Source organism: Heterodontus francisci, chromosome 4, assembly GCF_036365525.1.
Source record: "Heterodontus francisci isolate sHetFra1 chromosome 4, sHetFra1.hap1, whole genome shotgun sequence".
Classification (NCBI taxonomy): Eukaryota; Metazoa; Chordata; class Chondrichthyes; order Heterodontiformes; family Heterodontidae; genus Heterodontus; species Heterodontus francisci.
In genome coordinates, this window is record NC_090374.1 from 39,697,791 (window position 1) to 39,841,969 (window position 144,179).

The window sequence follows — 144,179 nt, forward strand, 5'->3', positions numbered from 1 at the left end:
TTCCAACATAATTGCATCCATTGTCATTCTAACTGTTGGGTTTCCGCAGGCTGTTAGAGATCTCATTAATATAGAAATATCAGTGTCTGATTTGGACCCTGATGATTTCAGTTGCTGAACACTGCTGTGACATCCATGCTGAAGCTTCCAGTTAAAACTGGTGGCAAGGAGAATAATGGCCAGAAGGGGCCAGCTACGTCTAATTTGATTTTGAATTTTCTTGAGAACCATGAGGAGAAGTAGTGTTTCTCCAAGAGCTACAAGGAAACCTTGGGCTTTTCCTCTCCATGTTACCTCAGGTCACCAGCAGCAGTCTCTTGCTGTCCGTCAACCTGCTCCTGCTCATTGGCCTCCTTGTCATTCCCACCAGGTTCGGGCAGGAGCCTGAATTAGATCAGACAGTTGAGGATATGAGTTAATATCTCCATGGCGTCACACTGCAGTGCTGATTGGGGTGGGGGTGGGGGGGGGGGGCGGTGAGGGGGGTGCATACTCAGCACCTGCACACTGTACTTATGCCTCAAGTTAAACTTGGGCTTTTTCTTCCTTTCAATCGTGACCCTGATCAGCTGTCAACTTAGGACCAATATCAGGAAATTTTAATTCTCACAGAGTGATCAACACTTGGAATGGACTGCGAGATACAACAGTGGATACAAGAACCCTGGGCCTGGGATCATTTAAGAAACAATTTGATGCTGTAAAGGGTAACTTTAGGATCTCTCCCAATGGAGATGAGTCAAATGACCTTCCTTATCCATATCGCAGCTCCAAAATTGGTTGTTAGCTTCATTATATATACTAATGCATAGCCATGAAATGGAAATGAGTGCAAAATAATGATTTTCTCACGGGAAATATGCTGTTCGCCTACATAAACCAGCTGATCATGGTCAGCAGAATCTTGGCTTACAGAGGTCAGTGTTTTTAAGGGGAGTATTCAGTATGTTCCCTTTGGCAGTTTGTTTTTTTTCTATGGTGTTTGTTTCAGATTTTTGGCAGGAAAATGTTTTATTGCTATAATTAAATATGTGTACATGAGAATTCCAGTGGTTATTACCCTCTCCTTGTGAGAGTTGAACAAGACATTGACGATAACCCAATGGAAGCATTTGGGGCGTAGTTTCCCAGGCCCTTGGAAGCGGGTTAAGAGGTTGAGGGAGGGGGTGCAGGAAAATCGGGAAAAAAGGCAGCGGGTTGGTTCTCCGACGCGTTCCTGCCTCATCCCGTTTTTCCCCCAGAAGAGGCTTGTGTGTGATGTTGGCAACTCACCCAGCAGCAGTGGGAAGCCAATTAAACAATTTTTTTTTTTACTCATTCATGGGATGTGGGCGTCACTGGCTGGGCCAGCATTTATTACCCACCCCTAATTGCCCTTGAGAAGGTGGTGGTGAGCTGCCTTCTTGAACCGCTGCAGTCCATTTGGGGTAGGTAGACCCACAGTGCTGTTTGGAAGGGAGTTCCAGGATTTTGACCCAGCGACAGTGAAGGCACGGCGATATAGTTCCAAATCAGCGGGTAGGCGGTGGCGTAGTGGTATTATCACTGGAGTAGTAACCCAGAGACCCAGGGTATTCTTCTGGGGACATGGGTTCGAATCCCACCACAGCAGAGGTGGAATTTGAATTTAATTAATAAATCTGGAATTAAAAGCTAGTCTAATGATGGCCATGAAACCATTGTCAATTGTTGTAAAAACCCATCTGGTTCACTAATGTCCTTTAGGGAAGGAAATCTGCTGTCCTTACCTGGTCTGGCCTACATGTGACTCCAGACCCACAGCAATGTGGTTAACTCTTACATGCCCTCTGAAATGGCCTAGCAAGCCACTCAGTTGTACCTAACCGCTACAAAGTCTATAAAAAGGAATGAAACCGGACGGACCACCCGGCATCGACCTAGGCACCGGAAACGACAACGGCAAACCCAGCCCTGTCGACCCTGCAAAGTCCTCCTTACTAACATCTGGGGGCTTGTGCCAAAGTTGGGAGAGCTGTCCCACAGACTAGTCAAGCAACAGCCTGACATAGTCATACTCATGGAATCATACCTTACAGACAATGTCCCAGACACTGCCATCACCATCCCCGGGTACGTCCTATCCCACCGGCAGGACAGACCCAGCAGAGGTGGTGGCACAGTGGTATACAGTAGGGAGGGAGTTGCCCTGGGAGTCCTCAACATCGATTCCGGACCCCATGAAGTCTCATGGCATCAGGTCAAACATGAGAAAGGTAACCTCCTACTGATTACCACCTACCGCCCTCCCTCAGCTGATGACTCAGTACTCCTCCATGTTGAACACTACTTGGAGGAAGCTCTGAGGGTGGCAAGGGCACAAAATGTACCTTGGGTGGGGGACTTCAATGTCCAGCACCAAGAGTGGCTCGGTAGCACCATTACTGACCGAGCTGGCCGAGTCCTAAAGGACATGGCTGCTAGACTGGGTCTCTGGCAGGTGGTGTGAGAACCAACACGAGGGAAGAACATACTTGACCGCGTCCTCACCAATCTGCCTGCCGCAGATGCAAGTGTCCATGACAGTATTGGTAGGAGTGACCACCGCACAGTCTGTGTGGAGACGATGTCCTGCCTTCACATTGAGGATACCGTCCATCATGTTGTGTGGCACTATCACCGTGCTGAATGGGATAGATTTCGAACAGATCTAGCAATGCAAAACTGGGCATCCATGAGACGCTGTGGGCCATCAGCAGCAGCAGAATTGTACTCAACCACAATCTGTAACCTCATGGCCCGGCATATCCCCCACTCTACCATTACCATCAAGCCAGGAGATCAACCCTCTTTCAATGAAGAGTGCAGGAGGGCATGCCAGGAGCAGCACCAGGCATACCTCAAAATGAGGTGTCAACCTGGTGAAGCTACAACCCAGGACTACTTGCATGCCAAACTGCATAACCAGCATGCGATAGAGCTAAGTGATCCCATAACCAATGGATCAGGTCTAAACTCTGCAGTCCTGCCACATCCAGCCATGAATGGTGGTGGACAATTAAACAACTAACTGGAGGAGGTGGCTCCACAAACATCCCCATCCTCAATGATGGGGGAGCCCAGCACATCAGTGCGAAAGATAAGGCTGAAGCATTTGCAACAAACTTCATCCAGAAGTGCCGAGTTGATGATCCATCTCGGCCTCCTCCTGAAGTCCCCAGCATCACAGATGCCAGACTTCAGCCAATTCGATTCACTCCACGTGATATCAAGAAACGACTGAAGCCACTGGATACTGCAAAAGCTATGGGCACTGACAATATTCCGGCAATAGTACTGAAGACCTGTGCTCCAGAACTTGCCACGCCCCTAGCCAAGCTGTTCCAGTACAGCTACAACACTGGCATCTACCCTGCAATGTGGAAAATTGCCCAGGTATGTCCTGTACACAAAAAGCAGGACAAATCCAACCTGGCCAACTACCGCCCCCATTAGCCTACTCTCAATCATCAGTAAAGTGATGGAAGGTGTCATCAACAGTGCCATCAAACGGCACTTGCTTAGCAACAACCTGCTCAGTGACGCTCAGTTTGGGTTCCGCCAGGGCCATTCAGCTCCTGACCTCATTACAGCCTTGGTTCAAACATGGACAAAAGAGCTGAACTCAAGAGGTGAGGTGAGAGTGACTGCCCTTGACATCAAGGCAGCATTTGACCAAGTATGGCATCAAGGAGCCCGAGCAAAACTGAGGTCAATGGGAATCAGGGGGAAAACCTTCTGCTGGCTGGAGTCATACCTAGTGTAAAGGTTGATGGTTGTGGTTGTTGGAGGTCATTCATCTGAGCTCCAGGATATCACTGCAGGAGTTCCTCAGGGTAGTGTCCTCGGCCCAACCATCTTCAGCTGCTTCATCAATGACCTTCCTTCAATCATAAGGTCAGAAGTGGGGATGTTCGCTGATGATTGCACAATGTTCAGCACCATTCGTGACTCCTCAGATACTGAAGCAGTCCGTGTAGAAATGCAGCAAGACCTGGACAATATCCAGGCTTGGGCTGATAAGTGGCAAGTAACATTTGCGCCACACAAGTGCCAGGCAATGACCATCTCCTACAAGCCAGAATCTAACCACCTCCCCTTGACATTCAACGGCATTACCATCGCTGAATCCCCCACTATCAACATCCTAGGGGCTACAAACATTCACTCCCTCCACCACCGACGCACAGTGGCAGCAGTGTGTACCATCTACAAGATGCACTGCAGCAATGCACCAAGGCTCCTTAGACAGCACCTTCCAAACCCGCGACCTCTACCAACTGGAAGGACAAGGGCAGCAAATGCATGGGAACACCACCACCTGCAAGTTCCCCTCCAAGTCACACACCATCCTGACTTGGAACTATATCGCCGTTCCTTCACTGTCGCTGGGTCAAAGTCCTGGAACTCCCTTCCTAACAGCACTGTGGGTGTACCTACCCCACATGGACTGCAGCAGTTCAAGAAGGCAGCTCACCACCACCTTCTCAAGGTCAATTAGGCCTGGCCAGCGACGCCCACATCCCATGAATGAATAAAAAAATTTTTTTAAATCTGCTGCCCTTGTCCTTCTAGTTGGTAAGGGTCACAGGTTTGAAAGGTGCTGTCAAAGGAGCCTTGGTGCATTGCTGCAGTGCATCTTGTAGATGGTACACACTGCTGCCACTGTGCATCGGTGGTGGAAGGAGTGAATGTTTGTAGATGGGATGCCAATCAAATGGGTCGCTTTGTCCTGGTTGGTGTCAAGCTTCTTGAGTGTTGTTGGAGCTGCACCCATCCAGGCAAGTGGACAGCATTCCATCACACTCCTGACTTGTGCCTTGTAGATGGTGGACAGGCTTTGGGGAGTTAGAGGTGAATTACACGCCGTATAATTCCTAGCATCTGACCTGCTCCTGTAGCCACGGTATTTATATGGCTACTCCAGTTCAGTTTCTGGTCAATGGTAGCCCCTAGGGTGTTGATAGTGGGAGATTCAGCGATGATAATGTCATTGAATGTCAAGGGGAGATGGTTAGATTCTCTCTTGTTGCAGATGGTCATTGTCTGGCACTTGTGTGGCGCGAATGTTACTTGCCACTTATCAGCCCATGCCTGGATATTGTCCAGGTCTTGCTGCATTTCTGCAAGGACTGCTTCAGTATCAGAGGAGTGGCGAATGGTGCTGAACATTGTGCAATCATCAGCGAACATCCCCACTTCTGACCTTATGATTGAAGGAAGGTCATTGATGAAGCAGCTGAAGATAGTTGGACCTAAGACACTACCCTGAGGAAGTCCTGCACTCATGTCCTGGAGCTCAGGTGATTTACCTCCAACAACTGCAACCATCCTCCTTTGCGTTAGGTATAACTCCAACCAGTGGAGAATTTTCCCCTTGATTCCCATTCATATTTTGCTATGGCTCCTTGATGTCAAGGGCAGTCACTCTCGCCTCACCTCTTGAGTTCAGTTCTTTTTTCATATTTGAACCAAGGCTGTAATGAGATCAGGAGCTGAGTGGCCCTGGCGGAACCTAAACTGAGCGTCACTGAGCAGATTATTGCCAAGCAAGTGCCGCTTGATAGCACTGTCGATGACACCTTCCCTCACTTTACTGATGATTGAGAGTAGACTGATGGGGCGGTAATTGGCCGGCTTGGACTTGTCCTGCTTTTTGTGTATAGGATATACCTGGGCAATTTTCCACATTGCCGGATAGATGCCAGTGTTGTAGCTGTACCGGAACAGCTTGGCTAGGGGCGTGGCAACGGCTGGAGTCTGGAGTCAATTAACATACAAACATACGAATTAGGAGCAGGAGTAGGCCACTCACCCCCTCGAGCCTGCTCCGCCATACAACATCAGGGCTGATCTGATTGTAACCTGAACACCACATTTCCACCTACCTTTCCCCGATATCTTTTCACCCCTTGCTTGTCAAAAATCGATCTACCTCTGCCAATTACCAGCCATTTTCCCAGTACAGTAGCATTTTATGAGCATCACACAGGACTCGCACTGCCTGTAACTGGTCAACTCACCGGAGGCAAGTGCAAAGCAGGAGGTCAGGGCATGCAATCTGAACTTTAAGTAAACAAGCCTGAGGTCATCTGTCGGCAGAGGCTTCCCATTGCAGTATCATCTCATTGGTTGTTGCTCAAGATATAGTGTGGCTGTGCCTTCAGCTGCCTAGGTCCTAAGTGCTGGAATAGCCTCCCTAAATCTTTCTGTGTCTCTACCTCGCTCTTATAGATAGAGCACAAGCTGGGTTCACTTCTGATCCAACAGGCCTGAAAATGATCTATTTGTATGGAAGCTGGAAAGACTGGTTCAGTATGCTGCACATCAACTAATTTCATTGGAGGAAGTGAACTTCCGACTGCCCTACCTCATCAATGGTTTGGGTTTAGTGGTAACCAACAATTGAAAGGCTCTGTGTGTTTTGGGCTCAGTCAGCGGGGAAGCTAGGCCAGATTGATGCTACAGCAAGTAAATTTCAATTTAAACCCCTGAGGGATGAAATTCAACTCACTACCATCTGTCTTGGTTCTAAAAAGCCAGCAGTGGGGAGCAGGCGGGGGAGGGGAGGTGGGGGGGGGAGAGGTCAGGGGTGCATCTCAGCTGCCCCATTGATGCCCAAAGCCTGCCTGATGCTATATTCAAGCAGGCCTGTGAATGGGTGAGCTGCTCGTAGACAATGCAAATCAGAGTCAGACTCTGATGCAGAATTCAAGGACAAATTGAATACCTGAATTACTCTATTTGTACCAGCTTTTGGGTGGCCCAACTAGCAGTCCTTAAAGAGGCTATTCAAGAAACGGCCATAAAACTTTTAGAAGGAAGATTTTTGTGCAGACGGAAGGGACGGGAATGCTCCTCTTAAAGGCATAAAATTGCTCGGGGCTGCTGCCGGACCCCCACTTGCCTTCTTGTTTCCACCTCCTCCTGGGACCTGCAGGCTTAAATGCATCTGGGCCCAGTCAACAAGCTGCATCAGGGAGCCCCCTCGGCACCCGCAGCTTGCTACTTCCATCCCAATGAGGCCCACTGCTGAATCTGGCTCAGGACTCAGGCAGGCTCAGACCAGTGCATTCACTCCAGCAACTTGTCCACCTGTTTTGGGAGCAAGTTAAGTTTCTCCCCGTCTGTTTAAAAAGCAAAGTGCTGATAGTATTATTTTATGTATCGAGGAAGGTAGTGGCTGTTTGTTTCACTGTTATATATCAGATGCTCTTCATTCAACTGCTTCATTTAAATAAAACCATTTGTTGGTTCAGATTTAACGTCTAAATTTTGTAAGAGTGCATATTTAATGCAAATTTTTGAAAAGAGGAAACTCACGTGACAACACAAGATACATCAAGTACATCAGGTACGTAGTAAGAGTTTTCTGTTACAATCCCTGGGTCTCTATATCACTTTCCTATATATTGGGAAGAAAAAAAAGTGTAAACCAGATCTTCGGGGACATGGGGGGGTTGGAGAAGGGGGGAGCGAGAAATTTGTTTGCATAGCGTTGCTAGATTCCTTGGGGGCAGGCAGCACCATGGGCCACTACCTGCACAGCCCTTACACCTTTCTTCACGACATAATTGAAGAATGCAGCATACGCCACGAAGGTAGTGGCCCAAGGTGCCATCTGTCCCTGGGGAATCGACATAGTCTGCATAGCGCCGCTGGAAGCCAAGCTACACAATCGAATATCTTCCCCACCTATTCCACTTACAGGAGTGGCCAATGAGGCTGCATTTGTGGCTGAAATTCAACATGGGCGGGCGTAAAAAATGGACAATATCGCATTGGCTGCCCATTGTACTCCCCGCCCAATATTCAGTTCCATTGACTTCAATAAAACCGGATATCAGACTGGGTGTAGAGTAGGTGGCCAATGCAATACTGCCGGTTTTGTGGTCTCACCCAAAATGAATTTCTACCCCCATACGCATAAAAAAATCCAAAAAATATGTCAATGTCCCCAAGTGCCAAAGAAGGCAATCCTCCTTGCACCCACCTCCATTAAACTGGGAGGTTTGGGTGCTGGGATAGTCCATTATTTGCCCAAAGAGCCCAAAGAACCCCTCTATTCAAAAAGTGGGGGAGGCAGAAAACAGGTAGCTAGAGGCCAGATAGCTTGACGTCTGTCGTGGGGAAGGTGTTAGAATCGATCATTCGGGACGCTATAGCTGGGCAATTAGAAAAATTCAAGGTAATCGGGAATAGTCAGCATGGCTTTGTGAAAGGGAAATCATGTTTAACCAATTTATTGGAGTTCTTTGATGGAGTATCAGGCGCTGTGGATAAAGGGGAAACATAGAATCACAGAAAATAGGAGCAGGAGTAGGCCATTCGGCCCTTCGAGCCTGCTCCGCCATTCATTATGATCAGGGCTGATCATCCAACTCAGTAACCTATTCCCGCTTTCACCCCATACCCTTTGATCCCTTTAGACCCAAGAGCTATATCTAACTCCTTCTTGAAAACATACAATGTTTTGGCCTCATCTGCTTTCTGTGGTAGCGAATTCCACAGGCTCACCACTCTCTGGGTGAAGAAATTTCTCCTCATCTCAGTCCTGAAAGGTTTACCCCGTATCTTTAGACTATGACCCCTGGTTCTGGACTTCCCCACCATCGGGAACATCCTTCCTGCATCTACCCTGTCAAGTCCTCTTAGAATTTTATAGGTTTCTATGAGATTCCCCCTCACTCTTCTGAACTCCAGCGAATATAATCCTAACTGACTCAATCTCTCCTCATACGTCAGTCCCGCCATCCCAGGAATCAGTCTGGTAAACCTTCGCTGCACTCCCTCTATAGCAAGAACATCCTTCCTCAGATAAGGAGACCAAAACTGCACACAATATTCCAGGTGTGGCCTCACCAAGGCCCTGTATAATTGCAGCAGAACATCCCTGCTCCTGTACTCGAATCCTCTCGCTATGAAGGCCAACAGACCATTTGCCTTTTTTACCGCCTATTGCACCTGCATGCTTTCCTTCAGCGACTGGTGTACGAGAACACCCCGGTCTCGCTGCATATTCCCCTCTCTCAGTTTATAGCCGTTCAGATAATAATCTACCTTCCTGTTTTTGCTACCAAAGTGGATAACCTCACATTTATCCACATTATACTGCATCTGCCATGCATTAGCCCACTCACTCAACTTGTCCAAATCACCCTGAAACCTCTCTGCATCCTCCTCACAACTCACCCTCCCACCCAGTTTTGTGTAATCTGCAAATTTGGAGATATTACTTCCCTCATCTAAATCATTAATGGGTATTGTGGATAGTTGGAGTCTTAGCACAAATCCCTGCGGTACCCCACTAGTCACTTCCTGACATTTGGAAAAAGACCCATTTATCCCTACTCTTTGTTTCCTGTTCGCCAACCAATTTTCTATCCATCACAATACACTACCCCCAATCCCCTGCGCTTTTAATTTTACATGCTAATCTCTTATGTGGGACTCTGTCGAAAGCCTTCTGAAAGTCCAAATAAACCATATCCACTGACTCCCCCTCATCAACTCTACTAGTTACATCCTCGAAGAATTCTAGTAGATTTGTCAAGCATGACTTCCCTTTCGTAAATCCATGCTGACTCTGCCCGATTCTACCACTGTTCTCTAAGTGCTGTGCTATAAAATCTTTGATAATGGACTATAGAATTTTCTCCCCTACTGATGTCAGGCTGACTGGTCTATAAATCCCTGTTTTCTCTCTACCTCCCTTTTCAAATAGTGGGAGCCTGTTGACGTACTGTACTTGGATTTCCAGAAGGCATTTGACAAGGTGCCACAAAGAAGGTTATTGCGCAAAGTAGGAACTCATAGTGCAGGGGGTAACGTATTAGCATGGATAGAAGATTGGTTGGCTGGCGGAAAACAGAGATGTGACAAGTGGAGTCCCACAGGGGTCTGTGCTGGGGCCTCAACTTTTTACAATTTATATCAATGACTTAGATGAGGGGATTGATGAGATGGTAGCAAAATTTGTAGATGACACAAAGATAGGTAGGAAAATAAGTTGTGAAGAGGACATAAGGAGGTTGCAGAACACTATCAATAGGTTGAGTAAGTGGGTAAAAATCTGTCAGATGGGGTATAATGTGGGAAAATGTGAAGTTGTTCACTTCGGAAGGAAGAATAAAAAAGCAGAGTATTACTTAAATGGGGAACGACTGCAGAATTCCAGGGTGCAGAGGGATCTAGGTGTTCCAGTGCATGAGTCACAACAAGTTAGTCTGCAGGTACAGCAAGTAATACAGAAGGCTAATGGAATGCTATCTTTTATTATGAGAAGAATTGAAAATAGAAGTAAGGATGTTATGCTTCAATTATACAGGGCATTGGTGAGATCACATCTCGAATACTGTGTGCAGTTTTGATCTCCTTATTTATGGCAGGATGTAAATGCGTTGGAGATGGTTCAGAGGAGGTTTACTAGATTGATACCCGGAATGAGCAGGTTGTCTTATGAGGAAAGGTTGGATAGACTGGGCTTGTTTTCACTGGAGTTTAACAGAGTGAGGGGAGACTAGATTGAAGTATATAAGATCCGAGTACACGTAGGTGGGTTGCTGGGATCTTTTCTGAAGCAATTCCTTTCAGGTGGCATGAAGAATTAATCTGGCAGGCTTTCCAGGAACCTCTCAGGAGAAATGCAGCATCAGGGGTTTTAGCTCTCACATACTGGATTTGCAGGGGTTTTTCAAAGAGGTAGAGAAAGAGGAGCTGGATATTTTTCAGTAGGCTACAAATCCAACTGCTTTCAACACTGTGCACATCCCAGCTGAACCAAAACAATATCCCAAAAGCAAAACCTTCTGAGCAACATAAATCATGACATGTCACTTCTCTGTAAACATCTCCCCCAAATCACCATGGTTTCTGTTGTTTATTGAGTTTAAGGTATGTGACATCTGGTAAAGGTTTGTGTTCAAACAAGGCCTCTCAGTAACACTTGGAAAAAAAACACATCCATGGAATCGTTTCATTTTCCCAAAGGAACCTATGTCTATAATTCTAAGATACGAGTCCTCAAACAAAAAAATTTTAATGGAAGCACTTTCATAACAACGCAAACTTAAATTCCTTTCAACTTGCATCTCCATATGTGGCTGTTTACTTTTAAGCAGTTGCATTCCTTTAATGGCTAAGGAAATGCTGAATCTTTCCTCGTATGTTGAGCTCCCAGCTGCTCGCCCAATCTAGGCTGGAGCTTGATCTGCGTACATACTGAGGAGGCCCCCAGAAGATCTCGACATGGTCAGTCCTTTGTGACTTGAAAGCTTGCTAGTGTTCCTTTCCCATCAATCTCAGCATCAAAAATAGATAATCTAACCTCGAGTCACGATGAATGATTTCACAATCCCATGCTCCAGCTTTCTGACCTGGATTTTCATCAAGCCCAGCTCTCCTTTGGTAGAACAGGGTTATGGAATTGCCCGTTGGAGGAATTCTCACCCCATGGCTCCTGTGACAAAGAAATGCTGCTTGTGGAAAGCAGACGGGGTTAAATCGTGGAGACATGAGATGGATGGGTAGAATGGAATTTCGGCTGATAGCCTTTGGGCTAACAGAATAAATAGGTGGAGTATAATCCATGATAGAATACAACATGCTTTTTAAAAGATGCGGCCATTATTGGCTTTATATATTCTGTTCTTTCTTATATTGATAAGAATTGATAAGAAGTGGGAAAAAGAAAATCAAGTCACCAACATAAGCTCGTTGTTACAAATGTAACAGAATGCAACTACCTCTTGTAAAATGAAACAAACATTTTGCAATAAATTTCATGGCAAGTGATCCATTCTTTTCAGTGGCATTTTTTAATTAAGACAAACATTTTTTCAAGATGCTAATCATTACAAAGCAACTGCTTATAAGTTTAAACAGTAAAATTGACAAACTTTTAACAATTAACAATCCAGTTATCAACTTTATTTCACATTTTTCCCTGAAAGAAAAAAGTTGTTTTTCACCTTGATATAGTAGACCTATATATTCATGATAATTCTATATGTTGAACAGTAGATTAACCCACTTCAAATCCAGTGTGGACATTAGATGGGAGTTGGACAAGGTGCACAGGGCCTATTCCACCTATCCTTGGGATGTATTTCCAAATTTAGGCAGAATCTATCCATTGGCCCAGAGAAGGGATGGGGCTCACCGCTGACCTTGAGAAACGCTGCCCACAAAGATTTGGTGGGTTCCAGAGCACTAGTTTTCCCTATTACAAAGTGACTTTGAATCTGGCACCATCAATAGGTAATCTTTGGCGTTCAGCAACAGTGAATTCATCAAGCAAGCTGATCAGCCAATCAGATTAAATAATTCTCATAAACAGCAAACCAAGAGTTAAAAATCACGGATTGCAATTCGCTTTTTAATTATTTTACAGGAAGTGAAATAATGGTTGGGACATACACATCAGATTAAGACAGAAACTGAAATACCACAAATAAACTTCAAAAAATAAAATAAAAATAACCTGAACGGAACAGGACCAACATCTTGAGAGGTTTGCTGGTCCTGTTGGAGGGGGAGGAGGTTAAACTAAGTTGGCAGGAGGATGGGATGAAAGCATGGCTACCCGACCTCATAACCCCATACCCTCGAGTGGGGCAAGGAAGCCCATAGTGATTCTCAGGTACACAGGGGCCACTAGATCCCTTTTACTGGAAAAATGCCTGACCTTTCCCCCAGAGAGTGCAGTGAACACCAGAATGGTGGTGAATGGTATTGGAGGGCAGTGTATGCCTGTACCTGTACACCGGGTGCACCTGGAGTGCGACCTAGGTTTGGGACCAGTGACTGTAGGGATTGTCCCTAGTTAGCCTGTGAATGGGGTTGACCTGCTCCTAGGTAATGATCTGGCAGGGGTGAAGGTAGTAACCCCTCTAGTAGTGTAAGAAAGACCGCAAGAGGTCAGAGAGACAGGCCAGTGGCAGGAGACGACTCCCTGCAGAGTCCCTGAATGTGTAGTGAATCAGGCCATGATCAAACCAGCTCTCCCAGAGGAGACTGAATTAGCACTGCAGGCAGATGACCATGAGGTCTGCTTGTTCGAGACTTTCTTTGGAAAGTTAGGAGACCCAAGGAATGAATTAAATGGATTTTCCCTAGCTAAGGCTCAGCGAGCCGACACAGTATTGCATGAGTTAGCACAGGCTGCCCAATCTGAAAGTGAAGCAGAGGGAGTCCCTGCGTGCTACTATTTAAAGAATGAGGTACTGATGAGGAAATTGAGTTCTCCTCACAGACCTGAGGGCACGGAGTGGACAGTAGTTCACCAGTTAGTGGTGCCACAGAGGTACCAGGGAGAAATATTAAGAAGGGCCCATGAGACTACAGTAGCTGTACATGCCGGTATACAAAAGACCAAAGGCCGCAAAAGACAGCAGTTGGACAGGCCAAAACTCCACAAAGATGTGGTGGAGTACTGCAGGCGTTGCCACATGTGCCAGATTGAGGAGAAACCCCAGCCTACAGTGAAACCCCCACCCCTAAGTCTTGTACCGATGTTAGGAGGGCCCTCCAGCAGAGGTGAACTGTAAGGGACCCCCGCGAGAACAAAAGGGCAGGCATATGGCTGGAAAAAGTTTAGAAAGATAAGGGGAAAATGTGACCAAGAGGGCAGATTAAAGGAAGTCCGGGAGGAATCCTGGATGAAAACCCCTACTGTCTGGTCAGCCAACCCTGAAAAATGTGAAAATTTAGACCCCACATCCTCCTATGTAAATGCAGACACTAGAAGCATCTCACCAGAGTTGCTAACAGCATTTACAGGAACATGCAGAGGCAAAAAGAGACCTCTAGGGGGCACAGAAACCATGAGGGTAATGCCTCACCTAGTCAAAGTGTCACAGGAGAGTGCAGTCACGTCTGCACATATGCAGGTAGGAGTGTCCCAGGGAACAAATGGGAGATTAACAAAGAATCCTCATCTACAGTCAGAGAATAAGGGAACCACCCATCCCCTGAAGTCAAAAGTCTTTGCATGACTCAGACAGTTCAGGATAGACCTGCCTAATACTCCTGGGGGGAAAAAATGACCTCAACAGGAACAAAACCCTAAGCAGTCATGGCAATGGGCAAACTGAAGAAAAGCTTCTCCAAAGAACCACATGGCTACTGGGATGCCAGAAAAAGGGGATATTAAAGCAACACTGGCACCCAGAAAAGACAATTTTAATAAGCTTTAAGATTGATGAATGAATGGAAATGAAAGAGAGAAATACATGTTTTTTTCCTTCTGTATCTTACATTTCTCTTAAACCTTTTAATGAAATGCACCGTTTTTTTTTTCAAATTGCATTTCATTCCCCTGGGTGTGGAGGCATCATGTAGGCCCCCATCTGCCAAGAATGGGGCACAGATATTTCGCCACATGGATATTAAATTTTAAAATTGTTGCTGGGAAGAAAAGAAGGCCTATTACAAGGGGTTGCCAAGCCCCTGACTGGAAAGACATTTGCATAGTAACAGACAGTGCCTGGAAAGGACAAAGGGGCAAACCCTGATCCAATTAAACCCACAATGGATTTTTGATTACCAGACATTGAAGGTGGAGAGGTTAGCATTCCAGGTTAACTGCTAAAATGGCTGAATACACAAATAGACGTGATCAGACCAGTTTAGTCCCATGACTAACTGGCTGTTGGAGTTTTTTGAATTTGAACTTGCCACAGAGAATTTGAACTCAGAAAACTGTTTGCTCCTGGACTGAAAAGACTTCTCTCCTGTCTGCTCCCATCTCTTTCTCACGGAACTGAAGACCCATTGAAGACACATGAACCCCAAGAGAGAAAAGTCTCCTACAGTGAACAAGGTTTAAGAAGAATACTGGGCCCCAACGAAAAGCAAGACTACCTACAAAAGGACTACAATGAGCTCAAAGCACAGTAACAAGAAACTCTTCTGATATTGCCTCAAACCTCTCTACTTTTTCTTCTGCTCTTTTCTGTCTCTGTTTGCATGTGCGTATCGCCTATGCATGCTAAAGTGGGGCATGGTGTGTATTCGTAGGCGTTAACCGACTTAGCGTTTAAATTTAAGTTTTAATAAATTTCACTTTTCTTCTTTAAACCTAAGAAGGTCTATTTGTGCTCATTTTTTTGCCTTATAATTGGAAAGCGGTGAAAAAGGATTCACCAAGGGAGAGCTCAAAACACAGTGTGTTTAAAAATTAAATCATGTTATAATAAGACCAGGTGAAAGATGAAAGAGACCCCTAGACACCTTTCTCACCTGGCTGTAACAATATCCAACTAAGTGAGTTTTGCCATTTATTCCTAAAAGGACAGGATGTTATTTTTGTGAAGAGTCTGGCTTTCCCACACCAGGACCTTTGTTATACCAGATTGTGGAGCAGGCTGGCAGACTAACTGGAATCTTTAGTTGTATGCAGACCTCCTTCCAGATTGATAGCATTATTATAACCACAGATATTGTATGAGGGGCAGGTTAAATGGGGTGGGCTTGGAGAGTATAGGTTGGGAAACTTCAGCAGCATACCAATATGGGTTTAGTGATACGTTGCATTCCAGGCCATAATAGCCAAGAGTTGAGCCACTCAGAAGTAGCATTTAAGGTCTGCTAGGCCCAGTCCACCTTCAATGTAGGCTTCTTCATGGTCATCTGGAATAATTAGATGACCTGAAGAAGTACATTCATCTTTAGTATTCTTCCCCCCCTGAGAAGTGATTCTGGTAAACTGTGCTCCCTGTATTTGTGAATATGATTGCTATGTGTGGAGCACATTTTCATTTCTTCAAGGTTGAAAATGTCAGGGGTTACTGTTAGACTCAGGATCTAACCATGGAAAGACATAGGATTCCCATATTTATTCCAGAGCACCTTGTGTTGGGGACATGCCATTCATTTTGGCATAATTAGGTTGCTAACTTGGAAGTTGGTCAAGCCCCTGGACTTGGAAGATGATACTTCGCACTGGTTAGCACCGCAGCCTCACAGCTCCAGCAGCCCGGGTTCGGTTCTGGGTACTGCCTGTGCGGAGTTTGCAAGTTTTCCCTGTGACCTGTGTGGGTTTCCTCCGGGTGCTCCAGTTTCCTCTCACATGCCAAAGACTTGCGGGTTGATAGGTAAATTGGCCATTATAAATTGCCCCTAGGTGCAGGTAGGTGGTAGGAGAATTGAGGGAAGGTGGGGATGTGAGAGGGAAATGGGATTAATGTGGTATTAGTATAAATGGGTGGTTGATGGTCAGCACAGACTCGGTGGGCTGAAGGGCCTGTTTCAGTGCTGTATCTCTCTATGACGGGTAGTGAGGAAATGGCAATGTAATGTAATGGTAAAGTAATATGCCATCAAGGTGCAGCATTATTCTATGTCGAATCCCACCAGCATGAATGTCTAAATTCTTGCATATGTTTCGAATGACTCTATTAAAAAAAAGAGGATGAGCATCCCTAGCTGGTGACTCATCAGAGAGAGAATGTAGGGGAGGTTCATCAGTTAGTATGTAGTCTGGAAGTGCAGTGTGAATAGAGGGTCCTGATCTAGACTCTGAATCCCTTGCTAAATAGTATTCTCTCAAATAGAGAGAAGGAAGATCCAACTGAATGTCTTCTCTACATTTCAGAAGAAAGTTGCTGTCCTCTGATCTGTTTATTCTGGGTGAGCTACATTAGGAGCTATTGTGTCCACTCAGGAGACCAGTACATTGCTTAGTATTTAAAAGTCAACATTACACAGGGATATGAACTTGTAGAGTAATGAGACCAACAACTTGCATTTATATAGTGGCTTTAACATCCAAGGTGCTTCACAGGAGCCTAATCAGACAAAAATGAAAACCAAGTTAAAGAAAGAGAAATTAGGGGGAGTGACCGAGAGCTTGTTAAAAGAGTTGTGTTTCAAGGAGGATCTTAAAGGAGGGGAGGGAGGTGATGAGGCAAAGGAATTTAGGAAGGTATTTCCAGAGCTTGGGAACCAGATGGCTGAAGGCAATCCTGCCAAAGTGAGAGGGAAAGGGTTAGAGTTAGATTAGCAGCATGATTGTCATTTCTGAGTGTGCTTGGGAGGATGCTCAAGTATTGTGTATAGTGGAACATAACATTGACATTAAACTCGGAATCAGTTTATAGCATTCAGCAGGGAGCTCATCAGGCCCTGATATTTTGACAGTGTGATTAAATGTAATTAGCACATTTAGAAATAATCAACTACAATAATCTTGCCAAAAATCATACATTTTAATTGAAACAAAAAAAATGGAACGGCAGGGCTAATGGTGCATTAGAAAAATACCCATGCCAGTGTTAATGTTAATGTGGTAACACTAACTTTTGCACTATGAGCCAAGATGGCATTGTTATTCAGCATCACCTCCACGTGAGACCAGGTACCATTGTTTGGCAATGGGTTTATTCCAACAAGATGGCACATGACGTTATATACATCAACCACCTTAATTGGAGCTGCCTTGTAGTTTGTTCTGAAATCTAAACAGTACAAAAACAGAATTAGTTGTGAAATTGTCTTACATATTTGAAAATTTTGACCAGTTACAATATCTTACAATAACGATTTTTAAAAAAATTCATTCATGGGATGTGGGCATCACCGGCTAGGTCAGCATTTATTGCCCATCCCTAATTGCCCTTGAGAAGGTGGTAGTGAGCTGCCTTCTTGAACCGCTGAGGTCCATGTGGGGCAGGTACACCCACAGTGCTGTTAGGGAGTTCCAGGATTTTGACCCAGTGACAGTGAAGGAATGGCAATATAGTTCCAAGTCAGGATGGCGTGTGGCTTGGACTGGAACTTGCTGGTAGTGGTGTTGCCATGCATCTGCTGCCCTTATCCTTCGAGGTGGTAGAGGTCGCAGGTTTGGAAGGTGCTGTCTAAGGAGCCTTGGTGCGTTGCTGCAGTGCATCTTGTAGATGGTACACACTGCTACCACTGTGCATCGGTTGTGGAGGGAGTGAATGTTTGTAGATGGGGTGCCAATCAAGTGGGCTGCTTTGTCCTGGATGGTGTTGAGCTTTTTGAGTGCTTTTGGAGCTGCACCCATCCACACAAGTGGACAATACTTCATCACACTCCCTACTTGTGCCTACTTGGACAGGCTTTGGGGAGGCAGGAGGTGAGTATACGATATGTTCTGGTGAAAAGTTAATTCATATACACATGCAAGGAATTGCTTTGGCAGACTTTGATGTGTGTGATATTTACAAAGGCCTTTATTTAGTTTGCTTTCATATTAGTTGTAAACATGCTGTTCTATTGAATGAGCAGTGATGAAGAAATGGCGATTTATTTCCAAGTTAGGATAATTTGTGATTTAGAGGGGAACTTGGAGGTTAAGGTGTTCCCATTGCATTCTGCTCATTCTTCTTGATGGCAAAGGTCTCAGGAAAGGATGTGCTGTAACAAGATGTTTGGTGAGTTGCTGCATTGTATCCTGTATGTTAATTGGACATTAGTTGTATTTAATTGGATGTAGGTGGTGGACATTTACTGGGGATTCACTTGTATTGCTACAAATAGGAACAGATTGAAAGTGTGGTGGTTGGGTTAGGAGGTACATGTTTGCCATGTATATCTCTGTAAATAAATTTCTATAGAAGTGTGTAAAGACTGGCTCCAGTTCTATCCTACACCACCTAGCTTTCTGGATTAGAACACTAGATCTTATGTACTGCAGCGTGAAGTGAATCAATATTGATTCAATAACAGGGACACCAATTAACCAAACTGCTCTGTCCTGAATGGAATCAAGCATCTTGAGCATTGTTGCAGCTGCACCAGATGGGCAAAGGGTAAATATTCCATCACGCTCCCAATGAGCCTTGTACATGGTGGAGAGGCTCTGTGGCATCAGGGAGTGAGCCACTCATCGCAGACTACCCAGCCTCTGCCCTGCCTTTGGAGCCACGGTTTGGATATAGCTTTTCCAGATAGGTTTCTGGTCAATGTTGACCAGAGGAATTTCCAGAATGTACAGCCTAGAGTTCTTAATACATAGCTGCCAATGGTTTGGTGAGGAAGTGGAGGATGCCCAAGAGGTCATAGTTGGAGGATTGCAAAGTTCTTGCAGGATTATTGGACTAAAAGGGGATTAGAATTTTAAAATTGTTGGTGGGCCAGGGGTGATGGGCGAATGGGACTCGATGTAGGTTAGAATACAGGCACCAGAGTTTTGGATGAGTTCAAGTTTATGGAGAGTGGCAGATCAACCAGGAGATCATTAGAATAGTTGAGTCTGGAGATTAAAAAAGGACATGGATGCAGTTTCCAGCAGCAGATGGACCGAGGCATGATGGAGACAGGTGATATTATGGTGGGAGAGGGAAGGTAGGCAGAGAGGATACGGGGTCAGAAACTCAGCTTAGTGTCAAATAGCACACCAAGGCTGTGAATGAGTCTAGTGCAGCCTGAGACAATGACAGAGAAGTGGATGGAATTGGTAGCAAGGGAACAGTGTGGTGATGGCTGAAGATAATGGCTTCAGTCTTCACAATGTTTAATTGGAAGTTATTTTCACTGATCCAGGACAGAATGTCGGATAAGCCCTCAACAACACAGAGGCAGTGTAGGATTAGGAGAAGTGGTGGTGAGTGTCATTATTGTGCATGGGAATCTCATGTTTTGTGCTCAGATGATGTCACCAAGGGCAGCATGTAGATGAGAAACAGGAGGGGTCCAAGGATCGATCCTTGGGCAATTCCAGAGTTAACAATGCAGTGGTGGGAAGAGAAGCCATTGCAGGAGATTCTCTGGCTACGACTGGATATGTAAGATTGGAATCAGGCAAGGGCAATAACACTCAGCTGGATAATGGAGGAGAGGCACAGGAGGAGGATGATATCAGAAGGCATTCGATAAGGTGCCACACAATAGATTGTTTCACAAGATCAGGGCTCATGGGCTTGGGGTTAATATATTAGCATGTCATTGAGTAGGAATAAATGGGTCAGTTTCAGGATGGCAAGATGTAACTAATGGAGTGTCACAAGGATCAGTACTTGGGCCTCAGTGACTTAGACGAGGGAACCAAGTTTGCTGATGCTAAAAAGCGAGGTGAGAAAGTAGGCTGCAAAGGGATATAGACTAGCTGACTGATTGGTCAAGAAGGTGGCAGATACAGTATAATATGGGGAAGTGTGAAATTGCCACTTTGGTAGGAAAAATGGAAAAGCAAAATATTTTTCAAAAGGTGAGGGATTAGTAAATGTTGGGATTCAGGGGGATTTGAGTGCCCTTGCACAGGAATCACAGAAAGTTAACATGCAGGCAGAGCAAATAATTAGGAAGACAAATGGCATGTTAACCTTTATTGCAAGGGAGTCTTGTTACAATCACATAATACAATTGTAATCTCCTAACTAAGGAAGTATGGAAGGAATTTGTTTGTGTAGTGGTGCTATGTAGACTTACATTGATTTCCTACGGAAAGGCAGCACGTAGACGCTGTCTGTGCAGCCTGCGTGGCATTCCTTACTGATATAATTAAAGAAAGCCGTGTGGGTAGTGGCTTGTGACACTGCCTGCCCCTGGGGAATCGACACGAGTCTACATAGCGCCACTAGAAAAAAAGTTACATGAACAAATTTCTCCCCCTATATATTTGCTTTAGAGGGGGTGCAACAAAGATTCACTAGATTGATTCCTGGGATGGGAGGGTTGTCCTATGAGGAGAGATTGAGAAGAATTGGTCTATACTCACTCTATATACGCTAGAGTTTAGAAAAATGAGAGGTGATCTCATTGAAATGTAGAAAATTCTTAGAGGGCTTACCAGGTGGATGCTTTAGAAGCTGTTTCCCCTGGCTGGAGTGTCTAGAATTAGGGGTCACAGTTGCAGGATAAGGGGTCATCCACTTAGGACTAAGATGAGAAGAGAGTTCTTCACCCTAGAGGGCTGTGGAAGCAGGCTCAAGGGGCCATATGACCTATTCCTCCACCTACTTCGTATCTTCTGAACAGTGTTAAAGGCTACAGACAGGTCAAGTAGGATGAGGAGGAATTGTGCACCATGGTCACAGTCATAGGATGTGATTTGTGACATTGATTAGGGCTGTTTCAATGCTGTGGCAGGGCAATAAACTGGAGAGTTGTGGGAAAGATGGGCAAAGATTTGGGAGGTGAGAATATGTTCAAGGGCTTTGGAGATGGGGTGGTAATTTGTAAGGACAGAGGGGTCAATGATGAGTTTTTTGAGGAGCAGGGTGTTGGCGACCGATGTGAATGGGCGGGGGGGAACAGTACCTCAGGAGAGGAAAACGCTTACAATTTCAGCTATCGGGGGGCCAGACTGGGAAATTGTGATGCCAGCAGTTTGGCAGGAATAGCACCAAGAGAGCAGGAAGTGGGTCTCATGTTCAAAATGGGAAGTAGAGAGGGCTTTAAACTAAACAAGGAGGTGAGGGATCAAGCTTGAGTAGATGTAACAAATCAAGGGATAGAGTCAAGGCAGGAGAGCAGAATAGTAACATGGGAAGTGAAGGTCAGAGAATGGCAGGAAAGGACAGAGAGAAAAAACCTAATAACGCACCAACAGTCGAGACTATATGTTACAAAGATAACAAAAAGACAAAACTAAAGGCTCTGTATCTGAATGCACATAGCATTCATAACAAAGTAGACAAACTGATAGCGCATATTGAAGTAAATAAATATGATCTGATAGACATTACGGAGATGTGGCTGCAGAATGGCAAGGATTGGGCCCTGAATATTGAGGGGTATGTGACATTCAAGAAAAATAGGAAGCTAGGTAAATGTGGAGGGGTAACACTGTTAATCAAGGATGGCATTGGTGCAATAGTTAGAGATGACCTTAGTTCAGGAGATCAGGATGTAGGATTGGTTTCGATGGAGATGAGGAATAGTAGGGGAAAGAAGTCACTAGTGGGAGTGGTCTACAGGCCCTCGAACAGTAATCACAGTTGGGAGGAAGTATACAAGAAATATTAGGCGCTTGTGATAAAGCAATAATCATGGCTGATTTTAATCTACATATAGACTGGAAAAATCAGATTGGCAATAGTGTGCTGGATGAGGAGTTCATAGAATGCTTTCGAGATAGTTTCTTAGAGCAGCACGTTCTGGAACCAACCAGAGAGCAGGTTATATTAGGCTTGGCATTAGAATCATAGAAAAATTACAGCACAGAAGGAGGCCATTCAGCCTGTTGTGTCTGTGCTGGTTGAAAAATCTAGCTATCCAATCTAATTCCACCTTCCAGCACCTGGTCAATAGGTTACAGCACTTCAGATACATGAAAAGTTACCTTTAAAAGAATTGAGGGTTTCTGCCTCCACCACCATTCCTGGCAGTGAATGCCAAACACCCACCACCCTCTGGGTGAAAAAGTTTTTCCTCTAATCTTTCTACCAATGACCTTAAATCTTTGCCCCGGTAATTGACCTCTCCGCTGGGGGAAACAGGTCCTTCCTGTCTACTCTGTCTTGGCCCCTCATAATTTTGTACACCTCAATTAAGTCACCCCTCAGCCTCCTCAGTTCTAAGGAAAACAACCCTAGCCTATCCAATCTTTCAAGCCCTGGCAACATTCTTGTAAATCTCTTCCATATTCTCTCCAGAGCAATTATGTCCTTCCTGTAAAGTGGTGACCAGAACTGTATGCAATACTCCTAGGGAAGTGAGTGCAGATAGTCTCAGTCATCCCATTATCAAAAAGGAAGAGGTGTTGGGTGTCTTGCAAAACATTAAGGTAGATAAGTCCCCAGGGCCTGATGGGATCTACCCCAGAATACTGAGGGAGGCAAGGGAAGAAATTGCTGGGGCCTTGACAGAAATCTTTGCATCCTCATTGGCTACAGGTGAGGTCCCAGAGGACTGGAGAATAGCCAATGTTGTTCCTTTGTTTAAGAAGGGTAGCAAGGATAATCCAGGTAATTATAGGCTGGTGAGCCTTACGTCAGTGGTAGGGAAATTATTAGAGAGGATTCTTCGGGACAGGATTTACTCCCATTTGGAAACAAACAAACGTATTAGCGAGAGACAGCATGGTTTTGTGAAGGGGAGGTCGTGTCTTACTAATTTGATTGAGTTTTTTGAGGAAGTGGCGAAGATGATTGATGAAGGAAGGGCAGTGGATGTTATCTATATGGACTTTAGTAAAGCCTTTGACAAGGTCCCGCATGGCAGACTGGTACAAAAGGTGAAGTCACACGGGATCAGAGGTGAGCTGGCAAGATGGATACAGAACTGGCTCGGTCATAGAAGACAGAGGGTATCAGTGGATGGGTGTTTTTCTGAATGGAGGGATGTGACTAGTGGTGTTCCGTAGGGATCAGTGCTGGGACCTTTGCTGTTTGTAGTATATATAAATGATTTAGAGGAAAATGTAGCTGGTCTGATTAGTAAGTTTGCGGACAACACAAAGGTTGGTGGAGTTGCGGATAATGATGAGGATTGTCAAAGGATACAGCAGGAGATAGATCGGTTGGAGACTTGGGCGGAGAAATGAACATTAATCCGGACAAATGTGAGGTAATGCATCTTGGAAGATCTAATGCAGGTGGGAGGTATACAGTAAATGGCAGAACCCTTAGGAGTATTGACAGGCAGAGAGATCTGGGCGTACAGGTCCACAGGTCACTGAAAGTGGCAACGCAGGTGGATAAGGTAGTCAAGAAGGCATACAGCATGCTTGCCTTCATCGGTCGGGGCACAGAGTATAAAAATTGGCAAGTCATGTTGCAGCTGTACAGAACCTTAGTTAGGTCACACTTAGAATATTGCGTGCAATTCTGGTCTCCACACTACCAGAAGGACGTGGAGGCTTTGGAGAGGGTACAGAGGAGGTTTACCAGGATGTTGCCTGGTCTGGAGGGCATTAGCTATGAGTAGGGGTTGTAAAAACTCGGATTGTTTTCACTGGAACGACGGAGGTGGAGGGGCGACATGATAGAGGTTTACAAAGTTATGAGCGGCATGGACAGAGTGGATAGTCAGAAGCTTTTTCCCAGGGTGGAAGAGTCAGTTACTAGGGGACATAGGTTTAAGGTGCGAGGGGCAAAGTTTAGAGGGGATGTGCGAGGCAAGTTTTTTACATAGAGGGTGGTGAGTGCATGGAACTTGCTGCCAGGGGAGGTGGTGGAAGCATCTTGACAAATACATGAATAGGAAAGGAATAGAGGGATATGGGCCCCGGAAGTGCAGAAGGTGTTAGTTTAGGCAGGCATCAAGATCGGCGCAGGCTTGGAGGGCCGAATGGCCTGTTCCTGTACTGTACTGTTCTTTGTTCCAGCTGTGGCCTAACCAGTGTTTTATACAGTTCCAGCATTACATCCCTGCTTTTGCATTCTATACCTCAGCCAATAAAGGAAAGCATTCCATATGCCTTCTTCACCATTTTACATACCTGTCCTGCCACCTTCAGGGTCCTGTGGACATGCACTCCAAGGTTTCTCACTTCTTCTACCCCTCTCAATATCCTCCTGTTTATTGTGTATTCCCTTGCTTTCTTTGCCCTCTCCAAATGCATTACCTCACACTTGTCTGGATTGAATTCCATTTGCCACTTTTTCGCCCACTCAACCAAACCATTGATATCACTCTGGAGTCTACAACTATCCTCTTCACTATCAACTACACAGCCAATTTTTGTGTTGAAGTGGGACCAGTAGGGTAATATTCGTAGATTATTTAGCATTAGGATACGTTAACAGTCTTAGAAAGAAGATGGAAGCACTGTAGTTGTGGGAAACCAGGGCATGATGGGATGTGTGACAATGGTTATGGGAAGATGTACAACTAAGAAGTCTACATCTGCGTAAACATGTTGTCCTTGAGATAAGACGATGATTGCAGGAGGCACAGGATATTATGTGAAAACACCAAGCCTCAGGAATGGGGAGGAGATGATATGGGGGGATGATTAGTAAGAGACAATACACTGCAGTTTATTGATCAAGCTGCAGCTTTGGAATGTGTCGGGTGGGGGGGTGGGTAGGGTTAGTGTGGACAAATGAGTAATGGTTATTGTATTCTATAAATTTGCATTACAGACTGTTTCATTGAGAAGCCTCTGGATGTTTCACCAGACACCTCTCCCTTACACCGGTGTTTGAATAAACCTTTATTTATTTTAATCCCATCGACTTGAGACAAGTTATTTTTTCCACAACAATTTGACGTAGTCGGCAGGATCCTCAAGGCTCAGTCGCGGTGCCCGGTCGAATGTTGGCCTCAGAGAGTGGGTGAGTACATTTACGTTACCACCCATTAGATAGGGAGGTCAGCATTCGGGATGGGAAGCTGGCGGGCCAATTTGAGGATCTGAACCAAAAGGACAGGCCCATGGGTGGAGTAACTAAGGACAGCGCAGCGCCAGATAAACGAGGAGGTAATATAGTTCTCAGGGTTAATCAGGCGAAGGGTAGCGAGAGGTTCGCATCCACACAAAGAGTAAGAACGATCGGCGAGGAAACGAGAGGTATGTTTCCCATGTAGGAACGATTGTCGGGTAGTGAGAGGTCCGTACCCATACAAGTAGTAACGATAGTCAGATTATAAAACATCAGCCATGGCAAGTCAGAGTGGGGACCTGAAGGGTCACTCACCAAATTGATGGCAGCCAAAAACAAGTAGAACTTTTAGATAAAATAATCAGGAAGGTTGGGATCCTGGATATGTATAAAGAATGGTGGAAAGAATAGACAAAAGGAAATAATTATATTATGCAAATGCTATCTTACCATGTGTCAGTCTGAAAAGTCTGACTTAGCCAGGCTAACTCAGGAAAAGAGGCAGGTTACAAGTGTTAGAAGGGTGAAAGCCGGGGCAGGAAAGTGAGAAGTATCAGGTTGTGGTAGGAGGGACAATTTGAACAGGATGTTTTAGTGAAATTTAAAAGTGAGTAAAAACAAGTTACTGTGTCTTTGTTCGAGTCTGCATGAATGCTGGAAGCTTCCAATTGTCTGTGTAGTTGTGTGATGTGGAGCTGACAGTCATTAACTCTTTGTTGTCTGGTTTAATGGTGAAAGTATGAGTCTGTTACTTGTTCTCTTGTTCTATTCTTGCACATGTAGATTTCTGTGGGAATCCTGAGTCATGTTTTGGGTGTGAACTAGTTGAACCTGTGTGTTTTCCTTGGGCTGGGGACTGGGAACTTAAAGCAGGTTTTTGGTACTTTGAATTCATAACCCATTGCAGGAATCAATTTTTCTAAGTTGTTTGGAATTGAAATAAGTGTGAAGGTGATTGTTGAGTGTGTTCATTTCAATGTAAGATTGTGCACCCAGAAATGGAATATAAAAATTGAATTATATTTTAAATTAAAGCTTTTATTTTTATTTTAAAAGTTGGTTTTGCAACTGTGAAAAGGCAATGAACAATTTTCTAAGAGATAAGCCTCAGGCTTGGACATCTGAAGATGTCTGGTAGAAATCCAATTTGAAGTTTAAAACACTATTTTAATTGGACTAGTAGCAAACATCAGGAATTGGATATTGGTTTAAGGGAGAGAAGGAAAAACAAAAGAGTTGTGGGAAAGATTCTGTCTGTTTTAGGTTTGTTTAAGAAGCTGGTGTTAAATCTTTGTTTTAAGAATGTTAAATTTTAAAAGAGCACGTATTATTCTGTTCTAGGTGTTGTTAATGAGCATTGGTTTGAATTAAATTTAAATTTATTAAGGTTAACTGACATGTTAAGTTGGGAAGACTGGTATTTCATTAGTGACCTTCCAGATATAAGGCTCGCTCGTATATAACATTGGCAGTTTTGACTTTAAAATGTTTAGTGCTGTGATTGGAATTTGGGGTCATCTTTGTTGTATTAAAAAATTCCTTGAGGTAGGAACCTCTTACAAAATGTTAAAAGTTGGGAAACAATTGGAGTTTAATCTAAAATGCTGTCTTCCCTGATAGAGGTGTATTGAAGTTTAAGGGGGAAATCAAATTTAGACAAACGTAAAAAAAAACATTCTAGATGGTTTCTATGAATACAGAGAAATGTTGCTTTTGGGAAGAAATCAATGGAACATTAACAAAACCTGTCACCCCAGTAACACTGTTATTTGAATTTAGGATAACTTTGAGATGCAAAAAGTCCAGTGTAATTTAGCAAGTTACTTTTAAGAAATTAAAATGTCATCTCATATAAAGAACAAACAAATGGATGAAGGATAAAAGGAAATTGTAGCTCTGTGTCATGGGCACATAAGGCCAAGAAAGTGGGTGCATGGTGTGCAGCAGTCATTAGGAAAGATAAATGATCTAAGAAGGTCGGCAGTAAATAATTTGGGGTTGTTTTATCATTTTAGGGAACTGTTTTCTGAAGCAGCGATAGTGGGAGCGAGGTGTCAGCTGGGAAGGTGAGTTTCAGTTTTAAGTAACTTACCTTTTCTTCTAGCAGCTTTTTCTGAAGCAGCGATAGTGCGAGTGAGGTGTCAGCTGGGAAGGTGAGTTTCAGTTTTAAGTAACTTACCTTTTGTTTTGGCGGACACGGGGACTGCTGGGTAAATAAACCTATATATTCGGGCGGTGGCTAAACCCGAAACACTACACGTGTAGTGTCTCCCACCCATCCTCCTCCTTTAACCAAAAAAAAAAGGACTCTTGTGTGGAGGGTTTGGTAAGGTAAGGTTTTCCTTTTTTTTTAAATCTCTGTTGTCAATTTAGTGCAAAGGGGATGGAAGCTAGGGCAGTTGCATGCTCCTCTTGCAGGATGTGGGAGGTGAGGGTCACCACTGGTGTCCCTGCTGACTTCACCCGTGAGAAGTGCACCCAACTCCAGCTCCTCGCAGACCGCGTTAGGGAACTGGAGCTGGATGAACTTCGGATCATTCAGGATGCTGAGGGGGTGATAGAGAGCAGTTATAGGGAAGTAGTGACACCTAAGTTACAGGATAAAGGTAGCTGGGTCACCGTCAGGGGAGGGAAAGGGAATAGGCGCACAGTGCAGGGATCCCCTGTGGCCGTCCCCCTCAATAATAAGTATACCGTTTTGGATACAGTTGAGGGGGACGACCTACCAGGGGAAAGCCACATTGGCCAGATCTCTGGCACTGAGCCTGGCCCAGTGGCTCAGAAGGGGGGAGAATAGGAGAGCGATAGTGATAGGAGATTCAATGGTTAGAGGAACAGACAGGAGATTCTGTGGTTGCAAACGAGACTCCTGGATGGTATGTTGCCTCCCGGGTGCCAGGGTCAGGGATTTCTCGGACCGAGTCGACAGGATTCTTAAGGGGGAGGGGGAGCAGCCAGAGGTCGTGGTACATATCGGTACCAATGACATAGCTAGGAAAAGGGATGAGGACCTGAAAAGCGAATATAGGGAGTTAGGTTGGAAGCTGAAAGGCAGGACGAGCAGAGTAGTATTCTCAGGATTGTTACCGGTGCCACGTGCTAGTGAGGCTAGAAACAGAGAGCGAGTGCAGCTGAACAAGTGGCTACAGAACCGGTGTAGGAGGGAGGGATTCAGATATGTGGATCATTGGGATACCTTCTGGGGAAGGTGGGACCTGTACAAGAAGGACGGGTTGCATCTGAACTGGAGGGGCACCAATATCCTGGGCGGGAGGTTTGCTAGAGCTCTTCGGGAGGGTTTAAACTAGTTTGGCAGGGGGATGGGAACCAGAGCTACGGATCTGTGGATGGGGTAGCTGTTGAACAGGCAGATACCGAGTGCAGAGAGTCTGTGAGGAAGGTTAGACAGTTGACAGGGCAAAGTTGCAGCCAGTATGATGGGTTGAAGTGTGTCTATTTTAACGCAAGAAGTGTCAGGAATAAGGGTGATGAACTTAGAGCATGGATCAGTACTTGGAGCTACGATGTTGTGGCCATTACGGAGACGTGGATATCACAGGGGCAGGAATGGATGTTGGATGTTCCGGGGTTTAGATGTTTCAAAAGGAACAGGGAGGGAGGTAAAAGAGATGGGGGAGTGGCATTGCTAATCAGGGATAGTATCACAGCTGCAGAAAGGGAGGTCGTCGAGAAGGGTTTGTCTACTGTGTCATTATGGGTGGAAATCAGAAACAGGAAAGGAGCAGTCACTTTGTTGGGAGTTTTCTATAGACCCCCCAATAGCAACAGAGACATGGAGGAACAGATTGGGAGGCAGATTTTGGAAAGGTGCAGAAGTAACAGGGTTGTTGTCATGGGTGACTTCAACTTCCCTAATATTGATTGGAACCTCCTTAGTGCAAATAGTTTGGATGGAGCAGTTTTTGTCAGGTGTGTCCAGGAAGGTTTCCTGACTCAATATGCAGATAGGCTGGCTAGAGGGGAGACTATGTTGGACTTGGTGCTTGGCAACGAACCAGGCCAGGTGGCAGATCTATCGGTGGGACAGCATTTCGGTGATAGTGATCACAACTCCCTGACCTTTATTATAGTCATGGAGAGGGACAGGAGCAGACGGGATGGGAAAATATTTAATTGGGGGAGGGGAATTACAATGCTATTAGGCAGGAACTGGGGAGCATAAATTGGGAACAGATGTTCTCAGGGAAATGCACAACAGAAATGTGGAGGTTGTTTAGGGAGCACTTGCTGCGACTGCTGGATAGGTTTGTCCCGATGAGGCAGGGAAGGGATGGTAGGGTGAAGGAACCTTGGATGACAAGAGATGTGGAACAGCTAGTCAAGAGGAAGAAGGAAGCTTACTTAAGGTTGAGGAAGCAAGGATCAGACAGGGCTCTAGAGGGTTACATGGTAGCCATGAAGGAACAGAAGAATGGACTTAGGAGAGCTCGAAGGGGACATGAAAAAGTCTTGGCGGGTAGGATTAAGGAAAATCCCAAGGCGTTTTACACTTATGTGAGGAACAAGAGGATGGCCAGAGTAAGGGTAGGGCCGATCAGGGATAGTGGAGGGAACTTGTGCCTGGAGTCGGAGGAGGTAGGGGAGGTCCTAAATGAATACTTTGCTTCAGTATTCAATAGTGAGAGGGACCTGGTCATTTGTGAGGACAGCGTGGAACAGGCTGATATGCTCGAACAGGTTGAGGTTAAGAGGGAGGATGTGCTGGAAATTTTGAATGATATGAGGACAGATAAGTCCCCGGGGCCAGACAGGATATACCCAAGGATATTACAGGAAGCGCGGGAAGAGATTGCTGTGCCTTTGGCGATGATCTTTGCGTCTTCACTGTCCACTGGAGTAGTGCCGGATGATTGGAGGGTGGCAAATGTTGTTCCCTTGTTCAAGAAAGGGAATAGGGATAACCCTGGGAATTATAGACCAGTCAGTCTTACGTCGGTAGTGGGCAAATTATTGGAGAAGATTCTGAGAGACAGGATTTATGATTATTTGGAAAAGCATAGTTTGATTAGAGACAGTCAGCATGGCTTTGTGAGGGGCAGGTCATGACTCACAAGCCTTATTGAATTCTTTGAAGATGTGACAAAACACGTTGATGAAGGAAGAGCAGTGGATGTGGTGTATATGGATTTTAGCAAGGCATTTGATAAGGTTCCCCATGGTAGGCTCATTCAGAAAGTAAAGAGGCATGGGATACAGGGAAAGTTGGCTGTCTGGATACAGAATTGGCTGGCCCATAGAAGACAGAGGGTGGTAGTAGATGGAAAGTATTCAGCTTGGAGCTCGGTGACCAGTGGTGTTCCGCAGGGATCTGTTCTGGGACCTCTGCTCTTTGTGATTTTTATAAATGACTTGGATGAGGAAGTGGAAGGCTGGGTTAGCAAGTTTGCCGATGACACAAAGGTTGCTGGAGTTGTGGATAGTGTGGAAGGCTGTTGTAGGTTGCAAAGGTACATTGACAGGATGCAGTGCTGGGCTGAGAAGTGGCAGATGGAGTTCAACCTGGAAAAGTGTGAAGTGATTCATTTTGGAAGGTCGAATTTGAATGCGGAATACAGGCTTAAAGACAGGATTCTTGGTAGTGTGGAGGAACAGAGGGATCTTGGGGTCCATGTCCATAGATCGCTCAAAGTTGCCACCCAAGTTGATAGGGTTGTTAAGAAGGCGAATGGTGTGTTGGCTTTCATTAACAGGGGGATTGAGTTTAAGAGCCGCGAGGTTATGCTGCAGCTCTATAAGGCCCTGGTTCGACCACACTTGGAATATTGTGTTCAGTTCTGGTCGCCTCATTATAGGAAGGATGTGGAAGCTTTAGAGAGGGTACAGAGGAGATTTACCAGGATGCTGCCTGGACTGGAGGGCATGTCCTACGAAGAAAGATTGAGGGAGCTGGGGCTTTTCTCATTGGAGCGAAGAAGGATGAGAGATGACTTGATAGAGGGGTACAAGATGATGAGAGGCATAGATAGAGTGGATAGTCAGAGACTTTTTCCCAGGGTGGAAAGGGCTATCACCAGGGGGCATAATTTTAAGGTGATTGGAGGAAGGTTTCGGGGAGATGTCAGAGGTAGGTTCTTTACACAGAGAGTGGTGGGTGCGTGGAATGCGCTGCCAGCGGTGGTAGTAGAAGCAGATACATTAGGGGCATTTAAGCAACTCTTGGATAGGTACATGGATGATAGTAGAATGAAGGGTAGGTAGTTAGTTTGATCTTCGAGTAGGTTAAAGGTTCGGCACAACATCGTGGGCCGAAGGGCCTGTACTGTGCTGTACTGTTCTATATGTTCTATGTTTTGAGCAGACATAGACAGGAGTCAGAGAAGGGTTAGGAGAAGTTAAGTTGGAAGCACCACAGTAAATTAAAATGCTGTCGGAAAAGATAAAAAGAGAGAAAACTTGTGTGTGCATAAGTTTCTGTTTGTGTATTATATTAGTGTACTGTGATTTCCTTGTCTGTCTGTGTTAGCTCTGTCTGCGTCATTGGCCTAATGTCTTATTAACCTTCAGTGGCCTGGTCCTGCATGATGTTCTAAAGTTTTGATAGCTGTATAAAATGGATGAGAAGCTGTTAAAGTACATGCTTTGTTTTGGCAAGGGGAATGAGAGAAGGGTTCCTTTGTGGGGGGCGGGGGGGGTTGGCGGTGAGAAACAACAGTAAATGATGCTTGGCACTGTCAATTTGATTGTTCCTGTGGGTGAAAAACTCGAAGACCACCCTTTCCTTCCCCCGTGCCCGTGAAAGGCCGCTGTTTGAAGTTTGGCAGATTTACATGAAGGACCAAGACCACTGATGCACTCTATTTCCTGTCTTTTCTTTCTTTCATCTTAAGTTGTTAAGGTGAATGAGTGTTGCAGAAATTGTGTGGATAATGTATGTGTGTAAGTTTTAATATGCTTTCTTCCCTAAAGGGTAGTTGTGCAAAAGGGGTACCAGCACAAAAAAAAGAATTTCACAATGAGGAATATGAGTTGGATCAAGAGGAAGGTGTCAACAAACTAAATGTTTAAGTTATAACATTCGAATTGAGATTTCTGGCCAAGAATCACAACCCGACTGTATTTTGATAAACGTGGGGATTTTAATCCCGATGTAAATTCATGCATGTGAGAACAGGGTAATTTTTAATGTTTGGATACTGCTAATTGGGAAATTGCTTATTTGTCTGAAAAGTATGCATTTAGATTATTCCATAGCTCATCGTTTGTTCTGTCTTGGTAGCTAAACGGGTGGTGACATCATCACTAGTCCATCTGAGAATGTTCGCCCCACCCCCTTTCTGACGAACAGAAAGTTAACCCTTTCCGCTAGCAGTTTAAACTGACCATACAACTTTCAAAATTTATTGGAACAAGATTGCTGACGGCTTCAGGAATTTGATCAGATAGCTGCAATGAATTGAAGCTGATGAATTAAATTAAATTAATTTGAGTTGGTATTATAACCTGAAATTTAAAGAGATTCTAGGAAAACTATAAAACCACACGCACTGACTCGGTGGTTTCTGGTTGGCCAACAGTAAATATTGGACTAAATATGAAAACAACATCACAGTGTATCAGCTCAGAGGTTTGGTACAGGTATATCCTGAACAGACAGATTGAAAAGGAAAAATCTTAAAGTGATGGGATTGGTACTTTATTTTCCAGGAATGCCGCACGGGGTGACACCACTCCCAATGGTCTCAGGTCAAATTACATGACTCAGATTCTGTTTCTGCCAACAGGAGGGCCAGCAGCAGATCTCTTAATTATTTTGTTTCAGGTAAACCACAAGAGCAATGGCAGCCCAGTGGGTAGCAGCAAAGGTGATTGCCCTCCTGGTAATTGTGGCAACATGGGAGGCATCCACCATAAGTATCCACAGAAGCATCTGCCTGCATCCAGGACAGTACACGCAACTACCGAAAGGAGGGAGCACCTCGAGGGTGTCCAACACCAGACTGAACATCACGGCGGGATGGACTAATCTGCCTTCATTTGTTTGAGAACTCAAAGGGAAGGGCCTTTGTTAGCTCAGGACTTGGTAGATAATGTTGCTTCAGATATTGAAGATATAAGATTTGGTACGGCCCCCCGACACATACATCAGGCTATGAAAAGATTAAACCTTATTAATTTGCATGAGGAAAGACAGGAACTGGTAGTTACATGACCTATAAAGGGGGAGTGGAGAATACAATCATGTTTGTTTCTGATGATTATAACTCAAGAATATGCCAATGGAACTTATTCAAGGAGATACAAATTCATAACCCTGGCAGTGGTGAGGGACGAGCTAGTGTATTAGGTGGGATCCCGGGGGGAAAAAGCTCCAAGTTTAAATGGTACTCTTTTGATGACAACACGGGAATGTTGTACTGAGTTTCAGCATTACATCATCTGATCTTGCAATACTCTGAGACCCATCAGTAATGATTCTGTCATAGTGGTATCGGTCAGCCCTCTTGAAAAAGCCTTTAAGGCAATGCAAACCTCCTCTACACATGGTGCTTTTTGATGGACAAGACAAGGTCCTTATAACGGAGGATTGGAGTGTGATAATAACCACACTTTCTGCTTACAGATCACTGCCTCCTTTATGGTGGGGGATTTCCTCCTTGCAGACAGCGCCCTCATGGGGAATGTATTCAACCCCTAATGCGAGACATTAACGACATCCTGGGAAGAATAGCCCAGGAGGCGGTGCAAAGGGCCTTGGCCACTATTAGGAGGTTTATGGAGCAAAGCCATCAAGCAATCAAGAAGAGTAGAGTACAGATGAACCTAGTCAAAGGAGTGGCTAGAAGATTGGAGGACTCAGCCAGCAACACAGCCAAGGTGGCAAGAATGCAGTATAACTGGTGGGAAGTGGGAAGGATTGCTGCAGCCATTGTGGTCCTGGTAGTCAGTCTCTGTATTTGTTGCTGCCAAAGGCTGATGATATCCCAAGAGGTACAGATGGTAATGCTGGCCAACAAAAGGTACACCCCCGGTATCCCCCTGCAGTCGGAGCCCCTCTCCCAGGGAATATGAAACCTGTGAATATGTATGAAGATAACACTATGTAACAGGATAGAGGTTCCAGGCCCAGTCCAGGTCAATAGGACTTTGGTGAAGCCATAACAGAACAGTAGAGTAGGAGATCAGAAGCCCACTGAACCCCAGTATGATTCCTCAAGCAATTGGTGAGTGGCGGATGTCGGAATGTCCCACCTGGTTCAGGTGGTGCGCCTGACCAGGGGTCCAAAAGGAGGGACTGAAGTGGGACCAGTAGGGTAACATTAGTAGATTATTTAGCATTAGGATATCTTCACAGTCTTAGAAGGAAGATGGAAGCACTGCAGTTGTGGGGAGCCAGGGCATGGATGCGTGGCAATGGTTATGGGAAGCTGTACAACTCAGAAGTCTACATCTGTGTAAACATGTCCTTGAGATAAGACGATGATTGCAGGAGGCACGGGATATTATAAACTGAAAACACCAAGTCTCAGGAATGGCAATGAGATGACATGGGGGGATGATTAGTGAGGTAATACATTTCAGTTTATTGATCAAGCTGCAGCTTTAGAATGTGTTGGAGTGGGGGGTAGTGTGGACAAATGAGTAATGGTTATTGTGTTCTATAAATTTGTATTACCGACTCTGATTCATTGAGAAACCTCTGGATGTTTCACCGGACACCTCTCCCTGACACCGGTGTTTGAATAAACCTTTATTTACTTTAATCCCATGGACCCGAGACAAGTTATTATATCCACAATAGCGTCATCAGCAAATTTCCCAATCATGCCTCCCACATTTAAGTCCAAATCATTAATATATACCACAAACAGCAAGGGACCCAACACTGAGCCCAGTGGAACGCCACTGGAAACAGCTTTCCATTCGCAAAAACATCCATTGACTACTACCCTTTGTTTCCTATCCCTGAGCCAATTCCAACCTGCCACATTCCCCTGTATCCCATGGGCTTTCATTTTACTGACCAGTCTGCCTTGCGGGACCTTGTCAAATGCCTTACTAAAATCCATGTAGACAACATCCACTGCACTAGCCTCATCAATATCAAGAAACGGCTGAAGGCACTGGATACTGCAAAAGCTATGGGCCCTGACAATATTCCGGCAATAGTACTGAAGACCTGTGCTCCAGAACTTGCTGCGCCCCTAGCCAAGCTGTTCCAGTACAGCTACAACACTGGCATCTACCCTGCAATTTGGAAAATTGCCCAGGTATGTCCTGTACACAAAAAGCAGGACAAATCCAACCCGGCCAACTACCGCCCCATTAGCCTACTCTCAATCATCAGTAAAGTGATGGAAGGTGTCATCAACAGTGCCATCAGGCGGCACTTGCTTAGCAACAACCTGCTCAGTGATGCTCAGTTTGGGTTCCGCCAGGGCCACTCAGCTCCTGACCTCATTACAGCCTTGGTTCAAACATGGACAAAAGAGCTGAACTCAAGAGGTGAGGTGAGAGTGACTGCCCTTGACATCAAGGCAGCATTTGACCGAGTATGGCATCAAGGAGCCCTAGCAAAACTGAGGTCAATGGGAATCAGGGGGAAAACCCTCCACTGGCTGGAGTCATACCTAGCGCAAAGGAAGATGGTTGTGGTTGTTGGAGGTCAATCATCTGAGCTCCAGGACATCACTGCAGGAGTACCTCAGGGTGGTGTCCTAGGCCCAACCATCTTCAGCTGCTTCATCAATGACCTTCCTTCAATCATAAGGTCAGAAGTGGGGATGTTTGCTGATGATTGCACAATGTTCAGCACCATTCGCAACTCCTCAGATACTGAAGCAGTCCGTGTAGAAATGCAGCAAGACCTGGACAATATCCAGGCTTGGGCTGATAAGTGGCAAGTAATATTCGCGCCACACAAGTGCCAGGCAATGACCATCTCCAACAAAAGAGAATCTATCCATCTCCCCTTGGCATTCAATGGCATTACCATCGCTGAATCCCCCACTATCAACATCCTCGGAGCTACCATTGACCGAAAACTGAACTGGAGTAGCCATATAAATACCGTGGCTACAAGAGCAGGTCAGAGGCTAGGAATCCTGAGGCGAGTAACTCACCTCCTGACTCCCCAAAGCCTGTCCACAATCTACAAGGCACAAGTCAGGAGTGTGATGGAATGCTGTCCACTTGCCTGGATGGGTGCAGCTCCAACAACATTCAAGAAGCTCGACACCAACCAGGACAAAGCGGCCCGCTTGATTGGCACCCCATCTACAAACATTCACTCCCTCCACCACCGGCGCACAGTGGCAGCAGTGTGTACCATCTACAAGATGCACTGCAGCAATGCACCAAGGCTCCTTAGACAGCACCTTCCAAACCCGCGGCCTCCACCAACTAGAAGGACAAGGGAAGCAAATACATGGGAACACCACCAACTGCAAGTTCCCCTCCAAGTCACACACCATCCTGACTTGGAACTATATCGCTGCTCCTTCACTGTCGCTGGTTCAAAATCCTGGAACTCCCTTCCTAACAGCACTGTGGGTGTACCTACCCCACATGGACTGCGGCGGTTCAAGAAGGCAGCTCACCACCTCCTTCTCAAGGGCAATTAAGGATGGGCAATAAATGCTGGCGTGGCCAGCGACGCCCACATCCCGTGAATGAATAAAAAAAAATCCTCCTTGTTACTTCCTCAAAAAACTTAATTAAGTTAGTAAGACAAATCCATGCTGACTATCCCTGACCAATCCATGCCTTTCTAAGTGGCAGTTTTTCCTGTCCCTCAGAATTGATTCTAACAATTTACCCAAAAATGACGTCAGACTGACCGGCCTATAATTATTTGGCCTATCCCTCGTACCCTTTTTAAACAATGGTACAACGTTCGCACACCTCCAATCATCTGTTATCTCGCCTGCATCTCGTGAGGATTTGAAGGTGATCCTCAGCGCATCTTTTATTTCCTCCCTGGCTTCCTTTAACAACCTGGGATGCAATCCATCCAGCCCTGCTGATATTGTGTAATGTGACAGGATTAAGTAATGACCTCAGAGTAAAGGCACCTCTAGGTAATACAATATGAGTGAATTTTACATCCAGTTTGAAAGAGAGAAGAGTGGGTCTAAGACTAGTATTTTAAACTTGAATAAGGGCAACCATGTGGGCATGAAAGCTGAGCTAGCTGAAGTGAACTGGGTTACTAGGCTTGTAAATAGATCAATAGAGAAGCAATGGCAGACATGTAAGGGGATATTTCAGAATACTCAGAATAAGTATATTCCTATTATAAAGAAAAATTCTGAGGGGAGGACCCACCATCTGCGATTAACGAAAGAAGTTAAGGAAAGCAACAAACTTAAGGAAAAGGCATATAATTGCGCCAAGATGAGTGGCATTTCAGAGGGATCTAGGTGTTCGAGTGCAGGAGTCACAAAAAATTAGTCTGCAGGTTCAGCAGGTAATAAAAAAGGCTAATGGAATGTTATCCCTTATGACGAGAGGAATTGAAAATAAAAGTATGGATGTTATGCCCCAATTATACAGGGCATTGGTGAAGCCACACCACATCTCAAATACTGTGTACAGTTTTGGTCTCTTTATTTAAGGAAGGATGTAAATTTGTTGGCGGTGGTTCAGAGGAGGTTTACTAGATTGATACCTGGAATGAGCGGGTTGTCTTCTGAGGAAAGGTTCGACAGATTGGGATTGTTTTCACTGGAGTTTAGAAGAGTGAGGGGAGACTTGATTGAAGTTTATAAGATCCTGAATGGTTTTGACAAGGTGGAAGTGGAGAGGATGTTTCCTCTTGTGGGTGAGTCCAGAACAAGTGGGCACTATTTTAAAATTAGGGGTCGCCCTTTTAGGACAGAGATAAGGAGACATTTTTTTCTCTCAGAAGATTGTGCGACTTTGGAACTCTCTGCTTCAGAAGGTGGTGGAGGCGGGTCACTGAATATTTTTAAGGCGAAGGTAGATAGATTCATGTTAGGCAAGGGAATCAAAGGTTCTGGCGGGAAAATGGGAGTGTGGAAGTCGAAACACAAACAGATCAGCCAAGACCTTATTGAATGGCGGAGCAGGCTAGAGGGGCCAAATGGCCCACTTCTGCTCCTATTTCGTATGTTTGTAAAATGGGTTCGGAGAGGACAGGAGGGAAGATAGGGGAGAAACTGGAGAAAGATGCGAGTTCAGGACTCGGGCAGAGAGGAGGCTTGGGGGAAATTTGGTTTGGTGGGTTAGAGGGAGGGAAGCAAAAGAGGCAGCTAATCAGATGGCCTCGATCTTACAGATGAAGAGGTCCATGAACCTTCACACTGTTACAGCTGAGGATCGAGGGGGAAGGAGACGGGATTGCAGGGGATGGTTGGTACTGGAGGAGAGAAGATGGGGTTATCTTTGCATTCCAAGATGTTCCTGGATTAGTGAGTTGTTTCAGCAGAAGACAGCAGGGCCCATTAGTGCTTGATGTGGTGCAGCCATCTCTGCAGATGAATGGCTAAACCAGTTGTGTATCTTAAACATTCAAATCTGCATTCCTTGGGCTTAAGGGAGCAAAGATACAGCCTCCACCAAGGGGAATGATCAGGGTGACAGAGAGTAAGAGTTTCAACAGGGACAAAGCGATCAAAACTGGAGGCGAGGGTGTGAACTGTAGCTGCAGAGGTATTACAGCCAATGGCTGGAGATTGGCAGTTTGAAAGTATAGTTGTAAGTGACTTGGGCTGCCTAATCATTCAGGAACTACAGTCTAGCCCCGTAGAATCTCTTTCCAAATCTTCTTTGCCTTGCTACCTCTCTCCAAGTTTTCAAAGGGCCAACATGTTCCCGTAAATGTGAAGGGTAGGACCAATAAGTCCAGGGAACCCTGGATGTCAAGGGATATAGAGGATTGGGTAAGGAAAAAAAAGGAGGCTTATGGCAGATTCAGAGAGCTGAAAACATAGACATAGAAACATAGAGAATAGGAGCAGGAGTAGGCCATTCGGCCCTTCGAGCCTGCTTCGGCCCTTCGAGCCTGTTCTGCCATTCTTGAAGGTTGCTACCCAGGTTAATTGGGCTGTTAAGAAGGCATATGGTGTGTTAGCTTTTATTAGTAGGGGGATTGAGTTTCGGAGCCACGAGGTCATGCTGCAGCTGTACAAAACTCTGGTGAGACTGCACCTGGAGTATTGCGTGCAGTTCTGGTCACCGCATTATAGGAAGGATGTGGAAGCTATGGAAAGGGTGCAGAGGAGATTTACTAGGATGTTGCCTGGTATGGAGGGAAGGTCTTACGAGGAAAGGCTGAGGGACTTGAGCTTGTTTTCGTTGGAGAGAAGGAGGAGGAGAGGTGACTTAATAGAGACATATAAGATAATCAGAGGGCTAGATAGGGTGGATAGTGAGAGTCTTTTTCCTCAGATGGTGATGGCAAACACGAGGGGACATAGCTTTACGTTGAGGGGTGATAGATATAGGACAGATGTGAGAGGTAGTTTCTTTACTCAGAGAGTAGTAGGGGCGTGGAACGCCCTGCCTGCAGCAGTAGTAGACTCGCCAACTTTAAGGGCATTTAAGTGGTCATTGGATAGACATATGGATGAAAATGGAATAGCGTAGGTCAGATGGTTTCACAGGTCGGCGCAACATCGAGGGCCGAAGGGCCTGTACTGCGCTGTAATGTTCTAATTCTAATTCTAATTATGATCATGGCTGATCATCCAACTCAGTAGCCTGTTCCTGCTTTCGCCCCATATCCTTTGATCCCAATAAACCCAAAAGCTATATCTAATTCCTTCTTGAAAACATACAATGTTTTGGCCTCAACTGCTTTCTGTGGTAGCGAATTCCACAGGTTCACCACTCTCTGGGTGAAGAAATTTCTCCTCAGTCCTGAAAGGTTTACCCAGTATCTTTAGACTATGACCCCTGGTTCTGGACTCCCCCACCATCAGGAACATCTTTCCTGCATCTAACCTGTCAAGTCCTGTTAGAATTTTATAGGTTTCTATGAGATCCCCCCTCACTCTTCTGAACTCCAGCGAATATAATCCTAACCGACTCAATCTCTCTTCAAACGTCAGTCCCGCCATCCCAGGAATCAGTCTGGTAAACCTTCGCTGCACTCCCCTATAGCAAGAACATCCTTCCTCAGACAAGGAGACCAAAACTCCACACAATATTCCAGGTGTGGCCTCATCAAGGCCCTGTATAATTTCAGCAAGACATCCCTGCTCCTGTACTCGAATCCTCTCGCTATGAAGACCAACATACCATTTGCCTTTTTTACCGCCTGTTGCACCTGCATGCTTACCTTCAGCGACAGGTCTTGTTGCATATTCCCTTCTCTCAGTTTACAGCCGTTCAGATAATAATCTGCCTTCCTGTTTTTGCTACCAAAGTGGATAACCTCACATTTATCCACATTATACTGCACCTGCCATGCATTTGCCCACTCACTCAACTTGTCTAAATCACCCTTAAGCCTCTCTGCATCCTCCTCACAACTTACCCTCCGAACCAGTTTTGTGTCATCTGCAAATTTGGAGATATTACATTTAGTTCCCTCATCTAAATCATTAATATATATTGTGAATAGCTGGGGTCCTCGCACCAATCCCTGCGGTACCCCACGAGTCACAGCAGAGGCCCTAGAGGAGTATAGAAAGTGTAGGAGGGTAATAAAAAAAGTAATTAGGAGAGTGAAGAGGGGACATGAAAAAACACCGGTGGGCAAGATAAAGGAAAATCCCAAGGTGTTTTATAAGTATATTAAGGGCAAGGGGATAACCAGGGAGAGAGTAGGGCCCATTAAGGACCAAAGTGGCAATGTGTGTGTGGAGCCGGAGGACGTAGGTGAGCTTTTAAATGATTACTTTTCATCTGTGTTCACTATGGAGAAGGATGATGTAGGTGTAGAGATCAGCGAGGGGGATTGTGATATACTTGAACAAATTAGCATTGAAAGGGAGGAGGTATTAGCGGTTTTAGCAGGCTTAAAAGCGGATAAATCCCCAGGCCCCAGATGAGATGTATCCCAGGCTATTATGAGAGACAGGGGAGGAGATTGCAGAGACTCTGACACAAATTTTCAAATCCTCTCTGGCCACAGGAGAAGTGCCAGTGGACTGCGAATGTGGTACCATTATTCAAGAAGGGTAGTAGGGATAAACCAGGTAATTACAGGTCAGTGAGACTAACATCAGTGGTAGGGAAACTATTGGAAAAAATTCTAAGGGACAGGATTAATCTCCACTTGGAGAGGCAGGGATTAATCAAGGATAGTCAGCATGGCTTTGTCAGAAGGAGATCATGTTTAACCAATTTGATTGAATTTTTTGAGGAGGTGACTAGGTGTGTAGATGAGGGTAAAGCAGTTGATGTAGTCTACATGGACTTCAGTAAGGCTTTTGATAAGGTCCCGCATGGGAGATTGGTTAAGAAGGTAAGAGCCCATGGGATCCAGGGCAATTTGGCCAATTGGATCCAAAATTGGTTTAGTGGCAGGAGGCAGAGGGTGATGCCTGTGACCAGTGGTGTACTGCAGGGATCGGTGCTGGGACCCTTGCTGTTTGTAGTGTACATTAATGATCTAGATGAGAATATAGGAGGTATGATCAGTAAGTTCGCAGATGACAGGAAAATTGGTGATGTCGTAAATAGTGAGGAGGAAAGTCTTAGGTTACAGGAAGATATAAATGGGCTGGTAAGATAGGCAGAGCAATGGCAAATGGAATTTATTCGTGAGAAGTGTGAGGTGATGCATTTTGGGAGGACTAACAAGTCAAGGGAATATACAATGGATGGTAGGACCCTAGGAAGTACAGAGGGTAAGAGGTACCTTGGTGTACTTGTCCATAGAACACTGAAGGGAGCAGCACAGGTAGATAAAGTGGTTAGGAAGGCATTTGGGATACTTGCCTTTATTAGCCGAGGCATAGAGTATAAGAGCAGGGAGGGTATGATGGAGCTGTACAAAACACTAGTTAGGCCACAGCTGGAGTACTGTGTACACTTCTGGTTGCCACACTATTGGAAGGATGTGATTGCAATGGAGAGGGTGCAGAGGAGATTCACCAGGATGTTGCCTGGGCTGAAGCATTTCAGCTATGAAGAGAGACTGAATAGGCTAGGGTTGTTTTTCTTCGAGCAGAGGAGGCTGAGGTGGGACCTGATTGAGGTACACAAAATTATGAGGGGCACAGATAGGGTAGATAGGAAGAAACCTTTTCCCCTTAGCGGAGGTATCAATAACAAGGGGGCATCGATTTAAGGTAAGGGGCAGGAGGTTTAGAGTGGATTTGAGGAAAACTTTTTTAGCCAGAGGGTGGATGGAATCTGGAACACACTGCCTGAAGGGGTGGTAGAGGCAGGAACCCTCACAACATTTAAGAAGTATTTAGATGAGCACTTGAAACACCATAGCGTACAAGGCTACGGGCCATGTGCTGGAAAATGGGATTAGAATAGATAGGCTTGATGGCTGGCATGGACACGATGGGCCGAAGGTCTTATATCTGTGTATATCTATAACTCTATGACTCTAAAAGCCTCCTGAAAGCTTGTTTCTCTGACCCTTCAATCTTCCTCCCCTAATTCCTACACATATTATTCAATATCCACTGCCTTCTAAAACACTGTGCATTCCTAAAATGCATTTCATTACATTATTTGTCATGTAAGAAACTGTATAAATGTTGATTCTGTTGCACTTAAATGTTGTAATGTAAAGTTCTGTTTTGAAATTAGATTAACAAATGAGATAACTGTATCTAATGGTTACCTGGTCCATAAGCCAGAAAGAATCCCTTCATATCCATCAAATCGTTATCGTAGCCATGCCATCCCTGCTGCCAACCCTTCTTGCCATCTGTTTCATTGGCCCAATAAGGCAACGTCTGTATATTCTGAAAGAAAAAAACCTTGAGCTGCTAGAGAACAGTCAGAAAATGAAACTAATCTTTCCCCGTGATTCTCATTGTAAAAATACAGTGATAGAAATATAACTAAAGCTCTAATTCTTCGATTCCCATTTTCGCCTCCTCTAGACCCATCTTTTGTTTCTTTACTTATCCCATTACCATCCCCTTCTGCCTTGCAACATCATTTAATCTCTCCTGCTTTCCACCCTATCACAGAGCTCCTCTTTTGTTCTTTCCCCACCTCCCTCATTTTCTTGTCCCCGTATTTGCTCAAAACCTGTTACATCCCTAACTTGTTCCAGTTCTGATAAAAGGTAATTGACCTGATGCATTAACTCTGTTTCTTGCTCCATGGAACCAGCCTGACTCGCTGAGTATTTCCAGTATTTTCAACTTTTATCACAAAAGCTCTATTTACTTCAGCAGATTGTAAGCTATGTGAGGTTTTTTTCCCTCGGAAAATTCTGTTTCCAAAAATCTGACCTTGGCCACACTGTTAGATCGTTGTTTGTTTTCAGCAGCAATTGGAGATAATCGGCGTGCCTTATGCATAGCCAACGAAGGAAGAGAATATTTTAATGGGAACAACTGAATGTTATTTTGAATAGATCCATCTGGATTTTGAATGCGTGTCTAATGATTACAAAAATGGACAATGGACAACAAAAATCTATTTTTAAAGCAAAAGTTTAAACAGTGGCTTTTTAAAAAAATATCCTAGATTGGTTTAATAGACTACGCTCCCTCTGTTTCCCTAGCGAGAGAAATTCAGATTACGTATCTGCATAAATTTAGTTACCTAAAACTGTAAAAGCAATTTTTTTGAAACAGTGTTAGGTGACACTAATTGAGATTTGCCTTTATGATTAGGGGTGAATAGTGATGACTAAAAATCTTCTCTCAGAAAATACCGGGGAAGATTTTTCTTTTACTGCACTTATATGTATCAGCTCATAGAGGAAAATTAGGTCAGGAGGATTGCACACCACTATTGGAATCCTATCCCCACTGATTTCCATTACATAGAAGTTGATGCACAGAAACAGGCTATTTGGCCTACCAGATCTATGCAAATATTTATACTCCACATGAGCCTCCTCCTTTTGCTTAAATAAATGGAATGAAAATCATTTGGGCTTCTTTAAGGACATGCTACCCTCCTCAGCCAATTTTTCTCTATTTGTTATGCCCAGGGCTATGGAACAGGAAAATCTGCTCTAAGGGCGATAGTAATAATAATGTCCCGTCAGTGATTAATGTGAGAATCATGCAACACTATGAAGAGCTATTTTTAACACCTAAATCGCTTGATATGGTCCTAACAACCACCTACTGCAGAACAATGAACTCAGAACTTCAGAATCACTGGGCTGGATTTTAAGCAGCCCTCGACATTGGGAGCCGTGGTGGGATGGGGGTGGGGGCCTGAAGATGGCCCCAGATGAGGCCCGCCACAGACCTCGACGCCGACTAGGCCCGGCCCGATACTCCTGGCGGCAGTGAGGCACCGTGGCGGCCTCCTCGCCGCTGGGCAACGGAACCACAATTTTAATCTTCAAAGTAACTAAATTAATTAATTTAAATATACTTACATGTCTTTCATTTCTATTTACCTTTAGCCGTTATTCGCCCTTCGTATTTCCAGATTCGAACGAACAGTGTTCAATCTTAAAAATGTTCAGTCAGTACAATTAAAATGTCTCTTTAGAAAAGCTGATTTAAGTCAGAAATACATCTGTTTAAGTTTCTGATTAAGCTTTATGGTTAAGCTATGCTGTCTGCAAAATTGTAAGAGTCTAATGAACTTTATAAATTCCTCTTGTATGCATGTTCAAGTCTGTGAATATTAGCAGGGTTGCATATTATTGCTGATAATTCTGTTTAAGGAATTTGTCTGCACAATGTTACCAGCCACTGATACCATGGAAAATAAATTTTTTTGTCTCAGTTACATAATCACTTCTGCTAATATAACTTCAATACTATTTCACAGTATCAATTGCAGGAATTTGAAACAACTGGCAATTGAGCCAGATACTTTATGCAAGTTGACGAATTATCCTATGTCTTAATCTCAAATGCTAGATCTGTCAAACAAATCAGCTAATTTAAAAAAAGCAACAATTCATGACTTCTGAGTGATGTAAATGCCAGAAATGGAGTGCACAGACTGAATACAAACCTGTGAGTGCATGCACTAAATATAATAGTAAAGACTAATGGTTTACAAAATGATTTTATTTCATTGTACCTGAGTAATGAACCATCCTTTTTCAGCAAGTAGAGTAAGTGGTGCTACAAAGTTGCCACCTTTATAATGATATCGGTCTGGAATTTCATCTTTCTTGTACACGCTCATCTCCTTCACTTTTTTCAACCTGCTGTACAGCTGGTGAGATCAAAAATATTATATTGAGAATACAGTTGAGTGACCTCATCTGAAGTGCCTTTATCTAACTAAAGTTCTTACCATTGTTAAAAAAAACAGCACTATTAATGATTTACGAAACGAATGCTTTTAATTCAGAAGTTATTGTAAGGTAATCAACTTTTGTTTTCCCACAAGATTCAGTCCTGCAATAAAACTAAAGAAGAATGTTCAAAAGTGTGAAAATCAGTTGCGTGTGTGACATGAAAAGTCAACAGCAAATTCCAAATAGTTGCTAACTGTTTTTATTAGAATGGGGAGCTGACTTTAAAGGGATTTTAAATCTTCTTTAGTCTTTGTGCACAAACAGAGAAAATAAATGTAAAATTGGCTGGCATTTCACTACTTACATTGAAAAAAACATTATAGATTGATTTGGCCAAAAAAGCAAGGCCACTGATGATAAAGACATGCAGCATAATGTTGATCTTCTGTCAAGAAAATCACACTAAAATATTCACACAGGTTCCCCCCATCCCCACCCCACTAGCCCCACCCCCTCTCCACCCCACCCTGCCCCATTTCCTCCCCAATGGCTTAATGTGCTGTCTGTTGTGATACTGAGTTATATAGACCAGAAAGTTTCCAGGTTTGATTCTTGGTCTGTAATGAGTTAGCTGATTACAGCCAATATGGTGGCAGGGAGGACTACAGGTGGAATTATGGAGAACACAGTGAAGTACCAGACACTTCAGCTGTCCATGGAACCAACCATAGCACCAAGCAGCAACTTCAGGCACGGAATGGGCAACTTTTTAAAAAACTGCTAAATTACTAAGCTTGATAATTGCCATTCCATTCACATAACATGGTCACATTTTTAATTTAAAAATAAAGGTAATTTTAAATTAACTTAGTTAATTAGCCAATAGTTTTCTCAAACCTATGTAATATTGTCAATTCAGTGCTTAAAGGAAGCATAGGTCAAAGCATTGGCTGCATAATCCTGCATAGTCTTCTAGTATACTTCCCCACTGACAGCATGAGACCGGCAAATTTACCCAACACAGATCAAATTGACTAATTTTAGAATCTATCCTCAGATACCTTGTGATAATACAGGGCAGTGACTTTATTGCCTACCTCATTCAGTTTCCCTTCTTTAGGCCATAGGCTCACCACAGACCCTCGATCCAATATGTTCAATAAATCCGTCATATTTATATACTTATCAAGCTCAATGACCTTCTCTATCCATGAAATGTCAGTCATTCCGTGGTCCGAAAACAGAATAATATTCAAGTCATTCTGGAGGCCTATCTCCTGTAAAAAGTATAAAAGAGTAAGTTCCAGGTTTGGTTTAACTTTCCCTATGTTACAAGGAAAATTTATAAACAATTTACAGCAATTTCTCTCCATCTTGTGGAACTGTATCCGAAAATATTAGAGCAAAAATCATCATGAGCATTTCCAGGATTCAGGCTCCTTTTCTCTATTTAATTCCGAAGTGCATAATCTCAAAGTGTCCCAGTTCGACAGAATGTCTTGCATGAAAGCTCAGCAGCTTTTCTCAGGACCCTGACACACAACCCAGCATCTCAATTGCACTTGCAAGGCCATCTGAGAAAGGCTGGCTAGTGCCACTAGCCATGCTGCAGCTGCTGTGCACCAAATTTTTTTCAAACTTCCAATGTTAAAATATAGAAAAACTTCAAGGTGAGGGGGCAGGGGAGGGGGGGTTGGGGTGGGAGGGGGGGGGGGCACTGCACTGCTTTCCTGCATATGTGTTCTTCAGTATGGATGTGTGGAGCTCTGATTTTCCTTCACTCAACTGCGATACAAGCAATCACCGTAACTATAGCTGGTGGTTCACATTGCTGCCTGATAGAAACCTGTGTCACTTCAGATAGAATTAGTTTGGTAATATGATGGGGCCTCAATGCCTTGGAGCCTGCACATTCATTGCATATTGTTAGCTCTGTGAGATGTAACAAAAACAACTCGAGTCATTCAGGTTTTAGTCTGTCAACATATGTTACAGTCTGGTTCAACTGTCACTAATAGCAAACCATTTTTCTAATCAAAACAAGCAGCATAATTTAGAGTCATAGAGTTATACAGCACAAAAACAGGCCTTCGACCCATCATAATTTAAGTTAACCAGTTCTGTTCTATCCAACAATTGGTTCAATAGGTGTTATTAGTTGAGTAAAAGCTTAGTACCATGTTGAACCTATATTGGAATATCTGAACGGACATTGTTACCAGCAAATTAAAATGTAAAACAAAACCTAGGGTGCTTCACAAATATGCATAATTAAAGAAGATGCTGAGCAAGGAAGGAAGAGATGAGGAAGGGTGAATTAAAGTTAGATCGAAGAGAAGAGCTTCAAGAAGGTTTGTAAGGTGGAGAGAAAGGTGGAATTTCGGAAGAAAATTCCAAAGAGTCGGGATGAGGCAGTTCTGCTACCAAGTTTGGGGCAAAGAGAATGAAGGGATGCTCAGTAGGCCAGAGCCAGAACCAGAGGAAAATAATCTTTGTGAAGAGATAGCGAGCTGAAGGAAATGGCAGAGATACATAAGGCAAAGCCACAGAGGGGTTTATAGACTAGAACAAGGATTTTGAACCAAATGTGTTGGAGACAAGGAGTCAGTGTAGGTCAGGACAGGGGTGTACTTAGTGCAGGACAGAGTATGTGCAGCACATTTTTGACCAAATCAACTTGGTTTATAGAGTTTATAGAGATTGTTTATGGAGAGGGGAGGATGGGAGTTTAGCAAGGAGAGCATTTGAGTAGTTGCGACTGGAGATGACGAAGGAACGTGTAATTGTTTTGCCAGTGAAAAAGAACAATTGTGCGGAGGTCATCGTAGGTGACGGATAGGATCTGGGGTCTAAAGCTCAGCTTTAAGTCAAAAATGATGGAAAGATTGTAAATGGAATAGGGCCTATAGCGGCCTTATTTTCTGGACTGCCATTTTCTGCATGGCAGCAAATAGAGTTAACAATACGAATAGTCTGAAAATAAGCTTTATTCTGCTTAGCTGTCCCTGATGAGAGGGTGGTGTGGTTTATGGACAGGATTATATAGGTTCACAACAGTTGGATGGAGATTTACTATTACTGTCTCCCACATGCACTGTCCAAATTAATATTAATTGAGTAACTGAACTTGTGCAATCTAATAAAGTACTACAATTCACAAACGACTCTACCAATTGCAACAGCATCAAAAGCATGTGCTCAACATACCAGTTTACATTGAACACTAAAGAATGACATTGTCAAACTGACAGCACTTTGTTTTTAGGAAAGCTGTGTGAGACCACATTAAGTGGCCAGTCTTGCATTGCTTCAACTCTGTGCAACTGCAAATAGTGCAAAGCAAATTTTGAATATTTCTCCTTCAGCTCTTCTCTGCATTAAAAATGTCATTAGCATTTGCACTCATGGACAGAGCTTCACTTGCTTAACCAAAGCTTGATGGGGCACTGGCAGTTTCAGGGGTCTGCTAGTATCATATCACTTTGAGGAGGTACTCTCAAAACAACACCGGCAGTATAACAGCAGCATTATAAAGGTTTATATCATCATTTCATTCCCAAATAACCTATTGGGCTAAATTGGAATAGGCCACCACCTAAGGCCTTCCCACCATAGTATACTGAGGGGCTGGAAATTGTGTAAAACCACTCAGGCTGTATAAACCAGAGAATGTTTGACGTGAAATGTAAATGTACATTGTAAATATAACCTGTAATGGCAAGTGTAGTGAGGCACCACATGTGCTTTATTGAAAGAAACTGATCTGTATTGCACTTTATGAATTGTCAAATTTGAATTATGTTATTTATTTTTAAAACTTTATGTATAAAGTATATTTTTCTTGTTCCCAACAACCAATTTTATTCAAATGTAATGTTGAATTAATGGTAAATTTGTGGTAAGTCATTATATATATATATATATATATATAGTAGGTTGACATCTTTTACTCTGAGGAATTATGAGAAAGAAGACTTGCATTTATATCCACATTTCAGAGTGTCCCAAACCACTTTACAGCCAATGAAGTACTTCTGAAGTTTAGTCATGGTTGTTTAGTTTAGTTTAGAGATACAGCACTGAAACAGGCCCTTCGGCCCACCGAGTCTGTGCCGACCATCAACCACCCATTTATACTAATCCTACACTAATTCCATATTCCTACCACATCCCCACCTGTCCCTATATTTCCCTACCACCTACCTATACTAGGGACAATTTATAATGGCCAATTTACTTATCAACCTGCAAGTCTTTTGGCATGTGGGAGGAAACCGGAGCACCCGGAGGAAACCCACGGAGACACAGGGAGAACTTGCAAACTCCACACAGGCACTACCCAGAATTGAACCCGGGTCGCTGGAGCTGTGAGGCTGCAGTGCTAACCACTGCGCCACTGTGCCGCCCTGTAATGTAGGAACTATAGTAGTGAAGTTATGCTCAGCACATTCCCACAAACAGCAATGTGACAATGACCAGATAATCTATATTTTTAGTGATGTTGATTGAGGGGTAAATATTGGCTGGAACTCTATGGATATCTCCCCTAATCTTCTTTGAAATTGTATCATGGTGTCTTGCCCATGCACCTGAGGGAGCAGATGGAGCCTTAATTTAACTACTTACCTAAAAGATAACACATCCAACAGTGCAGCACTCCCTCAGTTCTGCAGTAGAGTGTCAGCCTGGATTTTTTTTTAGAAACACTCTAGGCTTTTGAGTTGGATTGAACCCATAACCTTTTGACGCAGAGGTGAGAATGCTATCAGCTGAGCCATGGCTGACACAAACTTAAAACAGATCCCTGTTAAGTAAAGGAATGAGTTTGCGGCAGGCAGGGTTGTGGGGGGGTGGGGGCGGGTGGGAGTGCGGTCATTTTGATTTTGTGCGATAGTATAAAATGGGTAACCTGAATGAAACGTTAATTGACTTCAATGGATATAAAAATGGAGCGAGATGTAAAACGGGCTGCCGACTAACCTTGCCTCATTTTCCACTATCACACAAAGTCAACATTACCCACAAGAAGTCCAAAGCTGTGCTGATGCATCCACTGTTTGAAAAACAAAATGGATCTCCTCAGAAGTACAATTTTGTTTGCGAAGCTGTCAGTAGACATACTGACAGCTGGCACTTTTCTGACCTTAATTTTCAGGTTCATTTTTCTTAAAGTCTCATCCAATGTTTTGGTGGCTTCCTTCCTCTGCTCTGACCAAGGACCAAAGTGATGAGCTTCAACATCGTTACGTTCATAGTACACTGTGGCCATGTCTGCTTTCCCCTGCCTAATCAGAAAACAAGACAGTTAATTAATGGCAGCCCCTTCTTTAACAGGTAAAATTCATGTTCCCATTCATAAATCTGTGCCTTTTTTGGGATTGTTGCAATATTTTAAATTATTTGATTTTGTAAATAATTCAATGATCGGCAGAAAGGGCCAGCACACACTAACATGTTTTAAACACAATTTAACAATGCAACAATCAGGTTGGTATGCAAGTGTTGTAATGCCCAAAAAAGAGGTGCAGACTTGATGTAACCATGACCCCTTTGGAACTGTGACACATCTGAATGATGGAGATCCATAAACAAATATGTCCAAGAGAAAATCTTTTATAAATTTGGCATCATTCATTGAACGTGGGTTATTGTGATAACTTGCAAGCCATTGTTTCTTGATTTGGAATTATCAAATCCCTTTATTATTCATATCCTGATTACATGAGCCCTAAAGTTCCTGTTGACAGTCTCCCAGGGTAACTGTTACTTCACAGCAATAGGCAGGACTGCATAGGAAGAAAAAATAATTTAAAAAAAAGATTATTTGGAGTGAGCCTCCTGATTGCATTGTCAATGGGAATATTGACCCTAAATCTCCTCGGTGGTTCTGCCGAATTCCTGCTGAAGCTCTTCATTCGTACAGATTGTACAGCAACGTTACTCTACACAGTTTCTGATACATGACAGTTACAGCTTGTGGGTGCCTCGTGCATCCACCTTTCCATGCGGACCTCACAGAAAGAGGCAGAACTGGTGGGATGATATAATCCATCAGAAATGTCACTGACAACACCTCCTGCCTTGGTTTGCCCTCCCTCACTGTAATGAAGCAGGGTCTGTTAGCATATAAAAATCCTGATCCCTGGCGGAAGTGGGGCCCAAAAGCTGATTTCCCTGTAGAGAGATTGATTGCCTTTAGGAAAGTCACAAATTTGAATTTGAAGGCTGTTGTGAAATGTTTCTTCTCATCTTTGTCAATTCCATGTGCTCCACTTCCACTATACTACAAAAATTTCCTATAATGCCCGTCCCCCGCCCTAGCCCTGAACTTGTATCTTTCTCTAGTTTCTCCCCATCTCCCCTCATGTCCTCTCTGAGCTCATCTTGTCCATGAGACCCGCTTCCTGTTCCCTTACTCCTACTCCCAGTAAAATGCTGCCCACCCAACTTCCCCTCCTGGTCCCCATGTTAGCCGATATTGCAAACAGTTTTCTTTCTTTAGGTGTTGTCCCTCTCTCCTTTTAAATCTGCAGTCAATACCGCTGTCCTCAAAAAAACATCCTCTTCCAACACCTCTCCACTATCGTTCAGCTGGGTGGGACTGCTCTCCCCTGGTTCCATTCTTTTCTATCTAATCGTAACCTGAGAGCGACTTGCAATGACTTCTCTTCCTGCTACTGCACCATTATTTCTGCTGTCCCCCAAGGAGCTATCCTTGGCCGCCTCCTATTTCTACATGCTGCCACTTGGTGACATCATCCAAGAGCACAGTATTAGTTTTCACATGTACACTGACGACATCCAGCTCTACCTCACCACCATGTCTCTTGGCTCCTCCACTGTTGTTATATTATCAGACTGCTTATCTAATATCCAGTACTGGATGAGCAAAAATTTCATGCAATTAAATATTGGGAGGACAGAAGCCAATGTTTTCGGTCCCCACTCCAAACCCCATTCCCTAGCTACCGACTCCATTCCTCTCCCTGGCAGCATTCTAAGATTAAGCCAGTCTGTTCACAATCTTGGTGTTACATTTGACCCTGAGATGAGCTTCTGATCTCACATTTGCGGCATCACTAAAACTATTTCCACCTCGATACCATCACCTTATTTCACCCCTATCTCAGCTCATCTGCGGCTGAAACCCTCATTCATGCCTTCGTTACCTCTAGTCTTGACTATTCTAACACACTCCTGGCTGGTCTTCCACATTCTACCCTCCCTAAACTTGAAGTCATCCAAAACTGTGCTGACCTGTGTCTTAACATGCATCAAGTCCCGTTTCCCTATCAACCCTGTGCTCGCTGACCTACACTGGCTCCTGGTCAAGCAAAGTCTTTGTCTTAAAATTTTCATCCTCGTTTTCAAATCCCTCCATGGCCTCGTCCCCTCCCTATCTCTGTAATCTACTCCAGCCCCACAACCCTCCAAAATATCTGTGCCCATCTAATTTTGACCTCTTGTGCATCCCTGATTTTAATCGCGCAACCATTGGTGGCTGTGCCTTCAGTTGCCTAGGGTTTAAGCTTCCCTCCAACTCTCTGCCTCTTGACCTTGCTTTTCTCCTTTAAGACTCTCCTTCAAACCTACCTCTGTGACTAAGCTTTTGGTCATCTTACCTAGTATCTCCATTTGTGGGCTGGTGTAGTGTTTTGTTTTATAATGCTCCTGTGAAGCGCTTTGGGATATTTTATTATGTTATAGGTGCTATATAAATATAGGTTGTTGTTGTTATAGTACTATTCCCCAATGATATTCTTCCTCCCCCATTCCACCCACTGTGATGGGGCTAGTAGTATTGAAAATAGCACAGCAGGATTTGAGATGGGCTCAGGGTACGCCCATGGGATTTAACATGATGGTGAGCTACTGTGGGAATTTGGAAAAGCTGCCAAGTAGATTAAGGGCCAATATTCCTCTTGACGATTCTCTGTTCGCTTCTGTTCGCTAAGAGACGCACTCTAAATAATCTTTTTTTTTCTTCCTATGTGGTCCACTGTGGTTTCTGCAATGAGTTGAGCAGGATTTGCACATTTCCTGTGGGATACTTGACAAAGACGAGTCTTTTTGTGATATTCATGACAAAAAGAAACAGCAACGATTCCCATAAAGTTGCAGAACTCAGAAAACCAGCAGAAATGCCATGCAAATGGCTGCTATTTACTGTGAGCAAATAGTGAACACAGTTACTCACTTGTGTTTAAAGAAAGAAATAACCCGCTGAGAAAAGAATCATACAAAAATAGTTGTTACCACCGACAAAATTGTTGGGTTTTGGAGTCTTACGATGTAAGCCAATAATCATTAGCTTTGCTCGAGCTGGAGTTTTTCAAGGCTGTTTAGCAGAGTAATGACCAAAAGAATCTCTTTCAAAACAGAGCCAATATTTAACCTTTGAACACTATTGTTCAATTTTACCTGGACAGTAATTTTCAAAACTCATATAGTACAAAACTACAAAGGCATCAACATGCCATGGTGCACATTTTAAAGGTGCTTTGCTTTCCATTGAAGTAAGTGAGAACACAGTCTGATCAGTTTGACATGAAAAGCATCAAGCACTTCTCTCAGGAAAAAGGCAATCCAGATGGTATATTGTCAGTGATATAAGATGATCCTTGTTTATCCCTGCTCTCCAGAAGGCAGTGACTCTTGCTTGGGTAGAGTTACATATGCAGTGGCAACTCCAGCATCTTAATCAATTATCCATTCTTCACATATGCACATAGACGGTGACTCTATTCTCACTTGACACCCATGCAAACACAGTTTTTACTGAGGATCATTGGATAACGATTAGGAGCAGGAATCCTAGTCATAGAGCGATACAGCACTGAAACAGGCCCTTCGGCCCACCGAGTCTGTGCTGACCATCAACCACTCATTTATATTAATCCTACATTAACCCCATATTCCCTACCACATCCCCACCTTCCCTCAATTCTTCCACCATCTACCTACACTAGGGGCAATTTACAATGGCCAATTTTACCTATCAACCTGCAAGTCTTTGGCTGTGGGAGGAAAGCGGAGCACCTGGCAGAAACCCACACGGTCACAGAGAGAACTTACAAACTCCGCACAGGCAGTACCCAGAAACAAACCCGGGTCGCGAGAGCTGTGCGGCTGCGGTGCTAACCACTGCACCACTGTGCCACCCACAATCCTGATTAATCTTTCCACTCACTTGCCTAGGGAAGCTGAGAAAAGTTGTGGCATTCCTGCCACTCTTCTTAGCCAATGTAAATCTGAGAACTTTGATTTGTATGAAGCAATGCCATACAATGTGATACATTCATCCAAAAGGCTATGGAAATCCCCTGGAAACAATCTAATGCAGAAACTCAACTGGACCAGCTACATACATGTTGTGGCTACTACAACAGGTCAGACACTGGGTAGTCTGTGGCAAGTGACTCACCTCCTGACTTCCCAACCTCTCCACCTACAAGGCAAAAGTAGAGTTATACAGTCATTTATGACGCAGAAGGAGGCCATTCAGCCCATCGGGTCCATGCCAGCTCTCTGCAGAGCAATCCAGTCAGTCCCACATTCCCGCTCGATACCCGTAGCCCTGCAAGTTTACTTCCTTCAAGTGCCCATCAATTTCCTTTTGAAATCATTTATTATTTCTGCTTCCACCACCCTCATGGACAGTGAGTTCCAGGTCATTACCACGCGTTGCGTGAAAAAGTTCCTCCTCACATTCCCCCTGCATCTCTTGCCCAAAACCTTAAATCTGTATCCCCTAGTCCTTGCACCATCAGTTAATGGGAACAGTTTTTCCTTGTCTATCTTATTTAAGCCTGTCATAATCTTGAACACCTTTATTAAATCTCCCCTCAATTTCCTTTCCTCCAGAAAAAACAATGCCAGCTTTTCCAATGTAACCGTCGAAATAAAATCCACATCCCTGGAACCATTGTGGTAAATCTCCTCTGCATCCTCTCACATCCTTCCTAAAGTGTGGTGACCAGAACTGGATGCAATACTCTAAATAGGGCCTAACTGTTATAGGAGCACCTTAAGAAGGGACCACCTTAAGAGAGGACCACCTTAAGAGGTGCAAGTGATGGTCACCGGAGGAAGTGACGTCACGTCATATATGACCAGAGAGCTGTGGGTATAGTGCAACAGAGTGCGATGTGTTTAGATGTGCTTGTGAAGTAAATGTTTGTATATATATAGATATATGCTCTAGTTAAATTATAATAAAACTCCATGTTTTCTTTAGATATTACTTGTAGTACTGTGAATCTTACAATAGTTCACATACCAAAGGGCTATGTAATATTACATGGTGGCAACATTAGGGATATATATTTTTGGAAGAACCACCAAATATTACATTATGGCAACATTTGATGTTTTTCTGAAGAGCATACTAAGAGAACAAAGAATTGCTCTCTCTGTTTAAAAAAAACAAGCTGTGTAAATAAAGAACTACTCTCTCTCTTTAAAACAAAACAAGGTAGTCTCGCTCTTAAAAGGGGCAAGTCTGCAGAAAACATATCTGTCTCAACAAGAAAAAAGAAGTGTGCCTGTGAAAAAGAAAACCAGTAAAAGGTTCTATATTTATTTTTAAAAAGGCAGGATCATTAAGACAATGGCTTTCAGATATCCAGTTATGGATTGGAAGGCGTTGGACATAGCGTCTGAATTTAAATTTTTCTGAAAGCGAATGGAACTGTGTTTCCCAGATGGAGAAGTGAGCGGACCAGAGAAACAAGATATCAAATTTAAGATCGTACTGGGCAACGGGAGCCTGCAATGGATCAATTCATCAGGATTGTCAGCTAAGGTTCAGAAGGACCCTGGCAAGCTATCAACATTCCTGGAGCAGCAGCTCAAGCTGAAGGTAAATTTTCCAACTACATAGGCTTGAACTTATGGCCTACCGGCAAAGGCAAGATGAGTCCATTGATCAGTTTGTTGCAAGAGACAAAGCTCAATATTGTCACTTCACAGATATTGAATTGTCAGAGTGGATTATAGAGCTAGTAATCGTGTCTACCCCAATAGAGGCCTTTCAAAAAGACCTGCTAGAAAAGAAGAAAGGGAACACCATAGATGCACTACTCAATGATGGAAGGAAATTTGAAGCCATCATGGCTGGGCGGCAACAGCTACAAGCGTTGGGTGGCGGCTATGACAATTGGTATGGTAACCAAGACTCAGAAGTACTAGTACTACTACAGTGTTTTTTTTTAAGGACTTTAGATTGGAGTGGGGAGAACAGGCCCCTCATGTAATTAGTATTTTTAATTAAGGGAGTAACTAATTAATCTAAGGGTAAGTCATGACAGGAGAGCTCAGCCGATATGCTCCTCCTGCGCTATGTGGGAAATCCGGGACGCTTCCAGTGTGGAGCATCCGCAATGCTGAGGACATCGTGGATAGCACGTTTAGTGAAGTGGTCACACCACAGGCAGAAAAGAGATGGGTGACCACCAGACGGAGTAGTAGGCACAGGCAGGTAGTGCAGGAGTCCCCTGTGGCCATCCCCCTTTCAAACAGATATACCGCTTTGGATACTGTTGGGGGGGGATGACCTCCCAGGGGAAAGCAGTAACAGCCAAGTTCATGGCACCACGGAGGGCTCTGCTGCACAGCAGGGGAGGAAAAGGGGTGGAAGAGCTATAGTGATAGGGGATTCTATCGTAAGGGGTGCAGAGAGGCGTTTCAGTGGCTGGAAACGAGACTCCAGGATGGTATGTTGCCTCCCCGGTGCTAGGGTCAAGGGTGTCTCGGAGCGGCTGCAGGACATTCTGAAAGGGGAGGGTGAGCAGCCAGAGGTCGTGGTCCATATTGGTACTAACGACATAGGCAGGAAGAGAGATGAGGTCCTGCTAAGTGAATATAGGGAGTTAGGCAGAAGGTTAAAAAGCAGGACCTCTAGGGTTGTAATCTCAGCATTACTTCCTGTGCCACTTTCTAGTGAGGGTAGGAATAGGAGGATAAGGCAAATGAATGCATTGCTGAAGAGCTGGTGTAGGTGGGAGGGCTTCAGCTACTTGGATCATTGGGATCTCTTCTGGTGCAGAGGTGACCTGTACAAGAAGGACGGGTTGCATCTGAACTGGAAGGGAACCAATATCCTTGTGGGGAGGTTTGCTAGCACTACTCGGGAGGGTTTTAACTGGTCTTGCAGGGGGGTGGGACCCAAAGTAGTAGTCTCTCCGATGAGATAGTTGAGGCAAATGTAGAGGTTAAAGCAAGCAAGTCCAGTAGGCAGGCCGGGCAGGGTCAGGACAGGGAGTGTGGAAGGTCTGGTAGGCTAAACTGCATTTACTTTAATGCAAGAAGCCTTACAGGTAAGGCAGATGAACTCAGAGCATGGATCGGTACATGGGATTGTGATATTATAGCTATTACGGAAACGTGGTTGAGGGATGGGCAGGACTGGCAGCTCAATGTTCCGGGGTACTGATGCTTCTGGCATGACAGAGGTGGAGGTAAAAGAGGAGGGGGAGTTGCACTATCGATTGGGGAGGACATCACGGCAGTACTTAGAGAGGATATCCCGGGGGGAATGTCCAGCGAGGCCATATGGATAGAACTTAGAAATAAGAAAGGGGTGATCACTTTGATGGGATTATACTATAGGCCCCCCAATAGTCAGAGGGAAATGGAGGAGCACATATGTAGGGAAACCACAGATAGGTGTAGGAATTATAGGGTTGTAATAGTAGTGATTTTAACTTCCCTGATATTGACTGAGACTGCCCTAGTGCTAAAGGATCAGATGGAGAAGAATTTGTTAAGTGTGTCCAGGATAGTTTTCCGAAGCAGTATGTGGATAGCCCTACTAGAGAAGGGGCTACAATCGACCTCCTCTTAGGAAATGAGGATGGGCAGGTGGTTGATGTGTCAGTGGGGGAGCACTTTGGGACCAGTGACCATAACTCTATTAGCTTCAAGATAGTTATGGAAAAGGATAGGACTGGTCCTCAGGTTGAAGTCCTAAATTGGGGGAAGGCTAATTTCGATGGCAACAGACAGGAACTCTCAAAAGTTGAATGGGAGAGGCTGCTTACAGGTAAAGGGACGTCTGGCATGTGGGAGGCTTTTAAAAGTGAGATAGGAAGAGTTCAGGGCCGACATGTTCCTGTTGATGGAAAGGCAAGGCTAGCAAGTTTAGGGAACCTTGGTTGACGAGAGATATTGAGGGTCTGGTGAGGACAAAGAAGGAGGCATATGTCGAGTATAGGCAGCTGGGATCAAGCGAGTCCCTCGAGGAGTATAGGGGATGTAGGACTACACTTAAGAAGGAAATTAGCAGGGCGAAAAGGGGCCATGAGATTTCCCTGGCAGATAAGATAAAGGAGAATCCTAAAGGAGTCTTTAATAATACAAGTATATTAAGAGTAAAAGGGTAGCTAGGGAGAGAGTAGGTCCCCTTAAGGATCAGTGTGGCAATCTATGTGTGGAGCCACAGGAAATGGGCGAGGTCTTAAATGAATACTTCTCGTCTGTATTTACCGTGAAGAAGGTCATGGAAACAAGTGAGTTCAAGGGAGGGAACAGTAATATCCTGGAGCATATCAACATTACAAAGGAGGAAGTGTTGGAGGTTTTGAAGCGCATTAAGGTGGATAAATCCCCAGGGCCTGACCAGGTGTATCCTAGGATGCTATGAGAAGCAAGGGAGGAGATTGCTGGGGCCCTAACAGAGATTTTTGTATCATCGCTAGCCACGGGTAAGGTACCGGAAGACTGGAGGATAGCTAATGTTGTGCCTTTATTTAAGAAGGTCAGCAGGGATAAGCCAGGGAACTACAGGCCGGTGAGCCTTACATCAGTGGTGGGAAAGTTATTGGAAGGGATTCTGAGAGACAGGATTTATATGCATTTGGAAAGGCATGGTCTGATTAGGGATAGTCAGCATGGCTTTGTGCGTGGGAAATCATGTCTCACGAATTTGATTGAGTTTTTCGACGAGGTGACCAAGAGGATTGACGAGGGCAGGGCGATGGACGTTGTCTACATGGCCTTTAGCAAAGCCTTTGACAAGGTCCCGCATGGTAGGCTGGTCCAGAATGTTCGAACACATGGGATCCAGGGTGAGCTAGCAAATTGGATACAAAATTGGCTTGGTGATAGGAGGCCCAGGGTGGTAGTGGAGGGTTGTTTTTCAGATTGGAGGCGGTGACCAGTGGTGTGCAGCAGATTTCGGTGCTGGGCCGAAATTTAAGGTGAGAGGGAGGAGGTTTAAAGGGGATCAAAGGGGTAAAAATTTTCACACAAAGTATAGTGGGTATCTGGAATGAGCTTCCTGAGGAGGTGGTGGAGGCAGGAACAGTAGCAATATTTCAGAGGCATCTGGACAGGTACTTGAATGAGCAGGGCATAGAGGGATATGGAATTAATGCAGGCAGGTGGGATTAGTATAGATAGGCATTATGGTCGGCATGGACGCGGTGGGCCGAAGGGCCTATTTCTGTGCTGTACGACTCTACGACTCTAAGTCTGTTAAGTCTTGTGGCAAATGTGGCCTTCCTCACCCAATTCACAGTTGTCCGGCATACCAAGACCACCGCAAAGCTTATGACACGTGACGACATTGGGCAAGGCAGTGCAGAAGGTTGAGCTCAGATACTGCACACAGGAATGGTGACAGATCATATGCAGAGAGAAAGTCTGCAAAACAGGACAGCAAACACAACAAAAGGTATGCCAACACACAACAAAAACCCAAGGAGGTACATCAGGTTGGCAGAGAGACAGATTGTCAGGAGAACACAGACTAAGAGTGCACTCGTACGAACAGCGAGCAGGCATTTCACATAGCTAATGTGGAGCAACATGTCAATGCTATCACGCAATCTGAGGCATTTACCATGATCAGGATTATATGTCTGCAGAGGAGTGGCAAGCATAAGCTAAGAGTGAAAATTGACACCGGAGCAAGTGCAAATATTCTGCCCGCCTGTATACTAAAGAACATGTATCTAAAGAAATGGGAATCTATGATATGACCCATCACAGCAAGGCTGACTGTCTACAATGGTTCTCCAATCAAGTGAAGTGGAACGATGACCTTGCAGAGCAGCTATGGAAGCTCCGAATGGCTACCACACAACTGGACCAAGCTGTCACAGGACTTCCAGTATGCCAAGATTTACAAATTGTCACAACACATGAGGTCTGCACTGCATCAAAATGTATTGAAGGTTGCAACATAGAAGCATTGAGTCGGTTAGAGACCTGAACTACTTTACCCAGACAGGTTTGATGTAATTGTTGATTTCAAGGGTGATGCCGTATTGCACATGAGGGAAGATGCAGTTCCTACTATCGATGTGCCGAGTAAGTGCTGTGTGCACATTCAAGAGAAGCTTAAAATTGAGCTGGATAAGATGGGATGCAATAAAGTCATCCGCCGAGTGCACCAGCATTCCGATTGGTGCAGCTTCATTACCTACACACTGAAGAAAGATGGCAATTTCAGGATTTGTTAAGACCCATACAACTGACTTTAGCCCTCAAGAGATGCCTGCATAAAATCCTGACCCTGGAGGAGCTGAATCCTAGGTTTACTGGGGCTAAATGTTTTTCAAAGCTCGCCGTGAACAATGGCGACTGGTCTGTGCACTTAGCCAAGAAGTCCCAGCTACTCACATCCTTTATAACACCATTCGGGACATACTGTCTCAGACAGTTACCATTTGGTGTGTGTGCCAACCAGGACATTTTCCAACAATACATAGACAGGATAATGGAAAATGTCCTGGGCTGTATCTGTACAGCTGACAATTTATTTTTTTATTTTTTTATTTGGAGATACAGCACTGAAACAGGCCCTTCAGCCCACCGAGTCTGTGCTGACCATCAACCACCCATTATACTAATCCTACATTAATCCCATATTCCTACCCCATCCCCACCTTCCCTCAATTCCCCTACCACCTACCTAAACTAGGGGCAATTTATCTATCAACCTGCAAGTCTTTGGCTATGGGAGGAAACCGGAGCACCCGGCAAAAACCCATGTGGTCACAGGGAGAACTTGCAAACTCCACACAGGCAGTAACCAGAATTGAACCCAGGTCGCTGGAGCTGTGAGGCTGCGGTGCTAACCACTGCGCCACTGTGCCACCCAATATTGCAGCGATGGGAAGGACCAAGGCAGAGCAAGACAGAAACTTCTTTGAGTTGATATATTCTGCCACAGGAATACGCCCAGACCCAGATAAGATTGAAGATGTCAGAGCCATGCCAACTCCTCAGGATTGGGATGACCTAGAACAGTGTCTAGATCTGTTCAATTTTTTGCCTCCATACACCCCTAGAACTGCTGCGTAAAGATACCCCTTACTTATGGCAGGAAGACCACCAGCAGGTGTTTGAGTCCTTAAAGTTAGCTCTGTCAAGTCAGGACAGCGTGACACAGTATTACGACCTGACCAAAGAGACCACGCTTGAGGTCGATGTGTCCCAGAAGGGATTAGAGATTTGCATCATACAGGACGGGAAGCCAATCGCCTTCGCATCGAAGAATTTGTCACAAACCTAATCCAATTACTCTAACATCGAACATGAAACCTTAGCTCTGGTCTTTAGTATCATTAGGTTTCGGAAAGCATTTTACCGTGGAGACTGACCACAAGCCACCTGAAACCATATAGTGCAAACCGCTCCTGAGTGCTCCTTTTGGTAAAGGTTCAGGGCTCTGATTGTGACGTCCGATATTAACCGGGCAGCAAAATGGTCACATCGGACACCGTGAGGAGGCTGCCTAATCCGAATAAAGATGCAGATATTTCACTAGATTTTCATGTCCGCGGTGTGGATACTGAGGTTGAGAATGCCCTGAAGATCGATCTCATGAGTTCTGGACCTCACAAATGTGAGCAACTAAGAGATGAGATGGCACGTGGCCCTACCCTATTGTTGTTGTGGAAGGTGATTGTGTCTGGATAGTCTGACACCTTACAGGAAGGCAACAAACGTCTACACTGTTTCTGGCCGTATCGAGACAAGCTCAGCATATCACTAGGGGTGATTTTCAAAGGGAAGCATGTCCTGATACCCGAAGCTCTGCATTCTGATATTTTATCCCAACTGCATCAAGGACATATAGGAATAGAACATACCAGACGCCTTGTCAGAGAGACAGTCCACAAGCCTGGAATCAACAGATGTTGAGATGGTGGTGAAGTCCAGTGAGGCATGTCAAAGTTGTCAGCCAAATCAACAGAAGGAACCCTTGATTCCACATGAAACAACTGCACATCCATGGGCGAAATCAGCACAGATTTATTTCAAGGTGATGATTTCATCCGTGTTACAGATTACTTCACCAAGTTTCTGTTCATCAGGTGACTACGAGATATGTCAAGTGCAGTGGTTGCTGATACGGTCAGTGCTCTGTTCAGCCTATTCGGCGTGCCGGAAGAAATTATCTCCGATAATGGGCCGCAATCTGCAGGAAGACCATTCCAAACCGTGTGCCAGGTGAGGAGACTGTCATGTGAGATCATCGCCACATTATCCAAAGTTCAACAGCATGGCTGAACACATGACGCGCACCATCAAATCGCTAGTATTGAAGTGTAGGCAGATGGAACAAGATCTCAAGGTTGCAATGCTGCACCTCCTCATCAGCTCTCTAAATTTTCCACAGTAAAGGATATATTTCTGTCTAAACAAGGGAAGATGAAGGCATCATACGACAGGCATGCAGGACCAGAATTAGCTCGACTGCAAGTAGGACAGAAGGTTACGGTCCTCAATCATGCTTCAGGAGCTTGGTATCCTGCAGAGGCTGCGAGGATGTGCAACCAGCCTAGATCATATGAGGTCCAGACACCCTATGGTTTGATTCTCAGACGAAACCGAAGTCAACTCAGAGAGCTGTATGACAACACTACACGTGACAACCCTGTGGCATCACGACATGTTCAAAGACAAAATCTGAAGATGAACATACAGAGACTACAAGCATAGAGGAAGAACATGCTAACCAGAGTTTCGAGTCACCAGAGTCTCAGCGAAGTCATCAAGATGAGCTCAGCTCTGAGAAGAGGTTTACGATAACATGATTGGGACAAAGAAGCAAACCTCCTCTACGTTTTAGAGAGTGTTAAACTAACTAACGTGTAAATACGTTTTGTTTTCATCATATATAGCTAGTCTGAACTGCAACATCATTGTATATTATACTTATGATTTTATCTTTGGAAAAAAGGGGGATGTTGTGGAACCACCTTAAGAGAGGACCACTTTAAGAGTTGTAAGTGGTCACCAGAGGAAGTGATGGCATGTCAATATGACCAGGAAGTAGTGGGTGTAGCCCGACAGAGGAGATGTGTTTAGATGTGGCTCGTGCAGTAACTGTTACTCTGTGTGTGTGTATATATATATATATATGTAATATTACTTCTCTGTTTGGTATGGGTTTTTATTATAACTTAACTAGAACATATATTAATATATATATATATATATATATATATATATTAATATATGTTCTAGTTAAGTTATAATAAAAACCCATACCAAACAGAGAAGTAATATTACACTAATCAGAAATTTACAATGAAATACTTTCTATTTCCCCGGATAGGTACAGCTGCAACAACACTCAAGAAGCTCAACACCATCCAGGAGAAAGTAGATTGTCACCATGCACCAGAATAGTTCCTGGAAAATGGACTGAATTTTGCCAGGCCTCTGCAAATGGGCTGGGACGCAGAAGGGGTAATAAAATGCCGGTGAAAGGGAGCCGAACGTCATCCCGCCACCAAGGCATATTATCCAGTGGCGGGAAATTCAGTGACAGGGCTCCCACGAGACAGCATATTGTGCCAATTAAGTGCTGGTTCAGGGCTTCCTTCCACGCCCGCTAGCATTTCACTGCTGTCGGAAGGGGCTGCCACCATGTGGGGAGACCACCAGGTAAACCCTACCAGCCTACCAGTGGGTTCCTGTGGGCGAACCTCGTTTATGGCCACGCCATGGCCCACGGAGGGGCCCCCTAGTGACAGTGGCCGCTTCCACTGCCGGAAGGTGGACATGCCCGATTGCTAGGGCCTGCTTGCCTGGCCCTGTAAGAAATGATTTACTTTGTCTTCGAGAGTACCTTGGCATGGAGATGCCCTCTCCTTTGTGCTGCCTCAGCTGTGGTCACCTCTAACACTGGCACTGCTGAGACTGCAGTGCTGCTGGCCCTTTGATTGAGCCAGCAGCTCTGGGAGGCAGGCCACTATCCTCAGTTGGACAGTGATCCCGGCGGCGGCAAATTAAGAGGCCGCTGCCGATAAAATGCCACCAGGGTCGCCCCAGCCCACCTGCACAGGGTTGGGCCCCTCTTTCGGTCCCAGTGGCGGGACTACTCACCTATTAATAAAATTCTGGCCCTCAACTCTCTTTCTGCCTCCACAGGTATTGGCCGATCAGTTGAGTATTTCTAACCATTTTTATTTCAGATTTTCAGTGCCTGCAGTATTTTGCTTTCGGATTTCTGAAACTGAAGCTAAATCCCAAAGAAAATTGAGCTCTCTGAATTTCATATCAATGCACCTATGAATGCAGTATGTTAAGTTCCAGAACATAAATGTGAAATATAGCCCAATTTTCCATCTTTTCTAGGAAAATAATCACTATTTCTACAGCTGTTTTAGATTGTATTCAAATAAAGTTCAATCTCAGTTGGTTCAGCCGAGATACCCATGTCTTGAAGAATGCAAGTTCCAAACTAGGTCATCACGCAGCACTAAATTAATCATCTGCACAGAGTACAGATGTTTCCAAGATGTTATGTAATTTCCCTGATGGCTTCTTCTAATTACTATTTATGCCATATAGTTGCAACATCTGATTTGAACAGTATATCTTTTTTTTAAAATGTGACTACGTTTGTGATTTAACTGCTTTCACCGAGCAGCCACTTTACTGGTTTACGAAAATATCCATCTCAGCAAATTGCAGTGTGGAAAATATGAACATTTTCAATTTCACAAGGCAATTCCAGTCTTCCTCCTTCTCTCCCCTCCCATCTTAAAATGTGGTATGATCAATATAGTTATTAGATTGCTAGAAATCAAGATCCCACAACTCGCGGGAATTTGATTTGCATCCACCATGCAGAAACCATCTTACTGTTAGATATGTTTACCTATCTACAGGTACTTTGACTATTGTTTATTATACAGTGTATTTTTACTCCCATCTTCTTTGGTGTCCCTGAGCAATGCACCACCTGAAGCCTTGTCACAGGGCTCTGCTAATGCTGCTTTGAAACTGGGACGATGTTCTGATTTGTTCCTCCTTCTCCTATGGTTAGAGCCTGGGCTTTGCTTGGTATCCTCGCCTCTCATCTCCGCTGATATCAGCAAGATTGAATCTGCTCCTCACTATTCTATGGCATTGGATGTGGTGCTCTGGCGCACTGCTATGCCTATTTCTTTTTTTTTTAGTTGTCCTCCTCTCCCTCTTATGTGTAATAGTTCGCTGCAAAAGACTACCAAATTATTTGTAGATAAACTGCAATACATATTCAAATCAAGAAGAAAATAGTGGGCTGATTTTCTAGCATGTTTTGAGTACTCCACACAGGAGCTCACATTCTTTAAGATGGGACACCCCCTGATGGCGAATAAGGAGGTTATACCAGCTTTAAAAAGTTAGGTGTGTTCTATATTAACAATAACTGAAACATTAACCAGGTTATACACAGTAACAGAGCAACATCACATGGTATAGAAAATCCTGGTATAGGAATTCTTCCGATAATGTACCTTCAATAACATCAAGAGGTGCATTTTGTCTAAAGCAGGTGCAGGACTTCATTGCAGAAGTTACTTTGACCTGGGAAAGATACAGAAATGGCACAACATAGTGCACAGCAGGCTCCAAAATTCTCTGATACCGCACTGCATGTCTTTGTGCAGGACATGGACGGGAGGAGGGAGATCCTCAATCCACAGCAGCCAGCAGGCCCTCCAGATAAGCTCTGAGAAGGAAATTCACCAACCCGAGTCACTCATCCACCAATCTCCATCAATCATGACTCATACCTCACATTCAGAGTTTCACCACACCCTTGCACACTTAGCACTGCTGCAAGCCTCACCCCTGCACCCCACCACCACCCTCCCCCCCAGCCCCTTATCCCGTAGCTTGTACACATTGCCAGCTATTTAACCATGACAACCACATCACTCAAAAACATTGCACCACATTCACTGACAACTTTACTCCAACTTGCAGGACAAGGTGATCCAGCCAAAGATAGCAGCACCTAACAAATGGGAGACAGGCAGGGCTGCATGTCCTTGCTGTTGCCCGTCAGCCAGCCAGCCCAGACTGCTGCCGCCCATGCCCATGTGATGCAGTCCGAAGCAGGGCTCAGGATTGTCCTGCAAGGCCATCTGCAGTCTCCTTAAGTCAGCAGCCTTCCGCCAGCCATGTTTCAGCCACTGGGGTAGCACCGCGTAGGAGTACTAGGACAGGAAAAGGCACATGGAAGACAGGTACTAAGGAAATGCACAATGATGATGACTTTGCATGGAATACGGGATGGTTTGTTTGATAAAGTTGATTTGGGTTGGTTGTTTTGTGGTGGCTTTTATTTCAGCACTGTGGCTAAGAGGACAATGTGATGGCCAGTAACAAAGGGAAGTTTGGGTGAGGGACTGTTGTTGATGGCAATAACAAAGACTAGGCTCAAAAAAGGCCAGGACTGGGTACTAAATATTCCTGGATACAAGGTAGTCAGGAAAATTAGGGAAGGAAAGAATGGAGGAGGGGTAGCAGTATTGATTTAGGAGAATATTACAGTGCTGTAGAGAGAGGATGTCAGAGAGGGGTCAAGGATAGAATCTACTTGGTAGTGTTAAGAAACAACAGAAGTAGCATTACACTACTGGGTATATTCCATAGGCCTCCAACTAGTGGGAAAAACATAGAGTAAAAAATTTGCTATGAAATTACAGAGAGGTGCAAAAACTATAGAATAGTTAGAATAGGGGACTTGAATTATCCTTATATCAACTTGGACAGTAATAGAGTAAAGGGCAGAGAGCGAATGAGTTTCTGAAGTGTGTTCAGGAGAATTTTCTACGTCAGCATGTTTCCAGTCCAATGAGGAAGGAGGCATTGCTGGATCTGGTTGTGGGGAATGAGGTAGGTCAAGTAGATCAAGTATTACTTGGGGAACATTTAAGGAACAGTGATCATTGTATCATAAGATTTAGGTTAGCTATAGAAAAAGACAAGGTGCAATCCAGAATAAAAATAATTAACTGTTGGGGGTGGGGGAGGGCAGGCCAATTTCAGTGGGGTGAGAACAGATCTGGCCCAGGTAAATTTGAATCAAAGATTGGCAGGCAAAACTGTCACAAAACAATGACCTTTAAAGAGGAGACGGTTCGGGTACAGTAAAGGTACGTTCCCATGACTGGGTAAGGTAGGACAACAAAGCCAGAGCTCCCAAGATGGTGAAAGAGATAGAGAGTAAGATGAAGCAGAAAAAGGATGCAAATGACAGATGTCAGGTTGATAATACAAGTGAGAACCAGGCTGAATATAGAAAGTTCAGAGAGGAAGTGAAAATGAAATGAGAAGCAAAGAGAGATTATGAGAAGAGACTGGCAGTTCACATAAAAGAGACTCCAAAAGTCTTCTGCAGACATATAAATAGTAAAAGGGTAGTAAAAGGAGGAGTGGGGCCGCTTAGAGACCAAAAAGGAGATTTACACATGGAGGCAGAGGTACTACATAAGTACTTTGCATCTGTCTTTACCAAGGACCAAAGTCATGGTGAAAGAGAAGGTAGTTGACACACTGGATGGGCTAAAAATTGATATAGAGAAGGTATTAGAAATGCTGGTTGTACTTAAAGTTGGTAATTCACCAAGACCGGATCAGATGCATCTGAGAATAGAAGGAAGTAAGGGTGGAAATTGTGGAGGCATTGGCCATAATCTTCCAATCCTCCTTGGATACAGGGATCGTGCCAGAGGACTAGAGAATTGCAAATGTTACATCCATGTTCAATAAAGGGTGTAAGGAAAGCCCAGTGACTACAGGCCAGTCAGTTTAACATCGGTGGTGAGAAAGCTTTTAGAGACAATAAAATCGGGACAAAAATAATAATCACTTGGACAAATGTGGATTAATTAAAGCAAGTCAGTATGGATTTGTTAAGAACAAATTGTGTCCAACTAAATTGAGTTATTGATGACATAACAGAGAGCGTTGATTCGGATAATGCAGCTAATGTGGTGTACATGGATTTCCAAAAGGTGTTAGATAAAGTGCCATATAACAGCATCATCAGAAAAGTTAAAGCCCATGAAATAAAAAGGACAGTGGCAGCATGGATACAAAGTTGGCTGAGTGACAGGAAACAGAGGGAAGTGATGAACACTTGTTGTTCGGTCTGGAGGAAGGTGCATAATGGGGTTCCCCAGGGGTCGGTATTAGGACCACTGCTTTTTTTGACCTATATTAATGACCTAGACTTAGGTGTGCAGGGCACAATTTCACAATTTGCAGATGACACAAAACTTCAAAGTATTGTGAACTGTGAGGAGGATAGTGATAGACTTCAAGGGAACATAGGGAGGCTGATGGAAGGGGTGGACACGTGGCAGATGAAATTTAATGCACATAAGTGTGAAGTCGTACATTTTGATAGGAAGAATAAGGAGAGGCAATTTAAAATAAAGGATACAATTCTAAAAGGGGTGCAGGAGCAGAGGGACCTGGGGGTATATAAACACAAATAGTTGAAGGTGGCAGGGCAGTTTGGGAAAGCGGTTAATAAAACATACAGGATCCTGGGCTTTATTAAGAGAAGCATAAAGTACAAAAGCAAGGAATCTATGGTGAAGCTGTATAAAACACTGGTTTGGCCTCAGCTGGAGTATTGTGTCCAATTCTGGGCACCGCATCTTTAGGGAGGATATGAAAGCATTAGAAAAGGTGCAGAAAAGATTTACAAGAATAGTTCCAGGGATGAGGGACTTCACTTAAATGTATAGATTGGAGAAGCTGGGGCTGTTCTGCTTAGAAAAGAGAAGTGTCCAAAATCATGACGGGTCTGGTCAGAGTAGATAGAGAGAAACTGTTCCCACTGGCTGAAGGATCCAGAACCAGAGGACACCGATTTAAAGTGAATGACAAAAAAAAAGACGAAATGAGGAAAAACATTTTTATGCAGTGAATGGTTAGGATCTGGAATGCACAGTCTGAAAGGGTGGTGGAAGCAGATTCAATAGTAACTTTCAAAAGGGAATTGGATAATTGTTTGAAAGAAAAGAATTTCAGGGCAGCAGGGAAAGGGAAAGGGTGTGGAACTAGCTGGATTGCTCTTGCACAGAAACAGCATGGGCCCAATGGCCTTCCTCAGTGCTGTAACCATTCTATGATTCTAAATCAAAGAAATCGTAGACTTCTAATATGTTATTTCAGAATGTCCTACCCCAAAACATCAATGGCATCTGAAACGGCCTTTGTAAAGTTGCTGTCTGATGGGTGGTAGTAGTATTTTTGACAGAATGTAGGCTTGACATTCCGAATCTCAACATCACAACCTGATTTAAAAAAAAAGGTAATTCAGTAGGTATTTTTCTTTTTACAAAATGAGCTCCCTTTTACGTACCTGTGCTCATTGACCTACATTAGCTTCCGTTTCAGCAATGGAATTTTAAAATTCTCACCCTTGCTTCATGGCCTCATCCTCCCTATGTCTGTAACTTTCCTCCAACTCTGCAACCCTCTCAGATATCTGTGCTCTTGATATTCGGGCCTCTTGTGCATCCCCGATTTTAATTGCTCCAATGTTGACAGCCATTCCTTCCGCTGCCCAGCCCTCCCCAAACATTTCACCTCTCTAGCTCCCTCAACTCATTTAAGATGCTCCTTAAAACCAGCCTCTTTCACTAAGCTTTTGGATGCCTGCCCTAATGGCATGGATTTTACGATCAGTGGCGAAGGAATGGCACTCTCTGGTACTTCACTGACAGCTGTCCATAAAGTTTTCAGCGGCTTTACATCAGACACATGCTCTAATCTGCCATCTGATCAAAAATGGCATTATCTACAGGGCATCTGTGAGCAGGACAAGAAACAGTGAGGCTCTTCAACCAATCAGGTTGAAAAGCCTTCACTGAGAAACGCAGAGTCTAATCCAGGTAGTATAAAGCAAGAGATATAAATTGGATTTCAATCAGGTACGGAAAGTGAAATAAAGATTGAGAAAGGCAGATGGGATTAAGGGAGAAAGATAAAAGAGACTGACCGAAGGAGTAAAAGAAAATTAATTTTTATTCTTTTTAAGATCTCCAACACTAACTAAATTCTGAAGGAATAAGATGCAAGCCTTGTAAGTTTTAATTTTCAGGGCCAGAGAGGTTGTTTGGCAGTAATTATCACTTATCACAGCAACATGTGGCAAAGGAGAGACATGCTGTGAGCGGTGAATCACCACTAGTTGCCTCACTCTGCCATTAACCTCACAAAAATGGGAACTCGCCCTAAATACAAATGAATCGCATTGCAGGCATCTAGGGCTGGTACTTCATGCTGTAAGGAACCTGTTAATTCTGTCATTTATAGTCTTAACATGAAACTCAATCCAGAAAGGGAAGAGAAACTGTGGTATCTCATTCCTGCAGGTAGTAAATCGTGTCTGGAGGCTTTTAAATGTTTAAATTTTAAAATGTTTTTCTTATTTTTTATTTTATTTTTTCACTCTCTCAGTCCAATCTTTCATCCCCTCTCTTTATTTCTCTCCACTGTGCCCTCAGTTTCTTTCTCTAACCTCAAATTTCATTTGGTTAAGGAGAAGGATCATTGGACATGACATCGATGAAGCCCCAGATGCCCGGTTGAGCTCGCCACATTGCTATCAGCTAGCACCTCCAGCAAGTTGTGACCCAAAAATAATACAAACTGAAGAGTGAGGGAAAAAATTCCAATTCACACCAATCACCGCGAGATACCCCACTCCAGCATTTTCTGGGTTATTGTTCCTTCTGTGATGGTTTCCCAACTATATACATGTTAGGTGGGTGAAGTTCCGTTTTTTTTAAATTCAGGACGTTCTAATCTTTGCAAGATGATACATGAATTATCAAATTAGTTCACCTTTGTACCTAGTAAGCATAAAGTTATAGCTATAAAAGAAAACTGGTATGATTCATGATTCTCAGAGGATTGTATCTTTAATTTAAAAAAAACAAGAAATGCTGGAAATGTTCAGAAGAAGGGTGACCGACCTGAAACATTAACTCTGCTTCTCTCTCAACAGATGCTGCCAGACCTGCTGAGTATTTCCAGCATTTCTTGTATTTTTTCAGATTTCCAGCATCCGTAGTATTTTGCTTGTATCTTTAATTAAATCATATTCTTTACTAACATTTGCACACTGTATTTATACTGTACAATGCCACCCAAAACTGAAGCACTCTGGGATACCTTCACTGTGTGTGTTGTGGAACCTGTCCCATAGACACTGCGGGGTGGATTCCATGTATCAATTGACATCATTCTGTGGCACTAACAACGTTGAGAGAGTATAAGAGAAAACAGTAAATCGGGAAGTAGTGATCAGATGACGTAAAGCTTTGGTTTTACAACCTGAAGATGGCAGAAAGGAAGAAAGGTTAGGCAAGGTCAAAAGTTCCAGAGTTTTGAGGACCTGGGAAAACGTGACCACAGAAGGAGGTGGTGTGATAAATCTTGTTTGCAACACAGCAGGGATATGGGGAGGAAAAATTATATGGAGGGCAGCATATTTGGACTTTAGCAGAAACAAAAGAGGAGGAATGATCAGCATACAGTCAATATTTCTTCTCTTTCACTATTTTATTGTGACGATGATAACAACATGACAATGTACATTTATATAGCGTCTTTAACACAGTAAAACATCCCAAGGTACTTCACAGGAGCATTAACAAATAAATTTTCACACTGAGCCACCTAAGAATATATTAGGATAGGGGACAAAAAACTTGATCAAAGAGGCAGGTTTTAGAATTAGAATTAGAATATTACAGCGCAGTACAGGCCCTTCGGCCCTCGATGTTGCGCCGAGCTGTGAAACCATCTGACCTACACTATTCCATTTTCATCCATGTGTCTATCCAATGTCCACTTAAATGCCCTTAAAGTTGGCGAATCTACTACTGCTGCAGGCAGGGCATTCCACGCCCTTACTACTCTCTGAGTAAAGAAACTACCTCTCACATCTGTCCTATATCTATCACCCCTCAACTTGAAGCTATGTCCCCTCGTGTTTGCCATCACCATCCGAGGAAAAAGACGCTCACTATCCACCCTATCTAACCCTCTGATTATCTTATATGTCTCTATTAAGTCACCTCTCCTCCTCCTTCTCTCCAACGAAAACAACCTCAAGTCCCTCAGCCTTTCCTCGTAAGACCTTCCCTCCATACCAGGCAACATCCTAGTAAATCTCCTCTGCACCCTTTCCATAGCTTCCACATCCTTTCTATAATGCGGTGACCAGAACTGCACGCAATACTCCAGGTGCGGTCTCACCAGAGTCTTGTACAGCTGCAGCATGACCTCGTGGCTCCGAAACTCGACCCCCCTACTAATAAAAGCTAACACACCATATGCCTTCTTAACAGCCCTATTAACCTGGTTAGCAACCTTCAGGGATTTATGCACCTGGACACCAAGATCTCTCTGTTCATCTACACTAACAAGAATCTTCCCATTAGCCCAGTACTCTGCATTCCTGTTACTCCTTCCAAAGTGAATCACCTCACACTTTTCCGCATTAAACTCCATTTGCCATCTCTCAGCCCAGCTCTGCAGCCTATCTATGTCTCTCTGTACCCTACAACATCCTTCGGCACTATCCACAACTCCACCGACCTTAGTGTCATCTGCAAATTTACTAACCCACCCTTCTACACCCTCTTCCAGGTCATTTATAAAAATTACAAACAGCAATGGCCCCAAAACAGATCCTTGCGGTACACCACTAGTAACTAAACTCCAGGATGAACATTTGCCATCAACCACCACCCTCTGTCTTCTTTCAGCTAGCCAATTTCTGATCCAAAGCTCTAAATCACCTTCAACCCCATACTTGCGTATTTTCTGCAATAGCCTACCGTGGGGAACCTTATCAAACGCCTTACTGAAATCCATATACACCACATCCACTGCTTTACCCTCATCCACCTGTTTGGTCACCTTCTCGAAAAACTCAATAAGGTTTGTGAGGCACGACCTACCCGTCACAAAACCGTGCTGACTATCTCTAATGTACTTATTCTTTTCAAGATGATTATAAATCCTGTCTCTTATAACCTTTTAAGGAGTGTTTTAAAGGAGAGAGTGGTAGAGAAGCTCCGAGGTTTAGGAAGGGAATCTCAAAGCTTACGGTTAGGATTGAAGAGGGATTGAGGAAAAAAATGAGAGAAGAATCCTGCCAAGGAATACAAGAGAGGTGTGGGAAATAGAAAAGCTTCTCCAGATACGGAAGTAGTATTCAAGGCTTAGATGGACAAGGATTTCATATCATGGAAATACTGAGGCCTAGAATACTGATGGTAAAGAAGGATGAACTATCAAAGATAGCCAATGTTGGCTGGGCTGGCAAAGAAACTAAAATGGAAAGAAATAAGATTTAAATCACCAAAGTACACGGACGAGACAAGATTTAGTGAATTAACCATTGTACAGTGATGGGTGAAGCTGGTGTTTAATCTGAAGGCAGTCAATGAATGTAGAATAGAATCATCAGCAAAATTAGGCATAGTTGGATGATGCATGAAGGAGTCATTGAAGCAACAGATTGAGAGAAAAAAAGTACTGGGAACCACAGATTGATAGCAAATGATTCAGAGGATGATTGTTTAAACCAATCATAAACTGATTTGTGAGGAAATGAGATAGCTTTCGTGGAAAATCTGTCCTGAAGTGTACAGTGTAGACCCTGTCAAAGGCTTTGGAGACATCAAATGCAATAACAAATACATCATCAGAGATATGTAACATAGAGATCACCAGTGCAATTTTCAAGGCCATAGATAATTTGAGATATAAAAGCCACTTCCATGATCTTAGAAAGTAACAGTTGTTGAGTATATTCAAGGCAGAGATCAATAATATTTGATACTAAGTGAATTAGGGATATATAGTGTGGGAAGGTGGAATTAAGGTAGATCAGCCATGATCTTATTGAATAACGAAGCAGGCTCAAAGGGTCGGATGGCCTACTCTTGCTCTGATCTCTTCCATTCTTATATTCTTATGAAAGGGCAATAGGCAGTAGGAGAATCACCTTTCATAAAGAGATGTTAAACATGAGTAAATCAATGATTTATTCTGTGTCTAGTAAATGAAAAACTACTAAGGGTGCATCTGGAACACCAACGTTTGAATAAGGTCAGAAATTCCAGCCCTCAAACAAGGATAGCAGCTTAAACATTGAAAGAGAAAAACTTTGTGCCCAGATCTTTGGTTCAGGTCTCCATCCCAACCTGGATCCACATTCGCCAGTGTCAAAGAGTGTCCCCCTGAAATTCAACTCCCAATGCCCACCTCCCTAGTGATTAATATTGTAAAGCTATCCTGTAAGGTTTACTCCTCCCTCGGGATCATTCCTTCGAGCTTGTAAACTGTGGCTCAGTAGGTAGCTCTCTTGCTTCTGGGTCAGAAAGTTGTGGGTTTAAGTCATACAGTCAGAGTCGTACAGCATAGAAACAGGCCCTTCAGCCCACCGCAACCATGCCGACCATAATGCCTATCTATTCTAATCCCACCTGCCTGCATTAATTCCATATCCCTCTATGCCTTGCTCATTCAAGTACCTGTCCAGATGCCTCTTAAATGTCGCTACTGTTCCTGCCTCCACCACCTCCTCAAGCAGCTCATTCCAGATACCCACTATTCTTTGTGTGAAAAATTTACCTCTATGATCCCCTTTAAACCTCCTCCCTCTCACCATAAATCTATGCCCTCTAGTTTTAGTCACCCCTACCATGGGAAACAGACTCTGGCTATCTACCCTATTGATGCCTCTCATAATTTTATATACCTCTATCATGTCCCCTCTCAGCCTCCTTCGCTCCAGGGAAAACAGACCCAGCCTATCTCAAGCCCTCCAAACCAGGCAACATCCTTGTGAATCTTTTCTGCACCCTTTCTAGCTTAATCACATCTTTCCTGCAGTGCAGCGACCAGAACTTCACACAGTACTCCAAATGTGGCCAAACCAATGTTGTGTACAACTGTTACATGAGGTCCCAACTCTTGTAATCAATGCCTCGGCCGATGAAGGCAAGCATGCCATACGCCTTCTTCACCACCCTGTCTACCTGTGTTGCCACTTTCAGGGAATTATGTATTTGCACCTCAAGGTCTCTCTGCTCAACAACACTCCCCAGGGCCCTGCCATTCACTGTATATGTCCTGCCCTGGTTTAACTTCCCAAAATGCATCACTTCACACTTGTCTGCGTTAAATTCCATTTGCCACTCCCTTGCCCACTTTCCAAGTTGATCTATATCTTGTTGTATCCTTAGACAACCTTCTTCACTGTCCACTATACCACCACTTTTGGTGTCATCTGCAAACGTACTAATCATGCCCCTTACATTCACATCCAAGTCATTAATATATATGACAAACAGAGGGCCCAGCACCGATCCCTGCTGCACACCACTGGTCACCAGCCTCCAATCTGAAAAACAACCCCCCACTACCACCCTGTGCCTCCTATCACCAAGCCAATTTTGTATCCAATTTGCGAGCTCACCCTGGATCCCATGTGTTCTAACCTTCTGGACCAGCCTACCATGCAGGTCCTTGTCAAAGGCCTTGAGAAGGTGAGTGCAAAAATCAAGGCTGACACTCCAGTGCTGTACTGATGGAGTGCTGCACTGTTGGAGTTGCCATCTGTCAGATAAGATATTAAACCAAGGCCCCATCTATCCTCTCAAACGATCCAATGGTACTATTTTAAAGAAAAGCAGGGAAGGTGTCCTAGTCAATATTTATCTCTCAATCAACAACACAAAAAGAGATTATCTGGTCATTATCACATTGCTGCTTGTGGGAGCTTGCTGTGCGCAAATGGGCTGTCACGTGTTCTACAATACAACAGTAGCTACATTCAAAAAGTATTTCATTTGTAAAGTGCTTTAGAATGTCCTGTGGTTGTGAATGGTGCTATATAAATGCAAGTGTCTCTTTCCAACTGGGTCCCAACATAAGAACAAAGAAGAACAAAGAAAATTACAGCACAGGAAAAGGCCCTTCGGCCCTCCAAGCCTGCGCTGATCCAGATCCTCTATCTAAACATGACACCTATTTTCTAAGGTTCTGTATCTCTTTTCTTCCTGCCCATTCATGTATCTGTCTAGATACATCTTAAAAGACGCTATCGTGCCCGCGTCTACCACCTCCGCTGGCAACGCGTTCCAGGCACCCACCACCCTCTGCGTAAAGAACTTTCCACGCATATCCCCCCTAAACTTTTCCCCTCTCACTTTGAACTTGTGACCCCTAGTAATTGAATCCCCCACTCTGGGAAAAAGCTTCTTGCTATCCACCCTGTCTATACCTCTCATGATTTTGTACACCTCAATCAGGTCCCCCCTCAACCTCCGTCTTTCTAATGAAAATAATCCTAATCTCCTCAACCTCTCTTCATAGCTAGCGCCCTCCATACCAGGCAACATCCTGGTGAACCTCCTCTGCACCCTCTCCAAAGCATCTACATCCTTTTGGTAATGTGGCGACCAGAACTGCACGCAGTATTCCAAATGTGGCCGAACCAAAGTCTTATACAACTGTAACATGACCTGCCAACTCTTGTACTCAATACCCCGTCCGATGAAGGAAAGCATGCCGTATGCCTTCTTGACCACTCTATTGACCTGCGTTGCCACCTTCAGGGAACAATGGACCTGAACACCCAAATCTCTCTGTACATCAATTTTCCCCAGGACTTTTCCATTTACTGTATAGTTCACTCTTGAATTGGATCTTCCAAAATGCATCACCTCGCATTTGCCCGGATTGAACTCCATCTGCCATTTCTCTGCCCAACTCTCCAGTCTATCTATATTCTGCTGTATTCTCTGACAGTCCCCTTCACTATCTGCTACTCCACCAATCTTAGTGTCGTCTGCAAACTTGCTAATCAGATCACCTATACTTTCCTCCAAATCATTTATGTATATCACAAACAACAGTGGGCCCAGCACGGATCCCTGTGGAACACCACTGGTCACACGTCTCCATTTTGAGAAACTCCCTTCCACTGCTACTCTCCGTCTCCTGTTGCCCAGCCAGTTCTTTATCCATCTAGCTAGTACACCCTGGACCCCATGCGACTTCACTTTCTCCATCAACCTACCATGGGGAACCTTATCAAACGCCTTACTGAAGTCCATGTATATGACATCTACAGCCCTTCCCTCATCAATCAACTTTGTCACTTCCTCAAAGAATTCTATTAAGTTGATAAGACATGACCTTCCCTGCACAAAACCATGTTGCCTATCACTGATAAGCCCATTTTCTTCCAAATGGGAATAGATCCTATCCCTCAGTATCTTCTCCAGCAGCTTCCCTACCACTGACGTCAGGCTCACCGGTCTATAATTACCTGGATTTTCCCTGCTACCCTTCTTAAACAAGGGGACAACATTAGCAATTCTCCAGTCCTCCGGGACCTCACCCGTGTTTAAGGATGCTGCAAAGATATCTGTTAAGGCCCCAGCTATTTCCTCTCTCTCTTCCCTCAGTAACCTGGGATACATCCCATCCGGACATGGGGACTTGTCCACCTTAATGCCTTTTAGAATACCCGACATGTCCTCCCTCCTTATGCCGACTTGACCTAGAGTAATCAAACATCTGTCCCTAACCTCAACATCCGTCATGTCCCTCTCCTCGGTGAATACCGATGCAAAGTACTCGTTTAGAATCTCACCCATTTTCTCTGACTCCACGCATAATTTTCCTCCTTTGTCCTTGAGTGGGCCAATCCTTTCTCTAGTTACCCTCTTGCTCCTTATATATGAATAAAAGGCTTTGGGATTTTCCTTAACCCTGTTTGCTAAAGATATTTCATGACCCCTTTTAGCCCTCTTAATTCCTCGTTTCAGATTGGTCCTACATTCCCGATATTCTTCCAAAGCTTCGTCTTTCTTCAGCCGCCTAGACCTTATGTATGCTTCCTTTTTCCTCTTAGCTAGTTTCACAATTTCACCTGTCATCCATGGTTCCCTAATCTTGCCATTTCTATCCCTCATTTTCACAGGAACATATCTCTCCTGCACGCTAATCAACCTCTCTTTAAAAGCCTCCCACATATCAAATGTGGATTTATCTTCAAACAGTTGCTCCCAATCTACATCCCCCAGCTCCTGCCGAATTCTGGTATAGTTGGCCTTCCCCCAATTCCTTTAGGACCACTCTCGTCTTTGTCCATGAGTATTCTAAAACTTACGGAATTGTAATCACTATTCCCAAAGTAGTCCCCTACTGAAACTTCAACCACCTGGCCGGGCTCATTCCCCAACACCAGGTCCAGTATGGCCCCTTCCCGAGTTGGACTATTTACATACTGCTCTAGAAAACCCTCCTGGATGCTCCTTACAAATTCTGCTCCATCTAGACCTCTAACACTAAGTGAATCCCAGTCAATGTTGGGAAAATTAAAATCTCCTATCACCACCACCCTATTGCTCCTACATCTTTCCATAATCTGTTTACATATTTGTACCTCTATCTCACGCTCACTGTTGGGAGGCCTGTAGTACAGCCCGAACATTGTCACCGCACCCTTCCTATTTTTGAGTTCTGCCCATATTGCCTCACTGCTCGAGTCCTCCATAGTGCCCTCCTTCAGCACAGCTGTGATATCCTCTTTGACCAGTACTGCAACTCCTCCACCCCTTTTACCTCCCTCTCTATCCCGCCTGAAGCATCGATATCCTGGGATATTTAGTTGCCAATCGTGCCCTTGCCTCAACCAAGTCTCAGTAATAGAAATAACATCATACTCCCAGGTACCAATCCAGGCCCTAAGTTCATCTGCCTTACCTGCTACACTTCTTGCATTAAAACAAATGCACCTCAGACCACCAGTCCCTTTACATTCATCATCTGCTCCCTGCCTACTCTTCCCCTTAGTCACGCTGACTTCATTATCTAGTTCCTTACAGGCTTTAGTTGCTACCTCCTTACTGTCCACTGACCTCCTCATTTGGTTCCCATCCCCCTGCCACATTAGTTTAAACCCTCCCCAACAGCGTTAGCAAAAGCACCCCCAAGGACATTGGTTCCAGTCCGGCCCAGGTGTAGACCGTCCAATTTGTAATAGTCCCACCTCCCCGAGAACCGGTCCCAACGTCCCAAAAATCTGAACCCCTCCCTCCTGCACCATCTCTCAAGCCACGCATTCATCCTGACTATTCTTTCATTTCTACTCTGACTAGTTTCCAGCCATTCTGGCATATTCTTGCCAAAGGTGGCTGGAAGTACACTAAATTGGCCGTGAATTATTGGGGCCAACGGGGATAATTTGACAAGTCAGCACTACCATCAGCAGGTGGCCTTGTTCCCCCCTGCCATCGCACATTGGAAATTTGGGCATGGACTACCCACAACATTCCCACTACCGACTGAGGCACCAGGCCAACAGCACAGACTCAAAGTTCTGCTTAATAAAACAAGAGCCATGCATCTGAGCACAACAATTACATGTGATTCCGTGACTGTCAAAGCACCCAGTTTTAAAAGAAATGTAAGTTTGAAAAAAAAAGTTATATACCCACCCAAATTCCCAACACATTCTTATATAGACATAAAATGGATTCACAGAAAACACATACACTGCCTGTAACTCCCTGAGTCTACCTGCATCTTGTTTCAGGGGAAACAAGGCTTTGTTTCTTGAAAATTATTCCCTCATATTACATCTGGCTCAGAAGCCACAAGCAAGAAATGAAAAGCAAGGCCAAAGGAAGGGAGTTGGAGAGTGGGGGAGGTCACAAGAAGTCAGTCTAGTTTGCATACTTGTATCCCTGCTGTACTCATTCATTGTTATTGATGCCACTATCAGTTGCTGAAACAATTCGATGTTAGGTGGCAACATTAAATTAATCATGAAGATGGTAGTAGAAAGGCTCATGCAATGCCAAATACTAACCAGGCCAGTAATACATATAAACTTGTTTCTTATTCTTCACCATGGTAACCCAGATGGGCTCTGACGCGTCCCACCACATAGGGAGTCGGCTGTCCTCATTCTCACCAATCAGAAATGACTTGTTCGTTTTCTCATCCCACATATAATTTCCAGTCATCTGGTGCACATCGCAATGCTGTCCTGTAAGAAGAACGGAGACTGAAATAAACATGAGACTTCTCTTCACATACACTTCATCCTTTCATCGATCAATCTTTTGCTAGTCAACTTGTGTTTGGTATAGTTCACCAATTTTTTTTTTTTTTTCCCTTTTTTTGTTTCGGAGGACCGGGGACTGCTGGGTAGGGGAAAACTATTTATTTGGGCAGTTTTAAAATCTTTGTCTTTTGCGAGGAGCAGCCTTGATAGAACGGGGTGCGGAGCGGACTTTCAGCTGAGCGGTCAATTTCAGTAAGTTACAAGTTAATCCCTTTTTTGTTTCGGAGGACCGGGGACTGCTGGGTAGGGGAAAACTATTTATTTGGGCAGTTTTAAAATCTTTGTCTTTTGCGAGGAGCAGCCTTGATAGAACGGGGTGCGGAGCGGACTTTCAGCTGAGCGGTCAATTTCAGTAAGTTACAAGTTAATCCCTTTTTTTGTTTCGGAGGACCGGGGACTGCTGGGTAGGGGAAAACTATTTATTTGGGCAGTTTTAAAATCTTTGTCTTTTGCGAGGAGCAGCCTTGATAGAACGGGGTGCGGAGCGGACTTTCAGCTGAGCGGTCAATTTCAGTAAGTTACAAGTTAATCCCTTTTTTTGTTTCGGAGGACCGGGGACTGCTGGGTAGGGGAAAACTATTTATTTGGGCAGTGGCAGTACCCGAGACACTACACGTGTAGTGTCTCCCACCCACCCTCCTCCTCTAACCAAAAAAAAAGGACTCTAGGGTGTTGATAAGGTAAGCTTTTTATTTAAAACTTCAGTCCGTCGGATTGCTAAGCGAACAAGTTTTGACTTTTTTTTCGTTTGGTTTTTCAGTAGATTTATTGGGAATCTAGAATAGTGGGAATGGAGGTAAAGGCAGTTGTATGTTCCTCCTGCAGAATGTGGGAGGTAGGGGTCGCCAAGAGTGTCCCTGCTGACTGCATCTGCGGGAAGTGCACGCAACTCCAGCTGCTCGCAGACCGCGTTAGGGAACTGGAGCTGGAGCTGGATGAACTTCGGATCATTCGGGAGGCGGAGGGGATTATTGACAGGAGTTATAGGGAGGCAGTCACACCTCAGGTAAAAGAAGTAGGTAGATGGGTTACCGTCAGGGGAAGGAAAGGGAACCAGCAGGCAGTGCAGGGATCCCCTGTGGCCGTTTCCCTCAACAACAGGTATACCGTTTTGGATACTGTTGGGGGGGATGACTTACCAGGGGTAAGCAATGGGGTGCAGGTCTCTGGCACAGAGTCTGTCCCTGTTGCTCAGAAGGGAAAAGGGAAGAGGAGCAGAGCATTAGTCATTGGGGACTCCATAGTTAGGGGAACAGATAGGAGGTTCTGTGGGAACGAGAGAGACTCACGGTTGGTGTGTTGCCTCCCAGGTGCCAGGGTACGTGATGTCTCCGATCGTGTTTTTGGGATCCTTAAGGGGGAGGGGGAGCACCCCCAAGTCGTGGTCCACATAGGCACCAATGACATAGGTAGGAAGAGAGATGGGGATTTAAGGCAGAAATTCAGGGAGCTAGGGTGGAAGCTTAGAGCGAGAACAACCAGAGTTGTTATCTCTGGGTTGTTGCCTGTGCCACGTGCTAGCGAAGAGAGGAATAGGGAGAGAGAGGAGTTGAACACGTGGCTGCAGGGATGGTGTAGGAGGGAGGGCTTTGGTTTCCTGGATAATTGGGGCTCTTTCTGGGGTAGGTGGGACCTCTACAAACAGGATGGTCTTCACCTGAACCAGAGGGGTACCAATATCCTGGGGGGGGGAGATTTGCTAGTGCTCTTCGGGGGGGTTTAAACTAATTCAGCAGGGGAATGGGAACCTAAATTGTAGTGCCAGTGTACAGGATGTTGAGAGTAGTGAGGGCAGGGATAAGGTTACAGGGACGCAAGAGGGCACTGGCAAGCAAGAACCTGGTTTAAAGTGTGTCTACTTCAACGCCAGGAGCATCCGGAATAAGGTGGGTGAGCTTGCAGCATGGGTTGGTACCTGGGATCCTGATGTTGTGGCCATTTCGGAGACATGGGTAGAGCAGGGGCAGGAATGGATGTTGCAGGTTCCGGGATTTAGATGTTTCAGAAAGAACAGAGAAGAGGGTAAAAGAGGGGGGGGTGTGGCATTGTTAATCAAGGAAAGTATTACAGCGGCAGAAAGGACGTTTGAGGACTCGTCTACTGAGGTAGTATGGGCCGAGGTTAGAAACAGGAGAGGAGAGGTCACCCTGTTGGGAGTTTTCTATAGACCTCCGAATAGTTCCAGAGATGTAGAGGAAAGGATAGCGAAGATGATTCTCGACAGGAGCGAGAGTAACAGGGTAGTGGTTATGGGGGACTTTAACTTTCCAAATATTGACTGGAAATACTATAGTTCGAGTACTTTAGATGGGTCTGTTTTTGTCCAGTGTGTGCAGGAGGGTTTTCTGACACAGTATGTGGACAGGCCAACCAGGGGCGATGCCACATTGGATTTGGTACTGGGTAATGAACCCGGCCAGGTGTTCGATTTAGATGTAGGTGAGCACTTTGGCGATAGTGATCACAATTCGGTTAGGTTTACCTTAGCGATGGGCAGGGACAGGTATATACCGCAGGGCAAGAATTATAGCTGGGGGAAAGGAAATTATGACGCGATTAGGCAAGATTTAGGATGTGTAGGATGGGGAAGGAAACTGCAGGGGATGGGCACAAACGAAATGTGGAGCTTATTCAAGGAGCAGCTAATGCGTGTCCTTGATAAGTATGTACCTGTCAGGCAGGGAGGAAGTTGTCGAGCAAGGGAGCCGTGGTTTACTCAAGAAGTTGAAGCGCTTGTCAAGAGGAAGAGGGCGGCTTATGTTAGGATGAGACGTGAAGGCTCAGTTAGGGCGCTTGAGAGTTACAAGCTAGCCAGGAAGGATCTAAAGGGAGGGCTAAGAAGAGCAAGGAGAGGACACGAGAAGTCATTGGCGGATAGGATCAAAGAAAACCCTAAGGCTTTCTATAGGTATATCAGGAATAAACGAATGATAAGAGTTAGAACAGGGCCAATCAAGGATAGTAGTGGGAAGTTGTGTGCGGAATCAGAGGAGATAGGGGAAGCGTTAAATGAATATTTTTCGTCAGTATTTACAGTAGAGAAAGAAAATGTTGCCGAGGAGATTACTGAGATACAGCCTACTAGGCTAGATGGGATTGAGATTCACAAGGAGGAGGTGTTAGCAATTTTGGAAAGAGTGAAAATAGATAAGTCCCCTGGGCCAGATGGGATTTATCCTAGGATTCTCTGGGAAGCCAGGGAGGAGATTGCAGAGCCGTTGTTGTTGATCTTTAAGTCGTCATTGTCGACAGGAGTAGTGCCGGAGGACTGGAGGATAGCAAATGTTGTCCCCTTGTTCAAGAAGGGGAGTAGAGACAGCCCTGGTAATTATAGACCTGTGAGCCTTACTTCGGTTGTGGGTAAAATGTTGGAAAAGGTTATAAGAGACAGGATTTATAATCATCTTGAAAAGAATAAGTTCATTTGCGATAGTCAGCACGGTTTTGTGAAAGGTAGGTCGTGCCTCACAAACCTTATTGAGTTTTTCGAGAAGGTGACCAAACAGGTGGATGAGGGTAAAGCCGTGGATGTGGTGTATATGGATTTCAGTAAGGCGTTTGATAAGGTTCCCCACGGTAGGCTATTGCAGAAAATACGCAAGTATGGGGTTGAAGGTGATTTAGAGCTTTGGATCAGAAATTGGCTAGCTGAAAGAAGACAGAGGGTGGTGGTTGATGGCAAATGTTCATCCTGGAGTTTAGTTACTAGTGGTGTACCGCAAGGTTCTGTTTTGGGGCCACTGCTGTTTGTCATTTTTATAAACGACCTGGATGAGGGTGTAGAAGGGTGGGTTAGTAAATTTGCGGATGACACGAAGGTCGGTGGAGTTGTGGATAGTGTCGAAGGGTGTTGTAGGGTACAGAGGGACATAGATAGGCTGCAGAGCTGGGCTGAGAGATGGCAAATGGAGTTTAATGCGGAGAAGTGTGAGGTGATTCACTTTGGAAGGAGTAACAGCAATGCAGAGTACTGGGCTAATGGGAAGATTCTTGGTAGTGTAGATGAGCAGAGAGATCTTGGTATCCAGGTACATAAATCCCTGAAAGTTGCTACCCAGGTTAATAGGGCTGTTAAGAAGGCATATGGTGTGTTAGCCTTTATTAGTAGGGGGATCGAGTTTCAGAGCCACGGGGTCATGATGCAGCTGTACAAAACTCTGGTGAGGCCGCACCTGGAGTATTGCGTGCAGTTCTGGTCACCGCATTATAGGAAGGATGTCGAAGCTTTGGAAAGGGTGCAGAGGAGATTTACTAGGATGTTGCCTGGTATGGAAGGAAGGTCTTACGAGGAAAGGCTGAGGGACTTGGGGTTGTTTTCGTTAGAGAGAAGGAGGAGGAGAGGTGACTTAATAGAGACATACAAGATAATCAGAGGGTTAGATAGGGTGGATAGTGAGAGTCTTTTTCCTCGGATGAGGATGGCAAACACGAGGGGACATAGCTTTAAGTTGAGGGGTGAAAGATATAGGACAGATGTCAGAGGTAGTTTCTTTACGCAGAGAGTAGTAGGGGCGTGGAACGCCCTGCCTGCAACAGTAGTAGACTCGCCAACTTTAAGGGCATTTAAGTGGTCATTGGATAGACATATGGATGTAAATGGAATAGTGTAGGTCAGATGATCGGCGCAACATCGAGGGCCGAAGGGCCTGTACTGCGCTGTAATATTCTAATTCTAATTCTAATTAATTAAAATATCATTGGTGATGAGATTTATTGATTTTAACTTGATTTTTATAGCTGGTCCAACCTATGTCCTCTATTAACTTTAAAAGTAAAATTGATAGGTAAATTGGCCATTATAAATTGCCCCTAGTATAGGTAGGTGGTAGGGGAATATAAGGAAGGTGGGGATGTGGTAGGAATATGGGATTAGTGTCGGATTAGTATAAATGGGTGGTTGATGGTCGGCACAGACTCGGTGGGCCGAAGGGCTTGTTTCAGTGCTGTATCTCTAAATAAATAAAAATAAATAAATTAACCTTGTAGCCAATGAATTCAATTTGTGATATGTGAAAATATAAAGGGGCTCTGCCAAATACGTATATTCACCAGCGGCCCTGAGCTTAACTTAGTTCAGACAAGTAAATTGATCCACTCTCTGTAAGGGTTAGCATACTGAAAGAGATTGTTCAGAAGCATCCTCTCAAATTAAACATTTGCTGAACTCACTCAGTTTGTTGAGGTCAATTGTGGAACTTTATCACGGCCCTGACAGAGATCTGCTAACTCAGCAGAGTTCAGGAATCAAACCTGTGGGAAGTCTGAAAAAACATCAAACCAAGCATTACTAATTTCCTCCTTTAATCCCAGGAGGCTTGTGGATATTTAATCCTTTTAGTCTCTACATAACACATTTTTACTCATTTCCACTTAGGTCATTGATCAGTTAACCAATTGACCTTAACTAGAATTTGTCTTAATAAAAGCTATTGAAAAGGATCCATAGAATATATCTACTACTTGAGACTTTAGCACTCCCTCCTATTTTCTTAGAGGTAGGGGTCGTTGTAGATATACAATAGTTCTATTGGCATTTGAGGGAAGGGGAGGCAGATAGACACAGTTATGATTGGGGGGGCGGGGTTTGTATCTAGATGTTCCCCGACTTTTCTCTTTTTAGATGCAGGCAGACTTGCCGCACACTTCCAGCATATTTTGTTGTTATTGAAGACTTCAGGGTTCTTTTCCGTTTTATTTTAACTGATTTTATATTGGGGTTAGAAACTGGCAGCAGCCAGGCACACACTTGCTGGGTTCACTGCGGCCATTTAAGAGTACCACCCTATGATTTTGCAAACAGGTGTTAGGCCAATCGCATATGCTTCTGAGAGGTCTAACACTCATTGAAGGACCGTTGTGTTGAAGCGGACTGCCCAGAGCAAAGCAGGATCTGGGGCCTGTTCCACTCGGGTTTTCCAGTCATTCATGTGGCTTAGCAAGCAGCCACGAAAGGAAAATTAAACAGCTTTGCCTTCTCTATTTGATGGCTAGTTAAAATAAAGTTTTCTCACTCTGTACATGAAAACTAGGTGGAAGTGCTTAAATTTAACTTTGAAGGGTCCAGAGCACATAACTCCGATCTTTTAACAAAATTATTTTGACATTTCTTTTCCTTTCAGCACAAAAGAACAGCCAGTCACTGTGCAAATGACTACTGGCAACACTTATGCAGTCGTATTCAGCTGGCCTCCAACACCGGAAACATCAGAGGAATGTCTGATGGCATTAAGAGAACTTTCGGGCAACCATCAAGAAGATCGCACCACCCCCCTCAAGTCTAAATCAGGGGAAACGATCAGTGACCAACACAAGCAAATGAACCGCTGCGTGGAGCACTACCTAGAACTGTACTCCAGGGAAAATGTTGTCACTGATACTGCCATCATTTCAGCCCAGTCTCTGCCAGTCATGGATGAACTGGACGAACAGCCAACAAAATCGGGAACTCAGTGATGCCATTGATTCTCTAGCCAGTGGAAAAGTCCCTGGAAAGGACGACATTACCCCTGAAATAATCAAGAGTGCCAAGCCTGCTATACTCTCATCACTCCATGAACTGCTTTGCCTGTGCTGGGATGAGGGAGCAGTACCACAGGACATGCACGATGCCAATATCATCACCCTCTATAAGAACAAGGGTGACCGCGGTGACTGTGACAACTATTGTGGAATCTCCCTGCTCAGCGTAGTGGGTAAAGTCTTCACTCGAGTCATTTTAAACAGACTCCAGAAGCTGGCTGAGCGTGTCTACCCTGAGGTACAGTGCGGCTTTCGAGTAGAGAGATTGACCATTGACATGCTGTTCTCCCTTCGCCAGCTACAGGAGAAATGCCACGAACAACAGATGCCCCTCTATGTTGCCTTCATAGATCTCACCAAAGCCTTTGACCTCGTCAGCAGACGTGGTCTCTTCAGACTACTAGCAAAGATCGGATGTCTACCAAAGCTACGACGTATCATCACCTCATTCCATGACAATATGAAAGGCACAATTCAGCATAGCGGCGCCTCATCAGACCCCTTTCCTATCCTGAGTGGCGTGAAACAGGGCTGTGTTCTCACACCTACACTGTTTGGGATCTTCTTCTCACTGCTGCTCTCACATGCGTTCAAGTCTTCAGAAGAAGGAATTTTCCTCCACACAAGATCAGATGGCAGGTTGTTCAACCTTGCCCATCTAAGAGCGAAGACCAAAGTACAGAAAGTCCTCATCAGGGAACTCCCCTTTGCTGACGATGCTGCATTAACATCCCACACAGAAGAGTGTCTGTAGAGTCTCATCGACAGGATTGTGGCTGCCTGCAACGAATTTGGCCTAACCATCAGCCTCAAGTAAACGAAGATCATGGGACAGGACGTCAGAAATGCTCCATCCATCAATATCGGTGACCACGCTCTGGAAGTGGTTCAAGTGTTCACCTACCTAGGCTCAACTATCACCAGTAACCTGTCTCTCGATGCAGAAATCAACAAGCGCATGGGAAAGGCATCCACTGCTATGTCCAGACTGGCCAAGAGGCTGTGGGAAAATGGCGCACTGACACAGAACACAAAAGTCCGAGTGTTTCAAGCCTGTGTCCTCAATACCTTGCTCTACATCAGCCAAGAGCGACGTCTCATCTCATTCCATCTTCACTGCCTCCATAAAATCCTTGGCATCTGGTGCAGGACTGTATCTCCAACGCGGAGGTCCAGAAGCCCTCGAGGCGGCCAACATCCCCAGCAGATACACCCTACTGAGTCAGTGGCGCTTGAGATGGCTTGGCCACCTGAGTTGCATGGAAGATGGCAGGATGCCCAAGGACGTATTGTACAGCGAGCTCGTCACTGGTATCAGACCCACCGGCCGTCCATGTCTCCGCTTTAAAGATGTCTACAAATGCGACATGACGTCCTGTGGCATTGACCACAAGTTGCGGGAGTCAGTTGCCAGCGTTCGCCAGAGCTGGCGGACAGCCATAAAGGCGGGGCTAAAGAGTGGCGAGTCAAAGAGACTCAGCTGTTGGCTGGAAAAAGACAGAAGTGCAAGGAGAGAGCCACTGTGTAACAGCCCCGACAATCAATTTTATCTGCAGCGCCTGTGGAACAGTCTGTCACTCTAGAATTAGCTTTTATAGCCACTCCAGGCGCTGCTTCACAAACCACTGACCACCTCCAGGCGCTTAGCCATTGTCTCTCGAGACAAGGAGACCAAAGAAGAATATTAACAAGAAACATTTGTCTTATCATAGAATCATAGAATGATACAGCACAAAATCAGGCCATGCAACCCATCATGCCTGTTCTGGCTCTTTGAAAGATATATCCAATTAGACCCGCTCCCCTGCCCTTTCCCCACAGCCCTGTAAATTTTTTCAACAAGTATATACACAATTTCCTTTTGAAAGTTATTATTCAATCTGTTTCAACTACGGTTTCAGGCAGTGCTGCAGAAAAATGTTATCTTCATGTCACCTCTGCTCCTTTTGCCAATCACCTTAAATCTATGTTGTCTGGTTACTGACACTTCTGCCACTGGAATGTTCCTTCTTATTTACTATTTCAAATCTCGCCTTAACCTTCTCTAGTCTAAGGAGAACAACTCCAATTTCTCCGTGTAACTGAAGTCTCTCATCTCTGGTACCAATCTAGTAAATCTGCTCTGCATCCAAGGTCTTGATACCTTCCTAAAGAGTGGTACCAGAATTTTTTTTTAATTCTTTCATGAGATGTGGGCATCGCTGACTATGTCAGCATTTGTTGCCCATCCCTAATTGCCCTTGAGAAGGTGGTGGTGAGCTGCCTTCTTGAACTGCTGCAGTCCATGTGTGGTAGGTATACCCACAGTGCTGTGAGGAAGGGAATTCCAGGATTTTGATCCAGCGACAGTGAAGGAACAGTGATATAGTTCTAAGTCAGGATGGTGTGTGGCTTGGAGGGAAACTTGCAGGTGGTGGTGTTCCCATACATCTGCTGTCCTTGTCCTTCCAGGTGGTAGCGGTTCCGAGTATGGTGCTGTCGAAGGAGGTGTGCTGAGTTACTACAGTGCATCTTGTAGATGGTACGCACTGCTGCCACTGTGCATCAGTGGTGGAGGGAGTGAACATTTAAGATGGTGGATGGGGTGCCGATCAAGCAGGCTGCTTTGTCCTGGATGGTATCGAGCCTCCTGAGCGCTGTTGGGCCTGCACTCATCCAGGCAAGTGGAGAGTATTCTATTGCACTTGTGCCTTGTAGATGGTGGACAGGCTTTGGGGAGTCGGGAGGTGAGTTATTCACTGCAGAATTCTCAGCCTCTGACCTGCTCTTGTAGCCACAGTATTTATGTGGCTGCTCCAGTTCAGTTTCTGGTAAATGGTGACCCCCAGGATGTTGATTGGCCACGAAACCCCAGCAGGGGTATAACCAGCATTTTATAAAGGTTTAGCCTAACTTCCTTCCTTTTGGACGCTCTGCCCCTACTTATAAAGCTATGGATCCCGTTTGCCTTTTGAACAGTCTTCTCAACTTGTCCTGCCACTTTCAAAGACTTGTGTTTCTGCATTCCCTTTAAAGTTGAACCATTTAGTTTATTTTGCCTTTCACACTTCTCTGCACTAAATTTCTTCTGCCAGGTGACTACTCATTTTGCCAGCTGATATACAGCCCTCTGAAGTCTGTTACTATCCTCCACCTGCTTGGTGTTATTTGCAAACTTTGAAATTATGCCCTGTAGATCATTATTACACCTTACAGCACCTTTTACAGAGAATACATGAAGCATTAATATAATCGGATTTGTTGCACTGTAATTAACACTGTTGTTAAAATATGGTATAGAGGAACTTTACATTTGTAATAAAAACAGAAAGTGTTGGAAATACTCAGCAGGTCTGGCAGCATCTGTACATTTGCAATGAAAGTTTGAGTGTTGACGTTAATATAGCATGGAAAATTCCAAAGATAATGTCTGTAAAGTTAAGATTGGTTATTGCATGAAAGATTAGATTTTACTTCAGATAAGACTAGTGCTTTTTCCATGGTTCCCCATGGTAACTAGAGAAAGGATTGGCCCACTCAAGGACAAAGGAGGAAAGTTATGCGTGGAGTCAGCGAAAATGGGTGAGATTCTAAATGAGTACTTTGCATCGGTATTCACCGAGGAGAGGGACATGACGGATGTTGAGGTTAGGGACAGATGTTTGATTACTCTCGGTCAAGTCGGCATAAGGAGGGAGGAAGTGTTGGGTATTCTAAAAGGCATTAAGGTGGACAAGTCCCCAGGTCCGGATGGGATCTATCCCAGGTTACTGTGGGAAGCGAGAGAGGAAATAGTTGGGGCCTTAACAGATATCTTTGCAACTTCCTTAAACACGGGTGAGGTCCCGGAGGACTGGAGAATTGCTAATGTTGTCCCCTTGTTTAAGAAGGGTAGCAGGGATAATCCAGGTAATTATAGACCGGTGAGCCTGACGTCAGTGGTAGGGAAGCTTCTGGAGAAGATACTGAGGGATAGGATCTATTCCCATCTGGAAGAAAATGGGCTCATCAGTGATAGGCAACATGGTTTTGTGCAGGGAAGGTCATGTCTTACCAACTTAATAGAATTCTTTGAGGAAGTGACAAAGTTGATTGATGAGGGAAGGGCTGTAGATGTCATGTACATGGACTTCAGTAAGGCGTTTGATAAGGTTCCCCATGGTAGGCTGATGGAGAAAGTGAAGGCGCATGGGGTCCAAGGTGTAATAGCTAGACGGATAAAGAACTGGCTGGGCAACAGGAGACAGAGAGTAGCAGTGGAAGGGAATTTCTCAAAATGGAGACGTGTGACCAGTGGTGTTCCACAGGGATCCGTGCTCGGACCACTGTTGTTTGTGATATACATAAATGATTTGGAGGAAAGTATAGGTGGTCTGATTAGCAAGTTTGCAGACGACACTAAGATTGGTGGAGTAGCAGATAGTGAAGGGGACTGTCAGAGAATACAGCAGAATATAGATAGACTGGAGAGTTGGGCAGAGAAATGGCAGATGGAGTTCAATCCGGGCAAATGCGAGGTGATGCATTTTGGAAGATCTAATTCAAGAGTGAACTATACAGTAAATGGAAAAGTCCTGGGGAAAATTGATGTACAGAGAGATTTTGGTGTTCAGGTCCATTGTTCCCTGAAGGTGGCAACGCAGGTCAATAGAGTGGTCAAGAAGGCATACGGCATGCTTTCCTTCATCGGATGTTGTATAGGACTTTGGTTCGGCCACATTTGGAGTACTGCGTGCAGTTCTGGTCGCCACATTACCAAAAGGATGTGGATGCTTTGGAGAGGGTGCAGAGGAGGTTCACCAGGATGTTGCCTGGTATGGAAGGCGCTAGCTATGAAGAGAGGTTGAGTAGATTAGGATTATTTTCATTAGAAAGACGGAGGTTGAGGGGGGACCTGATTGAGGTGTACAAAATCATGAGAGGTATAGACAGGGTGGATAGCAAGAAGCTTTTTCCCAGAGTGGGGGATTCAATTACTAGGGGACACGAGTTCAAAGTGAAAGGGGAAAGGTTTAGGGGGGATATGCGTGGAAAGTTCTTTACGCAGAGGGTGGTGGGTGCCTGGAACGCGTTGCCAGCGGAGGTGGTAGACGCGGGCACGATAGCGTCTTTTAAGATGTATCTAGACAGATACATGAATGGGCAGGAAGTAAAGAGATACAGACCCTTAGAAAATAGGTGACAGGTTTAGATAGAGGATTTGGATCGGCATAGGCTTGGAGGGCCGGGCCTGTTCCTGTGCTGTGATTTTCTTTGTTCTTTGTTCATTTGATAAGAGGGGCATAAATATGTCTACACCCTGGGAATGAGACAGTTTTGTGTACTTAACAATTTGAAATGTAGGGCCACATTTTCCTGGCCATGTGCAGATGGGGTTGGAGGCAGGGGAGTGCTGGTGGCTGGATAAATAGCGGGGACCATCTGGCCAGCTCCCTGATGCATTGCCACCTCGAGGACTTTTCTGGGGGTGGTGAGGGGCTGGGTCTAGGGTTGTCTGTCAGCTCCATGGAGGTGGCAGCCAATTAGTGCAATTAAGGCCCCAAATAAGGACCATTTTGCGATGGCACCAGTATTTTCCCACCGTCAGAGGTGACCTCCACCGAGCGTGGAGCCCAGTAGCTCACTGGAGGCAGCCTCTGAGCGGCAGACCAGGGGGCCAATCGGAGCCAGGGGTTCTATGCCCAAATGACAGGGCCATGGGGATCAATGGCTGCAACCGCGTCCATCACTACATCTCTGGAAAGGTTTCCCCTCCACCCTTATGGCCCTACCAGTTTCAGGCCTCTTTATTTGCTGACTCATCTGCAGGCAACCAAGGGCATCTCCATGTTGAGGCACCGTTGCATTAGCCTACCTGCCTCAGCAGTGCCCACCTTTCCCGGAGGGGCTGCTGGCTGGTCATTGCTGCAGGCTCTCTAATTGGATCTCCCATTTTCCTGGCCACCCACCATCCTTAATTGGATGGGACTCCTAGAGGTAGCTTCTTAATTGGCTGCCTTGTCCCAACACTGTCACTTCCAGGTTTCCAACATTACAGCTCAACTGGTTCACGCTCTCACTTCCAGACAGACATCACTGGTGTGAGCACCACAGCTGCCTGGTGCTGATATCAGCAGGTGAGCTGTGCCACTTCTTGGCTCAGGCAGTGGCATAGAAATTAGTATGTGCCAGTTGGCTTGGTTTGGGGCACAGAAAAGGTGTAGACCCAATTTTGGGCCTTGGGCCTTATTTACATCCAACCAAGCCCCAAGCTGGAGATCCCTGTTGGACATTCAGAGGCAGTTCTGCAGCGTAGAATGAGATGAGGTCCTCACGTATGTCTTAGGAGAAGGGCAGAGAGGGAATTATCGTGGGGGTTCGCAATTAAAAGGGGGATCAAGGCAGTGATCATGGCAGTGGGGGGGCGGGGGGAGTGTGAGGTGGCAATCTAGAGGGGGATGGGGTTGGGGCAAGCAATGTCTGTCAGCCACTCCTCCACCTCCCAGTTCCACATTTGTGCTGCCTGATCATTTAAAATATTGCACCGTGCAGATTATATTAAGCGCGATGCTGACTAACTGTACACCTGAGCACAGGGTGCGAAACTGGGAGAGGTGAGTAAGCTAACCTGCACCACTTAAATTCAGCCTGCACCTCTTAAATAGTACTCAAAATTCTCTGCAATGATTTGTTCACTCCCAACCAGCTAATGGCTGTTAGGAGGTCAAGTACTTTTTTAATTCATTTCATGGCAAGTGAGCATCGCTGGCTGGGCCAGTATTTATTGCCCATCCCTAATTGCCCTTGAGAAGGTGGTGCTGAGCTGCCTTCTTGAACCACTGCAGTCCATGTGGGGTAGGTACACCTACAATGCTGTTGGGAAGGGAGTTCCAGGATTTTGACACGGCAACAGTGAAGGAATGGCGATATAGTTCCAAATCAGGATGGTGCTGTCTCCCAAAATGCTGTGCAGTCTCATTAATGAACGCTATTTAAGGGGCGATTAGCCCCTTAACGATCCTCTGCTCCTAGTGCAAGCTTCAACTCCTTTTACCAAGGTGGTGTCTTGCGGCAAATGTGTACTAAACCGATGTTTCAGTTTAAGACTCCACCTCAGTCACTCAGAGACTCTTTGGCACCTTAAGTATCTGGGGAAAATTGGCCCCCTAGATTTCTCTACTATCTAAACTACACTACTGCACTGGAATACACTGTAAAACTCAGTTACTGTGACTCTGATCTGCTATTCAGTTGCTAAGTTTTGAGGTAACTTAGTCCAGATTACAGCCCACTCCCCACACTCTGTTTACTGTGTGCAGTTTTAGTCTCCTTATTTAAGGAAGGATGTAAATGCATTGGAGGCAGTTCAGAGGAGGTTTACTAGATTGATACCTGGAATGAGCAGGTTGACTTATGAGGAAAGGTTGGACTGACTGGGCTTGTTTTCACTGGCGTTTAGAAGAGTGAGGGGAGACTTGACTGGAGTTTATAAGACCCTGAACGGTCTTGACAAGTTGGATGTGGAAAGGATGTTTCCTCTTGTGGGTGAGTCCAGAACTAGGGGGCACTGTTTTAAAATTAGGGGTTGCCCTTATTAGGACAGAGATGAGGAGAATTTTTTTCTCTCAGGGGGTTGTGCGACTTTGGAACTCTCTGCCTCAGAAGGTGGTGGAGGTGGGGTCATTGAATATCTTTAAGGTGGAGGTAGATAGATTCTTGTTAGGCAAGGGAATCAAAGGTTATCGTGGTAGATGGGAGTGTGGAATTTGAGACACAAACAGATCAGCCATGATCTTAGTGAATTGTGAAGCAGGTTAGAGGGGCCGAATGGCCTACTTCTGCTCCTAATTCGTATGTTCGTATGTAACTGATGAGCCAATGACTTTCCTACTGGACCTACTGGTTTTTCAGCTTTATTTTGCTACTATATCTATTTACATAGAATGTACAGCACAGAAATCAAGTCGTCTATGGCGGTGTTTAGGCTCCACATGAGCGTACTCCCACCATACTTATAACCCAATCAACCTATTCTCCTGGTCAGAAATTCACTCTCCTGGGCCAAGGTCCGTGTCTCTGCTGCTTCTGGACCTTATAGTGACCTCCAGCCTTGTCACCCATTTCTCTGGCCCATGATTGGTTCTGCACATTCTGGCTCATCATTTCCACGGAAATATCTCAAGCAGTGTGCTCTCTGATACACTGCACTGCAACAGCTTCTGGATTCACTCGCCCTCCACTGCTGCCTACAAATTTGGACATCAGTTCATTGCTGCTCCAATCTGACTCACCTATCTACATCAACTTTATCCCGACATGGAGCCTCTGACTTTAACTTAGGTGTCCCTTCAATTGTCTCCTTTTTATTCCTTATTTACTACCAAATCTTGCTATGTAATCGTGCCTATGTAACCTGCGCTTCCTGTGTTGTTTCGCATGTGCATTTTGGCAACCACTTTGAACTTATCCTTCCATTTCTCTTTGTTCCTTCTTTCCTCTTGATCTTTCTTAGGCCTCTCTATCCTGTTGTTGTGCCTCCTTTCATTTCTCCCCTCTCGAGTACTAGATCCCCAAATCCCTGTTACAACCCTTCATCACTGTACCACTATCCTACTCTCCTGCTGCTGTTCCAAGCTTGGCTGCCTCTTGAATAACCCTACAACTTTCCTCTGTGCGTCTTGTGATTGTGAGGTTGCATAGCATGCAGCAGACCACGATAAATCGAGAGTGGTCCTGGCATTGGAAGCGTTGCTGCTTGATGGCATTCCATGTGGCAGCTTGGTTCTCATTATAGACATACTGCCCACGTGTGCATGGGCTGCATATCAGAGTCATGAGCCAGGTGAACAGTGGCTCAGTGGATAGCCCTTGTTGCCCAGTAAGCACCCTCTGGTCTCTTGTGGTGACTCAAATGCTGATGGTACAGCGGACTTGTGCAGAATAAAAGCATCATGACTGCTTTCAGGATACCATGCATGACCTGCATGATGTGCTGAGTGTGATCGGACACCGTCTGCACATTGAGAGACTGAAACCCTTTGCAATTGTGGTACAATCCAGCATTTAGATGCAGTGCCTGCAAAGCAAGGAAGGTATGTGCAGTGAGTGGCACCCTGCACCTTGGGGGTAGCCTGCCAACTTGTGAAGCCACGTACACACTCTGCCTCCGTTGCTCTGGAGAGACAGAATGAAATGTACTCCCTACTTTTTGCCACCTTCCTTATACAGCAGTGGATGGCAAACTGCAAGATGTTGGGCATGTCATGGGCGGCACAGTGGCACAGTGGTTTGCACTGCAGCCTCACAGCTCCAGGGACCCGGGTTCGATTCTGGGTACTGCCTGTGCGGAGTTTGCAAGTTCTCCCTGTGTCTGCGTGGGTTTTCGCCGGGTGCTCCGGTTTCCTCCCACATCCAAAGACTAGCAGGTGATAGGTAAATTGGCTGTTGTAAATTGCCCCTCGTGTAGGGAGGTGATAGGGAATATGGGATTACTGTAGGGTTAGTATACATGGGTGATTGTTGGTCGGCACAGACTTGGTGGGCCGAAGGGCCTGTTTCAGTGCTGTATCTCTAAATAAAAAATATCTCCTGCTGTAGTCTGGAATGATCCCAACACAAAGAAATTCATGACCTCAGTCACCTTCATAGCCACTAGCACTGCTGTCCTCGCCCTGCATTGAGTCTGCAGGCCTGCCCGCAACAGGTGACAGATTTCAGTGAGCACCTCCTTCGTGAAACATGGAGGCATCGAACACTTTTTCCCTCACTGTGTTTCAGGTAGGAAGATTGCCCCCTGAAGACCCTGGGTGGATATGGCCTCCTGCTGAAAGCTCTTCTCCCCCTCCTCCTCTTCCCTCTTCGAACAGCCTGTCCTCCTCTGTGCCACCTTTGCTCATTCTCCCCGTCAGGCTGAGCAGAATCCTTGAAGTCAGAACAAAGGCCTTCACCATGTTCCATCCCATTCCCTGCAGACATCATGAATGTGACATGACAGTAAAAACCACCAAGCACTTCCATTAACTGGGCAGCAGACATTGAAAATCAACCAGCAAGTAACCTGAAACTGGTCAATGATCCCTAAAAACAGCACTGGTCATCGATTAGCATTGAGTTCCAAAACAGTACCGCGGGAATCAAATCACTGATATCACAATCTGCCTACTCTGCATACTTGCAATGCACGTTCCTCTCGCCGGCAGTCCTACACAAAGTAGCATTCCGCGCGGCCCACATCAGAAGTGTGCAGTGCGGAAGTCATTTTGAATGTGAAACGACACTCCGAGCGCCAGAAAAACGGGCGCTACAAAGCCAAATTGTCTGATTAAGCCTCTGTGAAGCACCTTAGGACATTATTTGATTTTAGATTAAAAGCACTGTAGAAATGGAAATAGTTTTTTTTTATTAATTGATGGAGACTGCTGTTGTCCAAATGTATTCCATTTTCCAAACCCAACACTTGAGATTTGTAAAAGGGCCACATCTAACAGAGCGACTTGAGCCCATTTTACACTCGACTGCACACCACACTGGAGTTAACCATGCTCATGCAGCTCTACTACAAACCGGTCACCGTGACCTTCCACACGGCTCTTCCATCGAGAGACGCCCCACAAAAGGACAAAAGCCTCACAAAATTGTGTCCCATTATATGGGGAGAACGACCTGTAACAAAGTTCGCCATTCTTGGGGGGGGGGGGGGGGGGGCTAACTCATCATTTGTTGCCTGGGGTAACAGGGACAATATTTTAATCGAGCTGAATATGGGCTCATCAAATAATCCATGAGGAGGAGAGCGGAAACAAACGCAGCGAACAGAACTCTTTTCCTTCCATTTATTCACTTAGAATATGATTAAAGTGTTCCTTTTTTTTAGCAAGTTGGTCACATTGCTATATACTATACAGTAAAATAATTCGTTTTTTAAAAATATGAATGTTTGGTTTTCTAAATGCACAGTAATTTATTTTATATAATTTAACCGCATTTGTAAAAAATTCCTCTTCTTCCCAATGAACTGCTCCTGTAAAAGATTAAACGGTGATTTGTCAGGACGCAAAGTCCATTTGTGAACGAGATACTTCACCGGTTTTCAAGCCCCGTGTGTGTTTCACTGGGCGAAAATCAACATCGCCTCCTTTATTTTTGTGAATCCACTTACCAGTCATGAGGGAGTAATAATTAGGATATGAAAGGCTGGGAAAATCCGGTGTCAAATATTGCGATTTAACGCCCATTTCCACGATCTCTCTCAGACCCGGCAAGTTCTGCAGCTCCTCTTCCTTGATGTAATCGAAGCGAAAGCCATCGATCAGGAAAACCAACAGTTTTCGGTTTGCAAGGCATGGGATTGAGAGAAAGGCAATCAAACTGATGGCACAAAGTGCTGTCTGCCTGGCCATGCTAATCCCCGGCTGAGCTGCAGCAGTATTAAGCACAGGGTAGATGCAGTTGCGTCCTGATGTGAATGGAGCCGTCAGCTGAAATTTCTATAAAGGGCAGCCAGGTCAAAGTACCAGATCCAGAGGCTTCAGAAAAAATAAAACACACACGATTTCCCATTTGCCAAAAGCTTTCTGCCTCCACGTAGCTACGTCAGCTTTACCCCACCTTGGGGCCTCTGACTTCAATTTTGAACTACCTCCTATTGTCTCCTTTTTATTCTGCATTTATTACCAGGAGATGTATATTGTAATCCTGCTATCTTAAAAAAAACCTTAGCAGGGGTGTGGGAAATAGGAGATAATACAAGAGAGACACACCAAGGTATGCAAACAGTTGGAAGAGACAGTACGAGAGTAGGAAATAGCAAAGTATTAGGTGGGAGCAAAGTGAGAGTGTTAGTACTAGAGAAGGATGTGGTTCCATATTACAAACATACGAATTAGGAGCAGGAGTAGGTCTTTCAAGCCTGCTCTGCCATTCAATAAGTTCATGGTTGAACTGATTAATCCACATTTTCACCTACCCCCATAACCTTCCACCCCCTTGCTCATCAAGAATCTATTTACCTCTGCCTTAAAAGTATTCAAAGATTCTGCTTCCACCAACTTTTGAGGAAGAGAATTCCAAAGACTCACGACCCTCTGAGAGAAAAAAATTCTCCTCATCTGTCGTAAATGGGCTACCCCTTATTTTTAAAACAGTGACCCCTAGTTCTAGATTTTCCACAAGGGGAAACATCCACCCTGTCAAGACCCTTCAGGATCTTATATGTTTCAATCAAATAGATTATTAAATATTATTGGATTAAATATTAGATGGGAGTGGACTGAGAAGGACTACGAGGAATGCAAAGACAGGATTACAATGCATGTGTGTAAACACACAAATATGGTGAAGAAGGTTGGTGAGCTACAAGCACAAATAGCAGTATGGGAATATGATGTAGCAATAACAGAAACGTGGCTTAAAAATGGCAAGGATTGGGCACTTAACACACAAGTTTGTAACGTGTTCAGAAAAGATTAAGGAGGAAAAAAAGGAGGTGGGGTGGCAGTCCTGATTAGAGAAGACATTGCAGTGCTGGAAAGGAAGTATGTCCTTGAAAGGACAAAGACAGAATCCATTTGGTTAGCATTGAGTAGCAAACAGGGTATGATCATGCTGCTAGGGTATTCTATCGGCCTGTAAATAGTGAGGGAGCAAATCTGCAGGGAATCACAGAGATGTGCAAGAACTATAGAGTGGTGATATTGGGGGACTTTAATTACCCAAATATCAATTAGGATAATTTTAGAGTAAAGGGTAAGGAGGGGGAGGAATTTCTGAAATATGTTCAGGAGAACTTCCTTGATCAGTGTGTTCTCAGCCCAACTAGAAAGGTGGCATTGCTGGGTCTGGTGCTGGGAAGTGAGGTGGGCCAAGTGGACCAAATGTCTGTTGGGGAGCACTTGGATAAGAATGATCATCATATCATAAGGTTTAGACTAGTAATACAGAAAAGCAAGGAACAAAATAAGGTAGAATGTCTAGATTGGAAGAGGGCTAATTTCAACGCAATGAGAAGGGATCTCGCCAGGGTAGAATGGAACCAAAGACTGGCAGGAAGAGCTGTATCAGAACAATGGGTTATCTTTAAGGAAGAGTTGCTTCAGGTACAGGCTAGGTACATTCCAACAAGGGTGAAAGATTGGGGAACCAAGAACAGGGCTCCTTGGATGACGGAGGAGATAGAAATGATGATGGAACAAAAAAGGAGGGTATATGATGCATGTCAGGTGAACTCATCAGGTGAGAACAGGCCATATGCAATAAGTTGAGAAGGGAGGTGAAGAGGAAAATAAGACTGGTAAAGAGAGAATATAAAAATAGAATGGCAGTCAACATAAAAGGGAATCCAAAGATCTTCTACTGTCATGTAAATAGTATGTGAGTAGTAAGAGGTTGAGTGGGGCGTATTAGGGACAGAGAGTGAATATATGCTTAGAGCACAGGGCAAGGTTAATATATTTAATGAGTACTTTGTAAGTGTTCACGAAGGAAATGGAGACTGACAAAATATCAGTAGAAGCAGAGAGAGTAGAGGCAAAGGATAGGATAGAAATTGAGAGGAGTGAGGTACTAAAAAGGTTGACTATCCTTATGGTAGATAAGTCACTGGTCCAGATGGCTTGCATCCCAGGTTGCTAAAGGAAGTGGGGATGGAGATAACAGAAGGGCTTGCCATTATCTTCCAAACTTGCCTGTATATGAGGGAGGTACCTGCAAATTGGAGAATGACAAATCTGACACACTTATTCAAGAAAGGGTGTAAGGACAGTCCTCGCAACTACAGGCCAGTTAGTGTAACATCAGTGGTGGATACGGTTTTCAAAACTATAATCAGGGAAAATATCAAGGGACACTTAGAGAGGTGCGAGTTAATTATGATAGCCAGCATGGATTTGTAAAAGGCAGATCATGCTCGACAAATCTAAATGAATTTTTTGATAAAGTAACAGAGAAAGTTGATGCAGGGAATGCAGTAGATGTTGTTTATTCAAAAAGGGAGGGAGACAGAAAACAGGAAACTACAGACCAGTTTGTTTTACATCTGTCTTAGGGAAAATGTTAGAAGCTATTATTAAAGACATTATAGCAGGGCATTTAGAAAAATTCAAGGTAATCAGGCAGAGTCAACAGGGTTTTATGAAAGGGAGATCATGTTTAACCAATTTATTGGAGTTCTTTGAAGAAGTAACATGTGCTGTGGATATAGGGGAACCAGTGGATGTATTGTACTTAGATTTCCAGAAGGCATTTGATAAGGTGTCACATCAAAGGTACTGCGGAAAATAAAAACTCATGGTGTAGTGGGTAACATATGGCATGGATAGAAGATTGGCTAGCTAACAGGAAACAGAGTTGGTATAAATGGGCCATTTTTTGGTTGGCAAGATGTAACAAGTGGTGTGCCGGGATCTGTGCTGGGGCCTCAACTTTTTACAATTTATATAAATGACCTGGATGAAGGGACCAAAGGTATGGTTGCTAAATTTGCTGATGACACAAAGATAGGTGGGAAAAGAAGTTGTGAAGAGGTCATAAGGAGTCTACAAAGGGATATAGATAGGTTAAGTGAGTGGGCAAAGATCCGGCAAATGGAGTATAATGTGGGAAAATGTGAAATTGTCCATTTTGGCAGGAAGAATAAAAATGAAGCATATTATTTAAATGGCGAGAGATTGCAGAGCTCTGAGATGCAGAGGGATCTGGGTGTCCTCATACATGAATTGCAGGTATAGTACGTAATTAGGAAAGCTATTAGAGCGTTATTGTTTATTGTGAGGCAAATTGAATACAAAAGTAGGGAGGCTTTACTTCAGTTATACAGGGCATTGGTGAGAACACATCTGGAGTACTGTGTACAGTATTGGTCTCTTTATTAAAGAGAGCGTTGGAGGCAGTTCAGAGAAGGTTTACTAAACTAACACCTGGAATGGGTGGATTACCTTATGCGGAAAGGTTGGACAGACTAAGCTGGAGGTTAGAAAAGTAAGAGGTGACTTGTTTGAAACATATAAGATCCTGAGGGGTCTTGACAGGGTAGCTGTGGAAAGGATGTTTCCTCTTGTGGGAGAATCTAGAACTAGGGGTCACTGTTTAAAAATAAGGGGTTGCCCATTTAAGACAGAGATGAGGAGAACTTTTTTCTCTCAGAAGGTCATGAGTCTTTGGAATTCTCTTCCTCAAAAGGCAGTGCAAGCAGTCTTTGAACATTTTTAAGGCAGAAATGGATAGATTTTTGATAAGCAAGGGGGTGAAAGGTTATTGGGGGTATGGGGGAATGTCGAATTGAGGTTACAATCAGATCAGTCATGATTTTGTTGAATGGCAGAGCAGGCTCGAGGGGCCGAGTAGCCTACTCCTGCTCCTAAATCATATGTTCGTTGTTAATATGGATTTTAAGAAAGCATTTGATAAGGTAACACATAAAATGCTGGTTAACAAAACTGAAGCTTATGGAATAAAAAAATTGGCTTATGAACAGAAAACAGCAAGTCATAGTAAGTGGTTGTTTTTCAGACTGGAAGATGGTAGACAGTAGTGTTCCCCAAGGGTCAGTACCGGGACCACTGTTTTTTTGATATACATATAAATGACTTGGATTTTGGAATACAGAGTAGAATCTCAAAATTTGCCGACAACACCAAACTTGGAGGTGTGGCAAACAGTGAGGATGATATGAACTGCCTGCAACAGGACATAGATAGGCTAGCAGAATGGACAGAGAGGTGGCAGATGGAATTTAATACTGAAAAATGTGAAGTGATACATTTTGGCAAAAGGAATGGGGACAGGCAATATATATTTAATGTCACTGTTTTAAAGAGTATGCAGGAATAGAGGAACTTGGGGATGCATGTGCAGCAATCTTTGAAGGTGGCAGGACATATTGAGAGAAAGGTTAGTAAAGCATATGGGATCTTGGGATTCATAAATAGAGGGATAGAGTACAAAAGCAGTGAAGCTATGCTGAACCTTTATAAAGCTCTGGTTAGGCCCCAAATGGAATATTGCATCCAATTCTGGTCATCACACTTCAGGAAGGATGTGAGGGCCTTGAAAGGGTGCAGAGGAGATTTACCAGAGCGGTTCCATGGGGGATTTTAGTTACAAGGTTAGGTTGGAAAAGCTGCGTTTGTTCTCCTTAGAAGAAAGGAGATTAAGGGGAGATTAAATAGAAATGTACAAGATTATGACAGGCTTAGATAAGTTATGCAAGGAAAATCTTTTCCCATTAACAACTGATACACGGACCAGGGGGACACAGATTGAAAGTTTTGGGCTAAATATGCGGGGGGAATATGAGGAAGCACTTTTTTACATAGCGGGTGATAATAACCTAGAACTTGTTGCCCACAAGGGTGGTGGAAGCACAGGCAATCACCGAATTCAAGAGGAAGTTGGATGGAGAGAAATAGATTTGCAGGGCTACGGGGATCGAGCCGGGGAGTGGGACTGACAGCATAGCTCAGTGGAGAGCTGGCATGGACCTGATGGGCCAAATGGCCTCCTTCTGTGCCGTAAATGTAACTCTATGTAACCATGCTTATGTAACCTAAGGTTTCTGTGCTGCTTCATATGCACATTTTGGTAATGACTCTGAGCCTATCACTTCTATTTGTCTTTGCTCCTTTTAGGTGTCAGCTGTGGCTCAGTTGGTTACACTCTCACCTCTAGAATCATAAGGTTCTGGGTTCAAGTTCCATTCCAGAGTGTACAAGCAAAAATCAAGGCTGATGCTCCAGTACAGTAGTGAGGGGAGTGCTGCGCTATCAGTGGTGCTGTCTTTTTGATGAGACATTAAACCAAGGCCCCATCTGCCTGCTCAGGTGGGTGTAAAAGATCGCATGGCACTATTTCAAATAAGAACAGGGGAGTCATACCTAGTGCCCTAGCCAATATTTATCTCTCAATCAATATCACAAAAAACAGAGTATCTGGTTATTATCACATTGCTGTTTGTGGGTGTTTGCTGTGCACAAATTGGCTGCTGTGTTTCCTATGTTACAACAGTGACTACACTTTAAAAGCACTTCAGGAGCTGTAAAGCACTTTGAGACATCTGATAGTTGTGAATGGCGCTATATAAATGCAGGTCTTTTTTTCATTTCTCTTCACCTCTATTTTGTTCTATTCCAGAAAGCCAGTTGTTGAAGGATATAACTGGAGCCAATTTTTACACACTTCTATATTTATATACAGAGTTACACATTGAAAACACATAACTCTTAACCCAACAACCACCGTTTTGGTTCGTGTCTATTTCTAGGGGCGCAAGTGAATCCCCAGTTAATGCCCATCACCTCTATACAATTAAACACACTTAAACAGAACCATGCATGGTTTTAATACCACCCTTAACTGTACCCTTGAAATTTCCAGCACCTGCCATGAACTGACGCAGGTGGCACATCGTGGAGAAGGGGAATACTGCGTGACCACCATGAGCCTCAATACCAGTACAGTAACATCCACTGCACAGTGATCAATACAAGTTTCTGCTTCCACCCCTGGGTCCCAACGACAATCGGACATTTGGCGATAACTCACATCCAGCCTTCCCGTAGGGAGTGAATGATCATAACCGATGATTTAACGGAGGACTTGTTGAGATACCTGCTTCCCAAGGGGAAGTGAATCTCTAAACTGCTGGAACATCTACTGAAGGTGAGGGAAGTGGCCCAGACAACAATGAAGCAGTATCACCGAATCCAACAGGAGGTCAAACAACTGGGAGAGAATGTGGAAGCCGAACTGGAGGACGCATAGTGGTGGGAGGTGGTTTGGGACAGGGGCATTAGGGTGGATGCTCACCCCTGGATTAGAACTGCTTCCCCTGTACTGGTAGCGGTGCAGTTGTTAATTGCTATCGGACTTATGGTTGAATGTTGTACCCTGGCACCTAAATTGAGACATAATTTAGAAAATGTAACTGTGCAAATCTAACCACCAGTCTGGCCAGCAGTGATGGAGCAAGGAGCACTTGGCGTTAGTTGGCCATCTTGCTAGTAGCCTAGGGTCAAAAGAGGGGACTGAAGTGGTGTACGCTGGGAGTACTGCAGGCTTGACTAAAATTGCCGTACCTTATGTAGAATAATACAAAGTATCAATCCTAGACTGAACCTGGTCACTAGGTCGTAAGAGGATGCTAAAGAAGGATCCGAAGCTCATCGAAACTGGTAGGATCCCCGGATTATCTGATGGGCAGAGGCTCCTAGGGACTGCCTTGGGCCAGGTGCTGGCCAAGAGCCAAAAGTGGGGTCTGTAGGGAAGACTGGCATATGGAACTATGGGATACTTGACGTAACTCGAGAAAGTTTGCCTGCTAGATACCCGAATTACACGAATACCTAAGAATCCTATGAATAGGATGATCAAGAGGTTGACGAGGTGAATAATATAACCAAGGCAGGATGAGATCAGGGAAGGTACTAGATGGGAGATGATGTAATTAGGAAACAGTTTGTCAAGTAAACCTCCTGTAAAAATGTATAAAATGACTACTGGAACAATGTAACAGCAGAACCCCTACAATCATTTGTGAGAGTAGGACTTCTCCTTCCATGCTCGTAAATAAAAATAGCTCGTTTGTACAAGACATCCGACTCTCGAGGCCTGTTTGGGTACAGGGCAAGCCCTCACCCTTACAGTAGAAACAAAAGAGGAGGAATGTTCAGCACAAAGTCAATATTTCTTCTATTTCACTATTTTACTGTGATTACAAATGCTCAAAGGTAAAAGATGCAAGAAGTATCGACAAGCAGATAAGCCTCTTCTTGAATCCAGCCGAGGAAGACGAGAAAGGTGTGAGAGACAGAAGGGCAAGAAAAAACTTCTCCAGATATTGGAGCATTTTCCAAGTCCTGGATGGACTAGGTCTTAATATTGTGGAAATATTGAGGCTACAAATAATGATAGATAAAGAAGGACGAACTATCAAAGGTAGGTAATGTTGGTTGGGCTTAGAAAGAAACTATGATCTGAAAGATATACAAGAACACAAGAATTAGGAGCAGGAGTAGGAGTAGGGTAGGCCTTATGGCCCTTCGAGCCTGCTCTGCCATTCGATAAGATCACGGCTGATCTGATTGTGGCCTCCACTTTCCTGTTTGCCCCCCATAAGTCTCGACTCCCTTGTCAATCAAAAATCTATCTAACTCAGCCCTGAATATATTCAATTACCCTGCCTCCACTGCTGTCTGGGGAAGAAAATTCCCCAGACTATTAACCCTGTGAGAGAAAAAAAATTCTCCTCATCTCCTTTTAAAATGCGAGACCCCTAATTTTTAAACTATGTCCCCTAATTCTAGACTCTCCCACAAGGGGAAGGTTCCTCTCAGCATCAACCCCGTCAAGTCCCCTCAGGACTATATTGAAATCTGGTTTCCTAAACACTGGCCATTTGAGATCCATTAATTCAGCACAGACCAAATATCAAATCTAGATCCTTTTTGTTCTGTATGGTTAATACCACACTGTACAAGACATTTACCCTCTGACTTATTGGGGAAAGATTTGGCAAAGATTTACTTTTTGCAGAGTGCCTACAGACACCACTGTGTCAGCTACTAAGTTGGAGCCATGATGTGACTGACAGCAGGACTCTGATCATTTCTCTTCTGGCCGGGAATAGTGGTGTCATTACATGCAGCCCCTGATAAAAGCAATGCATTTTCTCCAGCAAAATGCAGCGAGTGGAAGATTGTTACATACAAATTATGTGTGTAAAATCAATCCCAGTCACTTACAACAATGATTGACAGGAGGAATTACCCAATCATCTTTATTCTGACTGGAAATAATGGTGCCATTATCTTTCACGTCTGTTCTCCAACATTTTAGGCTTTTTTCCTGTTGATAAAGCAAGTCATTGTACAGCATTTTAACAAAAGCCCAGCATCCACAACCAGTCTATGTTGGTTTTGTTGATTATGCTTTTGTGAAGCACTTTGGGGCATTTTTCTTCACTAAAGATGCTAAAAAATGGAAATTGTTGCTGCTATTATAAAAAATTATGTTGAAGCTCTTGGCTTCCATACAGGAGCCTGTTAATAACAGCAAATTATTCAGGTGGGCAGGTCAAGCCGGCTGAGATTTTGTATGAATTTCAATAATAAAATTCTAATTCATTATTGGCTTTTAGCACGTCATCTAAGCTTATATCTACTTCAGGAACAATAAAGCAGTTTGTCTTAATTATGCAATTTGTATCAAAACCATTTCAATGCAAGCAACTCTACATCAGTAATTTGCTGCAAGACTTTTGTTCTGTAGCTTAATCACCATGCAACAAAGATGTTCTCATAGCAGGGTGAAAAGATTAGCCAATACTCGGTTGGAGGATGAATGTCAACTACTGATTGGCATTTACGAATGAAAACAATGCCAAACTGTATCTTGCCAATGTAGCTGCTTATTGACTGAAGCAGTGACTATGTTGAATGTCAATTAAAGCTCCCAGCTAAAAGGTAATGTTTGGTCTCCATTGGGGTGCAGGAATACAAATGCATTTCTCTGAATATGTGGGAGATTTTTAACAGGCCATACTTGTGTGAAACAGAAAAGGAATAAGTGCTTTTCTTTGAAGATATATCTCAGAAGGCACAGCTCTCTATTATAAATAATCTTCAAAGAAATTGCTATTTTTTCACTTTCCTCTCTAACTTGTGCAAGTATATGTGGCTCCTGATACAGTCAGCTATATTTGGATTATCAAAACTATTAGCATCTGAAAGTTTTTTTTTTACTGTGCTAGTTACATTTTATCAGTGATTTCTTCACACCCTGAATGAGAATTAAAAACCTAATTTCTTCCAAAACCAATTCAACATAATTGACCATGTTAGAATGGTCTTTAGTTGTATCTAGTACCTATATGCCAAATGTGAAATATTAATTTAATCGGTTCGAAACTTACCTTAGACTTCTATTGGAAAAACCCTATAAGTATCTTTTTAAAAACTAGCAGCCAAGATGGCCACTGCCATTTACATCTGAAATATAAGGCGATTGGACTGGAGACAAAAAGTCTAATAAGTCCAGTTGGGACAATGGCTTGCTCTAACTAACTGAATTACCTAGAATGGCTTCATTAACATAGCAGTCAAGGCCATCCCCACCCATTGACTTTGAAAGAGACAACCCCCTCCAAGTGTGAATGGACACTCTAGGACATGTAGAACCTTGAATTTCATTAGAAGATTCCAGAAAAACCTCATTAGAAATAAAGGGGAATTAAGAAGAACCATGTGACCGCCTGTTCACCTCTGAAGAAACAAGTTTTATTAAACAGAAAAGAGATAGGCAGTAACTGAGTGTACAGCAGCACAGAAGGTTGCTGCTCCCCTGTCTCTCTCTCTCTTCTTTCTCTCTCCCCAGAAAACATTAAGTGAAAACCGTCTGTGACTGGGGAATCCTCCAAGCCTACAGACTGCTACAGCCAGCGACAAGAGGAAGAGAACCAACTGCAATTCTGCCTTCAAGCAACCCAGAGCAAAGCAAGCCAACCAAAGTGCACTTTGACCAGCGAGAACTTTAAGAATACAGCTGGATTTACAAACTGTAAAGTTCCATTTATTCTGTACTTCAATCCAACCACCAAATCTATTTTCCTTCCTGTAATCCATTTTTGTGTGTGATTCTCATGTGAATGTGTAGTGTATTTGTAAATCAGGTTAGAGTGTTAAGTATAATAAACTTACCTCTTTCTTGTTTAAACTCAAGAGAACCTGTCCGATTAGTTCTTTTGCAACCACAGTAAAGGTAAAAGATAAAACACTTAGAGGTGGTAAGCTCAACCACTGTTTAAAAGGAATAAACCCTGTTTCGTTCAAATAAGAGGAAGGGACAACAGGGGAGTGTGAGACCTCCTCCTCACCTGACCATAACAGTAGTCTGCAATGTAAAGCAAATTTAGGGCTTTGAAGTTGGTATTAGAACTTAAGTTGCAGACACAAGAGGAGCTTTAAAAGACCCAAGATCTGCAGTACTTGTTTCCTCTTTGTGACTGTAGGCCATTTCTTTAAAGCTTTTGGGATTTCACACAGGGGTCATCAGTCCTGTTTTGAACAGGTAGCCCATTGCTCCCAAGAGCCAACTTTAATAATAAAGAATAACATTTGCTTTAATATAAAGCCTTAGCAAGTTGGAACATCTCAATGCACTTTATATACAAGGGGTTAGCTTTTGTGCGCTAGATCAGCAGATCATGCCAACAGGTGCTCATTCCAGCAGCAAAGAGGTCAGAGCCATTTTGAGCCATTTAACTGGAACTGGTGTGCTGCCAGCACCAAACAGGCTTCTCAGTGCAGCTGTCCAGACTCAGGTCAATGTAACATAGAAAGGAAAAGAAGAAAGACTTGCATTTCTACTGTAATTTCCACAATCTCAGGACATCCCAAAAACACCTTAGAGCCAATTATGTACTTTTGAAATGGATCTGCAGTTGTTACAAGGTATAGCATAGTCCCATAAACAGCAACAGATAATCTACTTTTAAAATGATGTTGATTGAGGGATAAATATTGGCCAGGACAATGGGAAGAACTCCGCTACCCTTCTTCTAAATAATGCTATAGGAATTTTTAAGTCCACCTCAGAGGGTAGATGGGGCCTTGGTTTAATTTCTCACCTGAAAGATGGCACGTCTGGCAGTGCAGCATTCCCTCAGTACTGCAGTGGGGTGGCAGCAAGGTAACTGCTGGTGGGGGGGTGTTGGGGAAGAGTTGAAATTGCAGAAGCAGGGAAGGGTCAAAATGGCAGAAGAGGGACCCGAAGGTGGCAGCAGCTCTGATTGGCTTTCTAGCCCCTGGAGGTTTACTCCTGCTCCTTTGGCCCCCACAAAAATACTTTACAACTTGTATTTCTTGAGTCTCTTCGGCTATATTGGCAGTAAAACTGGTTGTAGAGTGGCACACATTACAACCCATTCTATCCTAAAGCCGCAATCAGAGTATCTATATGTAAGAATATTCGAACATAAGCACATAAGAATTAGGAGAGGGAGTAAGCCATATATCTCCTCAAGCCTGCTCCACCATTCAGTATGATCATGGCTTAGCTTCTGTCTCTCAACTCCACTTTCCCACCCACTGTCCATATCCCTTGAATCCCTGAGAGACCAAAAAACTATCTATCTCAGTCTTGAATTTACTCAATGATGGAGCATCCACAACCCTCTAGGGAAGAGAATTACAAAGATTCACAAACCTTTGAGTGAAGAAATTTCTCCTCCTCTCAGTCCTAAATGATCAGCCCCTTATCCTAAGACAGTGTCATGTTCTAGATTCCCCAGCCAGGAGAAACAACTTCTCAATGTTTACCCTGTCAAGCCCCTTCAGAATCTTGTATGTTTCAATGAGATCACCTCCCATACATCTAAACTCCCAAGAGTATAGATGCAATTCTGGCATGGACCCGATGGGCTGAATAGCCTCCTTCTGTGTCGTAATTTTTTTTATTCATTCATGGGCAGCACAGTGGCACAGTGGTTAGCACTGTAGCCTCACAGCTCCAGCAACCCGGGTTCAGTTTTGGGTACTGCCTGTGCGGAGTTTGCAAGTTCTCCCTGTGACCGCATGGGTTTCCGTCGGGTGCTCTGGTTTCCTCCCACAGCCAAAGACTTGCAAGTTGATAGGTAAATTGGCCATTGTAAATTGCCCCTAGTGCAGGTAGGTAGGTGGTGTGGGGATGTGGTAGGGAATATGGGATTCATGTGGGATTAGTATAAATGGGTGGTTGTTCAGCACAGACTCTGGGCCGAAGGGCCTGTTTCAGTGCTGTATGACTCTATGATAGAAGTCACTAGTTCCTCCCATGGGATGTGAGCATCACTGGCAAGGTCAGCATTTGTTGCCTATCCCTAATTGCCCTTGAGAAGGTGACACTATGACTCTAATTTACATAGCCTCTTATCAGAGGAGGTGGTGGCATAGTGGTATTGTCACTAGACTAGTAATTCAGAGCCCTAACTAATGCTCTGGGAACATGGGTTTGAATCCCACCACAGCAAATGGTGAAATTTGAATTCAATTAATAAAGCTGAAAGCTAGTCTAGTGGAGACCATGAGACCCACAGCAATGTGGTTGACTGTTAAATGGCCTAGCAAGGGTAATTAGGGATACGCAATAAATACTGGCCTAGTCAGCGATGCCCACAACCCACAAACAAATTTAAAAAAAAGATAGGACAAACTTCTCATCCCAGGAACCAATCTAGTGAACCTGTGCTGTACCACTTCCAAGGCAAGTATATCCTTCCTTTGAAATGGAGACCAAAACTGTGTACAGTACTCCAGGTATAGTCTCAACAAAGTCCTATACAATTGTAGAAAAACTTCCTTAGTGTACTCCAATCCCCTTGCAATAAAGGCCAACATGTCATGAAAGGTCACTGACCTGAAACGTTAACTCTGCTTCACTTTCCACAGATGCTGCCAGAGCTGCTATTTCCAGCAGTTCTTGTTTTTGTGTCAATTGCATTGCTGTACCTGCATGCATGTTTCTTGTACAAGTACACCCAAGACTCTCTGAAAATCAACATTGACAAGTTTCACACCTTTCAAAAATAGTCTGCTCTTCTATTCTTATGACCAAAGTGAATAACCTCACACTTTCCCACACTATTCTCCAACTGCCATCTTGTTGCCCACTCACTGAACCTGTCTATATCTCTTTGCAGCCTCTTTTTGTCCTCCTCACAGCTTACATGCCCATATAACCGTGCATCATCAGAAAACTTGGATACAGTACTCTTGGTCACTTTGTCTAAGTCATCCAATAAATTGTAAATAGTTTAGTCCAAAGCACTCATCCTTGCAGCACTTCATTAGCTACAGCCTGTCAGCTTGAAAATGTCCCATTTATCCATTAAATAATCCTCCATCCATCCTAATATGAAACCCCCAACTCCATTTGTGTGGCACCTTATCAAAAGCCTTATGGAAATCCAGGTATATGACATCTACTGACTCACCTTTATCTTCCCTATTAGTTACCATTTCAAAAAAATTTAATACATTTTTCATATACGGGGGGAATTTTATGGAGGTGACAGGCGTCTCAGCTGCTGGCTAAAAAGCCAGTGAGGGACCCGCATTGCCTCCTCTTGGAAAGACCCGCTGTATCGCTAGCCAATCAGGCGATTAACAGGCCACCAGCAGGCCTTCCCCAGGATCAGGACCCCGGGGCGAAGGTCCCTCCCACCAAGAACTTCTGGCCAATCAGAGGCTAGCAGCTCTTTTGCTCAACAGCACCAATGGAGAGGCGGTGGCTGCTGCAGGAAATACACCCACTGGAGGCCCAGGATCGTGGAGCAACCTGGGCAAAAGTGAGTGGTGGCAGGAGGGGTTTTGTGGTGTGGAGGTCATGGGGAAGGGGATGTAGGAGGGGTGTTAGCAGGGACAGGGGGATGGCTCTCAGGGGGCCGCCACCCCTCCCCGTGCCATGTCCCTCAATCAGGCACTGAATGCCTCTGAACGAGGAACTCCACCTTCACCCCCTGCCCCACCCGGGAGCCAGCAAGCAACCTGCATAGGTTGGCATGTCATGCTCCCCATGTGGCTACAGGCCACCAGCAGTGGTGGGAAGAGGCCCTTAATTGGGCATTAATGGCCCACTTAAGCGGCTCAATTGGTGGCATGATGGGAAGGCTGTCCACAGGTCTTCCTGCCACAGACTTAAGCAGGGTGGAGGCAGGAAGGTGGTGGGATTCCCGCCCACATCACCCTGCCCAATTAAATGCCGACCCCAGCTCAAAACTCACCATGGGGAGAGCATAAATACCGCCCAAAATTTTCCTTTCGTAAAACCATGTTGACTCTGTCTGATTGTACTATGATTTTCTAACTGCATTGTGAAGTCTCCCTTAAGAATAGATTACAGAATTTTCCTGATGACTAACGTCAGGCTAAACAGCCTGTAATTCCCTGTTTTCGCTCTCCCTCCATTCTTGAATAGCAATGCTACTTTTTCTAACTTCCAATCTGTTGGAACCATTCTAGAATCGAGGGAATTTTAGAAAATCATAAAAAGCGCATCCACTATCTCTGCAGCTACCTCTTTTAGAACCCTAGGATGTAGGCCATCAGGTCCTGGGGATTTGTCAGCTTTTAGACTCTTTTACTTTCTCTTTTTCTCTGCTGGTAATAATTACTTTAAGTTCCTCACTCTCATTAGCCCCTTGGTTACCCTCTACAGATTTAGAGATATAAAATATTTGTGCAACTTCTTTGAAATTTCCTCAATCCACTTGATAATTTCTCCTATCTCTGCCTCCTTTTTATATACTTGTTAAAGCTCTTACAATCTGTTTTATATTCCTGGCGAGTTTACTCTCATTCTATTTTCTCCCTTTTTATCAACTTTTTGGTCACCCTTTGCTGGTTTCTAAAACTCTCCCAAACCTTCAGCTTGCAACTATTCTTCTCTACATTATCAGCCTCTTTTTTTAATGTAATACTACCCTGAACTTAACTCCGTAGTCAGTCATGGGTGGATCTTTTTTCATGAGATGTTTTTAAATGGAGTGTATTTTTGATGAACATTTTAAATCTTTTCATTAAATATTTCCCACTGTTTATTTACCACCAAACCTTTTAGTTCATTTTCCCAATCTTAGCTAGTTCTCCCCTCATACCTATGTAATTGGCTTTGTTAAAGCTTAAGATTCTTGTTTTGCACTTGAATATGTTGCATTCAAACTTAAGATGGAATTCAATTGTATGATGATCACTTTTTCCAAGAGAATCTTTTACTGAGAATACTAATTAAATCTGCGTCATTGCACAATACTAGATCTGAAATAGCTTTGTCCCTATTTGTTTCCACCACATATTGTTCCAGGAAGCTGTTGCAAAAGAATTTTACAAACTCATCTTCCAGATTGTCTTTGCCAATTTTATTGGTCCAGTTTATATGAAGATTAAAGTCCACTATGATTAATACATTAATACAGGGTGGCACAGTGGTTAGCACCGCAGCCTCACAGCTCCAGGGACCCGGGTTCAATTCTGGGTACTGCCTGTATGGAGTTTGCAAGTTGTCCCTGTGTCTGCGTGGGTTTTTGCCGGGTGCTCCGGTTTCCTCCCACCTCCAAAGACTTGCAGGTGATAGGTAAATTGGCCGTTGTAAATTGCCCCTAGTGTAGGGAGGTGATAGGGAATATGGGATTACTGTAGGGTTAGTATAAATGGGTGGTTGTTGGTCGGCACAGACTTGGTGGGCCGAAGGGCCTGTTTCAGTGCTGTATCTCTAAATAAATTTTAAAAAAAATTGTTACAAGCTCCATTTATTTCATGTTTATTGCTCTGTTCAATGATATAACTAGAGGGCCTATAAACCACTCCCACCAGTGTTTTCTGGCCTTGTTATTCCTAATCTCAACTCATGTCCCTGACTCCTTCACATGCAGGAAGTGTGTCCAGCTGCAGCTCTTGATAGACCGCATGACGGCTCTGGAGCTGCGGATGGACTCACTTTGGAGCATGCGCGATGCTGAGGAGGTCGTGGATAGCACGTTTAGCAAATTGGTCACACCGCAGATTAGGATTGCTGAGGGAGAAAGGGAATGGGAGACCAAAAGGCAGAGAAAGAGCAGGAAGGCAGTGCAGTCATCTCCCTCCAAAACAGGTCTACTGTTTTGGATACTGTTGAGGGAGATGGCTCACCAGGGGAAGGCAGCAGTAGCCAGGTTCATGGCACCGTGGCTGGCTCTGCTGTTCGGAAGGGCGGGAAAAAGAGTGGAAGGGCTATAGTCATAGGGGATTCGATTGTAAGGGGAGTAGATAGGCGGTTCTGTGGTCGAAAATGAGACTCCCGAATGGTATGTTGCCTCCCAGGTGCACGGGTCAGGGATGTCTCAGATCGGCTGCAGAACATTCTGAAGAGGGAGGGTGAACAGCCAGTTGTCATTGTGCACAAAGGCACCAATGATATAGGTAAAAAACGGGATGAGGTCCTACAAGCAGAATTTAGGGAGTTAGGAGCCAAGTTAAAAAGTAGGACCTCAGAGGTAGTAATCTCAGGATTGCTACCAGTGCCACGTGATAGTCAGAGTAGAAATGAAAGAATAGTCAGGATGAATACGTGGCTTGAGAGATGGTGCAGGAGGGAGGGGTTCAGATTTTTGGGACATTGGGACCGTTTCTGGGGGAGGTGGGACTATTACAAATTGGACGGTCTACACCTGGGCCGGACTGGAACCAATGTCCTTGGGGGTGCTTTTGCTAACGCTGTTGGGGAGGGTTTAAACTAATGTGGCAGGGGGATGGGAACCAAATGAGGAGGTCAGTGGACAGTAAGGAGGTAGTAACTAAAGCCTGTAAGGAACTAGATAATGAAGTCAGCGTGACTAAGGGAAAGAGTAGGCAGGGAGCAGATGATGAACGCAAAGGGACTGGTGGTCTGAGGTGCATTTGTTTTAATGCAAGAAGTGTAGTAGGTAAGGCAGATGAACTTAGGGCCTGGATTAGTACCTGGGAGTATGATGTTATTGCTTTTTCTGAGACTTGGTTGAGGGAAGGGCATGATTGGCAACTAAATATCCCAGGATATCGATGCTTCAGGCAGGATAGAGAGGGAGATAAAAGGGGTGGAGGAGTTGCATTACTGGTCAAAGAGGATATCACAGCTGTGCTGAAGGACGGCACTATGGAGGACTCGAGCAGTGAGACAATATGGGCAGAACTCAGAAATAGGAAGGGTGCGGTAACAATGTTGGGGCTGTACTACAGGCCTCCCAACAGCGAGCGTGAGATAGAGGTACAAATATGTAAACAGATTATGGAAAGATGTAGGAGCAACAGGGTGGTAGTGAAAGGAGATTTTAATTTTCCCAACATTGACTGGGATTCACTCAGTGTTAGAGGTCTAGATGGAGCAGAATTTGTAAGGAGCATCCAGGGGGGTTTTCCAGAGCAGTATGTAAAATAGTCCAACTCGGGAAGGAGCCATACTGGACCTGGTGTTGGGGAATGAGCTTGGCCAGGTGGTTGAAGTTTCAGTGGGGGACTACTTTGGGAATAGTGATCACAATTCCGTAAGTTTTAGAATACTCATGGACAAAGGAATGCAGAGTACTGGGCAAATGGGAAGATTCTTGGTAGTGCAGATGAGCAGAGAGATCTTGGTGTCCAGGTACATAAATCCCTGAAAGTTGCCACCCAGGTTAATATGGCTGTTAAGAAGGCATATGGTGTGTTAGCTTTTATTAGTAGGGGGATCGAGTTTCGGAGCCACGAGGTCATGCTGCAGCTGTACAAAATTCTAGTGCGGCCGCACCTGGAGTATTGCGTGCCGTTCTGGTCACCGCATTATAGGAAGGATGTGGAAGCTTTGGAAAGGGTGCAGAGGAGATTTACTAGGATGTTGCCTGGTATGGAGGGAAGGTCTTACGAGGAAAGGCTGAGGGACTTGAGGTTGTTTTCGTTAGAGAGAAGGAGGGGGAGAGGTGACTTAATAGAGACATATAAGATAATCAGAGGGTTAGATAGGGTGGATAGTGAGAGTCTATTTCCCCGGATGGTGATGACAAACACGAGGGGACATAGCTTTAAGTTGAGGGGTGATAGATATAGGACAGATGTTCGAGGTAGTTTCTTTACTCAGAGAGTAGTAGGGGCGTGGAGCGCCCTGCCTGCAACAGAAGTGACTCGCCAACTTTAAGGGCATTTAAGTGGTCATTGGATAGACATATGGATGAAAATCGTATAGTGTAGGTCAGATGGTTTCACAGGTCGGCGCAACCTCGATGGCCGAAGAGCCTGTACTGCGCTGTAATGTTCTATGTTCTATGTTCTATGTTCGAAAGACGAGAGTGGTTCTAAAGGAAGAGTGCTAAATTGGGGGAAAGGCCAATGATACCAAAATTCGGCAGGAGCTGGGGAATGTAGATTGGGAGCAGCTGTTTGAAGGTAAATCCACATTTGATATGTGGGAGGCTTTTAAAGAGAGGTTGATTAGCGTGCAGGAGAGACATGTTCCTGTGAAAATGAGGGATAGAAATGGCAATATTAGGGAACCATGGATGACAGGTGAAATTGTGAGACTAGCTAAGAGGGAAAAGGAAGCATACATAAGGTCTAGGAGGCTGAAGAAAGACGAAGCTTTGAAAGAATATCGGGAATGTAGGACCAATCTGAAACAAGGAATTAAGAGGGCTAAAAGGGGTCATGAAATATCTTTAGCAAACAGGGTTAAGGAAAATCCCAAAGCCTTTTATTCATATATAAGGAGCAAGAGGGTAACTAGAGAAAGGATTGGCCCACTCAAGGATAAAGGAGGAAAGTTATGCGTGGAGTCAGAGATTCTAAACGAGTACTTTGCATCGGTATTCACCGAGGAGAGGGACATGACGGATGTTGAGGTTAGGGATAGATGTTTGATTACTCTGGGTCAAGTTGGCATAAGGAGGGAGGAAGTGTCGGGTATTCTAAAAGGCATTAAGGTGGACAAGTCCCCATGTCCGGATGGGTTCTATCCCAGGTTACTGAGGGAAGCGAGAGAGGAAATAGCTGGGGCCTTAACAGATATCTTTGCAACATCCTTAAACACGGGTGAGGTCCCGGAGGACTGGAGAATTGCTAATGTTGTTCCCTTGTTTAAGAAGGGTAGCAGGGAAAATCCAGGTAATTATAGACCGGTGAGCCTGACGTCAGTGGTAGGGAAGCTGCTGGAGAAGATACTGAGGGATAGGATCTATTCCCATCTGGAAGAAAATGAGCTTGTCAGTGATAGGCAACATGGTTTTGTGCAGGGAAGGTCATGTCTTACCAACTTAATAGAATTCTTTGAGGAAGTGACAAAGTTGATTGATGAGGGAAGGGCTGTAGATGTCATATACATGGACTTCAGTAAGGCGTTTGATAAGGTTCCCCATGGTAGGCTGATGGAGAAAGTGAAGTCGCATGGGGTCCAGGGTGTACTAGCTAGATGGATAAAGAACTGGCTGGGCAACAGGAGACAGAGAGTAGCAGTGGAAGGGAGTTTCTCAAAATGGAGATGTGTGACCAGTGGTGTTCCACAGGGATCCGTGCTGGGACCACTGTTGTTTGTGATATACATAAATGATTTGGAGGAAAGTATAGGTGGTCTGATTAGCAAGTTTGCAGACGACACTAAGATTGGTGGAGTAGCAGATAGTGAAGGGGACTGTCAGAGAATACAGCAGAATATAGATAGATTGGAGAGTTGGGCAGAGAAATGGCAGATGGAGTTCAATCAAGGCAAATGCGAGGTGATGCATTTTGGAAGATCCAATTCAAGAGTGAACTATACAGTAAATGGAAAAGTCCTGGGGAAAATTGATATACAGAGAGATTTGGGTGTTCAGGTCCATTGTTCCCTGAAGGTGGCAACGCAGGTCAATAGAGTGGTCAAGAACGCATATGGCATGCTTTCCTTCATCGGACGGGGTATTGAGTACAAGAGTTGGCAGGTCATGTTACAGTTGTATAGGACTTTGGTTCGGCCACATTTGGAATACTGCGTGCAGTTCTGGTCGCCACATTACCAAAAGGATGTAGATGCTTTGGAGAGGGTGCAGAGGAGGTTCACCAGGATGTTGCCTGGTATGGAGGGCGCTAGCTATGAAGAGAGGTTGAGGAGATTTGGATTATTTTCATTAGAAAGACGAAGGTTGAGGGGGGACCTGATTGAGGTGTACAAAATCATGAGAGGTATAGACAGGGTGGATAGCAAGAAGCTTTTTCCCAGAGTGGGGGATTCAATTACTAGGGGTCACGAGTTCAAAGTGAGAGGGGAAAAGTTTAGGGGGGATATGCGTGGAAAGTTCTTTATGCAGAGGGTGGTGGGTGCCTGGAACGCGTTGCCAGCGGAGGTGGTAGACGCGGGCACGATAGCATCTTTTAAGATGTATCTAGACAGATCCATGAATGGGCAGGAAGCAAAGGGATACAGACCCTTAGAAAATAGACGACAGGTTTAGATAGAGGATCTGGATCGGCGCAGGCTTGGAGGGCCGAAGGGCCTGTTCCTGTGCTGTAATTTTCTTTGTTCTCCTTGTTCTCATACTAATTCCATTTCCTGATCTTCTGAGCCAAGATCGTTTCTTACTACTATTCTTACGTCATCATTTACTATCAGGACTACTCTTCCTCCTTTTCCATTCTCCCTGTCTTTTCCAAATGCTGTATACTCTGGAATATTTATTTCCGAACCTTGTTCACCTTGCAACCATGGGCCGGAATTTTGCCGCTCTCGGTGACTCTGGGACGGATGAAGCAGAAGTGGATGAGGCCTCCGATCCCGCTCCACGCCTCCTGGCGACCAGCATCAAGCGCGGGGTGGCCAATTAGCTGCTGTCAGCCCTTTAAAAAGACTCACAGCAATGAAATGGACTAGTTGATTCTTCCCTGGCATCAGAGGAAGACAACTGTGGTAGTTGTATAGGAGGATATCATCAAGGCTCTGCACCTGCAAGGAGAGAAGGAGGACCGGCAGTGTCCAGGGGCAGGAAGAAAGAAACATAAAAGCTGCAGAACAATCAACAGTAATGGAGGAGAGAAGCTTCCGCACGGCCCCCAGATTTTCGGAGGAATCACTGCAGGTCCTCCTCCAGGCGTTTGAGGCGAGGTGGCATTGGGTTGCGAGATGGGCAAGTCTGAGATGTACAGTTATCCAGAAGTGTTCAGGTTGGGCACTGCACTGGCACAGCAGTGAAATGCAACATCAACCCCTATGGGTGAGTGCATGAGATGCCAACTAATATGTCTAAACTAAGTATTTTTGTTTAAATAGGAAAGGAGGGCACATGATGCCCGAGAGACGTTCCGGACTGGTGGTGGCGTGGCCAATCAAGCATACTTTACTACAATGGAGGAGGATGCATTGATGATAGAAGGGGGGGACGGAGGACACGCCATTGCAAATGGTGAGGCCGGTGGACCTGGCCAGGAGAGTGAGTGACCCAGTATGTGTAAGTGTGTATAGGGGGGCGGTGAGGGGTCGGGGGTGTAGTGATTGTCTAATGCACTGAAGTGTGCTTTCTAAAGTGGAATCGCACAGATGTGACCAAAATGCAGTCAATAACATGTACTGAAGTCTGGCGGCACAGTGGCGCAGTGGTTAGCACTGCAGCCTCACAGCTCCAGGGACCCGGGTTCGATTCTGGGTACTGCCTGTGTGGAGTTTGCAAGTTCTCCCTGTGTCTGCGTGGGTTTTCTCCGGGTGCTCCGGTTTCCTCCCACAAGCCAAAAGACTTGCAGGTTGATAGGTAGATTGGCCATTATAAATTGTCACTAGTATAGGTAGGTGGTAGGGAAGTATAGGGACAGGTGGGGATGTTTGGTAGGAATATGGGATTAGTGTAGGATTAGTATAAATGGGTGGTTGATGGTCGGCACAGACTCGGTGGGCCGAAGGGCCTGTTTCAGTGCTGTATCTCTAATCTAATCTAATCTAATCTAATATCCCTACAGATGAAACATAGCAGTGACCAGGAAGCGTCTCAGTACCTCAACCGTCCACTTCTGAGGTGGAGGAGGGTCCTCAGAGGGTGCACCATCACATCCTCGCACCGCACCAAGCGCCAGCGCAGATACTTCCACCACGGTTGGGATTAGTGTGTCCGCAGAGACATGTTCACATACAGGTGTAAGCACAAAATAGTTGCCGGGCCAGCCACCAGAGACAAAACCAGCCAATGCCTCACAGACTTGGAGGAGTTTGGGATGCCAGGCCAGTGCAGAGCCGCAAGCTGATGACGAGCCTCTGATAACAGCCATTCAGTGGGAGATGTTGCAGGTGCAGCATGCGGTGCGTGGAGATATGGCAGAGTTGCCAGAGACGCTTCGAGCTATGACTCATACTCTGGAAACATCCATCCAGTGTATGAGTGCAGCAAACTCTCAGGTATTTGTCCATCTGGCCTCCTCCATTGAAAGACTGGCGGCTGCAGTGGAGGGGCCAGTACTGGATGCAATTCGTGACCTCAGAGCGAATGTGGCCTCCCTGGACCAGAGCAGAGAGCAGATTCAGATGCGCAGGCGACAGGTCTAGGCTGCTCATCCCTCTGAGGTCACCATTAAGGACCAGCTGAGCCTCTGGAGGGCACAGGGGCAACAGCAGATCACATATGGGAGCTCCTCTCAGGACGCCCGTGATGCATCCTGCAGCTCCTTGTTCCCTCTGCCAGTGACATGTGAACCGCTATTTCCCAGGATGATATTTCTCATGAGAACCCTTACATGCCACGGCCTGCACGGCCGCGAGCAGGCAGAGGACATCCGCCAAAGTCATCAAAAGCGGGGCAGCAGCCCGATCAGCCAACTGCCTCTGGTGAGTCTGGTGGCGAGGGATTGTCCACACACAGGAGCACTCGCAAATGTATAAAGAAATCACAGTAACATCACTCCTGGGTCACTCGGTTACTTTTCAATTATTTATTTGATTTTATAAGAAAAAATGCAATAAATTTTGTGAAATAAAAATTTTATGTGTCATTTAACATGTCATTCCTGAAGTTACATTCAACATCGTAGCTCAACACGAGTACTTTTATATGCGAGGTCACACACTTGGGTTGGGTTCATCATGATGTGAAGGTGTGCATCCTCAGATCATCTCTCCCCCTGAAGGTGAGTGTATTTGCCCTCTCAGAATCTCACAATGACTCCTCTCATACCAAAATGTCAATTATCTGAATATTAAGATCCTCTCAATAGAAATGCCTGCCTATTAGAGCCTCCTTGGTCTCTCGTGCACTTAATACCAAATTACATTCAGCTTCCTCTCCCCGATCATCATACAACTGATGCCCATCTTCCTCATCCGAAACTCCATCCTCATCTGATGATGCATTGCGCTGACCTTGATCATCCTCCAGGGCCTCTCCCTTTTCCATCGCCAGGTTATGCAAGGCACAGCAGACGACAATAATTCTGGAAACCCATGATGGCGTGTACTGCAGTGCTCCACCAGAGTGGTCAAGACACCTAAATCTCATTTTGAGTTGGCCAGTAGTTTGTTCGATTGTCACTTTGGTGGCCACATGGCTCTCATTGTAACGTTCCTCAGCATGACCCCTTGGGTTCCTCACCAGTGTCATTAGCCATGTCTTCAGAGAATAACACCTGTCGCCAAGTATCCATCCCTCCAGCCTGTCAGGAGGACTGAAAAGTGCAGGCACCTGGGAGTTTCGGAGAATTAATGCATAGTGACAACTCCCAGGGTAACGTACACACACCTGCATGATTCTCTTTCGATGATCACAGACGGGCTGAATGTTCAGTGAATGGAAGCTGTTGCGGTTAATGAATGCCCCCGACTGACCTGCTGGTGCTCTAATGGCCACATGAGTATAGTCTATCACGCCCTGTACCATTGGGAACCCAGTTATAGTGCTGAACCCTCTGGCTCTCTCAGCCTGACTGGTGTTGTCCGTCTTGAACCTGATGAAATTGTTAGCACATTGGAATAATGCATCAGTCACAACCTTTATGCAGTGGTGCGCTACTGCTTGGGAGCCTCCGCACAGGTCTGCTGTTGAAGCCTGGAATGAGCCTCACGCATAGAAGCTAAGAGCTATTGTAACTTTCAGAGCAACCAGCATTGGATGGCCACTGAGGAAACATCCACTGCCAGCATCTCGCAAAGAGATGTGACAGTCTCCCTGTGACAGCCGCAGTCTTCTTCTGCACTGGCGTTCTGACAACTGCAGGTAGCTCAGATGCGGGCGATATACCCTGCCTGCTGGGTAGGCACATTTCCTGACTTGTGTTTGCACCCGGCCCACTCTGCCACCTGCTCTCCCTCCCACATTATGAAGATGCACTGGGCCAGCTGGTTGCACGTTCCCCTGCCCAGTTGTCCTTCTGTCCCTCCTTGGGACATTGTCCTCCACATCTGATGATCCACCTCCAGAGTGCAGAAATCCCATTGTTGTACTGATGACCACATGCAATGACCACAGGTATTAGCTTCCAGTGGTTAGGACAGGCTCACACAACCCCCTTCCTTTCACCCAATTACTCAGAGCAGCTTGAGCCCGAGCAGCAGTAAGTAAATAGTCAGGTGAACCGTTCTGCACAAGCTGCAAATAACACCAATTGTTAAGACATGCAAATACCATCGGAATAAATAAACAGCAAAAAAAAAGTATCTCCAACTCCCTCACCAATTCATTGCCTACCGCCCTTTTAAACTTGCCGGGTTCCCGAGGCACCCCACAACCCGATTTACAGCCGTTAAATCAGACGGCACACGTAAAATTGCTGGCAATTGTTTTCTCAATTACCTTAATGAGCTCTCATTTGCTTTTAGTCAAGCAGCGAGCAGAGACTCGATCTCGCCCGACTTTCTAGATTCGTTAAATGGCGTCTGTGCGTCATGACGCCAGGGACCCGACCCGACGTCATCGCACTCCATTTTACCTTCCGGACGCCTCCGACAAGACCCAATTCCCAAAGGTAAAATTCCAGCCCATGTCTCTGTAATGGTGATTAGATCAAACCCATTTATTTCTATTTGTGCAGCCAATTCATCTACCTTATGCCTCATACATTTAGATAAAGCAACTTTAATTTTATTTTTTTACTACTATTCTTTGCGTGGATCTTATTTGTTGATGCACTATTACCATTAAACTCTCTGTTCCTTCCTGTCTCATTCTGCTTGCCTTTACTCAAATTGCTACACTGCTTTATTGTCTCAACATTTTTCTTTAGATTTCTAGATTTCCCTTCACCTGACCCCCACCTTTTAGCTTAAAGCCCTATCTACAGCCCTCGTGATATGATTCTCCAGGACATTGATCCCAGCCCAATTTAAGTGGAGCCCATCCCAAAAGAACAGCTCCCTCTTTCCCATTACTGGTGCCTGTGTCCCATGAATCAAAACACCTTCCTACTACACCACAGTTTGAGCCACGCATTGAATTCTCTAATCTGCTTGACCCTATGCCAATTTGCATGTGGCTCAGGTAGTAATCCAGAAATTATTACCCTTGAGGCTTTGCTTATTAATTTAAAACCCAGAACCTCATTCTTATTTCTACCTATGTCATATGTCATAAGACCCCAATCTGCATATTAAATGAGGTGGGTGCCTTGGCCGCGAATTACGTCAGACCCCATAATGATGAGGGTATTGGTGTACAATGTAGAATTGATGTCAACGGTACCATTTTGGAATGCAATGCTCCATCTAACACTTTCTCTGATCCTCAGACAGCTGAACACAATGTTCAGCAGCAGGAAACACTCCCCACCCACGCTATTTAAATTGATCATCAGATACTTCCAGGTTTGTGTTGGTTAATTTCTTCTAGCTGTTGCTATGATTCTGCAAGTGCTTTGTGCTTCCTATAGTTGTTTCAAGTTGCAAAGGTTTACAGGGAGTGATGTGGCAGGTGACGAAGGGCATTTGATGACTTCAAGGTTTCTGCACAAACCAGATGCTCCCTGACATGGGTGCACTAGTAGCCATTCCACTTGGAATACAGCATGACTTGGGGAATGAACAGAGGCCCCACAGAACATGAAAAGTTGCTGGAAGAGGAAGGAGGAGGAAAGGGAGAAGGGCACTCAGCATGAGGCTTTATCTACCTACAGTGTTCAGGGAGCAATTCTCCGATCTGAACCTTGGTGAGGAACAATGTGTGGGATCATAATTCAGTTAGATTTAGATTAGTTATGGAAAAGAGTAAAGATAGACCAAGACTAAAAGATTTAAACTGGGGGAAGGCCAATTTTACTAAACTGAGATGTGATTTGGCAAAAGTGGTAAAAGTTAAATCAGTGTCAGAGAGTGGGAGGTGTTCAAGGATGAGATAGAGAGGGTTCAGAACAAATATGTTCCCGCAAAGAAAAAGAGTGGACTTCCAAATCTAGACCCCTTTGGGTGTCAAAGAGCATACAGTGAAGGATTAAGCAAAAAAAGGGAAGCTTATGGATAAACATGTACAAGGATATAAAGTGTCCAGAAAAGGTAGAGAAGGAAAAAAGGGAGATGGGGTGGCAGTATTGATTTCGGAACACATTGTAGTGTGGAAAGGGAGGATGTTCTTGAAGGGGAAAGGACAGAATCCATTTAGTTAGAGTTGGAAAGCAAAACAGGTAAGATCCTGTTATTAGTGGTATTCTATAGGCTTCCAAATAGTGAGAGAGAGATAGAGGAGCAAATCTGAAGGGAAATCACAGAGATTCGCAAGCACTGTAGATCGGTGAAATTGGGGGACTTTAATTAACCAAATATTGATTGGGATAATCCTAGAGTAAAGGGTAAGGAGGAGGAGGAATTTCTAAAATGTGTTCAGGAGGGTTTCCTTGATCAGTATGTTTAGCCCAACTAGAAAGGAGCCATTGCTGGATCTGGTGCTGGGAAGTGAGGTGGGTCAAGTGAACCAAGTATGTCGGGGAGCACTTGGGTAAGAGTGACCATCGTATCATAAGTTTTAAACTTTTAATGCAGAAAAGCAGGAACAAAATAAGGTAGAACGTCTAGATTGGGAGAGGGCTAATTTCAATGTAATGAGAAGGGTAGAATGGAATCAAAGATTGACAGGAAGAGCTTTATTGGAACAATGGGTTATCTTTAAGGAAGAGATGTTTCAGGTACAGGCTAGCTACATTCCAACAAGGGTGAAAGGTAAGGGAACCAATAACAGGGCTGCGTGTATAGGGAGATAGAGAGGGAGATAGAGATTATGATGAAACAAAAAAGAGGGTGTATGATTTATGTAAGGTGAATTCATCAGGTGAGAACCAGGCCATATACAATAAGTTGAGAGGGGAGGTAAAGAGGAAAATAAGACTAGCAAAGAGAAAATATGAGAATAGAATGGAGTCAACAAAAAAGGGAACCAAAAAATCTTCTATTGGCATGCAAGTAGTAAGTGGGTATAAAAAGTGGAGTGGAATTACTTGGATCTTTGAATATGGAGTAGAATCTCAAAATTTGCCAATGACGCTAAACTTGGAGGTGCGGCAAAGAGTGAGGATAATATGAAATACCTGGAACAGGACATAAGTAAACTAGCAGAATGGGAAGACAGGTGGCAGATGGAATTTTATACTGACATGTGTGAGATGATACATGTTGACAGAAGGAATAGGAAGAGGCAATACGTACTTAATGGCGCAGTTCTAAAGAGCGTACAGAAACAGAGGGACCTGGGTGTGCATGTTTTTTTTAATTTGTTCGTGTGATGTGGAGGTCGCTGGCTATGCCAGCATTTATTACCCATCCCTAATTGCCCTTGAGAAGGTGGTGATGAGCTGCCTTCTTGAACCGCTGCAGTCCATGTGGGATGGGTACACCTACAGTGCTGTTAGGAAGGGAATTCCAGGATTTTCACCCAGTGACAGTGAAGGAACGGTGATGTAATTCCAAGTCAGGATGGTGTGTGGCTTGGAGGGGAACTTGCAGGTGGTGGTGTTCCCATGCATTTGCTGTCCTTGTTCTTCTATTTGGTAGAGATCGCGGGTTTGAAAGGTGCTGTTGAAGGAGCGTTGGTGCGTTGCTGCAGTGCATCTTGTAGATGGTACACACTGGTGTCACTGTGCGTCGATGGTGGAGGGAGGGAATTTTGAAGCTGGTGGATGGGGTTCCAATCAAGCAGGCTGCTTTGTCCTGGATGGTGTTGAGCTTCTTGAGTGTTGTTGGAGCTGCACCCATCCAGACAAGTGGGGAGTATTCCATCACATTCCTGACTTGTGCCTTTTAGATGGTGGACAGGCATTGGGGAATCAGGAGAGTTACTTGCCGCAGAATTCCGAGCTTCTGACCTGCTCTTGTAGTTATGGTATTTATATGGCTACTCCAGTTCAGTTTCTGGTCAATGGTAACCCCCAGGATGTTGATAGTGGGGTATTCAGTGATGGTAATGCTATTGAACGTCAAGGGGAGATAGTTTGATTCTCTTTTGTTTGAGACAGAAATTGCCTGGCACTTCTGTAGTGCGAATGTTACTTGCCACTTATCAGCCCAAGCCTGGATGTTGTCCAGGTCTTGCTGCATCTGGACATGGACTGCTTCAATATCTTAGGAGTCATGAATGGTGCTGAACATTGTGCAAACATCAGCGAACATCCCCACTTCTGACCTTATGATGGAGGGAAGGAAGGGAAGCAACTGAAGATGGTTGGGCCTAGGACACTACCCTCAGGAACTGCTGCAGTGATGTCCTGGGATTGAGATGACTGAACTCCAACAACCACAACCATCTTCCTTTGTGCTAGGTATGACTCCAACCAGCAGAGAGTTTTCCTCTTGATTCCCATTGACTCCAGTTTTGCTAGGGCTCCTTGATGTCAAAAATGGTCAAATGCTGCCTTGATGTCAAGTGCAGTCACTGTCACTGCACCTTTATAGTCCATGTTTGGACTAAGGCTGTAATGAGGTCAGGACTTCCAGGACTTGCAGAACTCAAACTGAGCATCAGTGAGCAGGTTATTGCTGAGCAAGTGTTGCTTCATTGCACTGTCGATGGCCCCTTTCATCACTTTGCTGATGATCGAGAGAAGGCTAATAGGGTGGTAATTGGCCGGTTGGACTTGTCCTGCTTTTTGTGCACAGGACATACCTGGGCAACTTTCCACATTGCCGGGTAGATGCCAATGTTGTAGCTGTACTGGAACAGCTTGGCTAGGGCTGTGGCTAGTTCTAGAGCACAAGTCTTCGGTACAATTGCCGGAATGTTGTCGGGGCTCATATCCTTTGCAGTATCCAGTATCTACAGCTGTTTCTTGATATCACGTGGAGTCAATCGGATTGGCTGAAGACTGGCATCCGTGATGCTGCGGACCTCAGGAGGAGGCTGAGATGGCTCACCACTCAGCACCTCTGGCTGAAGATGGGTGAAAATGCTTCAGTCTTGTCTCTTGCACTGATGTGTTGGGCTCCCCCATCCTTGAGGATTGGGATATTTGTGGAGGCTCCTTCTGTCAGTTGTTTAATTGTCTACCACAATTCATGACTGGATGTGGCAGGACTGCAGAGCTCAGGTCTGATCACTAAGCTCTGTCTATTGCATATTGCTTCCACTGTTTGGAATGCAAGCCGTCCTGTTTTATATCTTCACCAGGCTGACACCTCATTTTGAGGTATGCCTGGTGCTGCTCCTGGCATGCCCTCCTGCACTCTTCATTGAACCAGGGTTGATCGCCCAGCTTGATGGCAATGGTAGAGTGGAGGGTATTCCAGGTCATGAGGTTACAGAGTGTGGTTGAATACAATTCTGTTGCTGCTGATGGCCCACAGCACCTCATGGATGCTCAGTTTTGGGTTGCTAGATCTGTTCAAAATCTACCCAAAAATGGGATCATTTAGCACGGTGATAGTGCCACACAACACAACATGACCCGATGTGTACAATCTTTGAAGGTGACTGGACATATTGAGAGAATGGTTAGTAAAGCATATGGGATCTTGGGATACATAAACAGAGGCATTGAGTACAAAAGCAGGGAAGTTATGCTGAACCTTTCTAAAGCTCTGGTTAGGCCCCAACTGGAGTATTGAGTCTAGTTCTGGTCACCACACTTCAGGAAGGATGTGAGGGTTCTTGAGAGGGTGCAGAGGAGATTTACCAGAATAATCCCAGGCATGGGGTGATTTTAGTTACATGGTTAGGTTGGAAATCCTGGGGTTGTTCTCCTTAGAACAAAAGAGATTGAGGAAGATTTAATAGAAATGTACACGATTATGACAGGCTTAGATAAGTTAACTGTTCCCATTAACTAATGGTACAAGGACTAGGGGACACAGATGGAAGGTTTTTTGGCATGAGATGCAAGAACACAAGAAATAGGAGCCAGACGTAGGCCATATGGCCTGCTCCGCCATTCAATACGATCATGGCTGATCCTGGGCTTCAATGCCACTTTCCTGCCCGCTCCCCATATCCCTTGATTTCCTGCGAGCCCAAAAATCTATCTATCCCAAATGCAAGGAGAAAATGCGGAAGAACCATTTTACGCAGGGGGTGGTAATGACCTGGAACTCGCTGCCCACGTGTGTGGTGGAAGCGGAGACAATAACTTCAAAAGGAAATTGGATGACCACTTGAAGGAAATAGATTTGCAGGGCCACAGGGATCGAATGGGAGAGTGGACTGAGTAGCTCCATGAAGAGCCGGCATGGACTTGATGGGTAGATTGGCCTCCTTCTGTGCCGTAAATGACTCTCTGTCAGATATTGAGAGCTCAGCACTGGAGGTCCAAAGAAAGTGCAAGGGTGGAATTTAAAAGGGAATTAGGAAAGCAAAGCGAGGGCATGAAAAATATCGGCAAGTAAAATCAAGGATAACGCAAAGATGTTTTATAGATACATAAAGAGCCAGAGGATAACTAAGGAAATAGTAGGGCCGATTAGAAACCAATTAGATAGCCTGTGTGGGCATGGGTCTTAATGAATATTTTGTGTCTGTCATCACAAAAGAGGGGATCAATGCAGATATTGTAGATGAGGAGGTGAAGTGTGAAATATTGGATGGGCAAACAAGAGAGGAAATATTAAGTAATTTAGCATCTTTGAAAGAGATAACTTGCCAGACCTGGATGAAATGTATCCCAGGCTGCTAAGCGAAACAAGGGAAGAAATAGCAGTGGTTCTGGCCATCATTTTCCAATCCTCTGACTACGCGTGTGGTATTGGAGGACTGCTAACACTGTACTGTTGCTTAAAAAGATAGACCGAGTAATTACAGGCCAGTCCAACTAATCTCGGTGGTAGAGAAATTATTGGAAAAAATTCAGAGAGACAGTATAAATCATCAGTTAGAAAGGCACAGATTAACCAAGGGCAGTCAGTATGGATTTTTTAAGTGAAACTCGTGTCTGACTAACTTGATTGAACTTTTTGAGGAGCTAACAAGGAGGGTCTATGAAGGTAGTGCATTTGATGTAGTCTACATGAATTTTAGCAATGTTTATGACAGACTGGTCAGAAAAATTAAAACCCATGGGATCCAAGGGAAAGGGCATGTTGGATCCAAAATTAGCAAAGGGTAATGGTCGACAGGCTTTTTTTTGTCAACTGGAAGGCTGTTTCCAGTGGGGTGCCACAGGGCTCAGTACTATGTGCCCTGCTTTTTGTGGTATAGATCAATGATTTAAACATAAATGTAGGGGGCATGATTAAGAACTTTGCAAATTATATAAAAATTGGCCATATGGTTTACACTGAGGAAGAAAGCTGTGTACAGCAGGAAGATATCATTGGACTGGTCAGCTGGGCAGAAAAGTGGCAAATGGAATTGAATCTGGAGAAGTGTACGGTAATAAATTTGTGGAGGGCAAACAAGGCAAGGGAATACACAAATGGTAGGATACTGAGAAGTGTAGAGGAACAGAAAGACCTTGGAATGCATGTCCACAGATCCCTAAAGGTAGCAGGAAAGGTGGATAAAGTGGTCAAGAAGGCAAATAGAATACTTTCCCTTATTAGCCGAGGCATAAACTGTAAGAGCGTGGAAGCTATGCTAGAACTGTATAAAACGTTGGTTAGGCCACAGCTAGAGTAATGCATACAGTTCTGATCGCTGCATTACAGAAAGGGTGGGATCACACCAGAGAGGGTTAGAGGAGATTTATGAGGGTGTTGCCACAAATGGAGAATTTTAGCTATGAGAAAAGATTGGTTAGGCTAGGGTTGTTTTCTTTGGAATAGAGGAGGCTGAGGGTTGCTTTAATTGGGAAGTATAAAATTATGAGGGGCCTAGATAGAATAAATAGGAAGGACCTATTTCCCTTAGCAGAGAGATCAATAACCAGGGGGCATAAATTTAAAGTAATTTAAGTAATGAAGGACTAGAGGGGAGTTGGGGAGAAATATTTTCAACCAGAGAGTGGCGGGGATCCTGAGCTCACGGTCTGAAGGGATGGTAGAGGCAGAAGCCATCAATGCATTTAAAAAATACTTAGATGTGCACTTTAAGTCCGTAACCTACAGGGCTAAGTGTCAAGAGCTGGAAAGTGGTATTAGGCTAGATAGGTCGTTTTCAGCTGGGACATACACAATGGCTTCTTTCTGTGCCATAAATGTTCTATGTTTCTATATCTGTGCTTCAGTAAGGATGTTCTCACTGAAATTTTCCACCCACTGTAGCCATAACTGCAACCTCAGAGCTGGGCAAAGGACTGTTTTTTCAGTGGCTGCGAAGATGACCATGACTATGAATGTTTATATGTTTGGCTCCTTCCAGGCTGGAGTTGGTGATGTTTGCAACATCTCCCAGTTTATTGAGGTTCTCAATTCAAAAATAGCCAACTACACTTCATTCTCTCTTGCCAGAGACAGGCAGGGTGGCTTTGCTAGGATTACAGGCGAATTGATGATTTGGTTAGGGAATTGGCTGAGCAGCTAGACAGGCAGGATGTGATTCGTAGCATTCCGCAAGGATGTTTGTCAAGGCCTCAACTATTCACCATATTTATCAATGACTTTCAGGTATCAGGACTTGTTTCCCTTTGAAAATCACCCCTTGTTATATACCGAGCTCACCTTGACATGGCCAGAAACAACGTAGACTTTCAGTCCTGTGCTGTCTCATTTCTTCTGAAGTCCAAAACTCATGAGATCGATCTTCAAGACATCTTCAATCACAGTATCCACACTGTGGACATGCAAATCGAGCAAGCCATCTGCATCTTTATTCAGGTTAGGCAACCTGCTCAGGGTGCCTGATGTGACCATTTTGCTTCCCAGTTTATATTGGACCGAATAGACCAAATTGGGCCAAAAAGTTGAACAACCCTAGACACCATTGTAGGTCTTCCTGGTCCTGAGGAGTTGGCATGACTCTGACATCTTCAATCTGTCACAAAATCATGCTATGTCGAATGATAATCTTTTAATCCACTGGCTGAAAACCTGAACTAAATTTAAAAGAAAAAGAAACAGACAAAAGGTGACTATACTCGCAGCTAAGATGGCACCCCAATTTGCATCACTATACTCCACATTCCAATGCACTGAGGTGGAGATGAATTGTCTGTCCAGTCACAGTAAGAACAATGACCTGAGGAATCTGAATGAACTACCTATCCTGTTCCCATTAGCAAGACATTAAGGCCATCACCCAGACATTAAACTGGTGGAGACAAACCACTCAACCCTAATCACTTGAACAATGGGACCCTGGTTGCGAGAAGGGAATACCTAGACATGGACTGATTAAGTTGCAAGAGGGATTACACACTGGTTACCACCATGTTGAGTCACTGGGTGATGGTCATGTGACAGGCCCACTATCTGCGTATTTAAGCTGGTGTTTTCTCTTCAGCAATTAGACAAGCAGCTAGACACTGACAAGAAAAGACCCAAATGGGGTCCCTCCTCCCTCTCTTTCTCTCCAATCCACCTGGTAAGCCTCAAAACCTGCCTGTTGGCCGTAACCACCTAGGCCTATTGCTGCTGCAGACAGAGATACCTTGAAGGAAATCATCCACATCGTCATCTCCAAGAGAACCACTGAATCAGCCGTCCACATCTTCAAACTGGAAGCCACAGGACCACCAAATGCAGCCTGAAGCCAGCTGAGTCACCAACCTCCAAAGACTGTATCCCCCTTTTTATTACTATGGACTCTAATTTGGCCATTCTAGCCTTCAACACTCTGTAACTTATTTGTGTATGTGTGGCTGAGAAAGTTGGAGTGTAGTTTATTATTTTACTTAGATCAGTTTAAGCACAATAAAGCTAACCTCTTTCTTTGTTAAACTCAAGAAGACCTGTCCAATTGGTTCTTTTTATGATCATAACACGTACATAGTTAAACACTCACTGAATTGGCAAATATATCCTCTTCAAAAAGAAATACAACTCTTGTGGTCAAACAAGGAGAGAGAAAAGAGGGGAGCCCTTCAATCCCTCCTCATCAGATCTTATCTGGGTCTGGGCATATTCCTGTGGCAGAATATATCTACTGAAAGAAGTTGATGTGCCCAACTTTGGCCTGGAACTTCTTGCTATTAAACACAAGGCCCTTCTGATGAGCAGCCAGCATTAGCAAATGTAAGTCTCGGTCACACTCTGCCTTGGTCTGCCCCATCCCTGCTATACCATTGGCTATACAGATACAGCCTGGACATTTTCTGTTATCGTGTCCATGTATTGTTGAAAAATGTCCTGGCTGACGCACAGATCAAACGGTAACAATCTGAAACAATATCTCCCGAATGGCGTTCTAAAGGTTATGAGTAGCTGGGACTTCTTGGCTAAGTGCACAGAACAGTAGCCAAGCTTTGAAAAATACTTCACACCAGTAAACCTAGGATTCAGCTCCTCCAGGGTCAGGATTTTATGCAGGCATCTCTTGAGGGCTAAATTCAGTCATCATGGGTCTAAGTAAATCCTGATATTGCCATCTTTCTTCAGCATGCAGGTAATGAAGCTGCATCAATTGGAATGCTGACAGACGACTCCATTGTGCTCCATCTCATCCAGCTCCACTTTAAGCTTCTCTTGAATGTGCACGCTGCACTTCCTTGGTGTGTCGATGGTAAGAGCTGCATCCTCCCTCACGTTCAATGTGGCATCACCCTTGAAATCACCAGTTGCATCAAACCTGTTTGAGTAAGGTAATTTCGGGTCTCTAACTGACTCAATGCACTCCGTGTTGCAATCTTCCATACCTTTCGGTGCAGTGCTGACCTTATGAATTGTGACAATTTGTAAATCTTGGCATAATGGAAGTCCTGTGACAGATGATCCAGTTGTAACTACAATATAAAACATTTGTAGTAGCTATTCAGAGCTCCCATAGCTGCACTGCAAGGTTATTGTTCCACTGCACATGACTGGAGAACCATTGTAGGCAGTCAGCTTAGCCGTGGTGGGTCGTACCATCTATCAGAAATAGATTCCCATTTCTTTAAGTACATGTCAGAATATTTTCACTTGCTCCAGTGTCAATTTTCACTCTGAGCTTATGCTTGCTGCTCTTCTGCGGACATATAATCCCAATCATGGTGAATGCCTCCGATTGCGTAATAGCATTGACATGTTGATCCAAGTTAACTATGTGAAATTCTTGCTCGCTGTTCCTATGAGTGCGATGTTCATCCTTGTCCTCCTGACAATCTGTCTCTCTGCTGAACTGATGTACCTGCTTGGGTTTTTGTTGTGTGTTGGCATAACTTTTGTTGAGTTTGCTATCCTGTTTTGCAGGCATTGTCTCTGCATGTTATCTGCCACCATTCCTGTGTGCAATATGTGAGCTCGGCCTTCTGCACTGCCTCGCCCAATGCCTTCGCATGCCACAAGTTTTGCACTGGTCCTGATACGCTGGACAACTGTGAATTGGGTCAGTCAGGCTACATTTACCACAAGACTTAGCAGACTTCTTAGTTTTGGTTACCATACCAATTGTTGGAGCCACCCCCAACACTTGTAACTGTTGGCACCCAGCCATGATGGCTTCAAATTTCCTTCCATCATTAAGTAGTGCATCTATGGGTCCCCTTTCTTCCTTTCTAGCAAGTGTTTTTGAAAGGCCTCTAGTGGGGTAGATGTGATTACTGGCTCTATAACCCATTCCAACAGTTCAATATCTGCGAAGTTGCATTCTTGAGCTTTGTCTCAGCACCTTGCACCAAACTGGTCAATGGACTCATCTTGCATTTGCTGGTAGGTCATACACTCAAGCCTATGAAATGAAAATTGACCTTTCCCTCGAGTTGCTCCTTCAAGACTGTCCATAGCTTGCGAGGGTCCTTCTGATCCTCAGCTGACAATTCTGATGTACTGATTCATTGCAGGCCCTCATTGCCCAGTACGATCTTGATTTTCACAGCTTGTTTCTCTGATTTGCTCACTTCTTGATCCAGGAAACACAATTCCATCTGCTGGCGAAACAGTTTAGGTTCGGTGCTATGTCCAATGTCTTCCAATCCATAACTGGATACCAGAAAGCAATTTTCTTAATGCTCTTGCTTTTTTATAAATATAGGCTTTTTCACAGGTTTTCTTTTTATAAGGCAGAATTCCTTTTCCTTTTTTAGACAAGTTCATTTTTTGTAGGCCTGCCCCTTAAAGAGTGAGAGATCACAGCTGCATTTTTGTTTATATAGCTCGTCTTTTTTGGAAGCTGAGAGAGCATTTTTTTCTCTCTGCAGAGAGCTGTGGCTTGCAGTATTGGCAGCTGCCACAACCAGCATTTTACTTTGTGCTGGACCTCCAGTGGCACTGTTGAGCTCTTCCCACTCTTTTTGGCTTCGGGTCTGCCCACAAGGCAAAAAAGACCTGGGAAAAGTAATTATGGCTGTGGCTCCTTCTTTTCAAATTTTCAACCCACTGTCAGATTAGTTGGAAGCTCCAATTCCCTGGCAAATTGCCTACTGTACTCACAGAGTTTCAACACCTCCTGGGGTTCTGTCTGCAGTCATGGTTCACTGCACTGTTGTGGGGTCTCCTATCAAATGCACTCCTGGTAACCAACTTGCTGTTCCTTGTTCTTTCTTGGTGCGTTCTTCAGAAAAAATCAAACATTGAACCTTGCCACAATGTAATATTTGGTGGTCTTCAGAAAAATATATCCACCACAGCTACCAGATAATATGACTTGTTCCTTTGGTATGTGAACTGTTGTAAGATTCACAGGACTGCAAGTAATATCCAAAGAATACATGGTTTCTTTTTATAACATAACTGGAACATAAATATACACAGCTACTACACGAGCACATCTACACACCTCTCAGTTTCTCAGGCTACACCCACAACTCCAGTCATGTGTGACATGACATCACTTCCTCCAGTGACCTTCACTTACAGCCTCTTAAGGTGGTCCTCCTAAGGTCTTCCCAAACAGGGACTTCAATTATTCACCATATTTATCAATGACTTAGCTGATGGGACAAAAAGCCATATATCCAAATTTGCCAATCACACAATGCTAGGTAGCATTGTAAGTAGTGTAGATGGAAGCATAAAATTACAAAGAGATATTGATAGATTAAGTGAATTGGCAAAACTGTGGCAAATGGATTTCAATGTAGTTGAATGAAGTTATGCACTTTGGACTTAAAAAGGATAGGACAGCATACTTTATAAATGGTGAAAAGCTAGAAACAGTGGAGGTCCAAAGAGACTTGATGGTCCAGGCACATAGATTATTAAAATATCATGAACAGGTGCAGAAAATAATCAAAAAGGCTAATGGGATGCTGTTCTTTATATCTAGAGGATTAGAATATAAGGGGGTAGAAGTCATGATTCAGCTTAATAAAGTCCTGCGTTTATGTGGTACTTTATCAATTACTTTCTTAAAATCCATATAGACAACATCCACGGCACTCTCTTCACCAATCTTCTCTGTTATTTCACCAAGAAATTCAATTCGATTAGTCAAACATGATCTGCGTTTTACAAATCCATGCTGGCTATCCTTAATTAACACAAACCTCTGCAAGTGCCTGTTGATTTTTTTTCCCCTGATTATTGAACCTTACCCACCAATGATGTTAAACGAACTGGCCTGTAGTTGCTAGGACTGTCCTTACACCCTTTCCTGAATGAAGGTGTCACATTTGCCACTCTCCAATCCTCTGGCAACTCCCCTGTATCCAAGGAAGATTGGAAGATTAAGGCAACCCCTTTCACTAGCTCCACCTCCACTTCCTTTAGCAACCTGGGATGCAAGCCATCAAGACCCTAAGCATAGTCAGCCTTTCCAGTACCTCCTCCCTCTCAATTTTTACCCTATCCATTGCCCCTACTCTCTCTGCTTCTACTGATACTTTGTCAGATTCCTCTTCCTTAGTAAACACTGATATAAAGTACTCATTAAGTATCTTAGCTTTACCCTGTGCCTCTAAGCATATATTACCCTCTTTGTCCCTAATAGGCCCCACTCCACCTCTTTGTGCCCGCTTACTATTTTCCTGTCAGTAGATGATTTTTGGGTTCCCTTTTATGTCTCTAGGTAATTTTATGCTCCTGTCTACACTACTTACTGTAGCATCAATCTTTATGTCATTGACAAACTTAGATATATGGCTCTCTATTATGTTGTCTAAGTCATTAATAAAGATAGTGAATAGTTGAGCCCCCAGTACAGATCCTCAAATAGTCACTTCCGTCCAATTCGAGTACATAACCATTATCCCTACTCTCTATCTTCTAACACCTAACCAATCTCCTAACCAGGGAATAATTTCCTTTCAGTTCCCTGAGCTTTAATTTTAGCTAACAATCCTTATGTATGCTTTTTGAGGGTTATGGCCCAAAATTTAAATGCTGATGGACTGCCTGCGGACTCCCAGTCTTTGCTTGCTGGTCTGATATAAATGAGGTCCATGGCCCAATATGGGGTGAGCCTACCCGTTCTGGTTCAGAGATAGATCCCAGCGCTCAGTTCATGCCAGCCTGCAGCTTGAAAAGTAATCTTAGAGTCATAGAGTTATACAGCACAGAAACAGGCCCTTCAGCCCACCGTGTCTGCGCCGGCCATCAAGCATATCTATTCTAATCCCAAAATTTGTGTTCTTATCTCATTACTCATGTGTCTGCTCGCTTCTCTAGATCATATCTGGATAGAAAAACAGGTCATTTCCTCTTTTGGTTTGTTGTGCACACATAATTGGACTGAAACACATCTCATGATTCAAATGCTGCATACCTGCGGATGAAAAGATGATGAGCTATACTATGCAATGAGGAGCACTGCAGTGCACACTTTCAACATATTTAAGGTGAAGATCTACTGTTTTAAAGGGGTGCTGTCTTCATGGAGAAGTGTTTGTCAAGGCTTAGCTTAGGAACAGTGATATAAATTGCACAAAAAAGTATTGCCATGTCATTTAATAAAAATGGCACATGGTTCTTCCTGCTAATCCTCCTCCCAAACAAAAATAAATTGTCAAGTATTTTTTCTTGCTAAAGCTGATGCCATTTTATTCGATTGGCAGTTCTCTGTAATACAAAATAATGGAATCCAAAGAGAGAGATCAGGGCATCAAAGCAGGATAGTGATGTGGGTAACTCCCAACAGAATGGTACAGGAAGGAACAGAGAGTTTAACAAAAATTGTACATTGGCAAATAAAGTCATTGCAGGGAGTAGAGGTAAAAAAATAAAGTTAAAGTTTCTTTATCTGAATGCACAAAGCATCTGTAATAAGATAGATGAACTAGTGACGCAAGTAGAGGTAAATGATCTAGATCTAATTGCCATTACCGAGATATGGTTACAAGGAGATCAAGATTGGGAAATGAATATTCCAGGGTACACAATATTTCAGAGAGACAGACAGAATGGCAAAGGAGGAGGGGGAGCCCTGATAGTAAAGGATGGCATAAGGACACTAATAAGAAGGGATCTGGCCCCAGATGATCATGAAGTAGAATCAGTTTGGGTGGAAATTAGGAATAGCAGGAGTCAGAAAACATTGGTGGGAGTAGTTTACAGGCCCCAACAATAGTTATGTTATTGGACAGAACATTAAACAGGAAATTATTGGAGCATGTAAAGAAGATAATGTATAAATTGTGGGGACTTTAATTTGCATACAGACTGGGACAATCAAATTGGCAACAGTCGTCTAGAAGATGTAGAATGCTTTTCTGACAGTTTCTTGGAGCAATACGTTGTAGAACTGACTAGAGATAAAGCTTTCTTAGATCTTGTATTGTGCAATAAAGCAGCGTTAATAAGCAATGTCATAGTAAAAGATCCACTGGGAAACAGTGATCATAATATCATTGAATTTCATGTTAAGTTTGAAAGTGATACATTTCAATCACAAATAAGAATCTTAAATTTAAACAAAGCCAATTATGAAGGTATGAGGGAAGAACTGGCTAAGGTTAATTGGGTAAATAGACTGGAAGGTATGGCAGTAAATGAACAGTGGGAAACATTTAAAGAAACAATTCAAAGGGTTCAACAAAAGTACATTGCATTTAAAAGCAAAAACTCGTCAAGAAAGACCCATCTGTTGTTCACTCAGGAAATTAAGGAGAATATTAGACTAAAAGAAAAGGCTTACAATGTTGCAAAATATAGTAGCAAATCTGATGATTGGAAGTGTTTTAGAAACCAGCAAAGGGCCACCAAAAAGTTGATAAAAAGGGGAAAAATAGAACATGAGAGTAGCCCACAATATAAAAACAGATTATAAGAGCTTTTATAAGTACATAAAAAGGAAGAGAGTAGCTAGAACAGCTGTCGGTCTCTTAGAGGCAGGGATAGGAGAAATCATCGTGGGGAATGAGGAAATGGCAGAGGCATTGAACAAATAGTTTGTGTCTGTCTTCACAGTAGAAGACAAAAGTTCCATACCAAAAATAGGCAGTAATCTAAGGGCTAAAAAGAGTGAGGAAATTAATGATATTGATATCAACCGAGAAAAAGTATTGGAGAAACTTGAGGGACTAAAATCTGACAAGTCCCCAGGACCAGATGGCCTACATCCTAGGGTTCAAAAAGAGATAGCTGCAGAGATAGAGGATTTTCTGGCTATGATTTTCCAGAATTCCTTAGATTCAGGAATGGTCCCATAAGATTGGAAGTTGGGAAAGGTTACGCTGCTTTTCAAGAAAGGAGGTAGAGAGAAAATAGGGAACTACAGGCCAGTTAGCCTAACTTCAGTCATTGGGAAGATGCTGGAAACTATTATTAAAGAATTCTTAACATTGCACTTAGTAAGGTAAGCTGCAGGGAGGATGTAAAGAGGCTGCAAAGAGATATAGACAGTTTAAGCAAGTGGGCAACAAGATGGCAAATGGAGTATAATGTAGGGAAGTGTGACGTTGTTCACTTTGGTTGTAAAAATAGAAAAGCAGAATATTTTTTAAAAGGTGTGAAACTGGTAAGTGTTGATGTTCAGAGAGACCTGGGGGTATTCGTACAAGGAACGCACAAAGTTAACATGCAAGTGCAGCAGGCTATTAGGCAGGCAAATGGCATGTTGGCCTTTATTGTCTGGGGATTGGAGTACAGGAATAAAGAAGGGGAGGCGGTGGCGTAGTGGTATTGTCACTGCAGTAGTGACCCAGGGATTTCTCTGGGGACATGGGTTTAAATCTTACCACAGCAGAAGGTGAAATTTGAATTCAATTAATAACTCTGGAATTAAAAAAAAAGGGCTAGTCTAATAATGGCCATGAAACCATTGTCAATTGTTGTAAAAACCCATCTGGTTCACTAATGTCCTTTAGGGAAGGAAATCATCTGGCCTACATGTGACTCCAGACCCACAGCAATGTGGTTGACTCTTACATGCCCTCTGAAATGGCCTAGCAAGCCACTCAGTTGTATCTAACTGCTACGAAGTTAATAAAAAAAGAATGAAACTGACAGACCACCTGGCATCACCTAGGCACTGGAAATAACAATGACAAACCCAGTCCTGTCGACCCTGCAAAGTCCTTCTAACTAACTTCTGGGGGCTTGTGACAAAGTTGGGAGAGCTGTCCCACCGACTAGTCAAGCAACAGCCTGACATAGTCATACCTTACAGACAATGTCTCAGACACCGCCATCAATATCCCCGGGTATGTCCTGTCCCAGTGGCAGGAGAGACTCAGCAGAGGTGGTGGCACAATGGTTTACAGTCAGGAGGGAGTTGCCCTGGGAGTCCTGAACATCAACGGTGGACCCCATGAAGTTTCATGGCATCAGGTCAAACATGGATAAGGAAACCTCCTGCTGATTACCACATACTGCCCTCCCTCAGCTGATGAGTCAATGCTCCTCCATGTTTAACAGCACTTGGAGGAAGTGCTGAGGGTGGCAAGGGCACAGAATGTACTCTGGGTGGGGGACTTCAATATCCATCACCAAGAGTGGCTCGGTAGCACCACTAGTGGCTGAATCCAAAAGGACATAGCTGCTAGACTGGGTATGTGGCAGTTGGTGAGGGAACCAACACAAGGGAAAAACATACTTGACCTCGTCCTCACCAGTCTGCCTGCCGCAGATGCATCTGTCCATGACAGTACTGGTAGGAATGACCACCGCACAGTACTTGTGGAAACGACGTCCTGCCTTCACATTGAGGATACGCTCCATCGTGTTGTGTGGCACTACCACTGTGCAAAATGGGATAGATTTCGAACAGATCTAGCAATGCAAAACTGGGCATCCATGAGGCGCTGTGGGCCATCAGCAGAAGCAGAATTGTACACAACCACAATCTGTAACCTCATGGCCTGGCATATCCCCCACTCTACTATTACTATCAAGCCAGGAGACCAACCCTGGTTCAATGAAGAGTGCAGGAGGGCATGCCAGGAGCAGTACCAGGCATACCTCAAAAGGGGGTGTCAACCTGGTGAAGCTACAACGGAGGGCTATCTGGGTGCCAAACAACGTAAGCAGCATGCGAAAGACAGAGCTAAGCAATCCCGTAACCAACAGATCACAACTAAGCTCTGCAGTCCTGCCACATCCAGCCGTGAATGGTGGTGGACAATTAAACAACTAACTGGAGGAGATGGCTCCACAAATATCGCCATCTTCAATGATGGGGGAGCCCAGCACATCAGTGCGAAAGATAAGGCTGAAGCATTCGCAACAATCTTCAGCCAGATGTGCTAAGTTGATGATCCATCTCGGCCTCCTCCTAAAGTCCCCAGCATCACAGATGCCAGACGTCAGCCAATTCGATTCACTCCACGTGATATCAAGAAACAACTGAATTCACTTGATACTGCAAAGGCTATGGGCCCTGACAATATTCCGGCAATAGTACTGTAGACCTGTGTTCCAGAACTTGCCGCGCCCCTAGCCAAGCTGTTCCAGTACAGCTACAACACTGGCATCTACCCGGCAATGTGGAAAATTGCCCAGTTATGTCCTGTACACAAAAAGCAGGACAAGTCCAACCCGACCAATTACTGCCCCATCAGCCTACTTTCAGTCATCAGTAAAGTGATGGAAGGTGTCATTGACAATGCCATCAAGTGGCACTTGCTTAGCAATAACATGCTCAGTGATGCTCAGTTTGGGTTCTGCCAGGGCCACTCAGTTCCTGACCTCATTACAGCCCTCGTTCAAACATGGACAAAAGAGCTGAACTCAAGAGGTGAGGTGAGAGTGACTGCCCCTGACATCAAGGCAGCATTTGACTGAGTATGGCATCAAGGAGCCCGAGCACAACTGAAGTCAATGGGAATCGGGGGGAAACTCTGCTAGTTGGAGTCATACCTAGCGCAAAGGAAAATGGTTGTGGTTGTTGGAGGTCAATCATCTGAGCTCCAAGATATCACTGCTGGAGTTTCTCAGGGTAGTGTCCTAGGCCCAACTATCTTCAGCTGCTTCATCAATGACCTTCCTTCAATCATAAGATCAGAAGTAGGGATGTTCGCTGAGGATTGCACAATGTTCAGCACCATTCGCAACTCCTCAGATACTGAAGAAGTCCGCGGAGAAACGCAGCAAGCCCTGGACAATATCCAAGCTTGGGCTGATAGGTGGCAAGCAAATTCGCACCACATAAGTGCCAGGCAATGACCATCTCCAACAAGAGAGAATCTAACCATATCCCCTTGACATTCAATGGCATTACCATCGCTGAATCCCCCACTATCAACATCCTAGGGGCTACCATCGACCAGAACCTGAACTGGAGTAGCCATATAAATACCGTGGCTACAAAAACAGGTCAGAGGCTAGGAATCCTAAGGCGAGTAACTCACCTCCTGACTCCCCACAGCCTGTCCACCATCTACAAGACACAAGTCAGGAGTGTGATGGAATACTCTCCACTTGCCTGGGTGGGTGCAGCTCCAACAACACTCAAGAAGCTCGACACCATCCAGGACAAAGCAGCCCGCTTGATTGGCACCCCATCCGCAAACATTCATTCCCTGCACCACCGACGCACAGTGGCAGCAGTGTGTACCAACTACAAGATGCACTGCAGCAATGCACCAAGGCTCCTTAGACAGCACCTTCCAAACCCACGACCTCTACCAACTAGAAGGACAAGGGCAGCAAATGTATGGGAACACCAACTCCTGCAAGTTCCCCTCCAAGTCACACACCATCCTGACTTGGAACTCTCTCGCCGTTCCTTCACTGTCACTGGGTCAAAATCCTGGAACCCTTCCTAACAGCACTGTGGGTCTACCTACTCCACATGGACTGCAGTGGTTCAAGAAGGCAGTTCACCACCACCTTCTCAAGGGCAATTAGGGATGGGCAATAAATGCTGGTCTGGCCAGCGACGCCTACATCCCATGAATGAATTTTAAAAAATTGTACAGGGCTTTGGTGAGACCGTACCTGGAATACTGTGTGCAGTTTTGGTCTCCACATTTAAGAAAGAATATACTTGCACTGAAGGCAGTGCAGTGAAGATTTATTAAATTGTTCCCTGGAATGAGGGGGTTGTCCTTTGATGAGAGGCTGAGTAAATTGGACCTATATTCTCTGGAGTTTAGAAGAATGAGAGATGATCCAATTGAGACATACAAGATTCTGAAAGGGCTTGATAGGGTAGAAGCTGAGAGATTGTTCCCACTGGTTAGGGAATCTAGAACACGGGGACACAGTCTCAGGATAAGGGGCTGATTATTCAGGACTGAGATGAGGAGAAATTACTTCACTCAAAGGGTTGTGAATCTTTGGAATTCTCTACCCCAGAGGGTTGTGGATGCTCCATCATTGAATACATTTACGGCTGGGATAGATAGATTTTTGGTCTCGCAGGGAAACAAGGGATATGGGGAGTGGGCAGGAAAGTGGAATTGAATCTCAAGATCAGTCATGATCGTATTGAATGGCAGAGCAGGCTCGATGGGCCATATGGTCTACTTCTGCTCCTAATTCTTGTGTTCTTGTGTTACTTTGGTGACTTGTCATGTCCTGCTTTGCGGAAATGGTG

At 44.4% G+C, this 144,179-nt stretch overlaps 1 protein-coding gene across 2 annotated transcripts; it reads right to left on the minus strand.

Annotated features, from left to right (window-relative positions):
- Window positions 1–11,908: 11,908 nt before the first annotated feature.
- enpp6 (ectonucleotide pyrophosphatase/phosphodiesterase 6) lies at window positions 11,909–98,854 on the minus strand. Of its 2 annotated transcripts, XM_068029383.1 has the most exons (9): window positions 98,568–98,631; window positions 86,102–86,193; window positions 80,675–80,854; window positions 69,947–70,058; window positions 50,657–50,798; window positions 46,611–46,790; window positions 45,351–45,488; window positions 42,961–43,084; window positions 11,909–17,453 (listed from the first exon to the last, which is right to left on the minus strand). In XM_068029383.1, the coding sequence occupies exons 3-9, from the start codon at window positions 80,829–80,831 to the stop codon at window positions 17,248–17,250; spliced, it is 1,059 nt and encodes a 352-aa protein (XP_067885484.1). In that variant the 5' UTR covers window positions 80,832–80,854; window positions 86,102–86,193; window positions 98,568–98,631; the 3' UTR covers window positions 11,909–17,247. The 2 variants fall into 2 exon arrangements, with proteins under 2 accessions (XP_067885484.1, XP_067885483.1); XM_068029382.1 differs by lacking the exon at window positions 86,102–86,193 and having other exon boundaries at window positions 98,568–98,854.
- Window positions 98,855–144,179: the final 45,325 nt, after the last annotated feature.

Coding starts and splice junctions, on each gene's coding strand:
- enpp6 (XM_068029382.1), bottom strand. CDS start 98,808: ATGGCCAGGCAGACAGCACTTTGTGCCATCAGTTTGATTGCCTTTCTC. Junction 70,059..80,674: donor TTATATGTATTACTGGCCTG/GTTAGTATTTGG, acceptor TTTTTAAATCAG/GTTGTGATGTTGAGATTCGG. Junction 43,085..45,350: donor AAGGATGGTTCATTACTCAG/GTACAATGAAAT, acceptor TTTTTCTTTCAG/AATATACAGACGTTGCCTTA.